The sequence below is a fragment of the Melopsittacus undulatus genome, chromosome 3 (assembly GCF_012275295.1).
Source record: "Melopsittacus undulatus isolate bMelUnd1 chromosome 3, bMelUnd1.mat.Z, whole genome shotgun sequence".
Taxonomy (NCBI): Eukaryota; Metazoa; Chordata; class Aves; order Psittaciformes; family Psittaculidae; genus Melopsittacus; species Melopsittacus undulatus.
The window spans coordinates 97,609,874-97,754,052 of record NC_047529.1 but is presented as its reverse complement, the minus strand read 5'-3'; the positions used below and the strand labels follow the sequence as shown (position 1 = coordinate 97,754,052).

General features: G+C 40.1%; 1 protein-coding gene across 5 annotated transcripts; it reads right to left on the bottom strand.

Annotated features, from left to right (window-relative positions):
- Positions 1 to 49,987: 49,987 nt before the first annotated feature.
- Positions 49,988 to 78,945, bottom strand: CDC42EP3 (CDC42 effector protein 3). 5 transcript variants are annotated; one of them, XM_034061244.1, is made up of 2 exons: positions 78,748 to 78,945; positions 49,988 to 52,113 (listed from the first exon to the last, which is right to left on the bottom strand). In XM_034061244.1, exon 2 carries the CDS (start codon positions 51,829 to 51,831, stop codon positions 51,064 to 51,066), a length of 768 nt encoding a protein of 255 aa, XP_033917135.1. In that variant the 5' UTR covers positions 51,832 to 52,113; positions 78,748 to 78,945; the 3' UTR covers positions 49,988 to 51,063. The 5 variants fall into 5 exon arrangements, with proteins under 5 accessions (XP_033917135.1, XP_005145410.1, XP_030901530.1 ...); XM_005145353.4 differs by lacking the exon at positions 78,748 to 78,945 and adding an exon at positions 78,270 to 78,421; XM_031045670.2 differs by lacking the exon at positions 78,748 to 78,945 and adding an exon at positions 77,721 to 77,789.
- Positions 78,946 to 144,179: the final 65,234 nt, after the last annotated feature.

The following is a 144,179-nucleotide window of genomic DNA, read 5'->3' as shown; positions in this document are numbered from 1 at the left end:
CATGAGAAATATATTAGTATGTCTAAGCTCTTTGCTACATATATGTGCATATATGATGTGTTCCCACTGGACTTACTCTTTCATTTTTGTGCTGGCAGAAGAAAGAAATCAGGCAACTGCATGTCTTCATTTGCAATCTTTGAACTGCTCAGCTTTATGCCTGTATGGATACTGTGACCAAAAACGCAGATAAGGTTTTGATAGCTTTCAAAATAAGGGGTCCTTTTTGAGACCCCAGAACTCCAGATTACGAGTTATGCTTACTTGCATAAGGGCTGCAGGGACAGATTTATTCTGTACCTGTTAGCCTGTTGCCCAAATAACCCAATTTACTATAAGATGTATTATTTCCTCAGAGTAGAGGGGAGGGGAAATTAAAGTCAATGGGAAGCTTGTTTGTAGACTAGTCTAACATGAGCCGTTAAATGAGAGAAACAGACACACATAACCCTATCTCAACCATTCAACCAATATGTAATTGCACTCATAATTAGAGCCTGTGAATGAGTAAGGTTCCTTCAGCCACTCCTCATGGATTTGGGAAACAGCAAGATTGGGTTTTTTCCAGAAACCTATGCCAACATCTGTTTTAGAAAAGTATTTTTTATTTTTTTACCCTTTTAATCACTTTTGTTGCTCCTTTGAGCTCAAGCAACCTGAAGGAACAATAAGCTTAACTAAGCAGTCAAAGCTAAAACCAAATGAGTGCAGGGATTCTTCAGTGGCTTCCCCAGCTCTGTTTTAAATATGCGGCAGAATGGCTCTCAAACATCTCTTTCTCTTCCCAGGCTTCTCAGAAGACACCCAGGGCAGCGTCTATCAAATTCCGGGAAGAGAAGTAATACAGATAGCAATGAAGAGAATAAAGGTAAAAGGCAGGAGAAAAAGAGCAATGAAATGAGATCCATAAAGGAAAGGTCAAGCAATAACTGTCTAGTCAGAGATCCCTTTAAGCAGCTGCACTGAAGTATAGGGATTAAATACTACAAAATCACAGACATATCTTTTATCTTCTCACTAAGCCATTGAGTCAGCAATTGTCAGAGATAACAGTCCACTTCTCCAGCCTTTAGTACCTCCACAGTAAGTTGTTGACCTGTATTCCTGATGGTTCTTTAAAAGGAAAAGGTATCCTTTATGGAGAGATGAATGTAAAATATTTCAGGTAGCAGTCTTTTTCCAAAAATAATTACACTACAGGATTGCTGCAGAACATAGACCAGACTACTTGCAAGCACATCTACTCACAATTTGTAGAACCATAGAATCATAGAATAGTTAGGGTTGGAAAGGACCTTAAGATCATCTAGTTCCAACTCCCCTGCCACTGGCAGGGACACCTCCCATTAAACCATGTCACCCAAGGCTCTGTCCAACCTGGCCTTGAACACTGCCAGGGATGCAGCATTCACAGCTTCTCTGCGCAACCCATGCCAGTGCTCCAGCACCCACACAGTAAAGAAATTCTTCCTTACATCCAATCTAAATTTCCCCTGTTTAAGTTTTAACCTGTCACCCCTTGTCCTGTCACTACGGTTCCTAATGAATAGTTCCTCCCCAGCATCCTTATAGCCCCCCTTCAGATAGGGAATGTGGAAAGCACTATTTCCAAGCTGTTAATTTATTGTCTATGGGCAATTGCAACAACTATTTGCCTGTCAGACTTATACATGAATAAAGCATGGTTGGGAGACACTCCTGATCCCCTTGATTCTCTCTCTGTCAAGTATGAAAGCCCTATTCTTGAGTGCTAATACTGTTTTTCCAGACAGCCAGTCCACAAGCAGGGGTTCAGAAGTCAGAGAAGACTTTAGCAGGAACAGAAAATGGTTTAAGACATCAAGAGCAACCAGCTATTTACTGGACAAAGGAAAAAACAATGTTGAGGAAAGAAATGCAGAAAGAGGAAAAAGGGAAGAGTAAGAAAAAAGTAAGTCAGTCACAAATTTTCACATGACTAAAGCAAATAGCTGGAGGTCCAAGCTCCTAGGATATGTTGAGAGCTTTGCTGAAGACTGACCTAGGCTCTCTCCCTTTGTATCTATGCAAGTCGCAAGGTATAATTCCCATTATATCACTTACCTGTATTATAGGCATGCCAGAGGTATTTAAATAGTTGGAAGGAATATATCTGATATGTGCTAGATTTTATCATTATTAGAGATTAGGCACTGCAGATAAAACTCATCTTTCTCCTTCAGACTGTGCTCTGCAGTTGTGTCAACCTTGCCAAAAGACTAGCTTCATGGCCCATCATTTTAACTGATCTGTAACCGCTTTATGGTTAGGCACTCCACAGCTATTTCTTATCTCTCTGCCACTAACTTTGCCTTACAAAACACAATTTTCACTTTGTCTTAGCTCCTGATTTATAGAATGGAAATATTCCTAACAGGCTCATTATGAAGGTCAGCCCACTTATGATGTATTCACACGGTACATGTAGTGCTGTATGTGGAGGGGAAAAAAACCCCAAACATTCTGACCTAAACAATGTGTTTGTGAGGCAGAAAAAATTGATCATCAATCTCCTACTCCTGTCCAGCACCTACATTCTCTGTTACTAACACAGATGATATCTCTGTCTAAAATTTCATGAGAGTGCATTAGAAAAAACTTGAACAAGACTAACACATACCAGAGACTGAAGTAATACGCACAGTTATCTAGATGGAAAAGAAAAAATAAACACAATTATCTGAATAAAACCAGAACTTGCAATACTTAGATAGGAAGCATACCAATTTTGATTTGAATGAGTTACCAATTCAGTGCTCGTATATCTACTTAAGCTGTCAAAACATTACATGCTATGGAATATATTATATATGTTAGATGGGTCAGATCTAGGCCACTTCCTTCCCACATACAAAATTGGAGGTGGTTAAGTAGGGCACAGATTTTAATCCTGTTCATGGCCTCCCATAATCCTACTCTCAACAAGTCCTGTAGTAGGAGCCAAAAGGCAAACAGAAGGAATCCGAATGAATAATTTAGATTTTTTTTTATTACTGCCTATCAGCCTGATGTTCTCAATGCTTCCCTCTGACAGAAGTCCTTAAACAGCCAGGCATGATATGGAGCAGATGACGTAATCATCTGACCACATCTCACGCTCTCCAGAAGCTGCCTGAGATTCTCATGCACTTACTACATGTTGCTGCAGTCTCTACCACTCTGTCACCCCAGACACCAGAAGTATTAGGTTGACTTGATCTACTGCTCTGTAATCTGCAGACCAGCTGGTTCTTGTACATGAGGTTGTAGAAAAGGGAGGAGATACGATTCTGTGAAACAGAGGCAAATTACATCTCAGTAGAGCTCAGTGTTGAAAATAAGGATATAAGAAATACTCTACTGTGCTGGACCAGTATTCTGCCTCCACCAGTGGCCATGAGATGCTGTTCAGGGAGGGCATGCACTTTTGTCTGCTGTCTCCTTACTACTCCTCCTGTGTCTGCAGCTACTGATTAAGGAATTCCTGTTTATTTTCTTTAATACAGTATTGGACTGTTTTTCCAGGAGTTTCTAATTCCTTTTAGCCTCTGCTGAAGCTACCTGCCTCCAAAATCCATAGCAACAAATTTCTGAACTTGACTGCCCGCTGTGTGAAAAGATACGTGTGAAAAGATACATATCTTTACCTGTGACACCTAGGTTTATTAGTGAAGGACTTGGTGAGTTAGCTCTGCATTCACTTAATTGAGTGCCTTCACATGTCTCACAGAGCATTCTCCATTCAGACCTAAAGATTTAGGCCTATAAATCTCTCCTTTTAATTAAGTTGCTTTGACATCCTTAATCACTTCATTTGCCTTCACCTTTTCTAACTCCACTATGACTCCTGGTGATGTGAGGATCAAATTGCACACAGTGCCCAAGATGTGATTACAAAATTTTGTGTTGCAGCAAAATGATGTTTTCTGTTATCTTCTCAGGGCCCTTTCTGATGAAGTTTGACTTTTTCATTTTTTACTTTTGACTTCTACTGTATCTTAACCTGATGACTTCAGAGAAATACTGCTGGTGATTGCTCTCCTCACTGAGGTGTAACTGCCAATTTCAAGCTCAGCACCCATAAGCACAGTTTCAACTGTCTTTCCCTGAGATTAATTACTTCACTTTTTTTACAGTGATGTTAATTTGACATTTTTTGTCCATTCACTCGGCTTTGTGAGGCTTTTCTGGAAAACAAGGCACATTCCACAACCGCAATTGCAACATGCAACCACATGAGATCCCTCATGTGACTGGAGCACTTCCAGCACCCAAAGCACTTTCCAGATCCTTAGCAAACAGGTGACTCAGCACACCGAAGCATCTCTCCTCCAACCTGAAAGAGGCTCTCAGGTTTTGGAAAAGCAGAAGTTGAAGTACCTGCATGCTTAGTAGGGATTTCACAGCAAAAGAGTTCTTCAGCCATTTCTGCAATTACTAAAATATAAAATGCTTGCATTTGAGTGGTTATAATTTAATTTTTCAGATCAGAAAAAGTGAAAGAATTTCCTTGCCTGAAGAGTTATGAGAATTTTGCAGCCTAGTGAAGAGTTCCATACCTTCCCTTTACTAGCTTCTGTGTGCAGTGACAGCTGGTCTGTCAGCTTCTCTGACTAGTTTGTTTTTTCAGTCCTTTGGGATCCATCTTTTATGTCAGGCTATTCTTCTCTACAGGGATATCACAAACACCAGTTCCCTTGCCATGTCCATGAGAAGCCAGAACACAGGAAGGTAGAGGAAGCATAGTTTATATCCTATCATGGATTTAAATACCATTGTAGTGTAGGATGAGCAAATTAATTTCAACTGTAACGGCAGAGCCGGATTACCTCACTGTTTCCAAAATTTCCCCAATCTGAGACAAATTTAGTAATGAAAAGTAGCAACTAAAGATCTGCAACTGGCCAGGGAAGACATAGCCAAGGAATGTCAGAGACACTAGACTTACATTACAGTCTGTAAGAATCATGCGAAAGGCTGTCAAAGTAGCAAACACCCTTTGAACTCTTGAATCTAGGAGCTGAAATAGTAGTACTCAAGTTAGTTGTTTCAATGGGCTATGCTTTACATGTTGCATGAAACTTGCTTCTCTTTATCCATGCTTTGTTTCCAAAGCTTGTACTGAAATGAAATGTTTCAGAAACAGACATATTTTGCAATCAATCTTTCAGTCTTGAATAATGTATGTGAAATACTTCTAGTGCTCTCCTACAATGTGAAATTTATTGGTTCATCATTTTCATGGTGTTTGTCTTTAATTTAAAAACAAAACAAAGCAAAACACCACCATAAGATTATACTTTAAAAGACAAGCTATGTATTCTGCCTCAGGTGGCCACTCCTTTTCCAGGATGACATAGTCCATACCCTAAATTAGCATTCCCTGGAAAAAAGTAGCTGTTTCCTCTTAAAGCCTGTCTCTGCATGCCATAAGTTTTCACTTAAACCTTTCTCAGCAGGACTGCCACCTGCTTCCAGGGCAAGGTCCCTCAAGCAAACAGTGTTAAGCTTTTACAGGACAGCAATAGCCTAAGTTTAATTCCTAATGATGACATACAGGGAGAGAGCTGAGAGCTGGGATTTTTCTGCTGGGGGAAGAGATGGTGCAGTGGGATATTCTTGGTATGTGTGACTATATAGTGGTGGGCAGCAAAGACAGAGCCAGCCTTCTCAGTGGTGCCTAGTGAAAGGACAAAAGGACATATATTGAAATATAGGAAATTCCATTTAAACATAAGAAAAAGCTTTTTCCACTGTAAAGCTAGTTATCAGTGGAACAGGTTGCCAAGGCAGATTGTGAAGTCTCTATCCTTGAATATAATTGAAATTCCAATGGGAGATGGCCCTGAGCATCCTGCTTCAGATGATCCTGCTCTGAGCAGGGAGGATTGGATTGAACAATTGGCAGAGGCCGCTTCTAAACTCAACGGTTCTATGTAATTCCGTGTGAACATCCACAAGCTTAAAAATATTAAATTCACTGCTCTGCTTTCTTGCAGATTTGCCACAGGATATATGAGGGTTTGAACACAACTCTCCAGCATGTACATTTGGGATGGGAAGGATTTATACCAGGCTAGCTCAGGAGAAGAGCAATAAACTTGAAAGACAGATGTACAGTTTATGTTTGGACATCTGGCTCTGTCACATGCTATAAGGCTGACTCGGCAGCAGGAAGTGAAATGGAGGATCTCCCAGAACCAGCATAATAACAATTAAAGACTGCATCTCAGTAATTAATTTGCACGCCTATTTGCTTGCAGATTTTAGTGGAACTTGCTTAAGCACTCTGCTGAATCAGGACTAAAATCCACTGATACTAACAGGCACTTCACCTCTACATGGTGGCCTACTTAATTACACTAATACCTTCTAAGAGATTTATTCCTCTTCTGTGGTATGCATTTTTCCCTGGTGTTTTTCGAAAGCCTATGACAGGCATTATAATGTGTTAAGTGAACTGCTAAAGATTCCAAATAGTCCCAGATAACAAAGACCACTTTTTCTTTAATGTACTTTAGAGAAGCAAAGCAAATATATCTGGAAATTTAAGAGCACCAGTTGAAGTGTTTATGAAATTGTATGTGAGCTATTCAGTTGTAACAATGCTTAGCTATAATTTAGTGGTCTTTGCAAAAATTTTTGTCTTTTTGTGACTTGTTTTTTATGGCAATTCACTGTACTGTGCCACTATGGGTTAAAGTGTCATGCTACAGAGATCCACCTTTTGTTGTTTCATATGGCAGCCTGGCTTCTCTGATAGTTCTAGGAATCATTTTCCACAAGTACAAGTGCAGACAAGTTTCAGCCTCATTTGCCTGTCTTGAAGGAACACAGAGGTTTTAGGCCAAAAGAAGTCCTTTTGAAGAGACTTCAATTGCCTAATCAAACCCATTAGCTATTCATTTCCAGAAAAAAGGTGTAACCACCATACAAATATTGCTAATAAACATACCAGGACTTACTCCTCCCATCAGATAGCACTGAAAATAGTTGTCTTTATAGCATGGCCTAGGTTGGATGAGTTCAGCACCTGTTGCAGCAAAATGTGGTATCTGTTAAACATGTTTTTTTAAAGCAGGTGTTGAACTTTCTTGACCATATTCTCATTAGCTGGAGAAACGGACAATTGTTTTTCTTCAACAAAAAGCACATGTATGATCGTGACATACAGTAATTTCTGTGATTTTGATAAGCCTCAGAGTAAACTCTGAAATTTGCAGCTTAATAATTCCAATAAAGTGGAAATCAGCCTTCTCCAAGCTAACCTTGAATCTAAAAGGTTTTTGTTTGATTTATTTAGTTTATACCTCTTACAAGGACAACAGTTCTTCTTCTCTCAATTCAGGTCTTTTATTTAGCCATCTGGAAACCTGTAGCTGATCTCTCTCTTCAACATCTCCAGAGGCACTTGCTTTTCAACCTCAGCTTCTTCTGAAATCTTTGACACCCTAACCTCTGTAATATCATTCAGCACGGAGCTATTGCTTTCTGTAAGATTTGTTTCTTGGACATTTATATTAGGTAGGATTTTCTTATTTCATACCAGTTCCTCCAGGAAGGGTGATTTTGTCCCATTTTGTAATGTGTTTGTAGTGTGATAATCACATACTTAGTAAGAAGATTCATCTGGGTAGATATTTTCCTTCTGATATAAGTCTTATAATCGTGTACTTTTCCAGAGGGAAAATAGACTATCCTATATAATGGCTTTCAGTGGAAGTTAGTAACAGTGTTGTTCACAGGGCTTTTCCCTGTTCCTTTTTTGTGATTTTCAGATGCTTGATTCAGTGGACCAAATAGCTATATCTTCCAAGCACCAAGATGTCCTGGAAAAGAAGATACATTTGAAAAGTCTACAGTTTAATCATTAAACAGGAATATTTAAGCTTGTTTTCAAATCATTAAAATGCATTAACATTTATATGTAAGTAGGAGATTAGAAGAACTGCAAAGTGTACAGCAGTGTATGCTTTTTTATTCTGTATACACAGTAAGGCCCTGCTCTGGTCTTTCTTGCTCCACTACAGCGAAAATCACTGACATGTTTGTGAGGGTCTCTGCCAGATTACAGTCCCAGTCGCTGGAGGAGCTGAGCCTGTTCCTGAGAGATCAGCATGAAGCTCTGTCCTTCATCTTAGTGAAAGTAACCTTTTTGATTTGCTTTTTTTTTTCTGAAAAAGTCATGCTTAGGACTGCTGCTGGGTGTCTCTCTGAGAAAAAGTCCAGTTTACATCCTAGTTGAAAAATTAATCTATGATTCTTTCTGCCTAAACTACTCATGCATGTTTTATATAATCCATGTTTTGGGTTTTTTTAAAAGTCTGGACAGGATGGAAATCACACATTTTTTTTTAGGAATTTGCCTTTCAAAGCTCGTAAATGGTGAGTTATCTCCACACAGAAACTGTCCACACAGAAACTCAGTTGTCTCCACACAGAACTGATGTTAAAGCATGTTAAACACCAGTAAGGCAGGGCAGCACAGTATGATCTGAACGTCCATTACAGCTCGGATGGTTCTAGTGACCTTTTCATAGGACGTTTTAATCTCTGCAAATTGCAAAGCTGACATCTGGACTCTATTCACTCTCTCTGTGACTGAACTATACAAATACAGATACTTCTAGGCATAAGACTCTTCTGTCATGATAAAGGTAGTCCTTACTTCTGTCATGATTCATTTAAAGGACACCAGGGCACTTTTCCAGCTACAGAGTGGTATGCTGCAGTACTGCTTGAAATCACACACTGTGCAATGCATATAAATAACCACTCAAACAAAAAGAAAGTTTAACTGGTAACTGGGATTCTTTCCGTTTGTGTTGTCTACGAGTATACTTGCAACTTTTTTCCCAGCCTCTTTGCTTCTGGATCTCAGAAAATATACAGGATTTATGAAGGCAGGAGGAAGAGCAGCAGTTTAGGGCCACAGCACTGCTTGTGTGCATAGCCTGGTGCTCTGGAGACAACAGCAGAGGGGTCGAGGCGCTGGGCACTGCTGCAGGTGCTGTCCAAGCTAAAAACCCTGCTCTTCTGTGCCAAGTAGCACATACACGGTGTGTCCTGAAAAAGTCCAGCTATTGGTGAGCAGCTTCCCTGTTCTGGAAAAAAAGCCCAGTGCCAGGAAGCTGATGCTGTGGACATCACAGCAGTGGTCCTTGGGGTGCTGCACTGCTGCCAGAAGTGCTTGTGGAATGGTTACAAGATGTGACCAGGCTCTCTCTGTCAAGACAGGAATCAATATAAAGCAAATCACCCAGCTGCTTGCCAGCTCTGTGGTCTGAAATTACTGAGGTCAGACTGTGTGAAGCTTCATTTAACTTTCATCTTGTAATACAGCATTGTGTTCCATTACGGCATTATTATTCAGCCACAGGTTTTATGTTTAGCTTGCATTAAATATTTCATTCAGTAGTATATTTAATGAACACCAGCTACCTTTGAACTAAAGATTTATGTAAATAACGAGAGTGCTTTTGAAAATACAGGGAAAATAATCACTTAGAGGGGAACAGGTAGAATTCTGCCCCAAACAAAAATTGATGAGAAATTAAACCATTGAAACTGAGTTCTCCTGCAAATATACAGCAACAAATATTTATGTTATTACTATTACATAAAAGGTTTGTAAAGTAAGCCCAAGTTGGAAGCTCAGCCAGTAAAATGCTGGGATTCAGCAACTGAATTTCTGGACCAGGAATACAAGTTTCAGGAAGACAGAAAACATTTTCCATCTACTAACCTTCTACTGCTACTCTAACAATTTAAACTAATAGAGCACCTGGCCCCTACTGAGCCTCCATCTTATTAGAAACACATTGACTCTGACGACTGCCTGGGAAGCCAAGAACCACATTCATCACTGGAGTATCTCATCTGACATCAGTGAGATCAGAATTTGGCTTTAATCCTCCAAACCGCACACCATTTTTACACAGGAAGCATGTGAAAATTAACTTTGAGTGCTATACTGATTCTACTGTATTTGGAGAAGGCTACCTGAAGTTTCTCTTTGTTCAAAACTTCTAGTAATAGCATCCATAAGCAGCTATCTTGAAGTGAAAACCTTTTTGTTCACTGCTACGGGAGAAGGAAGAATTAAAGTTGCTTCTCCTTCAGCCTGTGGGTGAAGACAGCATGTGTGGCACTGTATGGGTACCTGCAACAGACACAGAATTGCTAGACCAGGCAGGTGACAAGGTTCTAAAGAACAAAGACTGAGCAGATATGCATAAGCCCCCTTTTCCCATAAAATAGCTGCCTAAGGCTCTGGCAGCAGCCAGTATTTCTTAGTGACAGCTGAGTTCTTACTTTGCAGCAGCAGATAGGGCTGGAGCTTCACACCACATGCTATCAGGAATATTATAGCCTAGAGAATAGTCTGTCTGTTTCTCACTGAAGAATGGAAACTTACTGTATATCATTTGATATGCATGTTCTGATTTTGTTTTGATTTTGGCTGCTGACTAGAAATAGGAAGATAGATAATCTTCGTTTAATTTTAAAATAATTTTGATTTTTTGTTTGTTTTTTTTGTTGTTGTTTGTTGTTTGTTTTGGTTTTTTTTTGTCTAGCTTTAAAATGAAGTTAAGACTTCTGGTAGGAGAATTTTTACAGTTTCATTTTCATTTTAGCTGGAGTTTGGGTGAAAATTATTTTTGTATTCATAGCATAGAATCACAGAATAGTTAGGGTTGGAAAGGACCTCAAGATCATCTAGTTCCAACTCCCCTGCCACGGGCAGGGACACCTCACACTAAACCATGTCACCCAGGGCTCTGTCCAACCTGGCCTTGAACACTGCCAGGGATGGAGCATTCACAGCTTCCCTGGGCAGCCCATTCCAGTACCTCACCACCCTTACAGAAAAGAACTTCCTCCTTATATCCAATCTAAACTTCCCCTGTTTACGTTTGAACCCGTTACCCCTTGTCCTATCACTACAGTCGCTAATGGAGAGTCCCTCCCCAGTATCCCTATAGCCCCCCTCCAAATACTGGAAGGCTGCTATGAGGTCTCCACGCAGCCTTCTCTTCTCCAGGCTGAACAGCCCCAACTTTCTCATTTTAATGCATTTTGTTAATTCTCTATGGCATTGAAGTAGCCGTAGTGTATAATTTGTCACCTAGACTATGTCAAAATTCTTATCTTTATAAATCAGAGTTTTCAGTCACAGACCTTATTTTTAATACCTGATTCAGATGTATTTTGGGTGTTTGTTCTTTGAAGAGGTGGCTCTGCTAAAAAATGGGCATAGCTTAATTTTCAAACTGAGCTTTCCTCTGAAAATCAAAATCTTCTCAGAGCCTTGAATCACTTCTTTAAAAAATTAAAGCTGGTACTCCCAATAAATTAAGTTGGAGATTTCTACCTATCTCAAACACAGGAGAAAGAAAACCACAAATTCTGGACACCCCCCTCATTGTGCCTGAGTTTGTGCATGCATATGTTTGTGCAGAAGTTACTAAAAGTTTTTCATAACAAAGCTTCTGTAGCTACTTAATCATTATTGTTGTTCCATAGCGATAATTGCAGGGAGCTCTGATCAAGTTGACTTTTACATAGTTATCAAAAAATCAGCTTTCTGGAATATTTCTTGTGTGATAAGCATTGTTTGGAAAGTGGGTTTATGCCTTATAAATAATAGACTTTAATTAACCTTTCCTTTCACTGGCCTTCTTTAAAAGAAAACCAAAGAAAACAAGGACACACTGCTACAATTGATCATGTTATTTATTACAGAGCTTTTAAAAATATTTTCATAGATGGTTGACTAATGACACAAATATTTAGATCCTGCACTCTAACTTGAGCTTGCTGTTGTGATCTTATCTATACGTGCTTAGCGGATTTATGGAATAGGAAAAAGTGGAATTTTCTTTGCTTTTCAGTACAAATCATGCCTAGAACATGTTCTTTGGCATCCTGAAAACCAAAATAGAACAAGAATGTGTTTCTTAGTATGAAATGTTAATCTAAACTGAAGTATGTTCACCCTCTAGGGGTTCTATTCTGATTTTTAGTGATTGCCAAGTATCTTTGTAGATGACTGATTTGGTGAGTGCTCTACCCAGCTTTCAGCAGTATAAGCACTAGAAATATGTCATTGTGTAACATTACAGAGATGGGATTTTGCCAATGAGACATGAACATGAACTGCAAATACCTTGTCCTCTGAAGAGCACAACTGCTACCCCACCATGTACTATCCTACATAGGGGGAAACTTAGTCTAGTATAAAGCCAGAAGCAGTATTACCTTGTCTAAATGGTGTAAAACTGGAGCAATCCCCATTGCTGCTTTCTCCAGGTATGTCTCTATGACTTTGGAAATGGGAAACACAGATATTTGCGTAGTTGAACAATTGCTTACAAAGCCTGGTGCATGCAGCTCATTAAAGCACTGAATACACTGACCACATCTCATGAGACAGTTGATTGATAAAGTCATCCACAGGTGTAGAGCCAAAACGTTACTAAAAGAAGCAGAAGCAAAATTTCACTTCTGGTCAAAAAAAAAAAAAATTAAAAGTCTGACCACTAATGGTATCAACAGTCTTAGATCACAGACAATAAGAAAATGTAAATTTTATCTGAGAGGTCTGCTCTGCAAAATAAATGCAAAATATGTTAGGTATTTATTCATAGATTGGGATGATGTTTCTCATATCCCTTTTGCTTTGGGGAGCTACTAGCACAAGCCCTTCTTATGACTTTTGAAACATTAAAGGAGATCCTATGTTATGGTATTGAGAAAGGGAGCAGTATACGTACTTTTTTTTAGCTACTTTGACAAGACATTGCTTTGCATATTGCTAAATTTTAAAAGCACAGCCACTTTTTTACCTGAGGTGAGGTGAGGTAAGGTAAGGTACATGTTATCTGAAAGGAATATATGTGACAATTACTGAGTAAAATTAATGACAGAAGTCTCAGTAGGTACTAAATCTTACAGGCTTAGTAAAGTTATGAGGCATATAAATGTTAAGAGGCTAATTTAAAATAAAAATAAGTTACAATTTTAGCATTTCATTATACTTTAATTTAAAAAACATGTCAGTGTCAGTTTGTATCTACAACTGTAGTTACCCTAAGGTCTGATAGAAAGGAGTTTTTTGAAAGCTAGTCCAAAAAGTATCCCTTATAGTTAGAAATCGTGAAAAACAGTCAGTATGTATGTATGCAGATAAGAACACAGATGTTTTTATCTTTCTTAGATTGAGTGGTGAAAGGCTCAAATGAAGAGTGAAATAATTTTGGCAATTTGATGAAAGCTTGCAGTACACAAGCAGATCTGTTAAGAGGCAATGCCCTCATCAGAAATAACAGTGGAGGAATAATTGATAAGCAAATAGATACCCACAAAATGCTGGGAAAGACTTGCTTATATATGGATTGAATCTATTCGGTGCCAAAGTAGTTAGGTCTACATGTTGCAGAAGAGCAGAACTGAGTTTATTTTCACATTATAACTATTATCACACTTTAACTTACTAAGAATACTCATCAGGATACCACTCCAATATGTGTAAAATAAATTACTAACAACAGGATTTTATGCTTTGGAGTCCTGCAGTTTGCAGGCTTCATTAATTTCTCTGTGGGCTGACAAATGGGAGTGGTGTGGAATAACTTCTAAGAACAGGGATTCTCCTTAGATTCTGTTCTGTCTCTCCCTACCACCTGTGTGGTGCCTTTCATTCATGTCACCTATTTGTTTAAAGCCAACTGTGATTTTAATGTTAAACAAAGTGCAAATTAGTTTACAGAGACAGCTGTTGATACAGAATACCAAAGAATATTTCTTTCCCTGTTTCTACTGGCAAGATCTGCAACGGCATTTCACAATTGTGGTGTGTTTCTCATAGCTAAAGAAGAAAAGAAGATAAAAATTAACCTGTATGAACAGCTGTATAAATTCTCCTTCTGACTTCAGTGGATGATTGTTTTCGGTTCCTTGGGGAAAGGTCATCCTGTTGTCAGGCCTTTTCGTTACTCTCCCTGAAAGGTTCCTGTTACATGTGGTGTACACCATAATCGCTGCAGTTTGACTAGAAGAGAGTGTGTGGCCCTGCCCATCAGGCACTGACTGACACTGTGGAAAATCTCTGCTGCATGTGATTAGGCTTTCATGGCTCACATCTTTGCATCTTTGTAACTAAAGGTGCTACATGTTGTGGACTGATTTTTTTTTTTTTTCCAACTCATTTTCCTGCATTTGCTGCGTATAAAATGCTGGGAATAGAATTTTCTTACCAGGAAAAAAAAATCTGACTGAACTGAAGAAATGCTGGCAAGGAATTTGCTCCATCTTTCTTCCTTCACAGTATATATACAGAGTATTAATCTTCAGACAGGCGAAGGATGATAACTGGTGTGAGCAGGAATGCACTACAATCAAAAATGATTTAATTCCATTCCAGTTCTAACATTTAAAAACATTACCCTTTCCAAGTACCATCAATCAAGTGCTTGTTTAGGAAATACCAAATTAGTTGCTGTTGCTAAAAGGCCATCTTTAGATTTTATATTCAGGAGAAATATCCCACTGCTCTTTTTTTGTACAGATTTGGTTGTTGGCTGTTAACTTTTCAATTGGAATGTTACAAAAGGCTTGTTCAGCACATCTCTATCTTCACACTTGAGATAGAATGGAACCATATGCAGTGCATAAAGTATCCTTGACATGACCGTGATCTTACAGGCAGCTGCTCTCCCATCCATGAGAGAGGGAGCTGGTTTCAGTGCCTGTGATTTTCTTCCAAATTACTTGAAGTTAATGTGGTTCACAAAAGTGACTGGGGTTATTTTAACATGTAAGTGATCCAATTAAGGTCTGATCACTAATTGAATAACTCTGTGGTTTACTAAACAGCTTAGTGGAAAAAATAAATGTGTTCCATGCCTAGGAAGAATGAATAACAATAAGATAGGATTCCTCAGTTAGGAACTAAATGATTTAAATCTACCTTGAGTTACCTCACTGAGTTCAGCATAGCTTGGTGAACAAGAGGAAGGAGAAATCTGATCTTGTCTTCTCTCTAACCCAGTTTATAGTTCATATACTTACACCCAGTTTACCATCATTTTCTTCCATTTGTCATTTTACAGCTTACTTTTTATAGATAAAAGTGCTGTGTTTGGACATATTAGGTTCCAGGCAATTTTGCTGCACATTTTGTGGCCTCCTACATAGTGAGTAACGTGCAATCAGTATCACGTGCTTGCACAGTTAAAGGAAGAATGGATTAAATACAAAGCATGACCATTTGAAAGTGCAGTCCTGGTATGGGTAGTAGAAATCTCTATGAATATTTGAAAAGTTTTGTTAAGATGAGTGAAATAGGCACATGTGAGCAGCTGGTTAACTGCTTCCTGAAATGGCTGCTCCATTAAGCTGACCTGAAATTGCACTGATTTTCTCAAAAAATGTCTGGCACCTGTTTCAAGCTAATTTTTTTTTGTGGCCTGCTAACAATATTGAGAGCGCACTGGTTCACAGGTTTCATCATACTTTTCTAATTGAATGCTTCAGTCAGGTCTTAACTTCCAATCTAATTCAGTGCCTGCTAAAACCAATTGAGAGAGCCTGAGACACTTGAGTAGACAGTAAATACACAGAAATATTAGAGAGTTCTGTATAGAAACACTCCCTCTAACATTACTCTTACTTAACTTAAAAGTCGTATTTTCTTATACTGTTCCAAGATAAAGCCACTACTAAGGAAAGATTTGCAATACTCTTGTAAAATATGTAGAAATCAAAATATACCCACTAACCTGAAATGCAGACTGCCCCAAGGCAATGAAACCAATTGACGGCAAACCGTCATCATACAGGCATCTGCTTATATCTCCAGGCTACAATAAAACACCTTTGTTCCCAAATGCCTTTCTAAATCAGCTTCTTCATCTGTAACACTGAGGATTACATTACACAGCAAGGATTATGTTGTGTTTATGTCCCTGTTACTTCACATGGTGTCCTGGTTTGAGCAGTGGCAGTCATTTTTTCTCCTTCTTGGTAGCTGGTGCACTGCTGTGTTTTGACTCTCGGGCTGAGAACAGTTGCTGATAGCAAGTATGTTTTGAGTTACTGCTCAAATGTTTGGCTTGTCCAAGGCCTTTTCTGAGCTCATGCTCTGCCAGGGAGGAGGGGAGGCTGGGAGGAAGGAGAGACAGGACACCTGACCCAGGCTAGCCAAAGAGGTATTCCATACCATAGCATGTGATACCCAGGATGTAATCAGGAGAAACCTGGAAGGGCTGGAGCTCTGGGGGGATGGAGGAGGTATCGGTTGGTGCTCGGTTGGGCAGGGTGGGGTGAGTTATGGGTCGGTGGCTGGTGGGGTGTTGTATTCTCTTTGCTTGTTGTTTGCTTTATCATTATTATTTGTAGTAGTAGTGGCAGTAGTGATTTGTGTTATACCTTAGCTATTAAACTGTGCTTATTTCAACCCGTGGGGGCTACATTCTTTGGATTCTCCTTCCTAACTCTCCGGGAGTTGGGGGAGCAAAAGGGGGGAGTAAGTGAACGAGCTGTGTGTGGAATTGGTTTAAACCACGACACATGGGCATGCCAATTAGTACTTGACATAATACTGTACATATGGTGTGTGTTTGAGTAAGTTTGGTTAATGATTTCCTGGAGTAGTTTACTGTGGAAAGGTTTACATAAAGCAAGTATCAGTCTCTAAAAGCTAAAGCTGATTAGGAGGACAGAAAGAAAATTGCTAATACATTTGGATGCATTTATATTGATCCTTCATTGTAGTTTTGCATGACAAGGCCAACTCTGCATGCTTTCACATGGGTATCTAGCAGAAGATTAGCTTTGCAGCAGCATGCACTATGGTAACAAGAGTTACTATACTGTTTCTGCAATGTGCAAAGAGTATACAGTCTTTTGCAAAAAGAAAGCATATGTGAACACGTGAACTATGGATCAACTCATCTGTTTCTTCAACCTTAATGGCTTCAGACAAGAAAGTTGGATTTGGGGTCAGGGTTTCATCTTATTTTGTGTTTGGATTTTTATTTTAGTTTTTATTTTTTGTCTATGCTCCTCATCTGCATTATAGTATCCTTTCTTTTTACTGTTCTTCTTTATGTCCCAATGTCTTGACACCCTTCCTTTTCTTATCATTCCCCAAATAGTCCCCATATTCCCCATTTCTGATTCTTTATGGTTTAATCAACAGTTAATTCAAGTCTCAAGTAAACTTTCCCTTCCTTACCCATCCCTCCTATTTAGTGATGTTTGCCTCGTTTTCTAAAACTCCCCAAGCAGTCTATACTTCATAGAATAATAGAATGATAGAATAGTTAAGGTTGGAAAGGACCTTAAGATCATCTAGTTCCAGCTCCCCTGCCACGGGCAGGGACACCTCACACTAAACCATGTCACTCAAGGCTCTGTCCAACCTGGCCTTGAACAATGCCAGGGATGGAGCATTCACAAACTTCCCTGGGCAACCCATTCCAGTGCCTTACCATCCTTACAGTAAAAAACTTCCTCCTTATATCCAATCTAAACTTCCCCTGTTTAAGTTTTAACCTGTTACCCCTTGTCCTATCACTACAGTCCCTAATGAATAGTCCCTCACCAGCATCCTTATAGGCACCCTTCAAATACTGGAAGGCTGCTATGAGGTCTCCACGCAGCCTTCTCTTATCCAGGTTGAACAGCCCCAACTTTCTCAGCCTGTCTTCATATGGGAGGTGCTCCAGTCCCATGATCATCCTCATGGCCCTCCTCTGGACATGTTCCAACAGTTCCATGTCCTTTGTATGTTGAGGACACCAGAACTGCACACAATACTCCAAGTGAGGTCTCACTAGAGCAGAGTAGAGGGGCAGGATCACCTCCTTTGACCTGCTGGTCACTCTCTTTTTAATGCAGCCCAGGATATGGTTGGCTTTCTGGGCTGCAAGCTCTCACTGCCAGCTCATGTTCAGTTTCTCATCGACCAACACCCCCAAGTCCTTCTCTGCAGGACTGCTCTGAATCTCTTCTCTGCCCAACCTGTAGCTGTGCCTGGAATTGCTCCAACCCAGGTGTAGGATCTTGCATTTGTCATGGTTAAACTTCATGAGGTTGGCATCAGCCCACCTCACAAGCATGTCAAGGTCCCTCTGGATGGCATTCCTTCCCTCCAGCGTATCAACCAAACCACAAAGCTTGATGTCATCAGCAAACTTGCTGAGGGCACACTCAATCCCACTGTCCATGTCAGCGACAAAGATGTTGAACGAGACCGGTCCCAACACTGATCCCTGAGGGACACCACTCGTTACTGGTCTCCAGCTGGACATTGAGCCATTGACCACAACTCTTTGCGTGCGGCCATCCAGACAGTTCATTATCCACCGAGTGCTCCAGCTATCAAACTGATGTCTCTCCAATTTAGAGAGAAGGATGTTGTGTGAGGCAGTGCCAAACGCTTTGCACAAGTCCAGGTAGATGACATCAACTGCTCCACCCCTGTCCATCGGCTCCATAGCCCCATCATAGAAGGCCACCAAATTGGTCAGGCAGGATTTCCCCTTAGTGAAGCCATGCTGGCTGTCACCAAGCACCTTGCTGTTTTTCATGTGTCTTAGCTTGCCTTCCAGGAGAATCTACTCCAAGATTTTGCCAGGCACAGAGGTGAGACTGACTGGTCCATAATTTCCCAGGTCATCCATTTTCCCTTTATTGAAAATGGGGGTTATATTTCCCTTTTTCCAGACACTGGGACCTTCACCTGTCTTCCATGATTTTTCAAATATGATGGCCAGTGGCTTAGCAACTTCATTCCCCAGCTCCTTTCAGGACCCATGGATGGATTTCATCAGGTCCCATGGAGTTCTGTACATTCAGGTTTTTGAGATGGTCTCAAACCAGATCCTTTCCTACAGTGGGTCTAGGGTCATCATTCTCACAGTCCCTGCATCTGCCTTCCAAGACTTGGGTGGTGTGGTCAGAGCATTTGCCAGTGAAGACTGAGGCAAAGTCATTAAGAACCGCAGACTTCTCCAAATCCAGAGTAGCCAGCTCTCCTGATAGCTTCCAGAGGGGTCCTGCGTTGTCCCTAATTTGTCTTTTATTCACTGAGTACCTATAGAATCCCTGCCTGTTATCTTTAACATCCCTAGCCAAGCTTAATTCTAACTGGGCCTTAGCTTTTCTAAGCTGGTCTCTAGCTTCCCTGACAACATCCCTGTATCCTTCCTAGGCTGCCTGTCCTTGCTTCCACCTTTTGTAAGCTTCTTTTTTCCTTCAAGTTTTCCTCAGCAGCTCCTTATCCATCCAAGGAGGTCTTCTGGCCCTCCTGCTGCACTTCCTTCTAGTCGGGATGCAACACTCCTGAGCATGTAGTAGGTGATCCTTGAATATCGACCAACAGTCTTTGGCCCCCCTGCCCTCTAGGGCTATATCCCATGGAACCTTATTAAGCAGGTTCCTGAAGAGGCCAAAATCTGCTCTCTTGAAGTCCAGGGCAGTGAGCTTGCTGCACACTCTTCTCACTGTCCTGAGGATCTCTAATTTGACCATCTCATGATCACTGTAACCAAGGCTGCCCTGGAGCATCACATTTCCAACCAGCCCTTCCCTGTTGGTGAGCAGAAGATCAAGCATGGCACCTCTCCTTTTCGGCTCCTCTATTACTTGCAGAAGGAAGTAATTTTCCACACAGTTAAGGAACCTCCTGGATTGCTTGTGCCAGGCTATATCATCCCTCCAACAGATATCAGGGTGGTTGAAGTCCCCCATGAGAACAAGGGACTGCGAGTGTGAGGCTGTTCCTATATGCCTATAGAGTGCTTCATCCAGATTCCTCTTCATCAGGTGGTCTGTAGCAGATCCCCACAATAATGTCTCCCATCGCTTTCTTCCTTTAACTCTGAGCCACATACTCTCTGCCTGCTCGCCTGTTCCCAGGTAGAGTTCCATACTCTTCAGCTTATCCCTACCACAAATAGCAACTCCCCCTCCCCGCCTGCAGGGCCTGTCTTTTCTGAAAAGCCTATAACCTTCCATTCCAGCACTTCAGTCGTAGGAGCCATCCCACCATGTTTCTGTGATGCCTATTATACCATACCCCTGTAGTGCACACATCTCTAATTTCTCTTGTTTGCTCCCCATGCTATGGGTGTTTGTATAGAGGCATCTGAGCCAAGCTCCAAACGAAGCCAGCTCATTAGCTGGAGTGGCTGGAATATCTCTACATTGCTTTGAGCATTAATTATAGGTGCTGGCAACTGACTGGGTGTGTTGGGATGGAATGATGCCCCTCTCCCCCAACACATCTAGTTTAAAGCATTCTTTACCAGTCTGGCAATCCTCCTACCAAAACCGCTCTTAACCCTCCTTTGTCAGACCAGCTCCACCAGTCCCCAGTATACCTGGCCTCCTAAATTGAGTCCCATGCTCTAGATACCCAACCCCCTGACTATGGCACCAACCCTTGACTATGACACCATTTATACTGGTGCTGTATTAGGCCACTTCTAACCAAACTTGCATAACCCTCTCACTCTCCTATGTTTTTTCTTCCTGGTTCTACTGTCTTTAAACCCCTCCTTTCTATCCTAAATATAGTGAATATTTTCTATTCCTTGTTTTCAGTTTCCTACTCCTTGTCTGACTTTGTTTCCATGGTTTTCCTCCCTTCTTTCAAGCTGTCTTAAGGCTGTCATGCCTGCTCTTCCCTGCTCTTCCTTTCTGTCACTTCTGGTCCACCATTCCTCTTTCAAAACACCGTGTATCTCATACTTTTTTCTGCACTGCTGTTGTCTCCTGTCAGTTCTGATTATGTATAGTGTGCTTTCACAGTGGGCACATGTTGGAAATAAGACATTTTGAGGAAATAGATGCCTCTGAGGACTGGTGCTGGACGTAACAGTTTGATTCAATAGTCAGGATGAACATGAACATGAACACATCCCACGAACACGTCCTTATGTGAGAGGTGGATTTCCCTGTCCTGTGCAGTTTTGTTCATGTGTCAGTATGAAAGTATTTCCTAGGCCAATAACCTCACTCCAACCTTATTCCAGTCCTGCAAAATGTCAAACATCCTGAGCCATGTGCAGGCTGATGCACTGCAATAGGTGCCCTTGCATTTCCCATCCATGGTTTATGCTTCTGGGCTACTGCTTCTCATTTAGTGTCCTAGGCTTTTGAATCTGAAGTTGACAGATTTCTGTAATAAGACCAACTATTAAAAGCTTAATTCTAACAAGCAATTTTTATTCAAACTTTCTGTCAGTCACCACCTAAAGAAATCTAAAGAGTATTGAAGTCATGATGAAGCATCTAAGTCTAAATTTAAAGCAATGACAATCTGAAAGCAGTGTATCGTTGCCTTTTGTATTAAAGACTACAGTGTGCCAAAAAGGACATCAGATTCTGCACACTGATAAGCCAGCCTCAGCTTATGCAGTTTCCTTTCATATGTCAGGAGTCTTCACCTTCTGAACACATAATTAGATACAATATACCTGATTTTTAATTACTGTATTGAAAGACTAATTCTGTTCCTCTCCTTTGAGGAAAGTATTTCCCCAGTGACAGATCAGTGGATCTTCCATAAAAAGAAATACAAAAGTGTGTGTGGGCTAAGCTACAGATTTCCTTTCATCAGTTCATAAGGACAGCATACTCTGACACATCTAGCAGAAAGCTGAAATTGCGTCACAAAATTTGGAAGCGTTGTCATCACTGGGTAGAATTAGCCATGTTCCACAGTCAACAAAGCAGTTGATTGGTTTGTCTGTCCTTAAAATATATTTTACACAACCTGTCACTTACTTAAAAAATTGGATTTCAATTATCCTAACGATAGAGAGTTTTCTCAGCTGAAAGGAGCTTTAAAAGGTGAAGCATTTCTCTTCTGTTCATGACTGCCAGAATTGCTCTTCCCTGAAGCTGCTGTTGGCTGAAATTCCCGTTGTAACAGATCTGTGGACCATATTATGAGAAGAAAGGTCAGATAAGCACTGATAGGTTTTCCTAGTGTGCTTGAATGTAACAGTAATAACTATGAGATTGCAACTTGGTGAGCTAGACTTTGTGCAGTTGCCAGATACAGGAAAGTTTGTTCTGTTCAACTTCTGTTTCATTTAATTCTTCTCTCTAGTTTCTAACATAATCAACATTGCTTTCCTTAACATAATCTTGTTTCATGAATTGTTACTGAAGCAGGCTGCTCCAAAGCAATGTAAATGAACTTACGACCTCTGGGGTTAGAGAACAGAGGTAGAAGACACTTGGCCTGTAGCATTCTGCCAAAGATATGAAGCTAGAATGTTGCCAAGATGCTGGCAAGAGTCAGTTAGTACATAAAGCAAGTCAAAAAAGAGGGGGCATGTCAGCAGCAAGACTGAATACTGACAGGTGTCAGGAAGAATTCTTTTACAGTGTCAATATTTTTGTTTTACTTTGTAAAAACACTTGCCCTCAGCTGTTCTGCAAACAGTATTATTAGAAACACATTTTCATGTGATACAAAGAACCACAGCCAGAAGTGGTTATTTCAATAAAATGTATTTCACTTAATTTGGACACATGTAATTGGGACAGAAGCTTTACTGAAAAAGCTTCTAGGGAATCAATTAATGACAGTACATAGAAAAGTCTGGGACTTTATTAAGACAGTATTCACAAGTTTTTCTTAATAAGGTGTGTTTGGCCACTGCCATGGGTTTATGTGGTGTTTAACCAGGAGTTAAATGTATGAAATACTAAATTTCAGTCTTTTAATAGAAACATTGCCAAAGAAAGATTTAAAGAAGAACAATAAATGAAATTCAAGATTATTATTCTTATTTTCTTTAGCACTTCGTTTCATTCTGAACCTGCTCCCTTTTGTGTGGGTTTCAGTGTCAGGTCCAGGAAACACTATGAATTTCCATTCGCATATGTGAATGTCAACATTATAAAAAAGATAATTTCCTGAATAAGCTAGGGTCCTGGAGGGCAGCAGGCTTCCAGATCCTGAAAGGTTACATGTGTCATTCCACTTATGTTGTTTTAGCTCTAATGTCCCAGTTCCAAGCCTCAAATTGCTCTGGAGTCCAGGTGAATGTGCAGGCTGAATTATTCAAAATTACTGAAACACCATTCAAACAGCTTTTTCTAGCAGTAGATGTTTTCGTGTGAGGATTAGGAGTGCAGCTTTATATGAAGGAAAGTCAGGCCATAAATTCAGCCGCTGGTACCCAAAGGACAGGGACACACTTGTTTCCTTCCATGGGACTTCCACCAGAAACTGCAGTGAGTGCTAGTCGGTGAAGTTCAAGGTCTTTTAACAATTTTCAATGAGGCTTTCCCAAACTGTGAGGGTCTAAAAGTAAATTATGCACTTTATCATTGCTGCATATTTACATTCACAGAGCCTGTCTACACAAGAAAGCTGTTTCCTCTGTATGGCTTAAGATGAGAGTTCAAACTGATATAAAGACAACTTCTGCTTTCTAAGGAAAAAACTTGTTTTATTTTTTTGACATGTTATTTGATTTAGTTCATTTATTTTGAGAACAGCTAACAGAGAAGTTGCTCTAAAATTTAAAGACTGTAAGAAAAGTCCACAACTAGACTGGTGTAACTGAGGGAAAATGTTCTTTGTTTTCAACCTCACAAAGGATAGCACAATAAGTTAAGACTGGGAATTCTTGTATGCCCTGTGGTAAAAGTGGTCAAGGACACTGCTAGGGAATATTCGAGAAAAGACAGGAATTTTAGATGAGAGACTATTCTTCAGGTTTCTGCTAAAGTACATAAAGTTAAATCTTTTGCAGTAAATGTTCTCTTCAAGGCATTTGGATGTCTAAACACAAGGGTATGCTCCTAAGGTACTCCTGGTGTTGTGAATTCATTCTTAGTGAAATCAATCCTCAGAAACCATAAGAGGCAGCTCGAAAGAATCTTTTAAAACACAAAACTGTATAGTACTGAAGAATATGATCACATTTATTAGTGAGAAACTGAGCTTCTCTGTTCTTGCTTGTCTTGGGGAAAACACAGAACTTCAAAATCAACTTACTTTTTCTCCTCACCTTGATACTCTCAGCTCCATAGAGTGCTTGAGACTGGTCTAGTGATGCAGAAGAGTGTTAGAAAGAGGAACTCCCATTTCTTTGCAGAGCAAGGACCCTGAGAATAGATGTTTTCCTATTCAGCTGTGAGCAAAACTCAGAAAACTAGAAGGCAGAGCTATCAATCTCAGGATGCTTTGATAGTCATCCTTTGCACAGTCTGGAAAATCTTCTAGTTGCAATAGGAGAAGACAGGATGGAGGAGCAAGTTTGTATGAGTTATGGATGTGAGCTGTCTTCACATGTACTCAGCTTTTCTAGGGACTGAAGGAGACACTACCATTAATTCTGGCCTGCATAGTCCCCATCTGGAGCTGAACTGTTTTATTGGGATAACTAGGGTAATCTCCCAAGGCTGTAGAATAAGAGGAGAAGTAGGAAGCAGCTGAAGACATCAACAGAAGACAGAGATCAAATCTCTGTCTTCCATGTGAAGACCTTTCCTCCATGTGAAGCCAGCTTTGTCCTTATAAGTCATCATGATATACCCATAGAAGAGCTTTCCATACATGTGATAATGGGGCATACTCTTGAGGCCTCCCACTTCTTTTATTTTTACAAGTTAGATCTGCAGCCCTCATCTCAGTTCATGTATAGAAAATGTGACCCTTCATGCCTTTCAAGCCAATACAAAAAGCAGTTATATTTGGACAGAAGCATAACTGGAGAAGTGTCCAACAAAGTGTGCCAGTAGAACTCCAGCACATTTCCTATTTTAACAGTCTGTAATTTGAGTGTTTGTTCTTGAGTGCCTTAAAATTATGGCAATTTCTAGAGATTAGAGTCTATACTAAGTACTCTCCATGAACAGATATACAGTGGATCTCTGTTTTAGTTGGAATAAGGTATATATTTGAACTGACTGCTCATTGCCTGAAAGAGCTATTCAGCCAGCTATAAAAATTGTGGTTTTGACGTGGGAATGTTCCTGTGGCATTGTTTTACATAGCAGTGGTTGAATCTGAAACTTTAGATTCTCTTTGGACACTTCAGCTGTGATGTGGTTTGAACTGGAGTACCCAAGGCTCTCTTTGATTCCCTACCAAGGGAGAAGTAAAATATTATTGCATGGTTTTGATGTCCAGAGAAGTCTATGTTACTTTCTCTGCAGGATCACCTTGTTATGTTACAGGTATTACCTTCCCAGTAAGTAATGATCATTAATTTATTTTTCTGGTGCAGGAAATAAAATTAAATGAGTCAAGCTTATAAACTTGAACTGAGTCTAAATCACTCATTGGAAAACATTTCTGTTCACAGGCCGAGTGGTGACTAAATGTTAGTAAAAGTCTCTTATTAATCCTATTTCATATACTGACTCAAAACACAATCAGGAGTATATCCCAAGACCTGCTTCAGGCAATGCAGCTAGAAATTAGGTAAAATAATAAGCATCTTGGTTGCTGCACTCCATATACAGCCCGAGTGTTCTTTGAATAAGTTAAAGTTCTTGAAAAATGTAGATGTAATGGTGATGTATTACTAAAAATCTTTATGTGCATGGGTGGATTACCTCACTCCTTACAAAGTAATCCTGCCTCCTGACAGAAGAAATAAATCATTAAATTCAGCTCCTTAATTTACATGACCATCTAGAACTTGAAAAAGACTACAGAAACACATGTACCAAAAGACTCTGATTTTATGATTTAATTATTTTGACAAATAGATACGTTGCTGGTTCAGGGAGACTGATGTGGTGCAATTGCTGCTTCAGATTAAGATCACAAGGCAGTGAGCTTTTTTCAGACCGTTCACTGTTAACACAAGCTGTTTGTTTCAGCTAGTGGGGAATCACCTATTTACTAGCTTTCCCTCATATGTAATTGGAAATTTATACTGAAGGATGTATATTTTCAGATGAGTTTTTACGTTTTCATTGCATTTGAACTAGACATTTTGAACCATGCATGAGCAGTAGCTGCAAAAAGGATGATCTGAGTTTTTAGAGTAGACTGTGGAAAATTATGGAACTGCTAAACTCCATTTCTGACTGGTTTTAGGTGCATTGAGGAAATTTCTTTTGGAGTTTTGCTTAAGTCTAATAGGATTTGGTCTAGTTTGCCTCTCTTCAGTAAGAACAACAGCGTAACTATGGGCTATTCTTAGCCTGTCACAACACAAATGGCTTCTTGAAACAAAGATCTGCAATGTCAAATTTGGTATGCTGTAAGAGTACTGACTTCAACTTTGCTTAGTCAAGAATATTATAAAAAGAAAACTGCAGATAGAAGGAAAAAAGGCAGAGACTTTATAATGAAAAGACTCAGCTGTTTAAAAATAGGTTGAGTCCTATGTGACCATTTTTTAAAAAATAAGCTGTAACAGTTATATTTTTTAAAATAAAATAATTCTACTGTGCAACTTTTCCTTTCTTCCAGCAGAATGGTGTCGTGTTGAATTTCATTGCTGACCCTGGAAAGCATCTTAGGTGGCAATGGAAAGATCAAGGCCAATGTCAAATTTTTCTAGTTTATGTTTCTCCAGTGCTTTCACAGTTTGGAGGCAAGATGAAGTCTGACTGGATTGAGGGTATTATATTCCCACATATGTCTCATTGAGAAATTTCTTGGGACTAAGAAAATTATGAGAGAAATAATCCGTTATTCTTTTTGGCTTAGCATAAGATGTGCATATGTGAAATGCAACTCATGCAAGGCTATTAAAAATCTCTTGTTTCAGACTGATACTTATGACTGTGGAGGATATCCTCAAATAATGAAATTGCCATTAGCAAAAGACCCTCTTCCCCTGGATCACATGAATGCCACTGTGCTGTGCTGAAAGAAGAAAATAAGATTGTATTATTTCATTTAATGGCAGAATGAAAGCTGGAACTGGTTTCATATTCTTCCCCATATTTTCTTTTCCACTCTCAGTCATATCTGCATGGCTGATGGTTAACAGTGTGCTTTTCTTCTATGTGAGGAAGCATTTGTTATTGCTTACTCACTATTTTCCATAGCAACACAATGTCTCTGTTTAAGATCCAGTAGAGATGAGCAAACAGAAAAGCCTTTAAGAAGCAGTTGGTAGAAGAAGCTAAATAAAACTTAACCCTTTCAGGTTAACTGTGCAGACATTATTTGTTCTGGTACTAAAAATGTCTTGCTGAGGACCAGAATGCCTTCTGTCTTTAAGTGCAATAATAGCCATATTGGGCCAGATCTACTGTCTTAGCACATCTCTGCCAGCATTGGGTAGTGCTTCCTACAGAAGAGCAAAAAAACAGGGCAGGCATGACATGACAAATGCCCTGCTATACTGTATTCCTTCTCCCTTCCCCAAGTTCCTATAAGCTGCAGCTGAGGAACATTCTTGACTAGAAGAGCTTTCTGTTTTTAAATGTGGGCATGTACAAAGTGATTATATTGAAAGTAATTGTATCCTTTATTTATTCCACTAATGGCAAGGGACAAATCGTAGTCTCTCTGTTAGGCTGCACACTGCACTCATGGAACATGTAAGAAAAAACAGGCACAAATCTGAGATGGGAATGAGACACTACCTGAAAGGTCCAAATAATTTATTGAAAATTTTTAAACCACAGAATAAGTATAGAAGTGCATTTCTTTAGAATCGTTTTCCTTACCATATACTACATTATTTGCCTGGTGATGGCAACAGTAGCTAAGAACAACAGAGGCAGGTAAAGAACATTACCTGAACAGTCTTTCCTGTCATTGCAAAAGATTTTGAGCTGAACAAACCATTCACCAGCACTGCCAACTCCCATAACTTTTATTCTAAGCCCTTCCATATAAGAACGGTGCTTTAAATCCTAAATCCTGGAGTAATTTGCTATATTGTAATTTCTGCCCTTTTACATTCCTTTTGCTGAAGTTTATATCCCTCCTGACTGCACGGGAAACCTTGAAAACACATATGCTAAAGCCTAAGAACACAACAGAGCAAATGAAAAGAATTATCTATTTTCAGCTCCCATGGTAATCAAGCCAAATCCAGTTCACGTGAGCTTTGTTCAGACAGGTCAGCCAACATCTCAGAGAGTTGCTTGACTTGCTAAAACAGCTCTGTCTCTCCATCAACCTGGCCTTTTTCTTCAGTATCTATCCAGCCAAGCATGCTGCCCTTACTTCAACAACAGAAAACATCCTAAAGTAGTCATGTACTTACTCCCTAATTTAGAAAATAAAGAATTGCTACTGTTTTGAAAATAGCATTTGAAATAAATGTTTGATAATCTCTGACTACTCACCAGCAGCTCTTGGGTTTACAAAATTAATTTTCTGTTTAACAGAGATAAATTTGGATTGCAAGTATAATGCTCCATCATTAGAAACCCTATGGAGGTGGTTTGCAAATACTAGTGAAACATGCACTGCGAGAGCATCAGTGATCTGGTGAAAAGGGCATTGAGTAGATCAGGACACAAAGAAAGGTGAAATCCAAGCAAAACAGTATATTTTTGTCAGCTTCATGTAAACTGACCTTAGAAACTCTCATTTCCAGTTTTAGCTACCTTTATTTTCATGGTTTGTTTCATCACCAAACCCACACAACTGAGTGGCAGCCATTTTACACATGACTTAGAGCTACTGTACTGTATCAAAGTGTATATGTAGGATATTATAGTTAGGATTTTTCTCTGCTACCACAAAATTTCTGTTATAGATACTTTTAGATACTATTAATCAACCTTACTATGTCCAGTCATAGAATAATGAAAATATCAAGGGATAGTGGATGATAATATAGTATTTTGATCTCAAATACATTAAGATAATGGAAGCAACAGAATGACACAGAATAAGTAGCAGCACAAATACAGAGTAGGGAGAAAACAAAAAGTAGCTAGGAATGCAGGTTTTCAATTTAAGCATGCGACAGCAACAGATCAGAAGCAAGAAGACACACAGAAAAGCATGCTGCAATTTGTGTAAATTCTATTTTCACAGCCCAATCTGACAGTGTTTCTGTAATAGCTACATGCATAGCAGGGGATGTTTTTTGGAGTCATTTATAAGTTATACAACCATATTTTTTTTGTAATAACTGCTATTTTTTTTACTCAGCAGGTCAATGCAACATAAAATAAAAATAACCACCTGAAGTCTGAATCAATTTTTAAATTTTTTTGGCATTTGGCTGAATCTATCATTAAAATCCAGACACATTCCTTTCCCTTACATTTATATTCCTCATAACTGCATAGAGTACTTCAGATCCTATGTGATATTAAGGCTATCAGCTTACACACTCATAAGATCTGAAAAACTTTAATCTTTCAAGCATCCATTCACATATCTGATGCACACGTGCACCAGCTGCAGAAATGGGGGTGGTTTTGCTGTATGGTAAAATGCAGCTCTCTCTGCTTGCATGCCTCAGCCATGCCCTGGGGCAGCAGCTAGGTCTGGATGTGGTGCGGCAGCAGGTTCCTGTGTGGGCTCTCAGCTGAGTCGAGCAGGGCAGAGATGAAGGGACAACATCCACAGCATTCAAAAGATAATGAAAGAAAGCAGAATGTAAATTCACAGGAACAATAAAAAAACATTTTAAAGATTCTTACCACCACGCTGTCTTTCAGGGGCTCCTGCTTCTCCTTTTGAGGTTGCCAGGCTTTGGGGCTGCCTTTCCTCCCTCAGCCACCACTCGCTGTCTGTAGGGCAAAGCCCCAGCTTTAGGCTGGCTCACCCAAGGTCTCAGCTGCTGGGGCAGAGGGTGAGGCTCTCCCCAGGGAGCTGTGCCCAGGCCCCTGGGGTTGGCTGGCTGGGCTGCTGTGGTCCTGCCATCCCCTCAGTGGCCTCCACAATGGTGGGGCTCTCTCCAAGACTGGGGCTGCTCAGGAGCTGCCTCTGCTTCACTTCACTGTACAGGAAGGGGCAAGTGATACACACAGGGCCCTCACAGAAAGAGCGGAAGCCCTGACAGAAACCCTCTGCTCCTCCATCTCCTCACTTCGGACAGCCCCAGCTTCTCCAGGCTCCCACTCCTCTGCTGCTTTCAGGATCCACAACAGGTCTCTTCTTTTCAAACTCTGAGATGTATTTATTACACTCTGATTAGAACTTCAGTGTACGTTTTCAGAAGGCCCAGCAGGCTGATCTAAAGCTCACGGCCACCAAAGGGGAGTGAATGCTTTACTCACCTCCTATTGCCTCTTCACTATCAGTCTGGGGCTTGTGAGAGCCCTTTTTATGTGCCAATCCTGTTGGATAAAATAGCAAAGGAAAAAACAACCACAACACCCTAAAAAACAATCATTGAAAAATTGAATATGACTCCGCTATACTAATGAGTTAAACTCAATCACAGCAGGGCCCAGAGTGTGACAGAGCAGGTGCACAACCAGTAGCATGAGTGGGAAATGGAGGGAAAAGAAGATTAAAAGCATCCTCTTGCCATGTTTGATCAGTGTGTTGATTTTCAGTCTTTGTTTTATTTTAACTCTGAAGCCCACATATGCCAGCCTGGCATTGTCAAGCCTTTCCTCTCAGTCACTGTTATGTGCCAACCAAGTGCTGACACCATTTTGGGACCTGGCTCAAGCAGCCATCTTTGCTCCTCTCACTGCTCAAAAGAGCTACCATCAATGAGTTTTCTCCTTTCTAAGAAAAAGAAAATCCTAGGACACAAATTACTTTCATAATATTTAGGAACTGATTTGACCATTAAGATACAATGACTGAAATGCAGCTTGAGCCGCCTTCATAAATGAAAGTGCCACAGTGCCTAAATGTGTACATCCCCAAGGTTTTGCTCAGAGAAACATCCTTCTAAAGTGTAATGTTAGCTTCTCCTGTGCAAGCTAACACACTCATACAAATGCATGTAGCTTTTAAAAAATGGATATGAATATTTTTCTTAAAAATCACATCATAAAACCATGAGAAAAAATGTGCAGAAAAAACCATTATAATCTGCATATGGAGGAATCTGGTGGCATTATCTAATAATGTGTTCATATTGACATAATCTTGGAAGCTCTCTTGGGTGTGATACAATTTGGTAACTAATGGAACATAACTTTTTATGCCTCTCTAGAAAACTGGAGAGAGCTAATCTGTCACTTTTTATCACTCTTATCCCTTTTACCACCACACAGACAAAATGGGTTTTGTTAGTGCTGAAGGTATATTGAAGAGTTGCTAGTATAAAGACATAGGCATAACAAAATGCAATGATTGACAATTAAACTGACAAATTTTAAACAGAAAATAAAAAATGTTTTCAACCCTGAGCTATGAAACTACTAGAGCAGTTTACCACAGGCATGGAAAACTCAGAACATTTTGCACTTGAATTTGAATTGGTTTTCTTTATAAAAAGATATTTTCTAGGGAAGTTTTTGGGGTAACCATGGAAATTGACAGATAAGATAGGCAAGAGATTAGGTCAGGTCAGACCATTATAGACACTCCTTTTTACTGCAAACCATGGTTATCATCCTCTGTACCTACCAAGCCACAGGCTTATTGTCTTCCAGACAAGCAGTATGTTTTCTAACGAAGTTGACTTTACAGCTGAAGCTGGAGTGTTCCTTCCCTAATTCCACTGATGAGATGATGGCCTGCAGAGAACTGTGACTTTGGAGGATACTCTGCAGTTAAGGCCAAATACAGTTAGTTCATCGTACATGGCTATGAATTTTAGAGAAAGTAATCAGTCCAGGGTAATGTAAGTGGTATACAGTAATTTATCTTTGTTTTCCAGCTTCATTTAGTACTAGCCACTTCCAAAAGAGTATTGGGAAAATCTTTTTTCCTATATTAGCAATTTCTCCAAAGAGCAAAGACACAGATGTCATTGATTTTAATTTCACTAAGTGCATTCACTGTAATTATCTGCTAGCAGGTGATCCTGCCCCTCTACTCTGCTCTCGTGAGACCTCACTTGGAGTATTGTGTGCAGTTCTGGTGTCCTCAACATAAAAAGGACATGGAACTGTTAGAACAAGTCCAGAGGAGGCCATGAGGATGATCAGGGGACTGGAACACCTCCCGTATGAAGACAAGCTGAAAAAGTTGGGGCTGTTCAGCCTGGAGAAGAGAAGGCTGCATGGAGACATCATAGCAGCCTTCCAGTATCTGAAGGGGGCCTATAGGGATGTGGGGGAGGGACTCTTCATTAGCAACTGTAGTGACAGAACAGGGGGTAACAGGTTGAAATTTAAACAGCAGAGGTTTAGATTGGATACAAGGAGGAAGTTCTTTACTGTAAGGGTGGTGAGGTACTGGAATGGGTTGCCCAGGGAGGTTGTGAATGCTCCATCCCTGGCAGTGTTCAAGGCCAGGTTGGACAGAGCTTTGGGTGACATGGTTTAGTGTGAGGTGTCCCTGCCCATGGCAGGGGGGTAGGAACTAGATGATCTTAAGGTCCTTTCCAACCTAAACTATTCTATCATTCTATGATTCTGTGTTACAAAAAAAAAAAATAGGATTGAAGCTTACCTTCAAAAAAACCTGACAAGTGTCAAGTGCTGTTACCAGCAGACTTGAATAGCTGCGTTTGTTATGGGATATTTTTTTTGCCTAGTGTCCAGCTAACAATAAGTGTTCAGAGAGAAAATTTGATAAAAAAGAAACAGAACAAATAAATAAACTGAAAAAATCAATAAGTAATGTAAAACTATAAAAGATTACTTAACAACAGTAATGCAGTTAAATCAATATTCTGGCATCAGTGCTATGTATTTCAGAATGACAAGTTTTGGTATTTTCCAGACTCTTCCACCCTATGTTTGCCCATTAATTACCTTCATTTCTCAGCTGGCAGTACAAACAAGGTACAAATGTTTAGTCTGCTGCTTGTGTTAATATCTAGGAGCTGCAGTAGAGAGAAGGTTTCCAGAACTCCATATATAATCACCCTATGAAATTGCTTAGCTCTAATGTTTGCTAGCACTACTAGCATATTTTCTTTTTCTTACAAATAAAGTAATAGATGAATATGTCTCAAACTGACAGTAACTTGTGAGCATTCTTAGAAAAAACACCTTAGAGCAGAGCACTAATTCCACCTCAGTATCAGTTTTAGATGTGCTTATTTAAAAGCTGTATGTTAGCATGCAGTTTTAGGGCCAGACTGATTTACACAGTGGAACATTTGCGTAAGCCTCCTTATGTTCTCACCACATGAATAACAGTTTAGGAAGAAATGGAGGTCCGTAAACTAGCATGTTCTGTAGGTCTTCTCAGGCAGTGAAGCAATAGCAGTATGAACAAGAAGCAAATTGAATGTTACTGCTGTGCTCCCACCAAGGGAAACAAACTTGATCCTAGGCATTGGCTCAGTTGATCACTTGTTTGGGGCAGAAAGCAAACCAGAGTATAAACATGCATGTGCACAAGAGCTTTCCATCAAGCCTGGCATTGGATAAGGCTTCTGCATTGCCATGAAAACCAGTCAGTGCAATGCGTCATCAAAACTCTTACTAGAGGTAGCATATAATTGCTTTTCTGAAGTACCCATTTATTAGTGGCAGACAGTTCAACTTTGAGAGAAGTCCTAGCAAAGAGCACAAGCTAGGACACTGTGTCAAAATTTCTATTGCCACTTTGTTAGGAGGCACCCTCAGCCTGTTTGGTCACACAGGCAGGACCATAACCGTGTCAGCATTCCTTGGACTACACCTCTGTGAGCAGCACCATCAACGGCTTTTAATGCCACTTCAGCTAACTGACTATATACAGGAGGGACTCAGCCCTGTTACTTAAAAGACTTTCTCAGAATATGACAGTGTGAATTTTTTTATTTACACTTGTTTTCTCAGGCTTTTTTTTTTTTTCACTGCAGCTGTAGAAAAGTGGTAATTCAATGACCTACTAACTTTTTCCACATAAAAAAGCCAGCAGCAGCAGAACTGCTGTATTAATGTAGTTCCTCCTATTGCAGTAGGCTGGCATGAATGTAACTGACAGATATGATAGCTACCGTGATCTTGCAGTGTTTTACGAATGTCACCTAGCATCAGTAGATTTCTCATATACATGAAATTAAACACAAGTTTAATTAAATCTGTAGGACTGTTGTTTAAGTCAGGTCCAATAAAACTATAGGTCTGCATAGCAAAAAGAATATAAGTAGCCTTGCTGTCTGCCCAGGTACATACTTCATCTTGTTCATAAGAACTACTGAATACAGAAATAACATAAGTTTACTTGTTTCTTTACATTAATGGAATATGTTCAAGATTTCTATCTTCACTGTTGTTACTTCCAGCTCTTGCTGAGACAGCCTGCAGGTTTATACAGCTGGACTTTCCTCATTTATTTTATAGAGATTCTTTTTTGTCAATGTAAATACAGATTAAACCTAAAATGTTTTAAAATTGAAGCTGGAGACAAATGATGACAGCTGGTCCCCAGAGGGAGGGTTCAAATCTCCAGGTCAGAGATACTGGGGAATTTCCTCTTTGTGTCTCAATGGCTGTTGCTAAGGAGACAACTTTTGCTTCAATAAGCCTGTGGGATGGATTACTTGACATATATGCAATATTTCTGCTACTAAGACAAAAGTGAAGCACAATATGTGGAGTCTTTGTCACAGAAACCCTCTTATAATACCATTTTCAACTACTATAATAGCTTCTACTGACCAAAGTTTATAACCTCACAATTTTTCCTGTTTCCTCTGCAGTCATCTTCATTTCAGATGGGAAGGAAAATGTTGCTGTGAATGGCAAGGAGATGATACCTTATTACCATAAGAAATCCAAGGAGAGCACAAGCTGTTTCCCCTGAACAGCTCCCCAGCTAGGCCTAATCCTTCCATTGCAAGTTCAGCAGGTAATTGTTGTAAATTTAGTACCATCTGTATATTTGGTAACAGTATTCTTTTACAGTGACAGGAGGTAGTACATATGAACCTGAGCTTGCTTTACCCCAGATAGTGCTCCTGTGTTACTAATTTCAGTGGTGCTTCTAAATAGCATGAATAATTTGGCTTGGTTTAGAGCTTAAAATAAACATTTTTACATCTAACCTTTCAGCATTCCAAGTTTTGATAACTTTATGTTTTTTCACATGGACTTTAACATCAATAGATTTGACATTCACATCACTTGTGTGACTGAGGTTGCAAGATTTCTGTTGTCCAATCCATTGTTTCCCCGTGATGATCTTTCTATGAGATAAATTAATCTTGGTGAGTGTTTCCTAAAAAGGAAAAGAGAGAAGTTTCCACTGAGGACTAGTGAGAATCAAAAGGTCATTTAAATCTGATATACTTTTAAAAGTTTTACTGTTATTGCTGTTTTGATTAGAAGTGTAGTGCTTTACCAAAATAGTTATTTACAGGAAAGGCTGTTGGGTGAACACCCATTTGTAAATGTATTGACTGAAATAGCTAACACAGCTTCCAGAATAAGCTGTGTTTAAATAAGCATGTTTCATCTGCACTAAGGAAATTCTGTAAAACCTTGTAGCAGAAAAACTAGATAAGGCTCTCCCAGCAATCTATGGCTCATCTAGGAATAATAAACAATAAGCCATTCCCCTGTTCCCTGAACCTAACTTTACAAAACTGTCGTACAATATGGAGGAAGGGCAAAGGGAAGTTTTCATCAATGAGCTTCACGTTAAGTAGGTGGATGGCAAAAAGAATCCAGGAAGCCTTAGTCATTTCTTTTCAGTTCATTTAAGCTCTTTTATTTAGACAAATTGATGCTCAGTCTACAGGGAAATAAAAATGGACTATGGCAAGACTATGTAGAGCTCATGTGCTTAATTTCAATCATTTGCTATTTATTATTCTTTAAAGAGAGATTAAAAAAACTTCTCTAAATACTCAGTTCAGTCAATAAAGCAAATACATGTATTCACATTTACATTTTACATATTATTATATTATTTACCGATTCTTTTAGAGGTGTGTGAACATTATTAACTTTTGAGTAAACAGGAGGCACAAACTAATTGATTCCTTAATGATCTTTTGCTTTGTACTTTTATGCTTTGAGGGAAGAAAACCAAAATATTAAAGGTGCAATATGAAAGGTGCCAAACTGTGAAAAATGTTCCTCCTCTTTTACCAGCTACTATTCCTAATGCTGAGAAGGAGCAGTTTCCAAAACAGGCAGGTGAATGTGAGCTAGTGACAACTGAAGAAAAGTAAGGCTTATTTATGGTGGGGGTGGCTGGTTTCGCAAGGTCAGAATTGAAGCAAGAAGACCTGGAAAAACTCTTGAAATGACCTAATGTGTCACAGTTTGCATGTCTTTTGTAAACTAAAAGGTAATTTTAACATTTTTTTATAGTTATTTTTTATTTTGGGAAGAGGTATAATAATATTCTGCAATATATTGTATTTTTATGGAGTATTGTTTTGTAAAATCATCACCTCCTCAATGCTGAGCTAGTAGGAAAGAATGAAATTTCATTGCCATGTCACTTAGATCTATCACCAATCAACTCTAGTTTCTTCTCACTTAATTACTCATTTCATCCTAAACTATTTATATCTTAGAAATACTTGTTTTATTTTTCCCACTCCAAAGGAATGCAATTGGAACAAATTGAAAATAAAAGGAAAAACCCAATGTTGCTTCAAAATAAGTGAGAATGGAATAATTCTTCTGAAAACCCTTGAGCTTCTTGATAAATTATTAACACTTGAAAAAGCCTAACTCATCAGAGATCTAACTGCAGACTTTTTGTACTGAACCTTTTTCCTTTTAAAGTTTTATAGTGAAAACACTGCTTTGTTCACAATCCATCAATTCTTTCTGCTTGTAGAAATTATTTTTGGAGGCATCGTATTTTAAATATGAATTTCTAGTTATTTTTCCACATCACTACTTAGCTTCTGGGTCTGTGCTTGCAGCCAGTAATATACAGCATGGCTTCATTTCTTTCAAAGTTGGTATGTTTTACATCCTGAATGTTATTTTCTCTAACATAGTCTGAAGAACTTGAGCAACCCATGAAGCTGGGGCTTCCCAACACTAAATCAAAGTGAGTCATTAAGTTGCTTCCCACACATTTAAAGTTCCTAACACCTTCTCTATTCCTGTATTTGAAATGTATGGAGAGCAGTCTGCTAACACAGTATGGCTTCAGCTAAGCTGTGACAGTTCGCAGTAACTGAGGATCTCTTGCTCAGTTGTCATATATTGCTATAATTCAACTTGTCTGCAATAATATTTGCCTTAAAGCTATTAAAGCCCATTAAAATTAACCCATGTGAAGGATTTCTGGCTTTACAGAAAAGGCTAACAAATAGAAGCTGTGATATTATACCTTACTGTTAACATCCATGCCATCCAGGCCCCAGGAAAGTCAAAAAGAGTTTTACTATTACTTCAATTGACACCAAGTTTTTACCAGATTCTGCAACTAGATCTTCCTGCCTTCACAATGGCATGAAAAAATCAGAAATTTTCTCAGAAATGGAGAATTACATCCACACAACACATTCATAGTTACTGTTTCTAGAAGGACTGAGAGCTACCTGTGTGGAATTCTTCCATTTGCCACAGTTCTGAGCACGACCTGCAGTGGTGGTTCAGCTGTATCAGATTCCAGCCTTCCCAGGTGTGTGGGACCTCACAACACCTTACCAAAAATGATAAGATGGAAACTGCATGAAAATTCTCTGAGATTTCTTGTCACCACAAATGTGTAGGAGGGCTGTAGCTAAGGTACATCCTTTTACTTCAGGAATATTTACTGACGACAACAGCTGTTGTCTCCAGTATGCTCCATAACAGACCTATGCTCCATATGCTCCTATGCTCCATAACAGACCTGGAGAAAAACAATTTTTTTGCTGCTACAGTCTGGGTCATGGTGCAGGATGGTGGGCAGCAAGACAGCATACAGTGCTAGTCGTGGGTGGATCATATCCAGGTCTATGTGGTCTTCCTTTCAAATGCAATGGCACAACCCTCCCGCTTTCTATCAAAGCAAAACCAACCACTGCTTTGAGAACACCCAGCTGGAAGTGAGTGGGACACAAAGATGACCTTGTAACAAGAAGAGGGAAGTACTGTGGAAACACATCTAATTCACATAAGTGCTCCTCAATTTTTGAGTTCTTTCAAGCATTTCAGTGCTATTAGGTATCCAGACAATTTCTGCTCATGTCTAGGCTGCATTTCCCTTTCAGAAGTAGGCCTGACAGCAGTGGTCTATAAATACAGGAATTAAGGATTATGTTGCCATAACACTTTGCTACAAATAAAAACACACACAGTAATGTAGCCTCTAACTGGTTCACTACATGGCAAGACTTAGACTTAGCAACAAAAGCCAGCAGTAGCATACCACTTCACTGTTTTGCAGTCTATAGGGGTTTCTCTTTTCATGCAGGTTACAGGGAATCTCTAATGCTTATTAAGGCCCAGGACTCTAGCAAACTCTTCCAGTACAAATTGGGAAGTTTGAACACTAGTCAAATCACTTTTGGGAAACTGCATCATCATCTATGTCCAGGAAGCATGAATTTAAACTGGAGTGTTAGCAGAAAAGAGCTGGAAGGATCATTAGGGAATGAAAGGCCTTTAAAGAGTTTTAAATAGAGCAGCTTGTTTAGACTAGCAAAATGAAGATCGAGGGAGAAAATGGGTGATGTCGACAAACATACTAGTGAAGAGGGGTAAACACAAGGAGGGAAAGCTATTTAGGGTAAAAAACACAAGAGTACAAACTGACCCTTAATGATTTTAGACTGGAAAAACAAAGAGAAGGTTGCTGGAAGAGTGAAATGCTGATGTTATGACAACAGCAGTGGAAACTAAAGGTTTAAGGTGGAGTTTGACCTGGCTGTGAAAGGGTCTGTATCATGGGACTTACTATGATGGGGGAGATTGATCTTGATAACTGTGATACTTCATGCAATATTATCTTTTTAAGACCTAGCCTACAAACAAACATGTACCAAAATAACTCCAATCATTGCCTCTCCAGCTGTGAGCAGGACCTTCACACAGCAGCTGCATTCCACAAGAACAATGAAATGAGTCCAGACTCCCCCATGAGCAAGGGAGACAAGGACTTGGCTTTACTACATGTGGAATGCATTACTTGTAGAACTAAGAACACGCTTCAGATCTCACTGCATTCACAACTAAATATAAAACTAATTCACTCAATTTTCTACAGTAAGCTTTACAGGCACATAGACACGTTCTGATTTTAATGATCTTTTTGTTATTTCTACAATTGGGGAGAGAGGGCAAGTGAGGAGAATGTGTGGTTGTAATTTTTGCAACTGTTATCAAAAGTTCATTTTTAAAACCTCTTTGAGAAACATAGGCAGGTGTTTAATGAAGGATTCCTCAGCCTTTCCCTAGAGCAGTTTCTTGTAGGATATGTGTTCTTAGAGATCTAGCAAGCTTAGAGAAAGAATGTCAGAGCTACTCTAAGTTTTTCAGTGCTGCATTAATAAATAACTTGGAAAAAAATCTTTACCTTTACATATGAGCAGACTTATAACTGTTCCTAGAATTCTCTTCCTACTGTATCTGGGGATATATAACTTCTACATAACTTCTTAGACTTTCATTATGGCTTTGTATTCTCAAGCTATCAATGCAGTGTGAGCTTACAGCCCAGAAAGCCAACCGTATCCTGGGCTGCATCAAAAGGAGTGTGACCAGCAGGTCGAAGGAGGTGATCCTGCCCCTCTACTCTGCTCTTGTGCGACCCCACTTGGAGTATTGTGTGCAGCTCTGGTGTCCTCAACATAAAAAGGACATGGAACTGTTAGAACAAGATCAGAGGAGGGCCACAAGGATGATCAGGGGACTGGAGCACCTCCCATATGAAGACAGGCTGAGAAAGTTGGGGCTGTTCAGCCTGGAGAAGAGAAGGCTGCGTGGAGACCTCATAGCAGCCTTCCAGTATCTGAAGGGGGCCTATAAGGATGCTGGTGAGGGACTATTCATTAGCAACTGTAGTGATAGGACAAGGGGTAACAGGTTAAAACTTAAACAGGGGAAGTTTAGATTGGATATAAGGAGGAAGTTTTTTACTGTAAGGATGGTAAGGCACCTGAATAGGTTGCCCAGGGAGGTTGTGAATTCTCCATCCCTAGCAGTGTTCAAGGACAGGTTGGATGAAGCCTTTTGTGACGTGTCCCTGCCCATGGCAGGGTGGTTGGAACTAGATAATCTTAAGGTGCTTTCCAACCCTAACTATTGTATGATTCTATGATTCTATGAAAGTCCTCTAACCCTCTAGTCAGAAAAAATAATATAAAGACAATCTGTCTTTTGTCTGTCCTATTGCTGGAGAGAGACTCAGGTGTCCACTGGGCTGCCCCATTTCCACACAACACAGCAAGGCCTTGTTTGGGTGTGTGGCTTGTCTTAAAATGACTGACTCTTCTTCACAAGTCTTAGAAGCAAAGCATTAGAGCCACATCTCTTTATGGTCAGGTTTAGATTTGCTGGTTTTAAATTCCTTGTTATATTTTATCTGATCAGAAGAAACTGTTCATCTAGTACAATAAGTGCTTGCAGGCAGAATATAAAAGTATCAGTTATTCCTTTTCATCATATTCAACTAACGCTTTGGGTAATCTTACCCAAAGATCTAAACTATTTATTTATAAAGCACAATAAAAAATTATCTCTGGTGTAAAGCACTTACTGTAGGGAGGGTTTGGGCCAGCTGGATCTAGTACTGCAAATAAGAGAAGGGGAAAACAATCCTATAAATGGATTAGATTAAGACAACTCATGAGATCATCTCAAAATTCCTCCAAGATAAACATCAGGAATAAGTTACCATAGGAAACAAGTGGAGATTATCTGTGGGTTATCAAGAAGTACCTGATTCTTTCTGAGGAATACTGAATCATCTAATTCCACAGTATGATCCTGTCATGGTTGCATTTCAGATCCTTGGTCTAAACAGGGCTGGATAGAAAACTTCCAAAGCCATCTATGTTATTACTGGCAATATAACTTGGGAGTCTGTGAAGAATTTCCCAACTCAGTATTCATTTCTTCATACATTTCCTGTGCTCTGGTGCTGTAGTCAAGAGATAGTGGCCAGAAGAGGTACACACTTAGTATTTTACTATGACCTTGGTGCAAGGAACTGTGTGGAAGAGAAAGGGGGCAAATCCAGAACCACTGGAGCACTATAAACTTATGTAGCTTTCCACTGACAGCTCTATTTTCTGATTGCTTTCAGACAACCACTCAGATCTATAGATAATATGTTTTAAAGTGATAATTATTCCTTCATTCCACAAGCGCTAAATCCTGCTTCACTGTAAAAATGATCTGTAGGATATCCAACAAGAAAATTCACAGAGCACCATGGACTCCACTTATCCTTAGGTCAGAACTACAGCTTTCAGTTTGTTAAACACTTTAACAGCAGAGAAATCATAATTTCCTTGCACCTAATTTGTCCTGTGAGAATCCATCATAGGTGTAACTTGTTCTGGGTTTATTAATGGATTTGCGTATCTCTGTTTCTTTTCTTCCTTTTCTTTATCAAGTCCAGACATCACTGACTTTTACAGAATATATATGAAATCCTATCTAAAGCAACATCTTATATCGTGGAAAGAAGGAAAACCATCATAACTGTATCATATTTTGCTTTTCAAGTTATTATTTTTCAGCTTAAGTTATGAATTCTTGGTTTATTTAGTTAGAATATCTGAGGATATATCCCAGTAGCACAGTTAAATGTAAAAAAAGGCTTCATACCTTTTTGAATTCTCCTACATCATACACACATTTGTAACTAGAAAAACACTTTAACTGCACAGGAAAACATGTTCAAAAGAAAGGTAGATTTAATTCAGAAATGTGATTGAATGGATTATTGCATAAGTTTTAGATGGAAAATGTCAAAGTTCAGTATTTCAGATTGTGTGTCCTCCCTACAATAACTCCATCATGTACAGACATTTGCAGACATAAATGAAAAGATCTGGCTGATCTGAAGAGCTGGCATGTGTTAAATAATAATTTTAATATAAATTTAATGCTGGTAGAAAGTGTAGTTATTAAGAACAAGCAGGTATAGATTTCAAAAACCAGTATATATCTACCTGTCTTGAATGAAGACCAGTGGAAGTTTACCCTGTCAATAGATTTTCCCCTAAAAGGAAACAGTTCACAGAATCAAAAAAATAGCCAAGTACAAGCCCAGTTGTACATATCTCTGCCTGACAGCCATGAACTTTTTACAAGATAGTTTAAATTATATCCTTAAGACATTTCCTAAAAAGGAAGAGATAGAATTGTCCACAGCAGATTAAAAGATGTGTTAAGAAATAATGAACAAACAATCTAAAATTGGACTCCATAGTATTTAAATTTATTTGCACTTAGCACACATCTGAATATCAAAACACTAAGGCAAATTCAGCATCAATTTATACTTTGCCTGACTTCCTGGACTTCAATGTGAAATACAACAAAAGTACACAAGAACACAACTGGCCTGGCTTTTTAAATAAATGACATCTGAAAATCTCACTAGGGTTTTGTATGTGTGTGAGATCCTAAAGTACTTTTGGATACCTTGTTCTGTTTCAGTCAGAGTTGATGGACAGGTAAATGGCTCAGTTCTGCTTGGTACAAACTTGATGAGAATAAGCAGGTAGGCAACAGAGAAAGACCCTTTTTAGTGTGCCTATACTCCTCCAATGCAGAAAAGGCTGTATCATGAAAAGAACCTTTTTCTTTCATGAGAGAATCCACACAACAGGATTTCCTCCTGCTTCCAAAGATGTGAAATCTCTTAAAAATCGTGACACATTAGCAATGCTGATTTATTTGCATAAGTATACATACTTACATCTTAATATGCATATAGTGTTATAGATTCAGTTTTATTCTATACCAGAAAAAGCTGCATTACCTACTGGGTCAGCCACTAACCTACATTCTACTCTCAAATTTACCTGCTGGCATGATGCATCTTCCAACATGCTAAGGGCTAAATGGTTATGATTTAATGTAGTAAGGAAACTTTCAGAATACACCTTGCAAATGCAAGTTAATAGTGGAGAGAGGGGGGCAGTAGGGCTTTTTTTATCCATATTCAGTTTTCAGAACTGCAAGAGGAGCCTTACAAATGGAAAGTGCATAATTTTCATTTTGCATACTGTCATACAGAAAGCAAGGCAAAGTGGGCACACTTCCATCTAAGTGACACTTCACAAGGTGCATGGTGAAGTGGCAAAGCCCACAATTCCAGCAAGGAAAAGCTCTAGGACTATGCATAATTTGTGTGCTCTTGTGTTTATGGCTGTGGAGTATGGCCTGGAGGCATCCTGAGATGTCTGAGATCAGAGCAAGACCCAAGCAGACATCATTCATTTGCCATTCACATACTCAGCTTTCAGTAGAAGGAACTGAACACATGGGGCAGAGGTGAGCTCAGCGTGCCTTAGCTATGCCTTGATGTTCTGCAGAAAGATCTTAGCCTCAGCGTGCACTGTCTCTCCACTGTTCAACACAGTCTGAATGAATTAATTTCTAAATTAAGTGGAAAAGCCTAGAGGGTTTTTTACTTAGTGTGAAGGCACTGAGACTTAGTGAGTAATGGCACAGCCTTCTGCAGATTGTGGTAGAGCTACGTGTGGGCTCTCAGAGCCACTTTTTTGTTGCATGAAGTGCAAGTAATCCTCCTGCTATTCTACTCTCCCACTCTGATGAAATGATCTGGTAAAAGGATGACACCCCACATGTGGACTACTTACAGTTTTCCTACTTTCATTCAATAACAATAGGAAAGGATATATCCCTTAATTACTCCCACATGAGGGAGCGATCCACTATATTAACAGGATAAATATTTTTCATGATGCAGCAGTAATTAGGGATATAATTTCTCTCTTGCTTGCTTTAGGAATAGTGTCAGATACTCTATGGCTACAGAATAGTTTGAAGTTACAAATACAGCTAGGGTAGTGTCTCATGCCTCATTCAGAACAACCTAACCAGAGTTATTTCATGGTGGCCTGGTGTACCTGTTCACACTTAACTGATTCTGCACAAATCTGACCTCTGTCAATGTGTCATGGCACAGTGAATATCCCTCTGTGGCTGGACATGTGTTGTGTTATTTCTTGAAATGTGGTCACAGCCAGGTTATTCTAACTGCTCTCCAAACATAGGATGAGATAGTCCTTGCTCCCTAGTACAGTTTCAAAAAGACAAACAATAATAGTAAAACAAATAGATGCATTGCTTCTAATCCCTGAATATTAGATTTCCTGACGCCATCACTATCCCACCTTGCCCTCTTTCCCCAGTCAAGTAATCATACTACCTTATGATTGATTATAGTTCAAACTGAGAACAAAGCCTAGATTTTTTCTTTGAATTATATCGTTTTTTCATGAAAGGTTATAGAAAATACGTTTTTAAGGCATTTATTATTGCAACCTTATGTAGTCCGTTGAACATATATATTCAGAATATCATGTTGTGTATAGTCAGTAAAGCACTGCAGTTCCATGTAAAAGTACTCCTTAGATATTCCAGCAAATACCCTTAGGTTAAGCACTGCCCTCCAAACAATTTACCTGCAAAGTTTTTAATCTAATTTGACAGAACAGACAAAAGTTGATAGATGTACAGTGTTATCTGTCTTATTCTAGAGATCTGATTCTTACATGTGGAGAGATTAAATGATTTGCCCAATTTCATATCCATAGTTCAAGCCTGTGTTAGGGCCAGGAGAACCAAGAAGTTCAGGTTAATGAACTGTAGTTGGAGGAGCTGTAGTTGGAGGAATCTGTCCTTCCCCTTTCTCTTCCTCTTCCCTTTTCCCTTCGCCTTTGTTCTTCCTACTGGCTTGATTGTCCTGTCCATGTTAGGGGAAACTCCATTCATTGTATCAGTGCTGTAAAGCACTCTGTTTCCAGTATAAGAAATGGCATTCCTCAGTGTGTACATCCTTAGTGTGGTTAGGATCTCCCCAACACTGCCACAGGATATAGAGCTTACTGTAGGCTCCTAGATAACATTTAGCGTATTTGTGGTTACATTCAATAGTGATTTCATAACCCAAATGCAGTGAAGCTCTTGCAACGCTGTCAATGAAGAAGGCCAACATTTACAGTGAACTTGTTAAGTTGCTGTCTCCACCTGCATTTTTTTAGTGAGAGCAGTTTGGATAAAATAATATGTGAAGCTTTTCTGAATTTAGAAAATATTTGATGTTTAAACATCAATACATGAACCATAAACTGCAGATCTGTGTATCTGCCAAGAGAGGAATTGGAAATAATATCATTATTAAGTCCATTCTCACAATTTTTCCAAAACTCCCCAGATAAAATACTCTAGAAATTAAGGTGGAGGAAAAGAGAGTATATTCCCAGAAATTTTTCTGTACTGCAGCAGAGTGCTCTGTCAAAAAGGAATAGGTGGAAGCCCTGAGTGACAGGGCTAACATCCTATAGCATCATTCAGAAACAGAAAGCAATAACTGGAACAGCTTCCTATAAAAAGAAATATTAGATAACAAATAAGTCATTATTACATTATAAACTTGAAAGCAATGATAGCTGTTTGGGACTACAAGCATTTAATAGACTTTCTTTTGATTCTGGTACTGCTTTTAGACATATGACTAAAGAGCCCGGTGTAAATATTTTCAGTTAAGGTGTTTTTTCTTCCATTGTCTAAACATAGTGGCAGTGGGTGCATAGGCCCAACTCACTTTCATTAGGTGTAACTGAGCTGACTTAATATACATGGAGGAGTCTGGCAATAAGCAAGGAAAGGCCCCTGTCCACTGGTCTTTCACAGGTGCCTGAGGCAGTATCCAGTGTAATGTGACCATCACTGGGGAATATCTGGGGACTGAGATCTCAAAGCACTTAGAGCTGAAAGACTGCAAGCAGTGACTGGCAAAAAAATCTACTTGGCTAACTGCTTTTATGTAGTATCTAACTTGGTGTGAATTTTACCAAAGTATAACTACCTCTACAGTGTGTGGGAGCACCATTCTTCTTGTGAAATAGTTTAATTTATCAGTACTTTGTCTTGTTAACCTGCAGCATTTTTTAATAAGGCACTTGGGTGTCCTGGAATGGCATTAGGAATTCTCTAAATGAGGAAATGGATTTGACTTTACTTGATGGTCCCATCCTATGTAGCAAATAGGGAACTGCTCAAGACTTCTTCAATAGTAATGAAAGAAAATCTAATAACCCATTAGATGGCTTCTGTGATTATCTATGACTTCCTGAAGATAAAATTAAGCTTAATCTTTCAAGTTAAAAGCATTACCCACAAAAATCTGCCAGAGGTGTCAGGGTTCTCAAGTGGGACCCCACCACTGTCCATGGGCTCAGAAGCCCTATTTCAGCTCAGCCCCAGGTCTTCAGTCCCTGCCCTAGCTATGCCATGTGAGTGCTAATCTCCACCTCTGACATGGCTCATGTGGCACCCTGAGGAGAGGTCCCAATAGAAGAAAGGTTCTTAAGTATATGAATATCTTAAGAAGCAAAGAGAACATAGCACAGGCTAAAAGTCACCCATCCACAAAGCTAAAGTCCTAGTTTCTCTGAGCATTAACTAAGAAAAAGTTGTCTTAGACAAAGAGGAAAAGAAATAACTTAAAGAATGTGTAGGTTCATACTTCAGTGTACGTGTGAAAATGAATATTCTCCCTGGCGCAAATATTCTAGGACATTTACTTATATTTAAATCAGAACCTGTGATTTTATTGGAGTAATGTTAATTTATACCAGGAGAAAGTCAGTCTTTTTATAACTGTTATATAGAGAAAATAGTTTACAATATTTACAAGTATACAGAAAGTACTAGGTACTTCCTTGATTCTCTAGCACTTGTAAAATTCTCAGTGGAGATAAGCAGTTAGTGATGGATCCAGCCTTACATTTAGAGTTAAAAAACTCTTTAAAAAAACCCATATAAAATGAAAGTGTTTATAGGAAAGAGATGTACTAATGTACATATGAAAAGCAAATAAATGCAAGCAGAACAGTTAGGTCACTGCTAATTTAATTTGCTTAAAATAATTAATTTCTTTCACTGGAATAAAGTCCAGTGTGTCTCCTAGTTGGTTCTTCCATCATTCAAACTATTTGGCCTCACTGTACCAGGTCCAACACCTTCCCAGCTAGGCTTGCATCTGAGTTATTTATACCTGACATATTAAACAGCTTCTTCCAATCCTGGTCATCAGTAACATGTTCCAAAAGACAGCCACCCAAGGTGTCCCTCCTCTCACTGATTTTAGCAGGAATAAAAATCACTTGAATTAATATACCTCCTATGTTTTTCTGAAACTTGGCCTCAGACTATTCTTGTTGCTTGTTGAGAATTTCCTACATGTTACGAATTAGAGAACATCCTTCAGCACTTGTTAACACCAATAAATGCAAAAAAGAAAAAGGTCTATAAAGTAAAATAATCTTTAACCAATGTATTGTGTGTAACTTCAGAGTTTTGTTATTTTAGATTTTCTGTCATTTTCTGTTATGTTCACATACCCACTTGCCAACAAATCCAGATGGTTCTGTCCCATGTAGCATGCTACACTTTGTAGCAGCATAGGTAAATAGGTGAAACAGATACCTTCAGTTTATTAACATTTCAAGAGTGTGAATTCAAGCAAATGTCAATGAGAAGCAATTTTTATTAATATAACACAGCTTTGTCACTACTGGAAGCAAAGTAAGGTTGCTTTAGAAGTTATTAATTAGTTGATGTACCTACACAATGGACTTTCAAAATAAACTGCTTATATAAACAAACTGTTTTTGCATTGAACCCATCTCAGGCTTTCTGCTAGCCTCTTTATCATGCTGTTTTCCAACCTGACCCAGCTTGGAGGTTCATGTTGCTTTTCAGTTTCTTCCAAGGCATTGAATTTGATCCTGGTTAGGAAAAAAAAAAAAAAAAAAACAAACCCAAAATGAAAAAGGAGATTAATGTGGCATTATGTATTTCCCACCATTTGACCTGCTCTTTACCGTCCAGACATCCTCAGCAGAATACTGAGTTAAATTGGCAGGGGAATTGTGAAAGCAGTTCAAGGGTTCTTGAACTGGGTGATCACTGGAGTTTCTGGTATGTTTTTATACTGTACTGTGCATAGTCCATGTTGTAGGATTATACAGGTGAACAATTTAACAAATACTCATGCAAGAACAAAGAATATGCTTTATGGCTTCTGCTTTCTTCCTCTGACACATTTAGATTACATTCTTAGGTCTTCACTATACTACATCAGATAGTAGAAGAGATGGGAAATATTTTATGGCATAATGGAAGACTTGTGAAGCATCTGTGGAACTTCCTGTGCAATTGTACAGTTAGCTTACTTTTCCCCGTGACCACAGAAAATTGATGAGATTATCCAAGGCAACTCCCCCCAGTCCTCTGTTCCAGCCAAAAGGCCAACTTGCAGTGTTATCTTGGTTTTCAGGAAATTGCCAGTAACTCCCCCTTGGAAAGTCTAAGATCCATTAACAATTTTATCAAGGCTTCACAAAAGCAGAACTTCTTACAAGCCAAAAATTCAGGGGTTTGATCTGACAAGCTCATTGTGATAGCTGAGATGCCAGCTCAGATTACACGAAGCAGTATTTTATAGAAGACTACATCAGAACAGAAGTTGAGCACATTTCAGCTTTGCATCTGCTAGGTCTTTGCAAGTAAGACTGAGCAGATCTGAACAACTCAGGAATCCAGCCTCTGAGGGAAATAACAAGAAGGCCTTAGAAGAAATACAAAATCTACTTTGCTAGTGTAAAAATCCTGTTCGCGACTAAAACAAAAGTTCTCCATAATACTGTAGTTCTTTTTTTGCCTAAAGGGATGGTTATTTAGTTCAGACCACCCACCCTCATCACAAGACCTAAGGAACTGCAAATTTAGAAGAGCAATCACATAGGAAGGATGATACAGACCAAAGCCTCCTGCAATAGTGACACATTTCTCAGCAGACTAACCTCGTAAATCCACTATAAAACATGACAAAGCAAAAATAACGAGTGCAATAGCTGCTTTAAGAATCTGTTTCTGCTTCCTAGAGATTGCTTTCTTGAGAAGTCCTGCAAGATGACAACTTTTCATTCAGGAAAATACCTTTCATGTTCTGGTCATGGTATTTGAAGCTAGTCTAATCAGAAAATGTCTAATTCCCCATTTCACCTCAACTTTCACCTCAACCCTGTTCTAATGACTGGCAGATTTTTCCAGTGAAAGTTTTCACCTAATTTCTCCTGCAATCCCACAAGAAACATGTGGCCAAGCAGAGCCTCGTACTTGTTTTCTAGACTGCAAATCTCTATAGATGTAGAATTACCATTCTTCTTGGATCACAAATGTCCTGGAAATTGGATCCAGGCTTATACACAGAGAACAAGAAGTCAAAGGCAATTAAGCATTATTTTTAAAATAAACACAGTTCTTGGCCATTCTACATCTCACTTCCTCATTTGCAGGAATAATATGGGAGACTGCAGCTCAGTCTCTCATTAATGCACAATAATACAAGTGTTTGACTGGAAATAGGGGTAATGACTATGTTCTTAAAACACATTGAAGGAATGGAATTAGTTGGCATTAATTCCCTAGAAATTTTAAGGTAAAGATAACTATTAAATCACCTATAATGTACATATTCTGTTTAGAAGATAAATGTGTTTATCTAATGAACAGTCTGCAAACTGTGTTAGGATTTTACCTAAAGACTTCAGTGAAAGCTGTTGGAACTTTGTCATTAACTTCACTAGGACCAAAGTATTACTTTGTTGTCTCCCATTACTTAAAATTAATGTATACCCACCGCAGAGGGTCTACCTGCTTGGAGTTTGCCCTTAATACCTCAGGAAGTAAACTCAAGAAGTCAACTGACTTAGGACAGCAGAATTGATCTGCCCCCAGTCCTGTATTTCTGCAACAGTGCTGCAGTCTGTTTCATTACAGCAGAAAATTAAACTTTGTGTTTTGGTGAGGCTATGTACTGAATCACAAAGACACAGCAATTTAAAGGGGTTTTTATTGTATTGCACAAAATATCTATGCAATCCATGTAGATACTGCATGAAAGGATCCACATTTCCCAAAACATTGGCTGTTGCAGCACACATGACAAGCATTGTGAATAACCAGTGCCTTCTTCAGAAATTAAAATAATCGGTTGCAAGTTTAAGCATGTTGTGGCATAAATGAAGAAAAAAAAAAGTAAGGAGTATTAACATATATTTCTTTCCAAGCACACAAATATACAATTTTCAGAAGAGCACCAATAATGCCAAGCAACTATTTTGATGAGATACTGTATGTGTAGGCTCTGCAGTATAAAGCCAATATGCACACAGAAAATATATTCCAGCTTTCAAAATAATTTAACCATATCATCTTGCATGTGTCACCTGTTTACAACATATCATTTCATATACAATGTCAGGCCCAAGCCTCAACTTGTGTAAATTTGTGCATACTCATTTAAGCAGCTGAGACTCTGGACCAGGTGTTCAAGCTGAAAAAGCCTTCAAATTGCTCACATCTGAATACAGAGCGGTAGTATAACACGAAGAGAATAGCTACAGTGAAGGTATAACAGAAATTTTACTATGGAAAATGAAGAAAAACACTATCAAACCCTCAAATACAAGGTTCTAGAAAGAGGCCTACATGTAAAGTGATGTTGTAATAATTTATAAAGTGAATAATCAATATCAGTCTCCTTTCTGACAATTAAGAGAGTCTCATTTATTCAGAAGCCCGTAGAAGTGAACTAACCAAATGTCACCATCAGTATCATCCTCAAACTCTGTTTCTTAAGTTTCTGATAATTAATACTGGTACTTAAAAACATTTTACATTTGCTGAAAACCATTATTAAAATTTACCTTCCTGCTAAGAGAATTTAGTGTAATAAAAATCATGAAAAACAATAGGTAAAAAAATAGTATTTTAAGAATATTTTTAGAAAACCCGTCAAACAACTGCAAATACAGCTGATTTTTTAAGTGTCTACTTTTGAACTATGTTTTTCGTTTGGTTGGTTTTGTTTAAGTGAATCACTTGTAAAGAAGCAAGAGAGTACCAGTTCTAAGATTTATTCTTGTCCATTACATTGAGGACCTCATCCAAAAGTGAAGGTCCCAAGTCAAGTTGTAATGAGAGAAGAGAGCCTGCAAGATCTGAAAGGGACTCTTCTGACTTAGTCTTTGTCTTGGTTAGTTCACATGAAAGTTGGCTGTCATCAAATAAATCAGCTGTTTGCCAATCAGTGCATCGTTCAGAACAGCTGGATGAGTGACTGTCTCTACCATTAGTAAAATGTGAAGAACCACTGTTTTCCTCCCATATGTCACCTTTGTATGTTTCTCCATCCTCCATCTGTTTACTTTTCTCCTGCAATTTTTCTTCTATTACTGGCTCACAACTAAGTCTAGGATTTCTTGATGACCTGATGGATTCTTGCTTTGAATTAAATGTCACTGGTGACAACAAAGGCAACATAAGGGCTTGGGAACCCCCAATGGCAGGAAGAGAAATGGCATTTTTGAGCACTGGTGATGGAGTTTCTGTAAACATGGATTCAGAAGTGCTGTTTGCCCTTAAGAATTCATTGTGGCCACCAGACTGGCTAAGTCTGGCTTCTCCTTCATTTCCAGGCAATAGTTCATACTTGCCCTGCAAAAAGGAGATGTCTCCAAAAACATCATGTTGTCCCTCTTTTCCAATGTGTATGGTGTGACGAAAATCTCCAAGTGGTGGACTGATCATATCAGGAGATAAGATATCCCTTAGTTTGAATTTCTTCCCTTTCTTATTGTTAGCAGCTTTCAAGTAGATGGGGGTCTTGGCTGGCATCTTGCTTGTAGCTTCCGTGAGAAGTTATTAAAAAAAAAAAATTGAAGGAGAGGGGATGGAGAAGCTTCTTACAAAGTCAGTTATTCTTGGGAGACTTTCAGCATTATCAACATTACATCATTGTCTTGAAACACTTGTGCACATGAAGCTTTCTTTTGTGGCAAAGAACTGCGGGATATGTGATGTATTTGGCTATCTCTCACAGCAGATCTTTCAATGGAGAGCACAAGTTTCAGGTCAGCTAGCAATCAAATGCCCTGCTACTTCCAGAACTTCCAAAACCTGCATGGGATACAAAATCAAGTTATCATTCATTTATTTTTCATGTTTCATTCAGTCTCATTTTTATGACAAAAGAAAAAATCAGTAATGGTGGTGACAGTTCCAGCCTGCAGATTAGCTTTATGATGTTGCTTCCCTTCATTAAGCAGGATAAAAGAGTTTAGATTAACAAGAGCTACCTAACCTTTCTCTGACTTCATAGCTGGTTTTGAAGTCAGAGTTTCTCAGACACAGTTGCTGAGCACAGTTCATTTGATAAACATCACTATCTCAAATCTTTCTTCTCCTTATTCTAGCAGTCAAAATGCTGACCTTAAGAGAGCACATGCAGAAGCATATGTACAACATTCTATAAAATCAAGAATTTGGTAGACCCAGGAAGACTGATAGAGACATTCTGGAAACAGCTTTGGAAACAGAGCAGACCATCAAGCATTAGAGAACTCCAGATACCTCCATTTAGTGCTGTAACTCTCACAAAAGGTAACAAATAATATTTCTGATAATTATGCCCATTTAAAAGGATAGTCTTAGATACTTGAAAAACTGCTAGTCCAGGTCTTTACATCTATAGTTAGAAACATCCAAATGTTGATGTCTTAGAAGAAGCTGATTCTTGTGACTACAATCTTTAGAGTACAAGAACTATTCATAACAATTAGTTACAGACTAGCTCATGACTTACGTAGGCTACGAGGCTATGGTGACTCAGACTGGCTCTTGGCAACTGAATGAAACAAAACTATTTGGTTTGCAAACCAAATAGTGCTATTAGAACATGGCCTCAGAAAAGCCTGATACAGCAGTCGACAGGGGCTAACAGGCTACTGGTTCAACAAGTTATGGAAAAACACTCTTCATTAATGTTTTAATGGTGTAATTCTTCCTTACAGTACCAGTTCCTGACTTTTGAGCAATCTTGGAATAAATGCTTTTTTCTCCTGGACATTGCTGTAATTTCCCCTATTAAGTCCATAGACTACTAGAACATCACAAGTCACTCCTCCTCATCTGAATACTTGGCCATAAATCCCTCACTCTGTTCACTGCTATCCTCACTCCGTAAAGGAGCTTGCAGTTTTTGCACAAGAAATACTGTTGTATGTACTAAGTGAAGGGAAACTGCCTAAAACAAGGGCTACTTTTGCTGCCTTTTATCCATGTCCCAGCAGATACTTTTCTTCATCAAATTAAGCCAGGAAGAGTGACCAGTTTTAACAATTTGCACTGTATGGCCATACAGCTAGAATGTCAGGAAGCATTTAAGCATTTTCACAAATCCTTTAACCTGAGTACTTAGTTCCTGTAGTAGGGTACTTAACTGTACATCAGAAGGGGAGCTGGCAATCTAACCAGGTGTCCTGGTTTGAGCAGTAGCAGTCATTTTTCTCCTTCTTGGTAGCTGGTGCACAGCTGTGATTTGACTTTCGGGCTGGGAATGGTTGCTGATAGCAAGTATGTTTTGAGTTACTGCTCAAATGTTTGGTTTTGTCCAAGGCCTTTTCTGAGCTCATGCTCTGCCAGGGAGGAGGGGAGGCTGGGAGGAAGGAGAGGCAGGACACCTGACCCAGGCTAGCCAAAGAGGTATTCCATACCATAGCACGAGATACCCAGGATGTAACTGGGAGAGACCCGGAAGGGCTGGAGCTCGGGGGGGATGGAGGAGGTATCGGTTGGTGCTTGGTCGGGCAGGGTGGGGTGAGTTATGGGTCGGTGGCTGGTGAGGTGTTGTATTCTCTTCACTTGTTATTGGCTTTATCATTATTATTTGTAGTAGTAATGGTAGTAGTGATTTGTGTTATGCCTTAGTTATTAAACTGTGCTTATCTCAATCCATGGGGGCTACATTCTTTGGATTCTCCTTCCTAACTCTCCGTGAGTTGGGGGAGCAAGGTGGGGGAGTTAGTGAACGAGCTGTGCAGACTTGGTTTAAACCGCAACACCAGGTTAAGTATTCTGGGGTTTTTTGGTTTCCGTCAGATATCCAGTGCACTTCTGATATCACTGAAAAGCCTTTCTAGCAAAAATACAAAGATACGAAAGCTATCACACAAAATAAGCTCCACATTCAAGATGCTACAAGAACTTTTTATGTTTTTAAGCTCAATTTGGAAAATACAGTTGATTGCATCAATCAGTAAGAAGCACTTCAAAGCTTCCTTCTACACATCAAAATGTTAATCCATTAGGATCTACAGGATACTAGGAGATTCACATTACATAACAAAACTCAACCAACTTAACTCCACCTCAGTCCTGTAAGATAAAAAAGTCAGTCATAAATAAGATCTCTGCTTGTGTCACATGCCATAGGAACAGAATTAATTAGTAAACTCAGTTACCTTTCAGTTTTAAGCCAAGAAATTTATTGCATTGTTTTTTCTCCCTATCATTCTACACAAGCTACCATTCAGCTAAACAAAGTATCCTCAACTCTAGAAAAGAGCTATACTTAACAAACAAAGCTGAACCATGAGGTTGTTTTATGTTTACCTGGTAAACTCAGCCCTACATACTTCCCAGGAATAAAGCTGAATTCCCTCTATTTCTAATTCCTCATTCTGTCAGATCTTTTAATTACTAATCAGTGGCAATGCAGTGTCAGTGTTGTCCAAAGTCGTGCTTGTTGGTCACTAGTTTAAAAACAAGAAAAATCCTAGTTTATTCAAGGCTTTCATAGCTTCCACCAGTTTGGTTATGTATCAAAAATCAGTATCACCAAACTCCACAAGGAGATTTCAAAGAAACCTGAAGGACATGATGAAACATGTGAACATCAAAAAACATTTTAAAAAAAGTGTAAATTGACATTTATTAGAAATAATACGGTTCAGCACATAAGAAGAGCACTGTATTTAACTCAAAGCTCGGGGTGTGTGAGAAGAATGCAAAAAACCCCAAACAGAGCAAACTTTAGGGCATCCAGACCTCCTTTAGTTCTTGCACTATAAGACAGCCCCAGTAAGGGGCACTGTAAAACCACACTACTTCAGATGATACTGCAAGAGACTCCAATGTCAAGAATTATAATCCCTCCGTGTATAGCAGTCCCTTCTGATTGGAAGGCCCTGCCTTCCATTTGGCAAGTGCAAGAGGCTTTACATTTGAAGAGAACTTTCACAATTACATGCTTCCTGCAAGCATGGTTTTCTCTGCTGAAAACAAAGGCTACCCTTGCTGCAGATTTCACTAGCCAACCTACTGAGAATATGCAAATCACACCTTGTAAATAAACTATAAGGGTTCCCTACTCAATGAGCAGGTTTTCCATGTACAGCATAATATAGGCTTCAGAGCAACTGTACTTCGTTTCTGTATACCTATCCTTCTTGTCAACTACTGTCCAAAAGAGTACAAATTTTAAGCTACTTTGAGCAGCTGAAATGTATCACAGGTCTGGAAATATTCACTTAGCCTAAAATACTGTTGTTACTCATGTTTTATTTACAATTAAGGAAGAACCTATATCAATAGTAACATGTGGGGTTTCAAAAAAGTTCTTTTAGTAAGAAGGAAAAAAAGAATAAATCCGACTTTGGCAAATGAAGAAAAGCTTAATGAGACTAGGCCTCCAGCTCAATTCCTGAAATGCTAAAATTGATTAATCCACAAAACTTTCACAAAAACCTTGCATACTCCCTGAATTCAGGGAGATTTAGTGAAATCACCAGTACACGTTGGCTAAGAGAATGGACAGAACATACTCCAATCCCGATACGAGGCCACACATTAAAGTTCACCTTGTCTTAAAATGAGACCTTTTTCTGATCTTGCTGCTAAAAAGGTCTGTTTTAACTAATTTCAACTCAGTAAATGCATAGCCAAACTGGCAGGCTAAACGAGAAAACATCAGAAAACCAAACATAGAACTCACGTTCCACAGTCCTAGCCTGCCAGCCTGAGCAGAAGACCTTAATTTAAGAGGAAAAACAACATGAAAGGATTCCTATTCCAGTTGAAGAGATGTTCTTCTCCTTACAAGATCCAAGCCTGAGCCAAACCAGAGAAACTTCAGCCCAGTGAAAATTCAGTTGTTGTAACTGTTGTTCATTTTCATTCCTATCACTTCACACCCTCATAAAAAAAGTGCTTTGTTTGGTAACAAAGACTAATATTTTCAGAGGCACTTCTCAACCCATCTTGTGGACCTTCTGTCCACTCAGCAATCATCACCTTCCACGCAGCTCAAAGTTTTCCATGGATGCCTTAGTTTATTCCACAGTCTGTTTTAAAAGGACAGACTACCAGCAAATATCCCAACAACTGAGCTTACAAAGACAAAAAAAGGGTCAAGGTGCAAAATTTAACTTGTGCACAAATCCCAAAGAGACCTGGATACCTAAGCAGTGTCCTATGCAAAGAAACAGAAGAAAAGTCTATTTCCACAAGACAGGACCAGAAGCAAGCATATGCTGTGGAAAGCCGGTGGGCTTTCTACTGGACAATCCCTTGCACAGGCTCTGCTTCACACACCACTGGCTAGAAACACGTGAAATTGACAGAAACCCATTTCCAAAGCATCATTAAAAATAACATTGAATTAGCTTGTGGAGCAAGTCACTAGGAGAAAACAGTCTTTACATTTAAATATCCAAATAAGAATACAGTTAACATAGCAAAAGACAAACTATGCACTAGGCTGCTGCAACTTCTCTACACAATGAAATACCTGCAAGCATAGAATTAGGCTTTAGGGGTTCATTTTACATATCAGCTACCAGTAGCTTTCAGCAGCACAATCAGACTATTGAGAACATCTTTGTCAATGCTGTTACTTTCATTATGCCTGAAACAGCAGCAGTGTAAACCACATTCTCATTGTTTTTGTAACAGAGGCCTGAACTCATGCCATCACAATTCCTGAATGCTGGTAAAACAAATTCCTAGTACAACCAAGTCTTCAGGTACATGAAAAGCAGCAGATGATGCACCACACAGCTTACCTCTCATGTTCCTGTGGGCTTAGGTGTCTGTATCAACTGGCAGCCTCTGAAAATGAGAGACCACAAGTTTACCTGCTTCTAGACCAGGCCATCAGCAAGCCTCTGCTTATACAGCCACCACCTTCTGAGTAGTTTTAACCAAATCAGGTACTAACATTCTCCAGATTGCTCATCTAAATTTACCTTGTTTATAAGAGGACCAGCCTTTGAATTCATCTGTATTAATGTCAACTTCCCTGATCAGATTAGAAGTCCTCACCCCTTTGTTTCACCCTTCATCAAAGAGTTTGCACCTTTCTGATTAAAGCCACAGATTTAACTACTTTATAAAAACAATCAGGCTAGTTGCACTTCAGTTCAACTAGTTTTCTTACACTGCACTCAACCTACTTTCCTAGATCAAATCTAACCTCTTTTATACCACTGTCACGTACACCTTTTAGAAAGTGAAGGGGAAAAAAAAAATCCCAGTCCTTCCCACTGCTACAGAAACACAGGTCAGGAGTGGACCCTATGATGCGGTTCATTAATTTCACCATCACCCTGCAAAGACCTAGATGCCTTCTGCTAGTAATGGAAGATGTTAGTCCAGCCTCCTTAAAATTCCCCTACAGGTGCAGACTGCACACATTAATTTACTTCACAGAGGCTAATCATCAGAACAAATGCACCTGAAGTCTCCCCTGCTCCAATCTGTGCCTTGATGAATACATACATTATCTTATGCATTCTATATTTCCTTTCATGCTCTCCTTCTTCAGATAAAACAACACAAATATTTCAACACAGGTAGTGTTTTCTGGAGCTGAGACAGCTTCCCCCAACCTCCTTTTCTAGTCTTCCTCACCTCAAATCTTTAAACACATCCAAAAGCAAATACAATATTCAAGTGGAGAACTCAATTTCTCTTAATAGTGTCTGCACTTTTCTTCTAGCGTCACAGCTATGTTGGCTTATGTTTAGATGTGGTCCACTAAAAACCTAGCTCCTTTAGTGAGGAACTGTGTCTAGCCAGTTATTCTACATCTTGGTCTTGACTAGGCCCCTGTAGCAATGTCTACATACTCACTGCATTCTATTAATTTCAAACAATTCAGATGATTAGGGATTGCTTGGAATTCTAATCTTGGCCTCTACAGCATACAAGTTTAGCGTCATCTGTGGATGTAATAAGCATACATGCGAAGCATTCATAAAAATATTGTGTAGTAACAGAGATGGAAGATAGCCTTGCAGAGTTTCACCTGATCTACCTTTCCAGATTAATAGTGGTGAAATACTCCAATGTAGTACTTGAAGCAGCTAGAATTCTTGAAACAATTGTCTGCTCAAGGATAAGGAAAAGTGAATATGCTCTGTAATACAGATACATTGATGAATTACAAGGAAGGCTTGTAAAACTTCAGCTATATAGTAGGTAGGGAGAAACTGATTTTTTTAAGCATAGGAATTAATTCATTATCAATCACCTTTGCAAGAGAAAATATAAGAAAAATCATGTAAGGTTACATTTTCATCTCCCTTGGTATAAACATTTTTTCTCGAAGACAAATAGTGCACTAGCTGTGAGCAGTCCACCTGAAGAAGAGTTAATCATCAGTAAATATAAGCACAGGCAGGTACAAGCTGCTTAGAGTGTCTTTCTCTCCAGCTATCTTCCATTTCTCCAGCAACCTCCTATTTTCCCCCCCAAACCTTAGTTCATAAATAAAAACAAGTTCCCAGAATGATTTTTAACTATTGATCCTTTAAGTCTTGCCATTTTTCCCTGCATAGTACCCTTTCAAATGGATCAAGCCAGAGTAAGTCACTTTAACCAAGGAACACCTTCAACTTTAAGCCACTAAAGTACTTATGTGTTATATTGAAACAACTGAGGTGTTTACCTGTTTAACGGTTTTCATTGTAGCTTCTAAGAAAAAGAAATAAAGCAAAGCCAACCAGGTTTGGAAAATCAACAACAACAAAAAAATCCTTTTCACAGTTCACTGTATCCTTCAAACAGCTGTTTGAAACACAGCAGGAAGGAGATGCTGAAGTTATCTGCTGTCTGAGAAATTGGCCCCAGTCTCCAGTTATTATTTTGTTCAGTCTCAGACTAAGATTACAAAAGCCCTTCATCAACCAATAACCCTTATCCCTGTTAAAGGTACTTGAAAACCAAACACGTTGTTTCTCAGTCATCCTTTTTGATCGAAGTGAACAGGGGGAATTCCTCATGTAGTGATGGTGGGGAAGTCATTTTAAGCCTTCAAAAACACCTATCTCCTTTGAACCCTCTCCAATTTTCCAACATCCTTTTCAGAGCAGATCAGAATTAGTGATAACATTTCAATATCATTCTCCCTAACACCATATACAAAGATAAAAATCACTTCTTCCTATCATTGCTGCCTTGTTTATAAACAAGGTCATATTTCTGCTTTTATCCTTCCCATCTTACAATAGGAATTTTCCTGAATTTACAGGATAGCATTATATTGCAAACCATTGAAGAGTTCTTGTGCAGGTATAACAAAAAGAAGTTCTCCAAGCAGAATAGACTATATATTAGAAATTTGTTATCACTGCCATTTCTTGGTTCAGAGTGGGCATCTGCATTCTATTTTTCAGGATGAATATATACGTATATCCATTTAATCAATAAATTTTCCCAGCACAGGCATTGGTGGTGCTTGTATTACACTGTTTGGCCAGTAAGACTCTATTGCTTACAAGGCAGAAACAAACGAAAAAAAAAGAGCCTTTTCAAGCTATCACTCTCCAGCAAATGAGCTGGATTCATATTCTTCAGGATAAAAAGCAAGGCCATACTACTTCAGAATGAGAAAACATTTTACTTGAACGTGCTCAAGCTGTCAGTTAAATCAGTTGAGAGTTCTTCATCTTCTTCATCAATATACTTCCTCGACAATCTCCATCACCTGCAAATTGTACCACAGCAATTTTACACTTATTCGCAGATTGATCATAAAAATATTGTGAAGCCCCATGCTGTGTACAATGATCTCTGCATTATTTCAATAGAACAACCCTCTTCTTTTGACTCGGAGATTCTAAATGTTTTTAATACATGTCATCTTGACACTGCACATTTTAAAAATCTGTCTGTGATGCAATAAATTCAAATGCCTTATAGAGCCTGTTTTTGCAGTTGTGCTTTTGACCACTCATCATTAGAATAACTTAAATAATTCCCATTTCTTTCATCAAGCAATATTTTTTTTCACTTTCCAACAGGTTTCAACCACAGCTTGCTTTCAGCTTTGAAAAGGTAGCATCTTTACTAGATTAATAAAAACCCCTTTTATTTTCTTCTCTTCTACAGACACAGGAATTTAATGAGCTCAAGCATTGTGTTGTTTGGCACCATGGACTGAAACAGGTTCCTCTTTATTATTTTCTCCTTAGCTTTGTTGGCTGGTACATTCATACACATGGATTTAATACTATATAGTGTAGTTTTATCACTGGCTTTTAAAAACTGGGTAAGTGCAAGACTATGCAGATTTAGACATAGGTACATGTCAGTACAAAGTCTGGGAACTTAACAAATGCAGCAGTGAAAGTGAGGTTATGCTATGTCAGACTGACTGCGCAATGAAACAGCGTCCCACATTTTCTCCTACAAAGACAGTGGACCAGATGAACAAATAGCTGGGGACCATAAACTCATAAGCCACAAGACAGAGAGGCTTAAAAACATGTCCATCAATTCTCTTAGGTGAAAGGAAAACCATTAAAAAATGGTGTGGAGGAAAGCAGTAAATAAACCAACCTATAACCTGACCCTATATGCCACCTAAAAGATTGGGTAACTAACTGCTCTGGTTGAAACCTCACCTGCTGAAGGAGAAGAAAGGAACATGTTTTAGCCAAAGCAGCTGCCTGACCCAGTTCAAAGCATGTTCACCTAAGTGATGATATTGCCATGTGGAAGAACTTGGGAAAATGTGGATTGAGGCAGGCAGTAATTCCCCTTTTGATGTCAGCCAGCACTCATATCAGTTTAAGTGGATTACGAATCCACACCCTTTGTAATTCTGAGCAGGTTAGCATAGATGGCTTTCTCTTTTGACACAGAGGGTGTAGCTCCCCAACCCAGCTCTGCTCTCAAAGCTGCTTTAAGAAGTTCCACCCTAGATTCCTCACCCCTCACTGCTGGTTCCCTGTTCTGCGCTGCAGTTCCTTGTACCCCCATGGGCCTGCAGATCTACAAGCCACATGGCAAACCAGTCACAGCAGCAATTCTCCCCACTGACTCAGTTTACTGTAAAGGCTTACCAACAGCTGCAGTGTGACTGATGGCAGTGATTCAAGAGAGTTCAAGCCCAATATAACTACTGCTGTCAAACAGGCATTCTCTCCTTCCCCCAACTGTGTGCACACACTTGACCCCTTATAAGCCAGTTCAGCACACAGGATTGGGTGAACAGTAACTGGGAAAGGAGTGTAAAACCACAAGACTAGGAGTGAGATTGCTACCTTCACATTCAGCTTGTAATTTGAATTAGCTCAGCCACCTCCTGAAACATCTCTTCTGGCAGAAGGGGTGGGCAATTCTTAAACAACTCTAGCACATGAAAAACTGTCCATCAAATTACATCCAGATTTTATTCACTTCTGATGCAAAAATGACTTGGTAGCTCCACTAGTCTGAGGGTTCCCAACGCTGCTGTCAATTTGATGTTAAGTTTTTCAAACTACAGTTAACATGTTATTATTGCTATTTTTTTCAAGGATCCCTAGCTTAACGTGTCCTTAACTGGTAGCTCCTGAGAAATGGCCATCTAAAATAAAAGCATCTTGCAAGATACCAATTTAAAAAAAAACACAACAACAAAAAAGAACCCCAACCATCATACCCTGAACTCCCCACCTCCAATTCTCAAATACCCTTCATCTATAAGTCAGATATTCTTTATCATCTCCTTGAAACACACAAGTGTCGTAGGCATGATAATCATAGTTCTGTTATTCAATTCTCAGTGTTTCACTTGAAATAAATATTTACCAACTTGAAGTGACAGATAAGCTAGTTTTAAAGCAAACCTGAAGGCCAGAGAGAACCCTCCATATGCAAAGGTTAACAACAAGGTACAGGTACAAAGCTACAGGAAAAACAGAAAGCTACAAGGACTAACTTGTTTTATTACATTTTTAAAAAAAAGCATGAATCCTCTGCTCAACAGAGCAGTTCTGCATCCTTCACAGAACTGAATGGTCATCCAGATGAGATCAATGAGCATGGAGCTGGGGTAGACAGAAAAAGGGAAATTCTTCAATGGATTACAAAAATCTTCAATTAATTTCCTTTTTTTTTTTTTTTTGGTCCAACTCACGCCCTCTTTAAGGAATGGGGATGAAATCATGGAGTATGGTAACAAATTTTGTTATCTATATGCAGTTCAAAGTAGATTGTCAATAAAACTTAGGTAACTGGTTTACCTCCCTTATCTGAAACAAAAGTGAAAAAATAGAAATCATATCTTCACTGTGAGTTTATACTATACTCCTAACAAAACATCTCCACAATTTGAAGGCACCATTAGAGGAGAAGCAAGAATCTGGAGGAATAAGTGACAATTGACTGACATGCCATATTCTGGCTCTGTTCTGCAGTATGTCAACAACACTTGCAACATGCCCCAGCTGATAGGGATGCATCAGCCTGGACAGCAGTGCTGGGGTCCCCACTTCCTCATGAACTCTCTGCCACAGACAGGTTCTGTTAACGTAGGCTGATTGTACCAAGTTGATCAGATTTCTTTTTTCTGGACTATATCAAGTAGCATCAGAGTGTATTCACTCTTGTGCCAACAGTTGTATTTCACATATTGTCCTTAAACCCAAGCACAGTTAATCAGTTTAATTTGAAAGAAATTAATATGCTCAACACTTGTACAGAGGTGTACTGTTTGAATACTCAGTGGCACAGTGGCAATTCAGCACTAAAGCTAGTTTACTGATTAGCAGCTGATGTGTCTTTCAGCCTCTAAACCCCATGTATTTAATTAAACTGTCTGAAATACTGCTGTTTCAAATCCCACTAAAGCTACCTTCTCAGCACTCAGGGTTTTACCTCAGCCAGTGCTCAGCACCTATCTTCCCATTACTGCAGCCATATTTCAAAAGATAAATACATCTCTAAGACACAGCTTAAGCCAAATTATGAGATGACAGCATCTGTATATAGAGACTGGATCTCAAGCCGGCATGTGCAGACAACATGACAATAATTAAATGGGTCAGGGAAACACGCTTTATCCAATGAACCCAAACAGACCTAATGTACTGCAAGTCAAGTCCTGTCCTTTGCAGCTTTCTGCAAAAGCAGTCTGCAGACATTCATGTTCTCTCTTCACTCTACAGGAGCTCTTGCTTAGAACTTTTGCCTTGAGACAGTAAGAGAACATAAAGTCCTCTGTTTAAAGGTCAATATTTCAAAGTGCTCCAAAACGGACATTCTGTTTTCAGAAGTAGCATCAAGGGAGAGCATATTGGCGGCAAAAAGAAAACTTCTAGTAGGCAGTCTCATTAGGGTAATGTAATCATGACTCATGCTCCTCACCCATTTCCTGACTGGGGCTGTGCATGATCAAAAGAAAACCAGCCACAGTAATGCTGCCACTTGTTAATGTCAGCTAGTCTGAAAGGATTACAGACTACCAGAAAACAAACTCATTGCAGAGTATCGTATTTAAAGCCTGGCATATATTGACACTGACAAATACCCTGGTGTAATACCGTACTCAACCAAAACAACAACTTGCCTTTGTTGTGAGAAACAAGCTCCAACTTTCTATGGTAAGTTCCTGTACCTGAACAAACCCTCTTGCACATCTTAAAACACTAAATCCTTGGTGTGTGTTGGGAGAGGAAGGGCATTAGGGTTAGCCAATTGCTAGTTAGTATCTGAAGAAATACAAGCTACATGGCCATTTGGAAGAGGACCATGGCAAACCCGGGCTGCTACAAAACAACTACTGCCTTCCCAGAAAGACTGTAAAAGAAAACACACACAAACCAAAGCGTGAACTAGGCCTAAGCGGCTGTCACCTTATAAGAAAGGCACTGCAAGAGACAGTTTCTCTCTCAGTGTTCATTCCCATCAGCCAGCACAAGTGAAGCGTGCGCATAATGATGGCAAATTGATGTTTATTTGTATAAAGAGTTCTTCAGCAGAAAACAAATTTCACATCTTTGTTGGGACGTTGGTCACACTTAATTTGTTCCAAAACACACATTAAGGAAAACCCCAAAATTAATCAGACATTTCAACAGAAACTAGGCTAGATGTTGGGTAATACATGACAACACCTTTCTACACCTCTCTGAAGGCCTCAGGCCAAATAGAATGACTTAGGTTGGAAAGACCTTTAAACGTCATCACAGCCAACTCTTCTCCCTCTCTCCTATCTCAGCAGCACAGCCCTACATTCGCAGGTCCCTTTTGCTCCCTCTTTACAGATGCAACTAACTGCTAAACACGCTCCTCAGCAAGAATCACTGTTTTTCATATCCTGTTTCAGACAAAGGATCTCTCTCCCTTTGATCTCCTGAAGTTGACCATTAAATGTATAATCCATTGCCAAATCCATTGTCCACAGAATTAAGACTGATCAGCAGTGGCACTCCACCCCCAGGTTGTTGTGGACACCTACACCAGGCGTCTGAATACCAAATTCAACCCAAATTTATGTCAGCCTGGCTTTTTAGTAATGCCTCATCTTATTACATAGAAATCTCAGACATTTTGCCCCTCACATGACACAGAGTACTTGGAGACAGGTAAGAGAAGCAGCCACCTGCACAAGGCAAAAGTTACATTTAGGTCTGACTAAACCAACACCAGCTAAAAATACTGACCCTGCATTTTATCTAAGTTGCACTAATACTTCAGAGTTGAGAGAAGCTAGCTCTGAAACAAAGCACACGTATACCAAGGCCTTACATTGCATTATGCACTTGTTGCTGAACTGCTACAACTCTGCTTGATCATCACACATCTTATTTATACAGCTGTAACAGCACAGAAATGAGATGCAGCAATTCCTTTGGCATGGATGCACCTCCATCTTGACCAAGAATAAGCTCCTGCCACATACTGCAAATTGTTCTGGTATGGGAGACAGTGGCATGCAGGCAGAAAAATCAAAGAACAGAACTCGGGGACCTGTTTTCCTGTGTAAAGGGCACATTTATTTACTTAATCCTTTAATAAGGATTAAGCAAGTTAAGATGAACTTCTGCTTTTACAGAAGGCTATTTAAAGCAAATGTCTAATAGCTCTTGCAAGCTCCAGGGAGTCAGAATTCAAGTCATGGGAAGAGTGATGTGTTGTTAGTGTGGTTTACCATGCTTCAGAAACTTAAGGTGACCCACTGCAGGGTACAGGACAGACAGCTGCAGTGTGACAAGAAACTGCTCAAACACTAGGGAATATCCACCTACCCCACCCAAAATGAAACAAAAACCCCCAACAACAAAAAAACACAACAACTATGAAAAAACAAACCAACCAACCAACAACAACAACAAAAAAACCCCACCACCCACACAAAACCAACCCACAAACAAACCACCAACTCAGCAAACAAAACTAATGTAAGGATAACCAGAATCCAAGCCACAACTAAGTGGCCAGGTATGCTTGATCTTCATGTGGGCAAGTAGAGCAAAACCTGAGATCAATTTCCTTGTTCTGAGTGCAGATCCAAACCATATTCAGGAAAAAAAAGAAATCTCCCATATAATACTGTAACAATGCAACATGATTGCATTAATTTAAGGCACAGCACAGTGCCCTCTTCTCTTGTGAAAGTCCATAATGCTTCTTTTAGCAGAGATAACTTCTGTAGAATCACAGGCAAGCAACACACTTTAGTTCGTCAAATTACAGAAGAGCACATGGCCAAAGAGGGAGTACACTCAAGAAATTTAAGAGGGAACTTGCATCTGAGGAGGGCAGCAACATCTCAGTGTTGCTGCTTCAGTACTGGACAGGACAAAATGGTTGGAAAATGTAGAGCCTCTTGCACAAACTCTCTGGGTATGGTTCACATGTAAAGGAATAAAAATATCATAACCAAAATATTCTTAAACAAGTCCCAGAAAAACACATGTAGCTTGTAGAACAATATTACCAAATTGACATTCCTTCTTTTTCTGTATATTGTGGGTGCTACCTGGGTTCAGCAGACATATCCTACTGAAGCAGCAGAGAAGCATACTTGGGCTCCAAGGAAGGAGCCCAAAGAAATCCTTACTGGAGGAAATCATTACATTTTCCACCAACAGCTACAAAGACCCATGTTAGAAATAGTTCACCAACACCCTTATTGCTGTAGTTTTATGCTTCTTAAGTTAAGCCACATCTCTTGGGGAAAGTGGGATTTTATCGTTAAATTCTCAGGACACAGAACACTAAAAATGACCTATCCTACTATAATTCAAATTAAATATATATTTTCTTAAACAAAAATCCCACCACAGGCACTGCTGTTAAGCTCTTGCCATTCCTGAAAAGACCATAACCCAATCACTTTAGAGCACAGAAGTGGGAAGGCAGAGGTAATTTAGCATGGGAAGAAAGGCCCCAAAAACAATAAAGAAAATTTGCACGTGATCAGTAAACCAAAACTCTCCAAACACAACACATTAGCAGCTTGCAGTAGAACAGTTAACTTTTAATAGTCACCAGGTTAGTAGCTGCTGCTGAAGGAAGTTCACACCTCCCATAGTCAGTGTTTCAAACTGTTTGAAACAAAACAGAAGTTTCACCCACGGTGTCTACATAGGCTTAAAGAGAATCACATCTTAAAGGGAAATCTCAATTTTAAAACCAAAAATATTGTGAATACCTGAAAAATCCAGAGTGACCTTTCATCTGCCTTGCATATGGCCATCGCATTCCCCATGACTTACTATCCAGCAAGATGAACAGAGTGCTGCTTCAGAACTTGATTAAGCCTAACAAATAATGAAACTCCCTTCACACCTCTTGCCAGTAATTTTTCTTATGCAGGAGAAGATACAGATTTTTTTTTCTTACATGTTTTTCCAGACACTGAAATGTTCTTTTAGGCATTCCATTAAAAGGCTGTCAGTTACTAAGTACCTGGAAATAGCCATTTGCTCCTTGGTCAAGCAAGAAGGAAACAAAATTAACATGTTGACACACCCTAGCAGTTGACAGCTACTGATGACACTTCTCCCATAGCTTAAAAAGCAACCAAGATTAATGTTTGTGTCAGTCACTTTTGGAGTCACATAGTCCATCTCTCTCTCTCTCTCCCTCCCTCCCTCCAGTGGTTAAATCGGTGCAATTACTGGACACTGTAACTACTGAGAATCGGATCAGGACTCTTGCTTTACCAAACAGATGGTAACAGAACTGGTACATCTGCAATAGAGGGATAGGTTTGTACAGCACCTCTTCTGCCCAGTACATCCACTCAAAACCAAAAGAATATTCCTGCATGGGATATTAGAAGAGATAAATTATGATTTCTTATATACCAGTTTAATATGCCTGATTTCTCTCCGTTTGTATGACATAAAAGGCAGTGTCACTCCCACGTTATACTGATGTTACAAACAGAAGTTGAAGCTTTTTTTTTTTTCCCCATGTGCTTCCTAGAACTTGTGTGAGCTTTCTGCTCAACAGAAGGACTTTTAACCTGTATTGCCAGCAGGGTACTTTTAAACTTTTTGCCTTTAATTAATCAATTTCAGTTGGAGAATTAGCCTAACAAGACCTATGTTACAAGACTGGGAATCAGAGGGAGGAGTGGAAATTTAACAGGTAGATAACAAAAACTAAGAGTGATCTTGATTATCTGTGTACTGGATTTGGCTGGGATAAAGTTTTCTTTCCAGTAGCTGGTACAGTGCTGTATTTTAGATTTAGGTTCAGAATAATAGGGATAACACCCCAATGTTTCAGTTGTTGCCAAGTAGGGTTTACCCTAAGTCAAGGACCTTTCAGCTTCACACTACCCCACCAGTGAGAAGGACAGAGGGCACAAGAAGCTGGGAGACACAGCCAGGACAGCTGTCCCCAGCTGGCCAAAGGGATATTCCATACCCTAAAACATCATGCTCAATACATAAACTAGGGGGAAAGCTGGCCTGGCACAACTGCTCAGAACTGGCTGGGCATTGGTCAGCGCGTGGTGAGCAATTGCATTGTGCATCACTTATTTTGTATGTTTTAATTCTTTTATCACTATTATTTTCACTTCCTTTCCTGTCCTATTAAACCATCTTCATCTCAACCCACAAATTTTCACCTTTTCTTCCCAATTCTCTCCCCCATCCTACAGGGTGTGTTGTGTTTAGTTACCTGCCCAGTTAAACCACAATAAGGAGATATCTGCATATCAGCAAGCTACTCTGGCTACTATTTAACTCAATTAATGCATCCAAGATTAAAATTTGAGACTAAATCACATAGACCTCACTTCTAAGACATAAGACTGTTCTCAGAAACAGCTGAACCTCATCCTCTTGTGCTGTAGTCACAAGGGATTACTGCAATTCCCTCCTGCACAAGAAGGTACTGACAAGGGAAAATGAAGGACCAGTTATTCTGTATTTGGCCACCACCATGTCCAGTCCTAGTAGCCACAATTCTGGGAAGATGCCACTAAACAAAAGGCTTCAGAAGAACCATAAGACTGATCCTATCACTTATGTTTGCTAGACTGAAGGTAGACAAAGCAAGATAAAGAAACAAAATGTACCAGAAAGAACAACTTACCAATGCCTGTTGTGGGTTCTCTGTTATTTGTGTTTTTATTAAAAATAAAAAAAAAAAACCCAAAACCTAAAAACTGTCCATTGCCCAATTCAAACAATTCAGGCAGAGCCAGGAATCATACCAATACAGAACTGGGCAGGATTCAAGAAAGGCCTACAGCTTGTCACAGATAGGTTCACAATGGTCTGTTCTAGCTTTTATCATTCAATATATATAAACAGTATTTTCCCCTAAATACATGACATTTCTCCAAAGAATTAAAGATTTTGAAAAGCATTTTTATCTAGGCAAAGTCTAAATTTTTAGAGTCTTTCTGCCCAAAGATTGTGTTTTCTTGGTCATCAAGATGATCATGAAGGGTGAAAGGGCAAATCTCCTGGAATGTATCAAAATAGAGCTCTTATCCAAACTGTTGTGTTTGGAAGGTTCTTGACTTTCAGCACAAAATAGAAAAAAAAAAAAGTAGATATCTATGTTTGACAGTGCTTCAAATCTTGCATTGGAGAACTGAATAAATTCTTTCCTGTCAAGTTGCTATGAGCAGTTTGAGATCTGAAAGCTTTACAAGCTGTTTCTTATCTGACGCTGTGGAAGCAGAAGGGCACACAATTCACAGCAACCTAGCCTATTCACAATAAAACCTAAACATTTTAGAGTACAACTTTCTAACAAGGGTATCTGAAACATGACTGAGCAGAATCCAGTGTCCAATTTCAGATACTCAATATTGAAGAAAAGCACATTGGAAAAAAACAAACAAACAAAAAAAAAAGATATGTGGCTTCATTCACTTTTACTTAATAGAAATTGAGATAGTTCTTTGACAATACTCTATAATTTCTTTTCAAGCCACATCTCCTACATATTGTTACTGCTGTAAAACTTGACTTTGGCACTACATTTGCACTTTGAGGATATTAACCCAAGAACTGCAAACTCTGAAATTCAGAAAGTCCAGTGACTACTGACAGCTACCTCACCAGATGGATTGAAAGAACACACTGAATCAGAGTACCTGAAGAATTACCTGGTACTATTTCAGACAAGGATCTCCAGTTTACAGACACACAGACAGCTGCTGCTACTTCTGCGGAAGATACCACACTGTTTACTATAGAGAGAATACACATAATTTCTTAGATAATGCCTTTTTAACATGTCCATCTACCCTTCAGATGTCTTGGAAGCTTCTGTTCTAAGGCTAATTTTCCGAGTTTTATAAACATCAAACTGCCATTTAAGCCAACATTTTCTACCCTTAATCTGCAGCAATCTGTAAATGTTTGTGTATTGGGAGGATTAGAAAGAGGTGGGAGAATTTTAACTGAGGCTCTTAAAACTGTTTCTCTAATGAGACAAAACAAAATTACATATTTCTACTCTCTTGCTCTAACGTAATGTCCTTTACTCCTATGCATACAGCACCCATCAAAATCCACAGCCTTGCTAAAACATTCTGGCACTGTTGTACTTTTAAAGCTAGTCCTGACATTCAAACTTGGATCTAGGACTGTGTCTTTTCCTGTCACTGTGAATTACCAGGACAGTTAATTTTAAGGTATTATATTATTTTTGCAAGATTCAGTAGCTTAGTGTCTGCCAGTGAAAGGCTTCCAAAATCCCATCTCCATTAAAAATACCACCCCTTCTGCTCACATTGCTCTGTCTCACAAACAACCCAGTAAGAAGGAATAACCATCAGCCCAAATCCAGAGAAAGAACAGAACCTCTGCATAAGAACTAGCTGTGTGGAACCAGAAGGACAATGGGAGAAGGGATTGATGCAAGGATGCATGGGAGAAAGACATGTAAAAAGGCTTGATGCAGGAAAATTAACTGGAATTTAGCAACAGGAGTTAATATCATGTTTAGATCACTCATTTGGGCATTGAAGCCTGCTTCTTATAGATTCTTTGGGTTTATGCAGATTATATCTTCATATTTTCAGAGATCACTTAAATACATTTAAAGATTTACATTTCAATGGAAATACTGTTCTTACCAAAGGCAGTGTCACAAAGTTTACAACTTCTCTGTAGTTGCTTCATTAGATGCTACTCCTGTATCTTCCTTCTATATGGCTGTCAGAGTGTATCCCAGCAATCCAACTGTTACACAATGACACAAAATAACTTATTTGTAATGTATATTCCTCTGCCAAAGCAGGGACACCCTTATAGTCTCAAGGTAAAATAACTACTGCAGCTAAAAGTGGAATTAATTCTCAGACAAAAATCTAAAACCTGTCTGCAGTATTAACTGCTTGACTGTTCAGCACTTCAATTTGGAGAGGCAGGTTTTATTTTTGCCCTCACAAATTCCTTTAGGATCTCCTACAGATGCCTAACCTACTTGAGCTCTTGCTATTGTAACTTTTCTTCTTTGGGACTAGAAATATGTATTTTTAAGAAAGCTGTACAGCCCACTGCCATAAAATGGATGGTTTTGTTGGTTTTGCTGTTGACCTTCGTAGATCTTATCTAAAAGACTCTGGAGGCTGAGATGGGTATTCATCAAGCCTGAGGGTGCATACAGACAAAACCAGAAGAACTATACAGCCTCCCTCCCTACTAATATCGTATCATGTAAGTGGGGAAGAACCATACAGCAACAGAGCAGCTGCCATACAAATTATTGGTTTGCTCAGTCCATTATCTTGCTCCTAACAATAGATTTTCTATTCAGTTTCTCTGTATCATTAATTACTTTGCATCTCATTAACAAGGAACAAGTTAGAACAGATACGATAACATTAGCAATCCAATCTTTTCATTTAAGGTTTTCTTCAAACTGATTAGATTTTATAATTTACTTCTAGGCAAGATAACCAAACTGTGCAATGTGTTACTGTAAATTTGTATTATTGTAGCATCAGAAGCCCTAATCACAAGCCAGGTATCTGATATATTAGTAATTATGCAGACATACAATGTCAACAACAAAATCTCATTAAAGACTGTTCTTCCGTTTTTGCATCTTTGGAAGCAGGGAATACTGTTAGCTTTGCAACAGAATTGTAACTGCTGTGAGCATCACCTCCTTTCTATTTCACCTTTCCACTGCAAGGGTTTGGACTGAAGCAAAATAAAATTCTTTATGCCATATACACAGCTTATGTGTGGACACACATTGCTCTATTCTTTACCTCCACATTCTCATCTGGTTTTAAAATCCAAATAGAAAAGACCCCTGGGTACACTGCATTTTACTCACTTGTGAACTGTGGTTAGTCTTCCAAGTTCATCTGCTAGCAAGCAAAGAACCAGCTTAAATTTGACGAAGAGCAGTAATCTTTTCAATCTGGAGCAAGAACATGTGAGCTGCATCTGACATACAGGATAATCAATGGCACTATTCTTCCTTTGCCCCTCTTTCACTCACCATGTAGCTTTCTTACTGTTCATGTCTTCCTTAAACTGAGTTAACCCCTAACATAGATGCATAGGAGCCATGTATCCTTAAAAGGGAAACACCAACGACTGCACAGCTTTTAGTATCACAGAAGCTTTTGCTTTTATTCTTTGTGGTTACAGAAATGTGTACCCTCAAAGCAACAATAAAGGCTTCAGATGACAAGGAGCCTGTAAAATTAAAATTGACGAAGCTATCATTTGAAACCTGAACATTAGGAAGATTGGCCTAGCCATTTTCAAGAGATAAAATTTTTACCAAACCTAAAACTGTACTTTAGTTCTCAAAAGACAGTTTATCAAATAATCCAAAAAAGTGAAGAGTGAAAAGTAGTACTGATGACCATTCCCCAATAGAAATCATCATTAAAAGGAGTGGCAAAACTGCCTGAACAAGATGCTGCCCCGTAATGGTGGTCTGTCACATCGAAGACAGGATATTTATGGCATGTACCTCAATAACAGAAACGGGGAGAGAAAAAACAAACCAGAACACTCACCTAATGCTTCACCACATCTTGGACTTATCTTTGCCTGAGTTTCAGATCTAATTTAACTAATTTCATGAATAAACAGAATTAAAGTAAAACTAAATCAAAGTATACATTGAGCCATATTAACTGAGGCAAAAAAAGAAAAAGGTAACGTTAGAGGTTCTTAGAAAATACTTAAACCTTCCTAGAAATTATGTATGTAAAGACACGCAATTTAGGCTTTATTTAACTAGAACTGGAGATATACACAGAAGGAAGAAAGAATTTAACTTGTTTCTGATTGCAGGATCAATTTAGAAGGTTAGATTTTGTAAGTTGTGGAACGATGAAGAGCATGCAGAAATTGCTCTGGTATCACAAGGATTTTTTTTTTAAGGTTCTAAATTACTTAAGTATTGATTTTGGTAAAATTAAACAGCTTTCTAATGAGAAGAATCCATTAGTGCTGACAGAATCTTAATGATGATAGAAATAAAACACATGAATAAAAAAAAAGCAAAGGAAATTGAGGGAGGGGAGGATCTCCAGCAACACTGGCATCTCAGTCCTGTACATCACTTGGTACTAGTAGGCTACTCAAGCACTAGAAAAAGCAAACAAACAAAAAACTGTCTATGACATGAGCTGACCTAGTTACATACTGGGAGAAAACCATCTTCTGAGAGGTCAGTAAGGAGCTTTACTGGAATAGGAGAAACAAAGGAATTGTTTATCAAAGAAACAAGATCCATCAGAGTCTTCTTCACTAAAGACTTAAGCCTCAAGTCTTGTTTGCCATCTCCATCCTGCCTCTTCTTTGCTTCCTGCTGAAGATTTGAAAAAATATTACTCATACTCTTACAGGTATCAGGGTTTCTCCTTGCGAAGATCATGACAGAGAACTCTGACAACCAGAAAGCTAGTTTCACAACCTCTTTGGAGAAATGTTTCATAGATGCTGACTGTGGTAGCAGCAAAAGCACCTTTGATCTTCCTTGCAGAGCATCACTGAGAATTCTGAACCCCATCATTAGAAATATCATGGGCAGAAGAGTAAGGTTACAGAGTCCAATAATGCAAAATTAGGAAATCTCACGATTATATCGCTTGTGTAACCACCATTTAGTCACTTTACCATCTGCACTACAGTGTTGCCCAGTGCTACAGAAAGGACTATGACAGAGCAGAATCTTCAGCTTTAGCCCAGGACTTCAAACAGATACTCTCTTTTTGCTACTTCTCACTTCATTCACCTCACAGACTGTTTGAGGCAAGAGAGCTATGAGAAATAATGTGACCCTAACACACCTATATATGTATCATTATTTTCTGCAGGCATTTCCCAACTTATGGATACTTGCTTTTGCCAACATAACAGGCTTTAGGTTTTTGGGTTCACTTGACTTTACTGTTGTACTGTACAGACTTTTTAAAAAGTCAACTAAAAAAAAAAACCCAAACCCCACAAAATCTATCTTTTCAGAGTAACAGTTTACTTTTAGTTACTGTTTTCATGGTAGTTTCTAATATTCTAATATGAAAAAAAAAACAAACAAAAACAAACATTCAGAATGAAGCCTTAACACCCGTTTCCTTTGTTTAAAGCACAACATGAATATTCAGAAAAACATAAAATTTTTAGAGCAAACCAGTGAGAACCAGGCTTGAAACATCTGGTATTTGAAAGCAAAGACATGAACAGCTATTTATTTTTAGAACATTCTCTACAGATGATTTAAAAAAAAAAAGCTATCAAATAGATCTAAACAAGTTTGCAGACCTGACTAAGCAAGTCATACCTAGTTTCAGCAACCACAGCTTGTCATCAGCACTTGCATCTCTACAGAAGGTCAGCTGCTGTTTACACATAACCACTGAAAAGTTCACTTAGCTCATTCAGAATGAGCCCCAGCACAATAACTCACTATATCAGCCCATTTATTTTCTTATCTAGCTTGTTCCCTGTTGACCTTTATGACAGAAATCAAAGCAGTATATCAGACCCAGTGAGTCTTCTTCTATTATTTAGAGCAAGTAAACAACATTAACACAGCATTTACATAGTTAAGTTGCATCTTGTCCCACACATAGTGAGGGTTGATACTCTTCATGTGGCTCCCTGGCATTCAGGAGATACTAGTCATCAAGTTTTAAGACTATTGCATAACTAACGTAATTTCAAAGATAAGTATAGCAGTATTTCAAATTACTTTTGCTAAACACACATTTCAATAAAATGGTCTCACATAAAAAGCTACTGTGGGCATGAAGATACAATTTCAGTATTCAACTATTGCTTACTCATTTTCAGAGCCTTAGATATTAAAGTGTGCTACTCCAATGCATGCTCAGCCTGTAAATGGCTTCTCTCCCCCATTCAAGAAAACAAAACAAAACAACCAAAAAGGAGTAAAACAGATTTAACAGTTCAGTAGCCTCTTGAATGAAAAAACTCACAGTTGTGTACAAAAATTAACAACTGTGCTCTTGTGGACTTGACTAGTGGCAGAACTGTAAGACAAACCTGACTCGTGAAAATGAAATCCAAGTAAAGGTATAAATATATCTTGCCACCCTGACCAAGTCCATTGATTTGTAATGATCTTATTTTTATCTTGGCAGTGTGTTTTCTGAAGTTTTACTGCATCTTAATTTTAATGAGGAACCTAGTCTCCTTGTCAGTCAGCTCCAGCTGCTCCTCTTCTACTCATCTCCCCAGTAGTCATTAGGCTGGATCAATAACTTTGATTGATAACATTAGGAATGTAAATACAGAACATTATAAAATATCCTAAGCAACACTAACCTTTATGACTGTCATCCAAAAACTCTTTCTTATTTAATATGGCACTAGAAGTAGACCTCTTCTTCAGCCTGAACTTCACTTGAGCTTGTACTCTGTAGCTTGTACTCATTCTGCCATCCTGCTCCAGACAAAACCCTCCCCTATATAAGTGGTGCTTCAAATCTGCTCTCACTGCTCTATCCAGACACAGCCATTAGCACCAGTTAAGCTGCTTCCACTGGCTACTAACTAGTCTGCTTTGCAATGGCAGGAAATCATTTAGAAACAGCCCTCCATGCAACGCCTGAATACAATTCTCCCCACATCCCCATTTAAGTTTAGACTTGAGTTTATTTGGGAAATTCACTTTGCTATCACACAAAAACCAAACAAACCACCCACCCAGAGATACACTTTCATTGACTGCTGCCCCCGTAAGTGTTGTACCCATAGGGATACCACATCCCTACAGCATGATGCCCATTAGGTGCTGACCACCCAATTACTTCAGTTTTACCACTGTGGGAGGGAGAGGCAGCCTGTTCTCACCAGTATGGTTCAGATCTTGAGAAATGTATTTACTCTACCTAATCATACCGGAAAGTGAAAGCCTATAGTGTTTTACATCATTATGAAAGGCCAAAATGGGCACCAGATGACATGATCCACAGCAATTCTGTCAATGAGGGCGAGCAAGAAGAGGAAGAACTGGTCAGAGAGAATCACTGAGCCCCTTAGCCACAGCCTCACTGGCAAGAAGTGATGAATTTGATGGCAAATTCTGCATGGAGAGGGAAATTTGTTTTTAAATGCCAATTCCCTCCTACCCTGAACTATTTCTCAAGACCTGGGCAAAGAACCAGAATTTCTTCTATAAGAAGTCATGGAACTTAGAAGACTATAAACCAAAGCAGCATACCTAATTACAAAAAGCTGAGAGCAAAACATGTTTTGCCATGAAGCACGGCTTTCTTTGGTTACAGTAAAGCTGATATAAGTGGTTTGAAACAGATTTAGGTGTCTCTTTGAAGTCAATGTCACATGTAGCCACAGCAAACAGGGAAGATACAGAGCCACACTGCCACAGGGAAAGTGTGCCTCTGGGCTGCCTCTTAGGCAGTATCCATCTCTTTCCTTTCCAAAATGAACCCAGGCCACCTCCTGATGATCCTGGCTGGCTCTTCAGAACACAGAAGAGAGGCAGAATCACAGAGGTAGTTTCTGTGGATGCACAAGGTGCTCCTGAGAGAACAGTAACTGTGATTATCTTCAATCTAAGGAGGAGATAGGCTCCATTGTTTCCTTCCCAGATCTCATTGGCTAATGCTGAGGCCAGGAAAAATAATTCCTTTCAGTACTATCCTACAAAGAAAAAAAAAAAAAAAACCTGCTCAGCTCCTCTCCTCTGCATGCTGTAATAAAAAACAAACGTTCAGATCAAGGAGTGCCTTGACCATAGGAGCTTTCACTTACTTTTCTGAAAGCCTCTGCTGAAAGGCTATTCTTAACATGCCATAGAGCTAAAGTAAATCTTAATGCTAACGCTAAAAAAGGCTGGACCCTTTTCAGTACAAGGCATTTTAAAAATAAATCCTTGCACCAGTAATCACCTGCTGATACATGCTTTTATGTTTAGCCAGCTGCTGAGATGCCACATCTGTCACTTCTTGCTTCCAGAAATGCACTTTCCTTTTCTGTCGGGAAGGAGAAAATTCTGCTCCTGGAATTACACAGAGTATCATGATGCCTTTTTTGGTATCTCTGTCATTCCTCTAAACATCTGAGCCACAGCACACGGGTTGCAAGATTTCTGGTACCGTACATCTTCACAATTGTTCAGCTATAGATTTTTCTACCTTCAACCCTCCGATTTTTAATCCCTACACTTTGCTGGACAACGTTACACACTTACAACCTACATGAAGCCAGAAATAACGATCGATGCCTGAGTGATTTCACTCCCAGGAGCTCTCCTCACTTGCCCATGCCACCCCCCCCCCTCCCTACCCCCCCAATTGTTTTTAAGGGATATTAAGAGATCAGGATCATATTTGTTACATTAAACACTTCATAATAAGCCCTCTTCCTATTTTTAAAACATAACAACAATCTCCAATGACGCAAGTCCTAAATTAATTACTTCCTCTATTTCGGTCTCTTTGCAATTTCAACTGAATCAAGTCCCTTATTACAGTACCGCCCGTTTTTCTTCATCAGTAACCCCATCCATACCAAGTCTTGCTTCACTTCCCGACTTGAACTCTTTGTTCCACCACCAACATCATACCGGGGCCCTGACTCCCCCTCCGCGGGTTTGCCCCAGCCCCGCCGCACGGTTATATCCAACCCCACGCAGAAAGGCTCAGCGAAAGCCGACATCCCGCACAAAAAAAAAACCGTGCCTGTGCTGTTTCGGGGCGTTGTAGGCACGCCTGCAATACGAGGGCATGTCAGCATAATACTGGGAAGAAAATTTAAACCGATTATAGGGGCGAATTTCAGCTAGGAATTTCAGCGATGTAGAAACACCCTGACACAGTCTTAGCAATGCGGCTCCGGCATAACACCCCCCAAGGAGCCAAACACGAGAATTAAGGGATACTCTCCTTGGACACCCTGAAACGCCTCTCTCCCTACCAGCCTCCTCCCTGTCCCCTGCGCGGACACGGTGGGACCCAGCGGCCGCTCCCCAGGGGAAGACGAGCCGTACCGGCTTCTCGCCGGGCCGCGGCCGCGCAGCCAGCCTGCCCCGCTCCGCGCACACGCCGCTCCCTGACTTACGGCGCTGCTGACTGCTCCCCACCGCTCCTCCTTCCCAACCTCCTTCCCTCGCTGCCTCCCTCCGCCAGTGTGGAGCCGGGAGGGCAGGGGGGCCGCCCCTCCGCGTCCCGGGGAGAGCGCGGCACCTGCGAGAGCCTGTCAGTGCGCGGCAGCGCCCCGTGTGCCGGGGGTTGTGAGAGGGGCCCGCGGGGAGGCGGCGCTGCCGGCGGCGGGGCTGCGGGCGGGGAAGCGGCTGCAGGGAAATCCTGGCACCGCGGAGCACCGCCCGGGAGGCGAGGAGCAGCAGCAGCAACAATAAGGGGCTTTCCTCTCCCTTTTTCCTTTTCTTAAGAACCCATTGCTTACCCACCCCAGCAGTGTTCCTTGGAAGCCCTCGGGTGGGCAGCCGTGTCCCGTCCCCCCCTTCTCCCCACCACGACCAGCTCGGAGAGGTGCTTAAAAGCTGACGGTTCTTCACACAAGCCCTCTCGCCCCTCACCTCGTCGGCTAAGGGTGCAGCTCTCAGCCCGCTCGCCGCAGCACCGCCCGCCTCCCTCGCTTGCTCGGCCTTTCCTGCCGTCTTGGCGTGGTTTTAAGAAGCGCTCGGGCTTCCGCGACTCTGCACTCTGCAGGTAATCGGCAAACGCCGAGGGAGCCGGCGGGGCGCAGGGGCGTCTCCTCCCGCCCCGCAGAGGGGCCGGAGGAGCGGCGCGGAACATCCACATCGCCTGCAGGGACCGAGAGCCTTTTAACGACAGATTTAAGGGCACCTGCCCATCTGTTTTACACAAATGAAACTGCCTTGCCCAGAACCGGAAAGGGTTAGGGTAGCTGTGGGCAGTCCATCACATTACTGATTAGGAAGCCCATAAATACTGAGCTGATGTTAAATTTTTTTACAAGTTCCCTGGTTAATTCCCACGGAGACACCGCTTTTGTTTCACTTCTCCCAGTGACATTCTCCCAGAGGTTTGTGTTGGCAGGTACCTGAACTCCACACTCCTTGTCTGACAGTTTTACCGAAGGGTCATTTTTCAAAATGTTACATTTGGCACTGCCATACAGGCACTGCATATGCACTGAAATATTAAGTGTGGTACATATTTTACCCAGGCTACAGTATTTTTATAAATGTTTGCATAATTTTCATTACATATGGTATTTTTAAATCGGTGTAAACAGTGGATGCAGTGTGTATAAATGTAGACTTAGTTTAAAGTATGTTTGCATACCCACATCTGGGTGAGAGAATTTTCCCCTTTGCTCTCTTTGCATTGTTAGCATTGGAGCACTCTAAAGCTAAAGCACTTTACCCCAGGGTAATTATATTTTCTTTTCTGTAAATGCAGTTCCCAAATTCAGAGAACATTTTCATCTCGAGGTATTGAGGCTGTAATATTCAACATGCCCGCAGACTGCTTTGCTCTTCCACATAAAAATTCCTCTGGGCAGGAAACATCTGACCATCCACAGCAGTTTACGGAATCATAGAATTGTCATCATAGATTGGAAAAGACCTTTACGTTCATCAACTCCGACTGTTACTCAAGAACAGTTACAGGACAAGGGGTAATGGATTTAAACTGAAAGAAGGGAGATTTAGATCAGACACTAGGAAGAAAATCTTTATTGAAAGAGTGGTGAGGCACTAGAACAGGTTGCCCAGAAAAGGTGTGGCTGTTCGATCCCTGACAGTGTTCAAGGTCAGGTTGTAAGGGGCTTGAAGCAACCTGGTTTAGTGGAAGTTGTCCATGGCCTTAGCAGGGGTGTTGGAACTAGGTGGTCTTTAAGGTCCCTTCTAACCCAAACTGTTCTATTACTCTGTGGCTGCCAAGTCCGGTACTAAACCATGTCTCTAAGGGCTGCCTCTACATGGTTTTTGAACACTTCCAGGGAATGGACTAGATGACCTTTTGAGGTCCCTTCCAACCCTTGGGATTATGTGATTCTGTAATGATGATTCCACCACTTCCCTGGGCAACCTGTTTCAATATATGGTCACCCTTTTGGTGAAGAAATTTTTCCTAATATCCAGTCTAAACCTCCCCTGGTGCAGCTTGAGGCTCTTATCTCTTGTCCTATCAGCTGCCTCCTTGCTCCATCTTTCTTTCAGGTAGTCTTAAATCAAACTTATGCAGAAAATACTGCCCTTTCACACAAATTTTCCCATTCGTGAAGTAATTTCAATTGTATGAAAATCCTTTTAGCCATCTGATTTACATAATGTTATTAAAAAAAACCCAAACAAAACAAACCCAACAGCAAACCAATCCCTCCATTGAACAGATGAGGGTGAAGAGCTCTATGCAACCAGTCCCTCCTTGTGCCCTGTGTGTGGCCCCTGGCTCAGTGCAAGCACTGGCCAAGCAGGTGGTTGGAGGGCGCTCCTCTGGCTTCTGACAGCACTGAATGCATGATGGCCACAGACTGCACAGTTCCAGTAATTCTTAATTGCTATTGCAGAAGCCAAAGTAAATTTGAGAGCAGCCTAGAGGCTGCTCCCAGTTTATGCAAAAGAGCAGAGCAAACAGCTATTATAAAGTTTGTGTAAGCAAAAGAAAAAAATAATTCTGTAATAAATCCTGGCTTCTTTGGATACATTTCCAGCTTTGCAATTATTTATTTATCTGGCGTGAAAGCACTTCATGCTACTTTTAATCTACCAAGTCTACTTTTGAGACTTTCTCATTTAGAGACCTAATTTAAGTGGTTTAAAACCTTTTAAAAGGGACACTCAAGGGATGACCTTGCTCATACTTCTTTTTAGTTCAGAAAGGACATGTGTGTGGGCATGCATGTGTGACTCCATATGCTGAAGCTGAAGGAAGTCCACACAACTGTTTCTGAGGACAAACCTGACAGGCACACAGATTCATTTGCTATAGGAACAGGCTGGCAGCATTTTACAGCAGCACACTTAAAAGCTTGCCCCAAACATGTCACATCTCTGTCTCTTCTGAGTATTTTCCCTAGTTCTTTTTCAGAGCCAGGGTTCAAGCCTCTGTGGGCCACTGTACTGGGCCTCAGTTGGGTTAACTCTCTTGTGTTCAGTTTCTCTCTTACTCTTTTACATTGTGACCTCCTGTGCCTCTGACCTGCAGCACCTGTTCCAGCTTTTCCTCTTCAGTTTTCCCTTGTCTTTGACCCTTCTGAGGTTCATGCTTGTTTCCACTGTGGTGAGATGACCTGTGTCTCTTTAGCCCTAAAAACCTATCTGGCTCACAGCCACACCATTTCTGCTGTCCTTTTCTCATTGCTCTTACCTTCTCCAGTCCCATGTTAGTCACCCCAAGGCTATCAAAAGCAGGCCACATTCCCCAGTAGAAGGAGCACGTTCTTTAGACTGCACTACACTCAACTGTACCATCATAGGCCGTAATGTTCTCTTACAAAGAAGCAAAGGATGTATTACTAGGAAAGTGTTGTTTGTACACATAAATACAGTTAGTGTTTTGAGGCAGTAACAGTTTAGAGTGAGGTTTCAGTTTCTCCACAGAAAAGTGCTGATTTCTCCCCCAGCTTATCATGCTATGGGAAACCCTGGAAGACAAAACTGTAAGAGCCAGAGGCAGAACTGAGATTCCTAGGAGAACCTCAATTCTGAATATCTTCAACTTCTTAGAAGCTAAAGTATTAACATTATTAATAACATGTAGGTTTTGAACTGATCATTAGGAAGGACTGATGGGATCCTCTGCTGTTAGGTCTCTTTCCACCACAGATTTATGCTGGTCTCTCTGGTCACTTCAAGCCTCTTTCATTAGGAGCTAAACCTGGACTTTAAACCATGGTCTTAAGATTCCTAAATGGCAGGCATGCTTGAATACTTAAATACTTGAATACTTATGTCCCTGTGATATCTAGAGAATGTAAGTATCTGTTTAAGTGCTTTGCTGAATCAGGGCAACTTCTATGCGTCATAATAGTGGCTTTATTTATGTATGCACAACTCAAGCCGGCGGTGCTTTGCATTTCTTTCAGCTGGAGCTAGCTCATGAGTTTAGTGAGGATTGTTAAGCAGTTTGTTATGCTTTGAAATTGTCTCTTTAAAAGCTGTACTTTTACAAAGGTTTTATGATCCTTTAAGCGCATGTGATTAACATAAGCTCTGGAAGCTACAAAGTTAAACTATTTAATGTAAACACTCTGCATATTACCACCATAACCAAGAAAATGTTACTAAAACCTATTTCACAAACTGTTTAATACTGTTTTCCAGTGTTCCTGAAGACTGCATTCTGAAATACTATTGCTAAATAATGTTTAGCAATACTACATAGGAATAGTCTAAATATTCATCTCCTTTTTAATAATTCCCATGGATTACCAATGCACACATATCCAAACGTCCAATGTTTCTTATATGTTACTTTATAGAGTGACAACAGTGTAGGGTCAGAAGGGACTTTGGGGTCATCTCCTCCATGTTGTGTCCTGATGCAGGATCGAGCACTTCACTTTTAAAGCCTTCTAGAGTCTCTAGACCTTGCCATGTTCTTGTCTAGGGAAATAGCAGCCCCTTAGAGTTCCCTGAACCGTGCTATGTAATGCATACAAACTTACCTCCTCAGCCACCTTTCACAGTCCATACCAGATTCCTAGTGGCTCTCCATACCCAGGCAATTCCTACATGTGTTCATTTATTCTCTGTTCTTAAAATCATCCACTGATGAAAATTCCACAGCCTCCTGAGATAGCTCCATAGTCTCTTTTCCCTCTCCATATTTTTTCTGTTTTCCCAACAGACACATAACTTAACTTACTTCCTCTTTGCTGCAAATTAGTCTGCCTTCTTCTCTTGCTGAGCCCAAGGAACAGTGAGACCATCATTTTCGCAACAATCCTATTTGGAGTCTCTTACTTTCCCCAGCCTTACAATTTTGCCTAGCTGTTTGCTCTTACCAACTCAAAACAATGATCATGGGTACTTAATAAAGCTTCTTTTAACTGAAATTACTATGCTGCATAGGAAAGAGAGAGTATGATCTGACCGAGGGAAAAAAATCTGCATCTTGTTTGCCACTGATTATTTCTGTAACTGTTACTTTGGGAATTTCTATAAATAAAATCACTATCACTATTCTGAGAAGTGAGCATTTACTACCATTTTTTAAGCAATGAAAAAATAAGATCTGTTTTTCATCTAAATTCTTTATATATTTGAAAGCACTCAGAGAAGAAAGTCCAAAGAAATGTGGTTAGGTTTGACGAAAAGAAGCCTCCCAGTGGGATATTTAACAGAATACCTGGAAAACAGTGTTGAAAGACTTATAATATTTGGAATCCACTTTTTCGACTCTTGCTCCATGACCTCTGAGCTCCAGGAGACCTTACTTGGCTTCAATTTATTATTCTCTGTGGTGATAACACTTTGGACCCAGGGGAGAAAAGGACTAATTGACCCACAATTCAAACATGTCTTTTGCCTGACCTTGTACATATTAATGATGGATGTTTGATTTGCAACTTTTTTGGTATTCAAATACTGGAAAAGATTTGGCTTTCCTAGTCTGCCTTTCCTCACCTCTTTATGAAATGCCAAGTGGAAGCACACGTGTTTGGGGGGCACTAACCTTCCCCTCTGCTTCCTCCCCATGTTGCTCAGTAGTGCATGGGGAAGCTCATCGGTAAACTGGTGATTCAGCTGGTGAAAGAAGATGGTAGTTCGCACATTGCCCCAAAGAGCTTCTCCTTTCTTTTGTCATTTGCTCTCTGCATGTGCTATGCTCAGAGCACTTTTCTCTGCAGAGCTCCCCAGGAAGAAGAGGACAAATTTCCAGTGTCTGGTGGGAGGGAATGCAAAAAAGTCTGTAGTGCCAGATAAATATCACTGTCTATGAGGACCCACAGCTTCAAATACATCACTAATTAATTTTTAATGACAGGACATTATTGGCTGTCTTAAGCTGAGAAGGGGAATAGCAAACCAAAAGTTACTTGAAAGTATATTGCAGTAGCTCATGTAAATGTAATAAATGTATATTGGCATAGAACAATTACTACTTTTATCAATAATTGCTTACTTTACAAAGACAAAGAAGAGTGAAAGAACAAGGAGAGCTCTGCAAAATTTTGGCTTGCTTAATATGAAAATTTGTGCATCACTATCAGCAGTTGGGGACTAATTCTGGGATTGCTGAGTACTCTTGCCTTCTACTAACTACTGTGGCAGATGAGAGCACCTGGCATCTTGAGAAATCAGGTTCTTTGGTGGTTTTAATTTAGGCTGACAATAACGCCGAATAAAAATATTCTTGGGGATAGCCCGCAATTATATGGCATGAGCTCATTTCTTCATTATAAAATATGAATTGAAACCATTCATAACTGCTAGCCAATATTACAACAGGCAATTCCAGTTTTTCATTGCATGGGAAAAGCACTAGCAAGCTTTAATGAGTTTCAAAAATAGCTGCCACATCAGAAAATTGTAATTGTGCTTGTTTTTCTAATGTGAATACCTGTTCAGCAGACATATCTAAAACAATGGCATCCAAATAGACCAGGGCATGTAAAATAGCTGCTTTTATTTGTCAGCTGCACACCCATTGTTTTCAATTGGAGCCTGCAGAGCAGCTTCAGCTGTACATTCCTGGGAAGTGAATAATATCAGTTGAGATTACGCTACAGTACCACATCTATTACAAGCACATTATAAAGATTGAATATAACCTAATTAGGAAATGCTGAAGTTGGCTGGGTGTGGATGTGGGTTGGTAAAGAGTCATTTTACATGACTTTCACCTACTGAAAATGGGAGTTCACAGAGGATAAGGCAAAGGTAGCAGTGTAGATTTCAATCCCAAATCCTGACATCACATTCGCATCTCACATTCTGCATCCCCTTGCTGCTAAGCTAAAGAATTGCTCCCTTAGTTTCACTTCCATGAAATACTTTTGTAAACACTTTGCGAATCCAGCAGGACAAGCCAAATTTGGTCACATTCTTATTTTTGACACAGATGAGAATTGGAGCACTATTCTGGCTTCCAGTGCTGCAAGGAAGGGGTCGCAAAAGGACACAAGGCAGAGTTTCTCCCAGGAAGCAGTTCTTCTGCATGCCCTTACAGAAAGCTGGGTTTCCCCAACACCGCCTACTACAAAACCCCTTCCCTACACCACAGGAGAAAAGAAAGCTTAGCCAAGCCAGCTGTCTCCTTTGGGTCCTTGCATACTCCCTCAGCTGAGAATAAATAAAAGAGCAAAAGACCACAGTGTCTTACCTGGATGATGGAACAATTCCAACTGTATATAGCTTCAGTTTTTTTTCATGTTTGGATTTGGAGGGATGTATTTAGAGGATCAGAAGATCATCTGGTTTGGGTTTTTTTTCACAGATCCGTGAGAGCTCATCCTCATTGGACAAGCGAAAGGGCACGTTCTTCAGCAGCTTCAGGGGACCTTCTTCTTGTGGATCTGGCTCTTCTGACAGCCTTTCTGGGATGCAAAACATGGTTGTTTCATTGCTGTCCGCTTACAGCCTTACCACAGCATCACTGCTCAGCATTATAGGATTTCAGTTACAAAAATCTATATCAGCTGCCTCTGTGTCTGCATGTTGTTAGCCAGGCATGCTGCTGGCTAACAAGAAGTCACTGACAAAATGCCTTCAAATGTGTCTCATGTCTTGCATTTATCTCCTGGTTTCAAAATGAAAGTTGCGTTAATGCCAACAGCTGGAAGAGATCAGTGCTCCAAGTTGGATTCATGCCTTACCACTGACTGGAATGAGGGATGCAGGGAGAAAACTTTAGCATGCCAAGCTGAAAGTAGTCTACTGTGCTTATGGGACAAAGTCTCATCTATGCAGGTACTCACAAAGGATAGACCAGTTATCCACAGCCCACCGCAGAATGGTGCAATTGAGCGTGCAGTTAAAACCAGTAAATATAACCTCAGACATCATGGTATGGCCCATAAATTAATATAGTACCAAAATAGATACATTTGAGCATAGTTCTGCTGTTCATGTGCTTAAACCTGAGCTAAAAATCAACAGTTGCCCATTTTCTTTGCCATGAATATATTTTTAAGAACCTATTCCCAGAAACAAAGGAATGATTCATCTTTTCTTGTATTGGCCTTCACACGTTGTTTAAATACTATGAAACTGATTCTCAGCTTGACCTTTCTGTAGTCAAGATCAATGGCATGATGCTGGTGTGAAATTACATGGCAGGCATCACATAAAGAAATGCTCTTCGTAGAGATGTGTCTTTACTCTGTATTTACTACACTGTGCACTTCTGCACCTCCTGATGTTACCATAGTTGTGCAACTCCTGTCCTGGGACCGTGTCTTCCTCTACATCAGCTCTATAAACACCGGAGACTTATTTCTTCTCAGTAATGTGATTAGCTGTGTGTATCCTCTGCATCCATATCAACACAATCTGCATTTAAAATCCAAAATGAAATTGCCTATTCCACAGACCAACAAATATTCTCTAGTTCACAACATAGATAAGTCACAAACCAAACTTCAAACCACCAAAACCTCCAAAACTGTAACGGTCTGGCTTCTTTTCTGTTGCTTGGTGTCTCCATAGCAGTCAAGAGAAGCGAGCTGCTACCTTACTTCGAAGCACTAGTTTTGAAACTACTGTCTGTGGGTCTCTCATGCTCACCTCTGAGGATCTTCTGAAGGGTAAATAAGAAAAGAATGCTCATTGTCAGTAGGTTTGGATCTGCATAGGAACAGTTTTAGGAGACCGCAATTTGAGAAAGATGGAAGTAGCTAATCCAGGACATGAAGATTCAAATCTTTTGCTTACACACTGTGGAGATTTATTGATTTGATTTAGACTGAAAAATACTAGTGGAAACAAAATGTAGGGAAAGCTTAAAAATTGACAGCATGATAAAATCTGAAATAATTTTTGTAAAGATGCCTCCATTTTGTAAGATACTTAGGGCATTTTCAGAAAAATGTCTGGAAACCTAATAACAAATATAACTGTCATTTATGTTTGAATTTCCATAATATTCACATCAATTATGGTAATGTTTTTACCAGTGCTCCTGCTATATAATTAGATGGCCTGACATCTGGCTAAACAAACAACATATTGTATATGATTAAAACACTGATCAAATTGCATAGGATAATAATATGACAGTGCCTGAAAAATTCATTTGCTTGTGACAAATAGTGGTGCGTTTTTTTTCCCTGGACAAAAATACTCTCATCCAGAGAATACAACTGTCATTAACCCCTTCTCTCCCTTCTTCACCATATATAAATATGTTGTCATTCTAGAACATTATTTGGGAAGTAGCAGGACTAATCTTTTTAGATGTGGTAACAGCCTACTGATTGGCAATTAAAATAGGCAAAAAGTGCCCTGCTAGTGTTATTAAAGCCTAGAATAAGAAAACTCCCACTTAATTCAGTAGGAATTTTGCCTGCATTGGCTGAGTCCGGAAGCAGGTGTTTTGGGGGAATTTCGACATATTTTAAATCCTATTCTGTTTGAGCTGAATTATTCTTTTTGAATAACCTCTTAGCAAACTGGAATGACTGGAATACATGCTTTAGAGATGACAGATGTGTACCAAACCTTAATCAACAGGTTTTCTGCTGAATGACATAATTTGTTTTTCTTAAGTAACCAAAATACTTAACAGGTTTTTATTTGGGTTCTGGTATGTTTAATGTTGACTTTCTTTTTTTTTTTTTTTAATCTTGTTTACTATAGGTGTATTACACTTACACTTATGTCTGTAAAAACTACCGGACTGGAACAAATAGAGTCAGTTACTAACATCTGCCATTTTACTAGAAAGACACAAACTGTTTGTATTACAAGATTTCCATTACTTGTGGCAGCCAGAGCTCTGAAACCTCTAAGAACATCTCCTTCTAGTTGGTCTAAATTTTCAGGTTTCTACACAGAGACACATGGTAACCTAAACCAGGCCATATATTTGTATTGATATCATCTGATGATGGAATTTTACAAAAAAACAGGCCAAAGTTTGTCACAAGCCCTCCTGTAAATGCAGACAATATAAAATCTAACAAACCTTGCCAGGTCTGAGCTAGCACTGCATACAGAGCAGAAAACCACACCACTTTCCAACCATTTGTTTATCCAGCCTGTTTGAATACTTTGTCAATCCATTGCATTATTTTTATATTTGACTTATGTTTTCTGTTAAAGGCTGTAAAAAGTAAACCTGAAAGACAGAAAAATGTGAAATTGCTTTCATATATCCATTGTGCTTCAATTTTTATTTGATTTGTAAGGAGTGGGTGTGTCTTTTTTCCCATAAACTTTGAGTTCCTTGCAAGTATTTCAGGTGGGTTCACCAATCTTCAGTTTAATAGTGGAGCCACATCAGCTTAAAGCTAGTACTGAGCTTTGGATTTCCAGCTATGTGTAGCTATCTTGAATTTCTATTCTTGAACATATAACTTTTCTACTCAGTTAATTACATTTTTAACTGGACTCCTAACTGATGTGCCAGTCTCAGTTGTGTATTTTATGCAGTACAGGCACACCTTTTGGAGGAAAGACCTTGGCATCATCAAAAAATGTCATGTAATGACTCGCTCATGATATATCCAACTACAAAAAGAACTAATTTAAAAATGCATCATTGAAAAATAACACCAGAGCAGATTATAATAAATTCCCCAGAGAATTCCATCATGAAAGGAAGGAGCTTTAGTCAGTGTTTACTCATAGCCATCCAGCTCCTGAAGTCTGGAACAAAGGTTTACTCAGTCTCTGATTTGGTAGTATGTGCATGTGGAGATGCAGAGGCAATCCTTCCTGAAGGGATGCCAGAGCTCTCAGCATTTCCAGTGGTGTAGAGAAGGGAGAAAGTATCAACTGGCAGAAGACAGAGGAAGAGATCCTATTTCTGCATCTCTGTGTTTTCATATTTACCTTAGTCTGGCCTTCTTGCCATTGTGTAGCGTTTATTTCAAAAGTGACTCAGAATTAATGGAGCCTTTCAGGAGGATGTCCAGCAACTTGTGATTCATGACATCCTGCAGAAATTGCATGCTGGTTAATAGTACCCTCTCTGAGCTGTGAAACATATGAAGTGCTGACAAGTCCTTCTAACCTAATTCCATCAAAGATCTATTTTGTCATGTACAGCCTTTCAGACTAGAGGTCTACACCTGCAAAGGCTTCCAGAGTGTTTGGTGGCAGCTCACAGGCCCCACAGAGCCCATCCTTACACACACACTGATCTGCAAGAAATAAGAGGGTCGTATTTAAGGAGCTTACACACTTCAATGCTATGATATCTGAAAGACTGTTGAATTTTTAAAACACGAACTTCCAAATTAAAGGTTTAGTCTGTAAAGCCAATCACCATTCCCAGCACTTCCTGCTGTGGAACAGTCCCAGGAATTTTGTCTGGGAGTGTTATCTTATGGCCCACTTGAGTTCAAAGGAAAGTTTGTTGACTTCAGGTAGCTTTCTGCCTGGCAATATGCCTAATAAGATTTACCAGTTTGGAGCGTGTTGACAAGCAAGTTATTTATACCTAATTTTAAATTACACTGTTACTTAGAGTAAATAAAATGCCACACTATTAACAAATTAACATTATTAATACCTAGGGAAATTGATTTTGAAATATGCAGCCTCTTAGAAGTGAAAAGGAAATTAAAATGCAGGAAGAAAAATGCCATTAAAAGCAAGCTACTGTAATGGTGCAGCATGTGAACAGGTGGGCTTTATAGTTCTTTATGAGCTCCCATGGAATTTGCTGGAACTTTGCTGCTGAGATTTGGCAAAATGTGCCCTTAACAGAAAGTCCTGCCTGGACACCAAACTGATTTATAAGAACATAATACCAATGACATTGTTATACATGCCTTACAGTTTGGGGGATTTCTTTTCTGCAAGGTAAGAAAGTTTTAGTCTCCTCAACAGGAATTACCTGAAAGGAATATATTGACCAGACAGATAAATACTGATCTGAACTGTATTAACTCGCAGCTCAATAATAATTTCTGTGGGTGGGCACATGACATCCAACACTAGAGAAGGATAAAGAAGCATTGAACTTCTATATTCCAGAACTTCTCATGTCAGAGTAGTGTTGCCATTTGCTGTAAATAGCTGTGGCTTCAGCTGAGCAGTACAGGATATTGTAAACTGAAACACTTCCTAAAGAACACAATGCCTGCACAGGTGCAGTGAGCCAGCAGGATGACATAAAGAGTTATTCTGTGATGCTCATCCTCACAAATATATGTGTCTCTTGATCCCTGTGGCCGTAAGAAACCTTTTAGCCACCTTTTCTCTTAGCATTGAAAACTCCAACATGTGAAGAATGTTTTCAAACAGGATGACAAGGCTACATCCTGCTTGGATTTGAAAGGAATTGATTGCAAAGAGCAGGCAATAGCCCATAATATCCTTCCTGCTCAGTTGGCCCTCCTATCGCTGCTGATCTCAATATGGGGAAGTCCCAAATAAATAGGAGGTTTAAACTTCCTCTGTTGTGCCGCATTCCTATTTGGCATCTAAACCCCTATTATTTGCTATCCAATGGGGAGACAAATGGATCATTGATTAGCTCATGGTAGGTTTGAATCGAGGAATGTGAGTACGTGAAATTGCAGCACCATTAGATCACCCTGGGCTGATAGCTGCTACAAACAAACCTCATCCATTGTTTTTCAAGGATCTTTCCCATTCCCTGTGGAGCACAGGTATCCCCAGTCCCTGGTAGATGCAGCTGGCGCATCCAGGCTAGGCTATGTCTGAGGGCAGAGACCTGCTTTGGTACACACTGAGGATCCTGCCCTCCTCATGGCATCTCAAGGTCTTGCGCTGAGCACTTGGCAGCTCTCTACTCAGTTTGCATGTTGCCTCCAGCAGAAACCCAAGGCAGGGAGGAGAGAGCATGTGTCTGAGTTAACCTCCAGCGGGCAGCTGGGAAGTGTCTTGGGCTGTCCTCACCCAGGGGATCGGAAGTGCTTCTGGATCCACCAGTTTAGACAGGCCTCCGGCTGGTTCTACAGTGATAGCTTGGTTTGACCGTGAAAGTCACCTCTTACTAGGCTCAAAACATGAGCCACTGCTCACTCTTGTTTGCATCTCACATCCAAGGTCTTTTCCCAGCATCCATATAATGCTTCTTGACCCTTTCAGCATTAATGACCACATAGTAATCAGACTTTCTCTCCCTTCAGTCGTTACCTGTAATTAGGGAGATATTGGTGAGTAGAGAGTGGGTGACAGTGGGACGGCAGGAATGGGGCATTGGCTAATTGCTGCTTGCAATCGGTGCAAGCAGTCTTTGCACTCATGGTGTGCAGCCCTAGGGTGTTTCACTCAGGGACTCCCCTCAGGTGCTGGCATCCTTCTGGCCATGGGGTAAGGATCTGCCAGGAACAAACTGAGGGATTTGCAGAGAACATGAGGGGAGGGTCTGGCAGAAATTCGCAGTCTGGTCAGCCACTGTGAGGCTCTTGCTGTGGGCATCTCAAAGGGAAAGCAGGGACCGGATTAAATCCGTGGCTGACTACACAGATTTATGTGCTTTCTCTTAACTGTTTCTGCACTTACCCAGTAATTGTGTAACTTTATGAGGGTGGTTTGTTCTTCATCACAGTTCATCCATGCCCTATGTTTTCACAGTGTTGTTTTTTTTTTTATCCAAGTTTCAAACGGTGAAAAGAGAATTTCATGGTATTTTGTGGGACAACAGACTCCAGTAGTAACTGTCTTTTGCTAATATGCTTTTTTGCCAGCAACCAAATGTGACTATTAGTATTCATTTCCATAATGTAGGTCTCATACAGAAAATGGCATAATCAAATATAATGCAGCATTTTGTATTGCTTAATTAATGGATGGGAGAGGCTGAGATAATTTACCACTTCATCATCCTCTAAATTAAAAGTCTGGTGCTTGAGGCCTCTACCCAAAACTTCTATTTGTTACTATTAGAATAACAAAAAAGGATATGTTGACAGGACAAATTTTTTTAGGGGCTGATTCTGCTTTCATTAAGGGAAGTGTAAATTAGAAGGGAACTCCACATGTATCAGGAGAGCTGTAATGTGAAAACATCAGTGATAATATCTGGATCTTAGACATTTATAAGAGAAGATGTAATGTTCATGTCTGTCCTATGTTTGTTGATAGTTTAGTTTGAAGAAGAAGGTGCAATCCAAAAGTTTAGCCTGACAGTGATTACTTACTTCCTATTTTCTTTTCTAAATGATATATGTCTAAATTTTCTGCTATCTTGTATATGGATAATTCCATAAATTCATGAATAAAAGAGGAAATAAAAGAATCTGCACCAAATAGATAACACAGTTCTTTTTCTGTAAAAGCAAGTCCTTAATATAGCAGACTAAACTAAGGTACTGACATAAAAATCAACTTTTAAGTGAAGATTAATATGCTTTTATAGCATTCCCTGTAAAATGTCCTGGATCACCAAATATATCAAAGGAAGTAGTTAATTATTTTTTAGCAATTGCCACGTGGTTCTAGATAAAAGGCTTAAAACTGGACTTTGAAGGTATTCTTCTTCTTGTTAATTGGAGGGATGACCTGTATCACAGCTGATGAGTCATTGCAGGAGCCTGCTGGAATGTTGCTCCAGCTGTGTATCGGGATCTGCAGATGCACATTTCTTGGCCTGAATATTCAAATTTAATAGGGAGGCACTCAACGTTTAGCAAATTCTTACTAGATAGAGAATGTTTTCTCTGAAGGAGAAGGGTATGGTAGCCAAACTCCTCATGGCAGCATACAGTACAAATTACAGTATGGAAATACAGTGATTTCTGACCTGCTTTGACTCTGCCTTGACTTCTTTTTTTAGCAGTCCAAACACAACAAAGCACCAGTGAGCCAGTCCCAGTACCAGGAGCTGTCCTGAATGTTTTCCTACTGTTTGGGGTTTTTTTTTTGCCATTTTTGCCTCTAGAGTACACTGAAAAGAGAGTGAACATCCTGAGACTGGCAGCCAGCTAAAAGCAGGGGGACTTCTCACCTTCAAGTTTCTTGTGGAGCAAGAGGAACCCATGTGCATATGATGTGAAGTATTGTCACTCAGTTTGTAACCAGAGAGTCTGCAGCCAGATTCTCTGTGCTCTGCAGAGGACTGCCTACAACATTCAGCTTACACTACTGGCAACACCTTATACTTCTAGTCAAAAGTGTTGAAAATAGTTTCCTTTTAAACACCATGCATTTTTAAAGTGTTTTGTGTTTTTTATCACCTATCTTGTAAGGTGTTTGGTTTTCATTATGAACAAATACTGAGGGAATTTCTCAGCATGTTTTATCTCATTCCTCCTAAGATTTCCTTTAATCCTAAACAAGAGGAATTATAGTTGTTTGTCTTTAATAAGACTTTTCTGACCTAAGCAACAGAAAAAGGTGACTGTAATCATGGAAAATTTTGAAGTGAATCTGAACTGAATATGATTCAGCTCTAGTAATTAATACATGATATAATCAGACTTTTGATTACATGATTTGATTAGTCAGTAGGAAGACATGCTTATGGAGAAGGACTTGAAAAGTTTTTATTTTCATACTTTCTAATAGCAGTAGCATGCATTAACAGCTGTGAATGATACAGCAAAAATGACATTCCTGGCATGCCCCCTGGTTTCATGTTTGCTTTCTGTTTCCCAGCATGTGCCCTCTTCCTGCCTGTGAATCTTGCCTGGGCAAATTTGGATCACTTTCTATATTTGTCTGGGATTTTCAGACTTCCTAGAGACTAGTTATTGGTGAAAGGTCAGATGTTGTTTTGCTTATGCCTTGTACTGACACATGAACTGACAGTTTTGGACCTAGCTGGTATACAGAGGTCAAAGAAAACCATAACGTGTGAACACGATAAGGATATATATCTCATTCACACAATGCCTGGTGGTTTGGCAAGCCTGGAATACACCCCAAGTGCATTATGAAGCTGCGCAATTAGTTGAATTCTTATAGGAAGAATCAGCTTTAGTTACTGGGCTGGTGTTGCAGAATTAGTCTGTGGAGGGGCAGTAGGGCTAGGAAATCCCAGAGGCAGATATAGTAGTGTCACATAGAGATAAAGCATCTGTGGTGGAGTTCAGCTGGCGCTGTCCTTAATTGCATGAGAACAGCTATTTAATCAAATACAATTCTGTACTTTTAGTTAATTAGCTATGGCTTTCTTGAGTGTTTATCAAAGACAAGCTCTCAGTGGAGATTGTCTCATTCCCCACTTGACTTGGCTCTAGGATGTTTTTCAGAACTACCAGAGATTTTGGACACTGCCACCTTTTGTGGCTTAATATATTTGTGAATACACATTAGACATTTAATTCTATTTGAGATTTCAAAGAACTTCTGACGATCTCCTATGACAAGGTCGTTCATTCTGTGGCCTGCTGAGCATGTGAATATATGACCTTCTGTAGTGTAGCTGAAACACTGAGGTATAGTTTCTTTTTCAAGTCACTCATCTCAACTGGAATTTAGAATAATCACATATTCTATGTTTTAGACTTATGTAATTATATAAGCACCACTAAGACTACAAATAAAGCCTCGGATCATTGTGAAACAGCAATAACAGTCCAAGAAAAACTCCAAGTTACCAGAAGAATGTTCACTTATGGAAGGAAAGATAAATATTTCAAAGATTCACATCATAATTTTAGCCATATCTGAAAGAATATTCCTTTTTTTTCAGTTTATCTTTTACCTTTGTTAATTAGCAGTTATGGTTCTTGCCCTAAGGAACTCCAGTTTCCATTTAGCTTTAATTTCAGTGCATGAATGGAATGGAGCCCTCTATGCAAAACACACATGCTGCCCCATGGCTTTCTCATCACTAAAGATGTGCTTGTCTGACTTAAAAAAAAAAAAGCCCTGCATTTAGGATTGTGCAATGTCCTTCGCTTATGGATGTATGGGATAGATTTGTGCATAGATAGGGCTGCTGGTATAATCTCTGTGTAGGTAAGTTTGCCAAATATATGATTACTTTTTAATCATGGTTGTGTTTATACTCATTACATGGTTTGGCTTCATTAAGTTTCATTCTGAATTTTCAGTTAAGAAAGGGCTCCCTATCCATTCTTTTCCAGAAATAATATAATATAGGAACAAAGATAGATAAACATTAAAAATGGAGAACCATCTTTTGCCAAGATTATAAATCCTAATGAATTTATTAATTTCGTTTGACTAAAATGCTGTATTTAAAATATTAACTGCTTTTATAGCACACAAACTCCCTTCTCACTAAGCTATTTCAGGAGCTGTAAAAGCAGTCATTCTAACAGATAGTTAATCATAACAATTAAAATTTTATCATACAGCTTATTTCATGCAATTGCAGACCTCAGGCATCCAAAAGTTGCAAGATAGTTTCCCCCCAAACCACAAGGTTTTAAGTAATAAAAGTGTTGATGCTGTTTTTATTCCTTGATGTTAGATACACTTCCTTTGACCTTCTACCTAGTATGTGTCAAACCTTGCCCTAAAAACAGCGCATAGTATTGTGTTTCATTCTCCTTAAAAGCCCACGATATCCCTGGGCATTCAGCAGATCTCTCTGACATATCATCAGTTTCTGTGCAGCTTTACCCAAGTCAAAAGTATTTCTAAATAAGAATCATTCCATATGTGCATTAAATTAGTCAGCACATTTTTTCTCATGAATATAGTGTCTGCTTACACATACACATATTAGCAATCACTACTAGGAAGATTTAATGCTGTTTAAATATAAGCTACATACTGCATTTCTTCATTTAGCCTTGCCAGTTCCAGCATTTTGCAAAAGAGGCATCAAGCCCTGAGGTCAGCCTGCAAATCACAGTATTAAAAAATCAATAAATATTGTATTCTATCTTTTTTCTTGGCCTTTATTTTGCATTCTTAGAATGTATTTGACAGCAGCATGTGTTCGTGCTTTTTGCAGCGCAGAATTACAGGAACTTTTTATAATGCTACATGGTAAATATCATAGCACTTGGAGTGAAAGACTGGGTTGACAGCTGTGCTGCTGTTGTAACCTCATTTGTAGCTTTTCTGCTTTCCTCCCATGCCAACTATATATAAAGACACTTAAAATGATGCAGGGGGAAACATGTAGCAGGCTGGCTACAAAGGGCTTGAGAAGCTGCCACAAAATGCGTGTCTAGTTTGAAAAAGAAGTTTGTAATTTTAACTATAGATACCACATTTTAGTATGTACTTAAAAACAGAGTGAGGAAATCTAAATGAAGAATTAATACTGGACTGAAAAAAAGATTAAAAAATCGAAACAACATCTTAAATTTTTGGCTCGTTGTGTCTAAAAATGACATATACACTGCACTTAGCATGGAAATAGGCAAAGGAGTAAGCTAGGATTTCTAATACCGCTTGTAGTCCAAAAGTACAAATGTTTGTAGGGCATTTATGTTATATACAAACATTGGTAAACCACACCATTTTGAAAAATACAGTAATAGGCCAGGGCAAGATTGCTTTCTCCAGCAATAGCTAATACCTATTTCTGCTGGCTAAGGTTTGCCTGGTACATCAATGTGTTGCATAAGACATATTCAATAAAACATAAAAGTATAGAACAGTCATTGAGAAGTTTTACAAGGAGCCATGGAGATTGACTGGTATTGATTTGGAGAGGACTCTGTGCAGGTTCTGGTATGCACACGTCACCCTACTATGTCACATCCATTCATACAGATTGAAAACTGCAAGCCCGCTAAAGTACCCCTGAAACCCCATTCGTCAGCTGAATGCCCTGGTTGGACTAGATGACCTTTGAAGGTCCCTTCCAACCCAAACTATTCTGTTTCTATGAAGCCTGCTGAATGCCATTGAATGCACCCAGAAAAGAGACATTGCCCCAAGAGTGGGGAATTCCTCAGCATTTTAGCTTAACTGAACTTGTACGTGGTGTGTAGGGAGTCAGATTTTAGAACTGTAATGGAAATGTGGGGTTTAATATCTGAAGTTTGGTGCCAAAATCAGTCCCGTTCCTGTTGTTAGACAAAACTGTGTCCGCTAGAGGGCTCTTTCCATTGTGTCTAATAAAGTCAGATTGAAAATTTGACTAAAATATGAAAATAAAAGGACAGTTACATGGGCTGCTAGAAATGGAGTCATATCCTAGTCCTTACCTGGCAATAAGCACTGATAATAATACTTAGGCTTTTCTTTATTCAAAGCACACTTGACTATCAACTAATTACATGCTGATTATCAATTATCTACTAATTTATCCTCTCTGACATAACAGTGGCTTCCGTTTTATACATGGAGTAATTTGAGTAGATCAGATTTACCTGACAGTGGATTCTGATCCAATGACGCAGTAAAGATCAGACTTTGAATTTCTGAGAACATTGTCTTCCCACTGAAAACTATAATTTGATACATTTATACAGTAAATGCAAAAAAATCTTTTCAGTAGCCAACTTGCACTGTAAAGAATAATTTTTAATTAATCTATTATGGATTGTGTTTTATCTATCTGACCCTGAAATCTGCAGCCTGGATTTTTCTCAGCGTTTACATGGTTTCTTCCATCAAGGGAAGGTGGAGAAAAATGGCTCTCAAGTAAAAAGTGCAGCATTTATATTCATTGTGCTCTTCCAGACAAGTGGAAGTGATTCCACAAGTGATGTGCATCTCTGGACATGAATCCTTATGCTCTAATCTCAGGCTGCAATGTCGTGTGCCTTACATGGTAAGACAAATGGAGTACACTGCGTTGCTCCAAATGTAAACTCTGGGAAATGAAGACTATAAAAGCAAGGTGTTGTGGTTGAAGCTGAACCCAGGCCACAAGGCACACATCACCTCTGCAGCGCAGAATTACCTCTGCCTTTCTGAAACGCTGACACTGCATGCCAGAAATGCAATAGCTTTACAAATGATATGGGGAGACTTTGGGAACCAATGCCATGGGAGAGCCCTGAAGGCCAAGCCCTTACCTCTTCCCTTTGTTCACAGAAATCTCCATTTCAGGTCAGTTACACTGAGTAGGAGACACTTATTCACACAAGCCATCTCAAAGTCTGTAAATGTTACTTTTCTCCCTTTTTTCTGCCCTCAACATTACTTCTGAATTTCTGCATCCTTTTGATCCTCACTAAAACTTGGAGTCCTTTCTGCAGGATACACCTGGCTTGCTGATAATTTCTATGGTGGTAGGAGAGCTTGTATATCTCTGCAGGCACAATCTACAGAATTAAGCATTGCCAAAAGCCTTGTTTCATGTACGTGTATATTTCCCCTCTTGCTGCATTCACAGCTCTGGGGAACTGTGCTCAGTTTGTTCACCATTCTCTACAGTTCTGTACAGCCCAGTGGTTGCAGCTGAACTGAATGCAGAGTAACCCTTCAATTTAAACCATTAGAACACAACCTCAGTAAAAGCAATTATTTCTACTATTTACTTTCCAGGTTTTGGACACCTCTGAGATTAAGGGAGACCAAAGCATTTCTCTCAGGAACATGAAGCTGGGCCACAGAGGGTGCCCCCAATTCACAGCCCATTTCAGTGGCTATGGTAAGCCAGGTAGGATGAGGGAACAGGTTCAGATACAAATAGTGTGTGTGGAGCTGCCCTCCCCTCTCTGCTCTGACTGCTCAGTGTTTTTTCACCACATTTGGCTCTTGCAAAGCAGGAACTTCTGACCTAATCATTCAGCAGCTTTATTTGACCACACTCAGCCTCGCTCTTTAGGAAACATGATTACTAGGTCCTAAATGCTTCCTACAGCCTTTCATCTTTCCTCTATCTAATTAATGCTAATTTCCTTGATGGTACTCCTAAAGTACAGTTGGAGCCTGGATGTAGATTACAGAGCACTCTACAACATCAGCAGTAAATCAGACAGAGATTGTGAAGCACATATAATATGCATTTCCTGAGATTTGTGAAGGGTGGGATTTTATCTTGCAGTGCATTAGTGCCCCTAAGATTGTGTAACACTATAAGTCACTCAGTTATCATGACAGTTGGTTGCCTGGAAATTCTCTTCCCTACTCCATATGCCTATTTCATTTTTGTAGACAAATCAGTTTGACACATGTTAACCTGGGACTATAACTTTTGTCTTTCAGACAGTTTTCAATGAATGTTTTTTCCCAAAGATCAGAATGTATAGTAAGTGTGCTGAGAGAAATCATCTTCAGAAGGATTACACTCATATTTTGAATCCAGAAGTGTACCTAAGACACAACAGAAGAATGCATATTAAAACTACAAAGGTACACTCAACTTGCACTGTAACAGGTATGATACCACTAAATCCAGGAAAAGAAAATTATCCTCCATTTTAGAGATACTTGCCTCCAGTAAGAAAAGTATATGGTTTATTTTTCAATGTGATGTTAGACTACTTGGCTATATGTCTTCAGTCAAATCATGCAGCCAGCATCATTCCATGTATTATTGAGAAGTCTGTCATATGGAGTTATATGACTGATTGCACAAGCACATTTCAAGGTATATTTGTCAATGTACATGCAGAAGTGCAGGTAGAATTTGGAGGTCAGGTTCTAAAGACATGTCCTAAATGTTCTAAAAGTCAAACCTCTCTGGTTCCAATACTAACAGAACTTCATCATCTGGTCAATTCCAGTGGTCGAAAGCAGATATGAAACAAGATTCTTTTGGCTTGGTAGTATTTTGTCATCACTTCCTACTGACTACCCAGGGATCTGATCGACCCATGGAATTCCCACAGATTTCATCTGTGCTATTCTGAACTGTATTTCTTTGCTGGCAATCCGTACCACCCCGTACAGTTCAGAACTTCACTCAGATTACTGTTATAATGCTCAGTTACAGTAGAGGCTCAGTTTCTCTGTATCTCTTGTTACTGCAAAAGATAAGAAAGCTCTCAGTAAATCTTCCTGGCTAAAATATAGTATTTTCTAAAATCCATTCAGGGAAGGAAAACTTAAACAAATATACCTTTTACTCCTTAATAATACTAAGCTTGTCCATGTTATTATATAAATGATAAAATGAGAACATTATCAGAGCACTTGTATATATATTTATATAATTTAAAAAAAATGTATATTGAGCTTTCTCCAGATATGTTTTTCTGAGCCACCATATATGAAAATCAGGCAATTTTTTTCAAGAACAGCTTAGCTTCAGTGACCACAGTGATCCAAACACAAATTATTTTCATTGTAAATTACGTTACTCACATTGTGCAAAACCTATGTGTTATTTAGTTTAAAATCTTCCTCCCTTCAAATGCAATACAGTAGCTGGCACTTCTACTGAAAAATTCATTAAATATTTCCATATTGGCTTCCAGCTTGTCTGGTGTTTTTGCCTGGCAGAATACAGTGCATCTTTGTGCGTTGTTAATGGGCTGAGCTGCTGGACAAGGCCGTGCTTTTTGCCACTGCAGAATTTTCTTACAAACTATGCACGATAAAATGGACAGAAACAGAAACTTGCATACATCCACAGGACTGTTTTTGACAGAATGAGTTAAGTCACTTTAGTTAGATGTAAGTTGAAATAGAGATTTCTTCCCTTCAAAGTATAAATGAAATATTTTTAAAAAATCCTAGGCATTTTAGCAGTTGCAAAATGGGGAAGAATGTGGGAGGCTGCTAGTCTGCAGGTCTGGGCTTTGGCCTGTACAAGTCCTCCTTTTCTTTCGACTCTAAGATGAAGGATAACGGTATGAATGTTCATATGCAGAGCTACATAGAAGGGTTGCCAGACATGGGTGGTGCAGACAAATCACTGTCAAGCATTAGAGGCACCTTTCCAGGAGGGCTGCAGGCTCTGAGCTGGGAAATGTGCCATTTGCAGCAGCACTAGGAGCGTTGTGCAATGCTGATACATCACTCAGACACTTTGGAGATATCCCATGGCCTTAAGGTTGAGTGCTGAAATACAGCATTTCAATATTAGGTATCCTCACTGCCCTGACACTCAGGGATCCTCTAGCAGAGCAGTGCAGATGTCTCTGAGGCTCAACTAAGACCTTTCTGTACTTCATAGCACGCTCAGCACAAGTGGTGGAGGAGAGCAGCTGTGCACAGCCCTGTGCCCAGTGGCAGGAGCTGGTTGAGCTGGTTCCTCTCATAAGGAGGAGTTAAACAAGAAGCTTCCTTGGCTGTGCATCTGTCCTCTTAATCCTTACTCCTACAGCTGAACATGTCTTCTGAAATGAAAGCAGTACAGAAAACTGTCTAGGAAACATCAGCTCTTTGAGATCTTTATAATACAAAGACAGTTTTGAGGACTCTGCCAGATATTGTCACCCCTGGAGCAGAAATAAGCATGTGCCTTGGTCTTAGCTGCAATATGTCATAAACCTGGGTGATGTGTAAAACCACTGATGAAGAGGGAGGTGTACAATGGAGCCAGCATGTAAGTTGTTAGGGAAGTAATGATACAATTTCCTTTGTGCTGTCTCCCTGGTAGGGGGCAGCTCTGGCAGGCAGACATAGAGGAATTTTCTGAAATTAACTGATCTAAATTTGCCAAATGAGACCATGCCCTAAATGACAACAGGAAGGTCTCATGGAGCTGAATATTTTATTGGCAGCATTTCTGGCTTCCTTCATTTCAGAATGATTGGGATAAAACCAGACACAGACAGACAAATTGGTCCCCTGAATCTCATATTTATGAAGTTTAATACAGTAAAAGACAAGGCAAGAGTCACTTGTTTAAACTGTCTCAATCACATTCACTGAATTTATATATTTAACCACCAACAACCTGAATTATTTCAAGTGTGCTCCTTTTCTAACTTTCCATTCACCTCCATCCAAAACTTATCCTTCTGACTCAAGACTTCTAGATGTTGAACGAAGAAGAGTGAAGGTCTCCTTCAACTCAGTACAGGATGAAAAATTACGGAGTGCCCCTAACCTCGACCAGCTCACAGAGCAAAAGTCATATAAAGATGGGAGACTATGTCTTAGGAGTTTTAATGTGAATTTAGTGGGAAGGGATGGGGATCTGATCGATATGGACTTGTATTTCCTGACTGCTTGGCAAAAGTGAATCTTTCAAAATGATTTTGTGCACAGTGGCTGCCTCATGCTTAGCAGTCTTATATCCTGGAATGAGACATAAAGAAATGAAAAAGGAAGCAGCAGTGGCTGAGTTAAGAACGACAGGATATGAGAATGGGGGGTGGAGGGTTTAAGCAAGAATAGTTTGGAGAAAGTTCTAACATCAGGTCTGCAGTGAAGGGAATAGCACGTCTTTGTTTTCCCTTTTTGCTGAAAGTTCTTTTCTCAGAATTGCAAGAAAATAACATGATTTTTAACCTGTGCTAACAAGATGAAAATCCAGATTGCTTTTTTTCTTCAGCTGTGTGTGCTCTAACACCAGCAGCCACTTGCTGGGAGCAACAACCAAAGCTCGGGTCCACGCTGCATGTTCTTCAGCACCATCTACTGGCACTTTCCCTATCAATCACTTGGGCATTGCATCATATACAACCCTTGAGATACCGTCAGGAGCAAAGAAAAGTTAAATTCTCCAAAAGACTGTCCATACATAGTAAACTTAAATACTAGCATGGCTGAATTGGTGCTTAATTTTTTTTTTGTTTTTATTAGAAACATAGTACAAATCTGTCAACTTAGAAGCTGTGCAACTGAGCTAATGGTGGTACATGTCCCCTAACAAAAGCATAATGGAGGCCAGCAACAAAAAGACAACTCATAGCAAAACAAAACCCATGATGTGATGAAAAAACAAGATGAGCTTACCTGGGCAGAGAAATAATCCACAGGAAATGTAAGAAGATATTAACCTGTGAAAGAGCTTTTGGAAACAGGGACTGGGGACAGTATGTATTTCCTGAGATCTGTGCCTTAAGAATGGTATTCCTGAACAGGCTTGGACTGTTATTCTCAAGTTTTGCAATACTCCTGTTTAAATAAAAAGCTGATTAAGAGGGAAGGATGACTGCTTTTAAGAATACTTTAGATAAACAAGTTCTGACTCCTCTGACTAGAGCAGCTCTACATACTCCTTCAGTGGGACAGATCTAGCAATGGGTTTATTGGCACTGTACTGTCTTCAGAAACAGTGACATGAAAACAAAGAGCAAAACAAAATTTGGAGCACATCTTGTAGACACTGTAAATCAGTGCAACTCACCGACATCAAAAGCACTTACTGATTTGCTGAAATGGAAGAACCTTTCCCTCTGTTTGATGCCTTTTCTGCCAGTGGAGTAAACCTAAATTGAAGCAGCCACTGGGTGATCCCTGAAATATATTCAATAAGTTGAATAATGTTCAGTGCTAATTTCAGTATTTATTTCACTGACAAAAGATGGCATGCTGAACATATTCCTGACAGCCATGAGTGAGCACTTCCTAATGTTCCTGAACATGAAAAAACAACAGAGAAAATGGCATAACAGAATGTGCTACTGACACATTGGGATAAATACTCATTAAGCCTATCTAAGGTGTTGGGGTTTTTTTGTTTATCTACAGCTCTATCTTTACAGATTTATAACAGTTCAGTGAAGAAGTACAGAGAGAAAAGTATATTCTCCTCAGCATGGAACTTAACCTTAAAGTCATCCAGTCCAATAAAAAAAAAAAAAAGTTGCTAAAAGGCTTCTATATCCAACCTTCTATTCATAATCTTTTCTTTTAAAAAAACTTCCTAATTAACATATGTAATTGCAATGTGAATAAAATGTTGACAAAATTAACATTTCACAGCATCAGTTTGCAGTATCTATTTTGACGGCAACACCTTCTGAATCATGTTTCAAAGTTGTCAGTTTGGCCTCTTGAGAATAAAATTTAGGCAAGCTCTCATTTAGCTGAAGTGCTTGCTTATGCTATTGTTTCAAACATAAATGCCTCCAGTTGCTAAAGACAGGATAACTCAGTATCCTTTTGGGGATATAAAACATCCAACAGGCTCCTCCATTGCAGTACCATTTAATGAAGTTTCCAAATTTAGTCATTGTAGCAACTCTGAGCTCAGAAAGTTGCTACTGTACTTAACTGAAGATCTGAAGTTGGCAACATACTGTTCCAGATGGCTTTTAGACATATCCAGGATGCCCAGCTAGAGTTGAAGAGAGTTTGGTGAACATATGCGTGAGTTGCTTGTAGATTTTGCAAGATGTTGATAGCATCACATTTCTGGTAAAACATGAACTGCTTGTTCCCTTTTAGAAGAAATGAAAGCCTTGAGAAGTGTTTGTTTTGGATGACAGAGGGTAGAATGTGCACCAAAGAATTTCCTAATAGCATCTATGGCAGAGGTAGAACAAATTCTACTACTCTGGGATAGAAACAGAAAACAATGAAACCCCACAGGCAAAGTGCTGGAGCTAGAATTTGGCTGGCATTTAGAGATCTAATGATCCTCGTATCTCCTTCTAAGGGCTGCAACTCAGTGTGTCAGGCAGTGTTACAATTTGGTCTTCAAGTGCAATCCAAAGTGCTAATTCAGAAATACCATGCCTTCCATCCTCCAGGATGTCAAAACTTGACATTAAAGGAAGGTGCTGTTCCTTGGTGTGAGGGTAATCAAAGGTTATCTTCAGAGGATTGTAAGAATTCGTAGCTGAACAGATGACCTGTGGTAGTAACAGATTATAGCTCATGTTTCCTTCCTGTTCAGTGCTTTACACATGGCACACACATATCTTTTGCTCGTACTGACACAATAGGCTCTGAATGCAAATGTAGAGTAGCAAAGCCCAGAATAAAACTAAGGAGGAGTAAAATGTGCGTCCCACATGCACACGTGAGGGACAGGTTTTTTCCGTGTGTATCAACGAACTTATCCAAGAACGACAATGAAAGGAATGTAACTTCCTGTTAATAAGGCCAAAAACTCATGGCAAGGAGACTTTATAAATAATCTAGTGCCAAGACTCCTACATTCAGTTTGTGTGGAGACATCTGTGCACCCAGAGGGTGCATACACAGAAGGAAAAGAACTTCTAGCTGGACCTCACTCCATGCTGGAGGCCCAGCCAGCCAGGGTCCCCTCAGCTGCCCTGTGGTAAGACTTGCATAGAGGTGTTTGCCCTCCTGTCCTAGGTGAAACCCCCAAGCAGTTAGCTGCGTTCCACAGCAACTGGGGTGCAGGTCAGACTCCAGTCCATAGCAAGTTTCATGTGTTCTTTCAGAGGAACTCATGTGCTGTCAGAAGTGAACATACACCAGTTCTAGTGAAAGCTACATCCACTGCTGAAATAGACACTGAAAAGATCGATGGGGAACCCTAAGAGAAGACTCAGGTGATGGGTAGGGTCCTAAAGCTCAGTAAGCAAATGCATTATTATAGCAGTGAAGTAATCATGCTAGTAGCTGTATCCTGTATCAGTTCAGCTCTGTTTTAAATGTGAAATAGTGGATGACTCTCCAGAGGAAATAAGAAGAACCAAGCATCCAGTCACCTGCTTGAAGAAGCATAGCAAAGTCCAAATTTCTGGGTAATTCAACTGTGCTGTCTTGCTGCTGGGTACCTGAACACCATTTAAAGATGTAGGGTAATTGCAGCTGCATCTTAGTGCCAGATGCATTTTGTTGTTGATAGATAGGATATAGGAGAAACTGGAATAGTTTTCTAGGAAGCAGCAGTAATAAGAGAGTGGTTGAGGAGATTCTATTGGGAGAGCACAAAAAACACTGTCTTTGGGAAGAAAGTGAAGTTGGAAATTTGTATTTTGAGTGATGGGTAAAGAGGTAAGTCTTGCAGAATATTCTATAGTCTTTACTAACTGGAATTCAAGAAACTAGTATCCACTGAGTTTTAACTAGCAATTTATCCTTCTGTTACTCTGCAGTCTGCAGAGCTGCCTCTCAGTTTTCAACAGGCCAATGCGCCCTCTTGCTCCAAGGTAAAGGAGCCCAAAGGAATGCCATCTGGGGCTCTGCAGGGAAAGAAGTCAATAAAATGTATGTGCAATGCCCACTTCAATCAACAGTGCTATCAAGCGTGATTTTATGAAGCTGAAGAATAGACAATACAATTTCATATTTATGTTTTAATGAGCAGATCGTCTTACTCCAGAGGACTGTTCAGAGTCACAAAGAAAACTGTATTTTTTACAGTCATTGCAACTGTGCTGTAATATGTACTTTAGTCACAGTGTACAATGTTGGTAAATCACTCTCTTGCATATGTCATATACAATAGAATTATAAGTTACCTAATGGAAGTTTTGTCTCACCTGCAGTTGTTTCATCTATTTAGGATTATATTTGGGAACAGAGAAGAATTCATTCAAAAAGAATAGTCCATTTGTGGAAATGAAGAGTACTGATTATTGCATAGAAGTTATCTGCAGTAATAGCAATAAGGTAGAAAATACCAGTGCTCAGTACAGTTCTGCTTGTAACTCCTAGAACAGGTATCTGAGCCTGTTTCAGGCTGATGATGCCTGAGAGTTATAGAAGACTTACAGAAATGAGCCTGTAGGCTTAGTGGAAGCATTTAAACCTATGCCTAAAAGCCACTAACTCAGCTGAAACTTTTGCTAAGGCATTCAAGCACAAGTATAGAGGTAAGGCACACCACTACTAGTGTATCATAGCAACTGGACAAGGTAATTTCAAAGAACTCCAAATTTAGACAGTGTTTTGTTTTGCTTTTATTTCCTAGCTACCTGTAGAGATTGGCTTTTTGCCTTGCTTTTGACTATGCTTCATTAGCTCTGAATAGCAGTTTTATTGCCTGTGCTTCATTAACTATGAACTGAAGCTTTGAGTCTCAAAGGGACAACAATCTAGCATTTATTAAGCACTAAAATAAATATTATCCTAAAAAAAAGAAAAGCCAATCAACCTACTATTGCATTGTGTGACATTACTGCAAAGTCCAAAAGCACTTATTCAGAAAAGTAGTATCTATCTAAATTGTCAGAAAAAAATATTTTCTTGTTAATTATATGGTTCTACTGAGTCTTTTCAATAATACAATTTTTCATTTTATTATATTTCTAGAGAACTGGAAAAATGTTCCTAATAGTTGGAGCTACCCTGCTGGGATGGGTAAGTAAAGAAATTTTGGCAAACTAAGTTGTTTATTCTTCTTATAGTAAGGTAATTACAATTCTTGTATAGGGTGAAGAATGGAAGACTTTCAGAGGTATTCAGTAGATTTTAATGCCAAAGTAAAAGCGTGAGAGTAAGTTTTAATGATGTTGGATAGATTCAACTTCAAAGAGTAAGCATACTGAGGTAATTTAATTAAAAAGTTACAGAATACATGACTAGGATAGGCTCTTGGCTGGTTATTAGCCAAGGCAACATATAGATAGCCAGTCTGCAAATCAGTGATATGAGTCTTCTTGAAGCAAACCAGTAAGAAAAATGCTAGTGTAGAAAACTTCAGACAGAAGGAAGCTACTTTTTATTGGGAAGAAGAGAAGATCATCAGACAACCCTTGGCAACTTCTGTGCATATAGTTTTAGCTGAGAAAATAACTTCTGATATGGTCTATGTACCTCAAATGCAGACTGGAAAGCTAAAAACCAGTTTAAAGGCTGCCTTCTCTGAGACAGGAAACAAACCCAAGCAGCTGCAGATTGACGAGGTACTCTGATAGAGACTGGGAGGATCGTACATACACTGCTAATCAGAAGGGTACAGGCAAATTTTCCATCTGTGACAGATATATCTCTCACCCTATCAACTGGGAGAAGGAGAGAGACCAGTGCATTTTTTAAAACAAGGTGTTCTCTCTCTATTTTACCTAAAGGTACTCTCCTACCCACAACAGTCATACTACATTCTAAGCAGATCCTCTGACTTTCTTCATTTTCTCCCTAAAGTTTTGCTTTTAATAGATGCTTTTCAACAGAGGCTTTTATGGGTGAAATCACAATGGTGTCTACAGAGGGCTGTTTTCTGTTGCTTCCTGAGCGGCACAGTGGAGTCGACATCCTGTGAAGCATGCAGTGAGAGCAGGAACAGGCTGAAGGCAATTGGGAAGAGAGGTATGGCACAACTCTGTAAAGACAGGGATTATACAGTGCTGCACACAGCAGTGCCTAGAGAAAACGGATTTCTATGAAGGAGAAGGCCAGGAGAATGAGATCAGTGCTTAGGGCAAGAGAAGTTGTGTGAGAAGAAATGTAGGGGTAGCCTAGAAGGTTGTCCTGTGTAATGTAGCAACTGGTGGTTTTGAGTATACATGTGAGGTAGAAAACTGGAGTGTAATATCACTGCTGAGCAGGCCTGTGCAAATTTTGCGCATCCCCCATCTCTCACTTGCATGGCAGTTGGGCGAAGAGCATGGTGCTTGGCTGACCCTGGGCCAATGCATCTGCAGGAGTTAAAAGTTGAGTTCCATCAGACGGTGGCTTGATGTCACACAAGGTCTTGGAAGAGGTATAAACCAGGGAACAAGAAACCCAAAATATATCTGTGAAATATTCATAAACAAACATACTGAACCAGATTGTGATTATCCAGAGAAGGGCTAGTACCTCAAACAGCAGCTTAGCTTTCTGAGGAGGACAGCTTGTTGAGTGTGGGGGCTTTGGCAGCCTTTTTTGTGGGAGACAACAAAAATTGCCCAGAAGAAAATACAGAAGTGCTATTTTCAAACAGCTCAGTGACTCCACAGAAACCATTTGTGGCTATGATTTCTCTCATATTATTTTACTGCATTTTTTTGTTTCAACAAAAAGTATATTGTGTGTTTGCATGTGGTGAACTGCAGATGTGTTGGAGAAGAGGAAAAGTTCATTTCAAACTTGAATGTTAAAAAACTTCACGCTGTGTGAACTTATTTTCTCTTTAAACTAAATATATATTTGTGTACATTTAAAAAGTGCTGATTTTAACTGTTTTTGTTTCTGACTAGGGAACCCAAAGGGCAGTCATCTGAACAAATTTTTGCTCTCTCTGAGCTATTATTACACCTTAAAGACCTGAACAGTTCCAGTGTGTGAATTTGAAGGTAATTTGACAAGACATGTGGAATCTAAGGTAGCAGAAGTGCAGATAGAGGCTCATTTGAAAAAGGTTCAGAGTATAACCTGACCTGAAATGCCAACTCAGCAACAAGGTGCCACAAAAATTTCTTTCCAAACATTGTGGCATCTGCTAATGCCAGAAAACCTCACAGAAGTTACAGAATGTGATTGAGATATTCAAAGTAAGACCCTGAATTCTGCTTAAAGCTCTGGTGGTGACAGTTTCTGGTATGTCTACACAGGAAAAGAGAAGCATCATCGTTACACAGGTAGGTCTGTTTACCTTGCCAGCAAAACACAGTGGCATGAGAGACAATAATAATGAAGACTCAAAAGTCTGACATATTGGCTCATGACAGTAACTACACTAAAAACTCTCCAAGAATTCTGGCCATGTATTTTGCTTTCTAGCATGTCCCAAAGGCTAAGCCATCACTTCTCCTTGGCTGTTGTCCACCCTTGCCTGCTGATGCTAGCCCACGTCTGCCAACACAGCCTGCAATCATGCTCCGGCATTTTACTGTGATGCTACTATCACAGAGAACATTTAGATACATAAATTTAGATATCTAAAAGAGGGAAATGCATTTGCATTTAATTTTTATGGTTATCTGAACTGACTATCATACTCTGGTGAATTAATCACAGTGCTCGTTTTGGTCACAGGCAGCTGCACACTCCCACACTCTTTCCCTGTATCTCTCCCTGTCTTAGAACACACTCTCTGTAATCACTGGGTGGCCAGTGATGTTGGTAAATGAAAGGGGTATTTCAAACTGAGTACACAGAGATGAGGAGGTGTAATGCAAATGGGTAATTTAGAAATAAAAACTAGGTAGATGTTCTAAAGCAATAGTTATGATTTGTCATCTGTAAAATCCTCTCACCACATCTAAACCAAGGAGTGTTTTGGAACACCTGCACTTTGCTGTTGGAAGCTCATTTGAGCTGGAAAATTCTTCCTCCGGAGGCAATTTATTACCCATGTAACGGATGCTATTCTGTTAAATGTGTAGCATACTGAGGTTTGGCTATGAGTTTCACTCTTTCAGCACAAAGGGAAAATATGGAACTTGTGGGTTTAGAAAAATTTCTTATTGAGATGGAAAACTGAGAATTTAACTTGGAAATTCTTTGATTAACTCCTGATTTTGTTTATGCAAGGAAAAGACTGTTAATGTTGGAAATTAAGTTAAAATGCATTCGATAAAAAACTCCCTCCTTCAAAGGCAGCTCAAAATGTCTTTCAATAGGCTGCTATCATGAGTTTACATGTTTTAAAATTATACAAAGTTACATATTTTACAAATAGGAAACATGAAAGCCTGAAAAGCTAAAAGGGAACATTTTCTCTGTCCTACTGCTGTGGTTTTAGATTGTTGAGAACAACTAAGAACCCAGCAACTCTGAAAAAAACCATGTTGAGCTGTGCCCTGAATTACATTAAATTACTCGATTTTTCTACAAATGACTTGCAGTATATTTCCACACTTTTTGAACTTCTTTTGAATGTGTGCCTACTATTCTGACTGATGTACAAGATTAGAAAAACTCCAAAACTAGAAATCTAATCACTTTATCCTTCCTTCCTAAATCTTTTTTATCTGAAAAGGTATTTTAGTTCAATTTTGTGTTTTAATTTCAGTAAGCACAGGAAGACAGGAATGACTGTGCTCATTTTGTGTATAGGATTGTTAAGGAATTACCATACTGGACTGCTCACATCCATATGGTACCTGATATTTCAAAAAATTATACAATAAATTGTGAAATACGCTGCTTTGAAACTGTTGTGGAGCTGTCACCTGTCCTTGAATTTCAAATGTTTCTGTGTTTAGAATTTGTATTCCGTATTCCGTGTTCTAGTTTGCCTCAAAACCCATTTAATTACAGCAGTTTTGATGTTGCTCTTAGTTTTGCACAGGACTAGAGTATGCTTGTGAATCTTTTTCTTTTCTAGTAAAATGTAAGGTTTGTTTTGTTTTAACTGTGAGTTAATAGAAATTAGAAAACAAAACCATTGCTAAAGGTAAATCAGATTGGTATTTTCCTGGTATTGATAGCTGTAGCCCAGAGAAGTTTTTGTCTTGAGGCCAATCTCATATCAATCCTAAAGGAAGGACTATATTTGTGCAAATGTTCTAGGGAAGTGTCAAATCTGCAAAGACAAAGAACAGGTATTGCTATTTCTGCTGTAAAGCTTAAGCTTATATAATGGAGAATCATAGAATCATAGAATAGTTAGGGTTGGAAAGGACCTCAAGATCATCTAGTTCCAACCCCCCTGCCATGGGCAGGGACACCTCACACTAAACCATATCACCCAAGGCTCTGTCTAACCTGGCCTTGAACACTGCCAGGGATGGAGCATTCACCACTTCCTTGGGCAACCCATTCCAGTACCTCACCACCCTAACAGTAAAGAACTTCTTAATTATATCCTAGCTAAACTTCCCCCATTTAAATTTTAACCCGTTACCCCTTGTCCTGTCACTACAGTCCCTAATGAAGAGTCCCTCTCCAACATCCCTGTAGGCCCCCTTCAGATACTGGAAGGCTGCTATGAGGTCTCCACAGAATGACAGGCAGTTTGTGCAAGTGCAGCAATATCACAGAATCACAGAATCCCAAGGGTTGGAAGGGACCTCGAAAGATCATCTAGTCCAACCCCCCTGCAAGAGCAGGGTAACTTAGAGTACATCACACAGGAATTTGTCCAGGCGGGCCTTGAATATCTCCAATGTAGGAGATTCCACAACCTCCCTGGGCAACCCGTTCCAGTGCTCTGTCACTCTTACAGTAAAGAAGTTCTTCCTGATGTTAACGTGGAACCTCCTATGCTCCAGTTTACACCCATTGCCCCTTGTCCTATCACTGGATATCACTGAAAAAAGCCTAGCTCCATCATCCTGACACCCACCCTTTACAGTACAACTATGCAAAGTGGAAGGAAACATCTCAGAAGCCTGTACCAGATCTTGCAGCAGATAAACTTCGCCATAAAAGGGCTACAGAACAATGTATAGGCTCTTGGGTTTAAGGGTTGAACTGAGCACTGGTGTATTCATACAGTTTGTTGCTACTGGGGGAAAATAATAATAGTACACAGCACTGATCAAATCTATTTCTTGAAGGTGTTCAATACTGAAAAACTATTAGCCCAAGGGGCAGGAATGTGGTGACATGGAAGTGGTTTATCAGAATTGTATTGTTCTATAAACAAAGTTGTGTAACTCTGGTTTCACAATGACTGCTTCAGGTTTGGCCTTTCCACTGAACTTCAAACCTGGTTAGTATGGAAGAGACAAGTTGCACTTCAAGAACTGTTTATCAACCAAATGCAAAATGTCAAAGCTATAGGTTTGTTTAGCTTGCTTTCTTTCTTGATTTCCCCCCCCCCCTTTTTTTGATGCTGTATTTACAAAGTGAATTTCATGTTGACTGGATGGATACTTTAGCATTCGTATTTGGATTATTTGAAGTCCTTTTCCAAGGCTTATTATCAAAGCAACTGATTTTCTCACAGCTAAGGTGACTGCCCCATTCCTGTCACTGAGGCTCTCTAAACACTGCCTTCCAAAAACCTCAGTCAGCAGATAACAAAAAGAGAATGAGACCATGATATGAACAGCAGGGTTCCCTCTTCCATACAAGCCTCCATCTGTTTCCTGATTTAGACAGGAGTGGGGAGAATTGGGTCTGTCTGGATTTTGCTCACCCACCCTCCAGTTCTTATTTTAGTTTCTTTCATCAGCTGTGCAATTGAAAACACTCTTCTTCCAGTCTCTCAGTATGAAAAGCAGGAGGTATGGGAATCCTAACAAATGATAATGCCAATTAAACCTCTATCCTGTATCATTACCTTATCCATCTTTAAGTTGCTCCTTCCGTCTTGGCTGTAGGTTCAAAAGACATTGTCTTGTTGCATGGAGCTGGTGGCACAAAGCAGCTCCAAGGCCAGTTTGGGACTGGGACCACAGCCCTGCTCTGGGGACAGTGACCGGAGTCACCTCCTCATGCCTGAGCTGGACAGTGAGTGACTTCATTTTTCTCCACTCAGTATTGTTTTCTGTTCTCCTGCTCCCCTGATTAGGACTGCTCTTGCAGTCTTAATCCATTGCACACTCTTTTGGGTTGGATGTGGCCACTAACCTCGACAGGTACAGAGCACTCATCCAGACACCAGTAATTCTTACAAGTGTCTTACTTGTAAGAATTGTAAGACAAAATGTCTTACAAGGACACACAGTAAATAATGTATATTTGTGATTGGTATACAAAATGACCATATGATTTATCCCAAGTCACCAAAGATACTGATGGTAGAGCGCCAATTCCAACATCCCAGGTTGCTTCCATAATCTACTTGATGTTTTCTCCCTCTTCTGTGTTCACATTACTGCTGGGAAAGAAGTGATGCTGGGGCTGCTCTTCTGCCTTACTCTTGTGATGGGAGCTCCTTCCCTACAGCTCCACTATTGCCTCATGTACCCCCCCCATACAGGGCAAAGCTTTACCTCAAATAAATTTCTTGACATTTACTAAGTAAATCTCTGATCATCTTACAGCACTCTTGTGCAATGACATAAAAGTTGGTACACATTTTTTCTCTTATGAGCTTACCTCCAGGAAGATGAGAAACCACAAGGAATCTGAGTGCTTTGAACATAGGCTTTGCGTGGAATTCCTACCCTCTCACCCGATAAATCCTTGGAAACAAAGTTATTTTCATATATCCCCAAAGAATCTTTTCATCAGATTGCTAAGATCATTAATAGCTTTATTGATGAGAAATTTTGTCAATTGCCTGATCAGCAGTGAGGAAAAACAATGGCAATATTTTTGGCCAGACCTTTTAGACATTATTTTCCTCACCATAAAACCTTCAGGCTTGTCTCTGGCACACATGAATGAATTAACTGCGCAGCCCTTTGCCACTGCCAAGGTCCTTCTTATCATGTTTGTAGATGAAAGGATGAGGAATCTATGGATCTGCTTTGCATCTCTCACTGCCGGCAAATGTCCCCTTTATTCCCAAGAAACACACCAAGACTCGGTTAAGATTTAAGGCACATTCTTGCTGTGCTCAAGCTCAGGTCAGAACTCAGCAGGCAGTTGGCAGCTGGACCTAAACCTCATGACCACTTGAGTCAGGCAGGCTGTATTTAGTGATACTGAACATACTAAGCTACTGTGACACTAGCATGTTTGTCTCATTTTGGTGTCAGCGCTTCCAAGCTAGTAAATACAATTGCGAGTCTAAGTCTTGAGCTGGCTTTTAAATTCCAGAGCTAAACAAAAGCTCTGTCTTTGGTATTGAAGTAGTCTCCTTATCTTGGCTGGAAGGTTAGTGTTTCGAAGAGGTTCTGTAAATCAGGTCATTCAGAGACATCTGTACTTACCATGTACCTTTCTAAATTTGGGCCACTGTCTTATTTTGAGAAAGTAATGTTTGATCCACTGTAAAATTAGTGGCACACATAATATCTAATACAGACAAGGGGCTTGGCTGAAGACTTCTTGATACTTCAAGTGCTTAATTTCTACTCAGCAGAGAAAGTGAGGCCCCATACCTACCCCTGCTCCTATGTCAGTTGGCTGTTTACTTCCAATAGGATTGCTTTGGTCTATTCAAATTGCATAAAGATTTGTCTCTATTCAAAATACATATGGATAATAGTACCTAATCCACTAATAACAATGTATTAACAATGCTTCAGACTCAAGAATATGAACTTTTTCAAAAGTAAGTAAGTCAGTTGTGATTACTACCCGTGTAATACCAATATTTTTGATCTTTTATATTATACATCAGGGACCACCATGGTGGGCTTGCTGAAGCTCATACCTAATGTGCCTTATGATAAGAAAAGTACTTTTAAAATATTTTGGAATCTTTTCTACACTTTTCTATGTACTCCCTTTAAAAATACTGTTCTATTGCAACCTCACTGCTGAAAACATATTTCCTCTTTCCTTTCCTCTTAATGCAAAGGATAACTCAGAGGAAAGATGCTATCTGCTTTTAAAATGCACAGCATTTGAAACTAGAAATAAACAACATACATGGCAGCTTTGGCATTCCCACACCTCACAAAGAGGTGACCCAAAGTAGCATTCAGCTTTGAAAGTTGCTGAATTTTGAAGGAAGAGCCGAAAACTTATTTAACTGTCAATTTCCGGGTGACAGACATTGTGCTGTTTCCTGTCTGTCAGCTTCCCCTTGATTCTTGATGTATCTATCTCACATATTCACAAGATTATCTACAGGCAAAATTTGATGCAAAAAGTGGCATGGACGTTTATTTTTGTTTTATTTTATGTTAGAGCAGCTTCTGAATGGTCTTACTGAAACTGGAATAAACCTGGCTGACATGTAAGTAAGTGTCCAGACAGTTTAGTTTCGCTATAATAGTTTTAAAAGAAATCTGTAAACTAACTTGACTGTAAGTGCAGGCATTTGGCTGTTCTGCTGTAAGGATTGTTCTTTGCTACGTAATCTCTGCTAAATGTAGCAGAGATGGTTCTGCAATTACTGAACTAGTGGGTTTCAAGAGCCCCAAACTTGCTTATGTTGAGAAGAAATGTTTTAGCAGAAGTGATTTTTACCTACTCTTTTAAAAACACGTCTCAGAGCAGCAGGAAAAGGGATGTGTTGCTCTGCAACTCACCAAATATTATTTAATACATAATTTTCTGTACTACTTTTAACCTCTGACTCTACGTGCAGTTTCAGTGGGTACAGACTCCAGCCTTACTAGCCAAGGTCCACTTCCTTACTGCTAAAGAATACGGTCCTACCAGCACTCCATTACATTGAGCAGGAATGAAAATATCCTAAAAGGTGCCCCAGCATAACGGAATGGGAGCGTAAGTGTAAATAAAGCAGAGGCTGGGCAGACCAACAAGAAATGTTTAACATTCCATGCTCTCCACAAAGGGCAGGTCAAGGAAAGGGAATGAGTGGTTGGGATGAAGCACATGCCACAGATATTTTTCAAGTACTGTTCAGCAGAGCATATCTGGTCACGTAAACATCCACAACAAACAGAACTGTCTTGTTCATGAACATGGCAAACCTCCCAAGATTCTTCTATGTATGCAGGAGATGGCTCTCACTATCCAGAGAAGCCACAGCTGCTGAATTCACAGCTGTATGTTTGAATTCATAGCACAAATAATACTGAAATCTGTAACCAAAGTGCAAGATGTTCTCAGATGTGACCAGCTGAACTCTTTCTTGCTCATGTCCTAATCAAACCAACATACTGTCAACCTACATGTGCACTGAATGACACTGGGGAGGTAGGAGGTAGAAGTGAACTGGTCAAGTCATAACTCAGGGTTTGTGGAAAAGTCAAACCAAACATTTATGACAAATGAAAGGGCCAAACTTCTTATCCTTTCTTATTCTCAGATGCAACCCAAAGTAATTGCATGGAAATCAGAGTTATTAACCCTTTCTTTTAATTTATATACACTTGAAGCAACAGGTTTCATTCCATTTATAGCTTAAGACACTCAGGGCTTCAAATTTGTGAGGCTGTAGTGATGTAAAAGTGGTATGAATCCAAAATGATGTTTATTTTTTATTTATATGAAACTTCACCCATACAATGTCTAATAGCAGTTGGATATGTAGATATGGGTCTTCAGAAAGCTGCAAAACATTCAACAGAAATAAAATGTTTCTATAAACAAACCTTCCTCCCTCATGAATCAGTGACTACTCCATTCTGAGAACTACCATGCATACATATAGAAGCAAAAGCATGTCACTAAAATAGCTACACTCAGTAGGGAAAACATAAGCTGGATTCTGCAAACAGTGGTATGGGAAAGAATACCGTCAATGTCAAGGATGTCATGAGTAAGACATATGCCCACTTCCTTATCTGGAAACTGTTTTGTTAACTTTGTTTGCCCAGGATGATAGGACCACCAACAGCTCTTGAAGGGGTAGAAGTCCTCCCCAAGGCTACCTTGGTTGACAAAACCTTTTATTCATGAGAAAGAAGGGAGAGGTAACTGTACCAGGACTACAGATCTGAACTCTTAAGGATTGCAAAGAAACAGAAGAAATGGAAGAGCTTTCTTAATCCCACTTTGTAAGACTTAGGCGTGTCCCAGTTTAGCGTTAATAGTTCTCTGTAACACCATAAGATTTCTGGATGCCATGCTTATAACTACTGTGTTAGTGCAGTGGAATGATGTAGCTCTACTACCTGGGACAGTCACAGTACCTATTTTCCTTTTTTTTTCCCTTCTTTTTCTGTTGGTTAAGAGTTAATATTAGTAACTATTTTGCCTCGTATGCAGCTTCAAAACCCTTATTGGGTAGTTTGTATGGTGATCCAGAGAGAGGTAAGCTTCCTGGAGCTTGAGAGTTTTGCAGAGATGTGATTTTTTTTGTTGGTGGTTTTTGCTATTTTTTAAGATGGCAGGGTTCAGAAATCTCTCTGGAGTTCATGAACCTGTTCTTCCTGTAACTGAAACCCATGTTTTTGTCAGGGTTGATTCAATTTTTAAAATAAATGTTTTCCTAGTTACAGGGAAAGCCAGTGCTATGTATAAGGGGTAGAATCAAAATCCATGTGTCGTGGGTGGGTGGCCTATGCACAGGATATGCATGCACACAAAATCTAGCTTAGAGTAAGAGATTTTTCCTCTCTCCCCATCTGTTCTCCCCCGCCTACTCCCCTGCCATAATTTCTGTCATCTTTTCTCTGAGCTATCTGCATATTATCAATCATCGTATTTTTTACATATAAGTCTGTGGTCATTATTTTCATTTTCTTTAAATGGAAATTGAGCTCAGTACTGTTAGATTTCACCAATACAGATTTTGTCCAGTTTAAGCATAAGTAGAGTTTACTTTTCCTTAATGAATTTGGGTATCTGAACTGGAATTACTGACAGGGTGATAAGAGGTTCTTACTGTTCAGGTATGTCATCTATCCAGCCTGAATTACCAACAGCACCTACAGAATTGAAGCATCTGGACTACCAGGTTTCTCTGCAGAGACCCAAATGGGGAGAGCAGAGACATGCCACGCTAATGTCTGCAATATAACCCTTACAGGAAGCGAAAGAAGCCTTTGTGTTACAAGTGCTCTCCAGTCTTTATGCCTGAGCCTCACAGTTCTTTTGTGCAGTGGAGTATCACTGTGTCACATCACTCTCTGAGAAAAGCTCCCCAAGGACAGCAGGATTGTTTTATTTCCTAGACTGTGGTCATACATGTTGTGTGAAATTCCCATTCACACTGGGGAAAATTCCATTACAGGATCAAGGGCAGCACAGTCTTAGGTATGCAGTCATCTGCCAAGAACAGACACATTGATTTCTTTCATAAAACCATGGAATTACCCTTTGCAAAAGGGAGATAAATCATTAAAAGCATGTTAGGACATCAGACAGGAAAATGTAAATTACCATACATAACAGCATCTGTTCCTGATCAGGTTTCGTTCTTTGATCTTTAGAAAGATGACTATTAATTAACAAGGTCAACACTAGGCTTTTTCTTGGTAACAATGCTCCTCTGACCCACCCACATAATAGATGGCTGCTTGTAGTTTGGCTATGCTAAGCTCTTCTGGGAAGAATTCTTCAGATAAATGGGATAACAAAATTACATTAATATAAACAGTTTTGAAGTTAGGTCATGTCTGTAGTAGATAGAGGATCCATTTAATTGACAACTGTGAGGTTGAAATACTAAATAGAATGAGTTCCAGTCATACTGAGATTGCTGGTATTGCAGTTGAGTTTGCATCACTGCTTGCAACGTGGTTATCTATCTGCTGTACCATGTTCTATAAAAAAAACATAAAAGCCACCGCACTGCAGTGCTGAAATACCCCTATTAATCTGTATTTCTGTCTTGCACTACTGGCTGGATTGAAAAGCATTCACTGAATGCACTGGATAAACTGTAGAGTCCTGTTGATGCTTGTGTGACTGGACCCCATGATGGAGTTCAGTATCAAACTGTGAAGCTGGTCTCAAATCCACAACAGGCAAATCCTAAAGCTTAGTGCCAAACAATACGTCAAGAGTAAAACCTTGGATGCACAGTGTATGCTAGAGCAGGGCCTCAGTAGTCTCCAGTGTGCCATTCCTATTTCCACTTTTTTGGAATTCAGCAGCAAACTGGAACAAGTTACACCTATAGTTTAATTGTGGGTCATAAAATGTACAGGCAGCATCTTTCTTTCTGACATAGTCATATAGTCATGCACAGTTTTTGCAGTGAAACTCCTAACAGCCTCTATGGAGGGAGTCTATGGAAGGAATGGAAAATTACCTTGATTTCTTCTAGGTTTCACACAGCAATAGAAGTCTGGGGTCTGTGATTATGTCTCTGCCTACCACAAGACATGCAGAAGACTAGTCTATGTGAATATGTGCATATGTTTGACACAGGTCTAGTATGGCCCAAAGTAATTAGGATTTTTATTGCTGTTTCACAACGTTCAGGGCTGAATGTTCAGAAAGTTAGGGACATGCCATCTTATCTAACTGCTAATATGACTTGACAACAGAGTAGCTCATCCTCTCAAAAAGGGTGTGTAGTCAAATACAGGGACATTTACTCCTAGCTCAATCCAACAGATGCTTGTTATAATATAAGCTAATGTTAATCTGTTCATGAAAATGTGAGTAACAAATTGGGCTATTTATTACTGCCTCTCTGGCTGCTTTGACAGAAATAGAGTGGGGAAAACTTGGCATCACATACAAAGCTTGCAGCCAGCAACAAAATGGCTGACTAAATGGTGGGAGAGGAGTCAAAGCAATATACACATGAGCTGCAAACATTTGGAAAATATGGACATCTGTGGTCTAGGCTTATCTTACAGCAACTGCAAAGAATCAGATCACTGTGCGCATGTGTCATCCCTTGCACAACTGTAGTACTGTATGCAAGAGTGAAGTAAAGAGTATGTAAAGCAAAATCATTGCTCATTCAATCCTTATGCATAATGCTGCCATGAAACCATGGCTATGTCTGACTGGAAGAGTAGGAAAAATGTAAACCCAGCTGTCACTGGTGCATTGCTAAGGTCATAGTGTAGCATAGTTGAAATCTGTTACATTGGATGTTGTGAAGGGAAAGATGAGGTACTTTTAAGAACGATCCTCCCTGTTCCTTAGCACATATTGCAGAATCATAAAATGTGTCCCATTTTAAGTATGCAAACTGGCCTATGGCCTTCAGCTGGCTTTTCACCAATCCATACATCCAGTTTATTCTTCAGGACCTGTCAGCATCAAGGCTGAAATACTAATGTCTCTGTGGTCACCTGCAGCAGCTGGGTACCCCAGCAAAGTGCAGTTTCTGGCTTCATGCTCCCCACTCCACTACTGCCTCATCTCTTCCACAGCCACACTAAACACACATTACTTCTGGGTACAACTCTCTGCCCACCTCTTACAGGAAGAATGTCCTATTGAACTGGGATGTGCCAGACTGTGCAAAGTTTGTAAGTGTATCTCCATAGTGAAACACTCCTTCCAATCCTTGGGTTTCTGTGATTCCGTGATTCTGTGAATGTGCTTGACTTGGTAAAAAAATGAAGTATGCTAATGCCTCAGCAATCTGGGCTGCACTTGCTCAAAGAACCTAGCTAGAAACTAGTGAACGGTGGTAGGAGTTGTTTAATCTGATTTTTGCATTCCATAACTAAAGCAAACAGGCTTGAGCTTTAGGTGATAATAAGATGCAGTGTCAGAGCTGTATCTTACTTTTGAGTCCTTTGTGGTTAACATCAAATTACCGACCTTAAAAATGGCTGAAATGTGTAAAAAGGGTTGAGATGTGTCCTTTTCCTAAGGTGTTAACTTTTCTCCTTATCTTTCTCCATGTCTTTTCTGCAGTCTCATAAACTACTCTTAAAAGATTTCAGAGATGAAGTAGCAAAGCTCAGAGTGCTCCTGATGCCCTGCCTGCAGTGATGCCCAGGTGCATTATAAGTGGGAATGGAGAGGAATTTTCTAAGAAATAAGCCCAAATATTTCCATGAAGTGTGTTCCCTCTGTGCTGGGGTGGAGGTGATGGATTCCTTTCTTCTTCTGTGGGCCTAAGCCCTGAGTTTCTAATAGCTAACCGTGCAGGGATACAACATACATACAAATATTGTGTCTTCTTATACTTTATCTGTTCTCCCACACATCCACAGCATATAGATAGAATGCTGTTTGGCCGTCTACTGGGACTCATAATTCTCTGTCTCTAAAAGGCTTAATCATTTCCGAGGGAAAAGGAGGCAAACAGGTAAAAAATGTGGGGATGTATTTGGAAGGGTGATCCCTGTAGGTCTTTCTACTGGCTACAAATCTGCATGCTACTACAGACTAGTCCATGGCAACGACTAACAACAGGGACTTCTCTGTATCCCCTTCTGCCTGAACACTAAGTACTAAAAACAGATGCTTAATTGTATGGTTGCAGAGAAAAAGAAAAAGAGCATGCTGGGGTGACTCAGGACATATTCCCGCTGTTGTGCAAGGAAAAATGGTATTTAGATATGTGGAGATTTGTCTGTGGTCAACTGTGGCTTGTTGGGGGCAGGAGAAGGTTATGCATGTATATGCAAAATTCACAAGCACCACCCTGAGCTATTTTAAGTCTTGGAGATGAAACTGGTGATTATCTACTAAGATGTTAGCAAATGACTATTCAATGCCATGGTGGGACAAGCTGAACTCAGTGACAAATGAAGAATGGGACAATAAACAGAATTTTATGTGTTTCTTTTGAAGCATAAAACTTGCTGCAAATTACATATCGTTAAGCAAAGGCATAAAAACTTATTGGAAAACAGAGGGTGGCAATGCTTAGACAAAAATGTAAATGTGACTCTGGTGCATGTATTTTTACCTGAGGGAAATCAATGCCTGTGAAAACACTCAAGACAAGAATGCCCATGAAAATGAAAACACTCAAGGCAAGAATTTATTACCCTATAATTATATTTTTTATTGTATTCTTGAACATCCAGTCAAGTGATAGGAATGCTATGCTCTGGATCCCAGTCACCCTTCTTTCAGTGCTTGACTATAAGTACTGACAAGGAACTTAGGACAGCATTTTCCAACTTAGACACTTCAGTTTGTAATTAGGCACCTAAATAGTTAGCAATATTATCTTAGCTAATAAGCACAGGAATGGAAAACTTCTTTAGAAGAGTTAACTGAATTTGCTTATTTAGGTGACTTACAAGCACCAAAGCTTGACAACACTGTCTGTAACCTTCTCGTGCCTTCAGTTACTGGGAAGGTGGGATTGTAACACTTCACTTGTTACAGGACATCTCACGCTACAGCTGTTTTTTGTCACTGTAAAGCTCAACATACTGGAGTCAGGTTATTAACTGGCAGTTTTTTGTCACTCTGCTGTGACTCATGTCCATAATAGTCCTGCAGCAAACATTGGCTCCAAGCCGTTAGCTTCTCCAAACTCTTTAGTTATTTTCTTGAATGCTTGAATAACAAAAGTTACCATGGAAGGGTAAGCCTCTTTTCCTTGGTATGGTCCTTCTTTGTCTCACCTGATATGAATTCTGTCTTTAGGGCATCTTCACCTTTTGGACAGGCATAATTCTTTCTCCATAATGCTCTAAGCTGCTAATGAAATTGTTTATACAGACTGTAAGTGGTTAGCAAGAAGAAGACCTATTTTTACATCCACCAAAAAATGGAAATTATGGCTCATGACACCACTTTGCAACCTAAGCCTTCTGGTTATGAGGTCTCATTTGTTGCAATGATCTGTCAGGTTCAATGCTGAATGTTACATTATTCTTCAGTTCCAACCTCCAAACTGCAAAATCCTAAAGTAATCCCCTCAGAGCAGACAGAGCTCTGCTGTCAGGATGAAGTCTGGAGTGAAGTAGCAGCAGCAGTGGTACACTGGAGGCCAGGACCAGAAAAACAGTAGCAAGCACCTACTTGCAAGTGGTCACCATTATCCTGATGACAGAAGGCCACAGCTTGCTGGTCTGTGGCTCTGCATCCCACAGTGCAACTGTGGTTGGAAGGAATAATAATGGTGGGTGTGAAGAGATGCATTTGTTTTCCTATAATGCACTGTCCTGTTAGGGCTCAGTATGAAGGTGTATTCTGTACATTTACATTAATTCTTCAGGCACCTGTGCCCTGAATATTTGTATGCAATGTCTCTGTCAGGCTGGAAGGAGATCTCCAGTTTCTTTGCCTGTGTACGTCTGGGGCACACTGGTGTGTCTGGCAAATGGAGAACCTGATGTATAAAGAAACCAGGATAAATTGCTTCCAAACTTCAGTTAATTCATGGCAATTGCAGGCGAAGAGTCAACAGTGGCATCCCACTGAGCTAAAGGCAGACAGGACCCTACCCATAATAGCTGGTAGGGTCCTCTGGTATTTGGGTGGTATCTCTATTGTCCTGCTTTTTTAAAGCTCCAGGTGCTGTTGTCAAGATGATGTTTGTAAATGTGAGCTTTTATTAAAAAGAAAGATGGTAATTTAAAAGCAATAGTCTTCAATATGATAATGAGAAGCTTGAAAATGTAAACTCTAAATGTCCTCAAACCATGAGGAAGCAGAGGCAAATTTGTTTGTATTTAGAATTTTTAATCCAGCTTTTGGTGGATGCCCCACAATTGGCTCAGTTTCCCTCAGTTGTTTGGCTTTTCCTGAACATGCCCTGTCACTGGAGAGCAGTTTCCAACTTTGTTTCTCTTACCAGTGATACTGGAGTGGCAGGATTTGCCACCGTGAAGCTTATGTTTACACTGGCTGTACCCTGGCCTCTTTTTGTGGTTCTTTCCCTCCTTCTTGCTAAATACTTCAGTTTCTACTGCCAGAAATAAGAAGATGGGGTGAATGAAAGGTTTTGGTGTGAGTGAAAAGCAAAGCTCAGGTGTGCCATGACAAAGGGAGCAGAGTTGGGAAGTGTGGAGAGGAGGAGGAAGCTGAGACATCAGGAAGTAGTCTAAGTCTCAGATACTTATGTCATTGAACCTCCAGCACTTCCAAGACAGAGGTCTCTCTAAGTTCTAAACAACATTATTTTTGCCTGGTTACTATAAACCAATAAACAGGAAATGTGTTATAGTAATAAACAAAAGACAGGAAAAAGGAAACACCACTGATCAAACAGGAACACAGCCTGGGAACACAAAAAGGAACAAACAAGAGTTATGTTTTGCTCCTTTCTTGCTCAGGGCTGCGAACGATAAAGAGTATGACCAAGCACAGGACAAAAAAAGGAGACAGTTGTGGTAGGACAGAAATTAAGACCAACATTATCAGGGCAGTCTGGGGCCTTGTTTATTGCTAGGAGGGAGGATGGGAGCTATTTACCTTGTGCAAATTCTAGCTGCTGTTCTACCTCTCACACAGGGGAATTTTATGAGCTTGTCTGTATATGAAACTCTAATTACCCCATCTTAGATCAGCCTCTTGTCTTTTGCACGCATATTTACATCAATAAAATGAAGCTGTTTTAGCATGAAAACATGTACAGTACTCAGCAGTTGCCAAAGCTAGACTATGCTTGTGTTGGATGGAAAGCAAAATATCACTTCTCTCATTTATGTATACATACATTATATATATGTATGTATGTATTTCTTTGTGCAGGAACATCCTATTTGCAGCATTTCTAGGCTTCACTTCAAGGCTAGGGAGTATCCTTCAATGCATCCTTTGTTCTTTTTTAGTATGTTTGTTCTGTGTTTTAGCCACAAAACCCTCTTTAGAAAACAGAATGTTTCTGTAGAAAAACCTTAGTCAAAAATAAGTCATAGTGTTCTTCTAAATATTGTTCCATGAGGTTCATCCTGAAAACAAAACTACTTTCTTGGAAATATTCCGCCACAAGTTTTATTGGATTATGATTCACTTAAAAATCCCATGGCTTTATGTTACACCTAAAATATAAAGGTGAATAATGGAGAATCATTTGGATTTACATTTTTATAAAAGGATATTCATAAACAAAATGCTTAAATGAGAAAATTAGCTTCCAATAGATAAAAACTTTCCGCATTTGAAATACCTGATTGTTCTTCATTAATGATCTAGATAATGAGGTAGACTGTACCAACAGCAAGTTTGCAGATGGTACAATACCAGGAGGAGTGCTCGGTACACCAAACGGTTTTGGTACCATTCTGGGGAGCCTGGACAGGATGGAGAAATGAAAATGAGCCAGCAGGAAACTTACAAAGTTCAAAAAAGGGAAATGCAAGGTCCTGTCCATGGGAACAAATAACCCCATGTACCAGTACATGCTGGACACTGACAAGCTGGAAAAAAGGCCCTAGGGGTCATCGTGGACTTAAGCCAGGAATGTGGTGGTACCCACTGAAAGGACAATGGGTACACACTGAAATGCAAGAAATTCCATCTAAATATAGGGGGAAAAATTACTATATAGATGATCAAACACTGGCACAGGTTTAACAGAAAGTTGTGGAGTCTCAGCACTTGGTAATATACAAAAGCTGGTACTGAGCAATGTCCTGATCAATCTATTTTAGCTGACCCTTCTTTGAGCAAAGGAGGGTTGGACTTGATGATTATAAGAGGCCCCTTTGAAAGTCAGCTATTTTGTGATTGTGTAAAATTCACAGTGAAGGAGAAGAAGGGGAATATGCTGCAGCACACGGCTGACTATTTCATTTGTGAAGGTACCCAAAAAGCCAGGAGGTGCTGCTGAACACTGCTGTGGAGGTGACTGGGGAGCTGACATTAACAGGGTCCAAGCAGTTGAAGAGGTTTCCTCCACCAGACGCCACAGATGGCTGAACCAGGAGGAAGCTGGTGAGGAAAATCATGGGTTCTTGAATCAGAGCAAAGAAGTGCAGGTGGAGTCTCAGCAGGCTGTTTGGAGAGGGGTTACATACTGGCACAGTAGCTGGTAGGGATGTGGTTGGCTCCCACTGTGTGCCTGAGTCCTCTTAGTGCTCCTGAATGGGTACACACTTGTGTCTAGCCCAGATGGATGCTCAGTTTCAGGTTGAAAACAGGCATGAGTATGGCATGACTGCTTTCTCATTCAGCTCTGGCTGAATTGGCCTTAGTTGATCATCCAATTCCTACCAACTATGACAAAATGACTTAGATACTTCTCAAGCAGTACAGCAAGGATAGCTTTGGAAAATACTACTCAGCAGAAGGATGGCAGAAGGATGGGCTGAAGCAAACCCACCCCCCTTGTCTGTTTGGGCCCTTGTGCCAGAAAACAGTGCCACAGAGGTCTGGAGAAAAGAGACAGGGTTAGTGCACCAGCTGCATGACCTTCCCACATGATAGCTTAAAGAAAGGAGTGAGACACTGCTCCATCAGTGACCAGGGTATCTGTGGTTTCCGGTCTAATTAGCAGTGTACTATCTGTAGCTAAGACCTATATTCCTCCATGAGGGAGACACATGTGTGCTTGCTTTGATCATGCTCAGGATGGAGAAATTGCTTTGCCTCTCTGCCAGGAGCCTAACTCTGGTGGGCTGCGAGCACACTTTCTAGATCTGCATCTTCCCTGCAAATGCCCCAGCTTCAGTCAACAGACGTGCCTGTAACTGGTGTTAGAAGTTGACTTCAGGTGTTGACCAGCTTCAGCACAATTAAGTTTTTTCCCTCACCACTCCATGTTCTGTTCACCATACTGTTTTGTGTTTCCAATACAAATACAAGCTATTGGAAGAGCAGCATGTGTGGAGAAATAAGAGCTTCAGGGCAGACAGCCCTTCCTACATGACAGATCATTTCATCAGGCAAACGGCCAGTCAGACTGAGCAAATACAATGTAATTAAGCTGATTTAACTAAATGTGTTTTAGAGAAAAGGACCTATAATTGTATAATGGCCCATCCTTGCTAAAATGGCAGCAACAGGCCAACTCTCAAGTTTTGCCTGTATGAAACCATGCTGAGGTCAGGAGCAGAAATGTAAAGCGTGGTGGCAGGACAGATCTCTGATGCCAGTCACACAAAATACCACACAGGGTCCATCATCATAGCACATAAGGGTATCAGCCAGGTAAACCTGGCTGTGGTTGAAACTGCTGGTAATTATGATTCTCAGACATATGACCAGTTCTACAGTTTTAATAAAGGGGCACATTTTCCCTCAGGGCACAGTTGGACCCATTCCTTATCTGCTAAAACTTCTGATACTTTAGCTTTTTGCACACACCAAGTGCTGAACACAAGTATGAAGAATTTTGGTAATAATTGTCGAGCATTCACACTGGCCAAGCACACAGCAAGCAAATCTTTTATGCAGCCCATTTTCCCTCGGTGTTATTAGTAAAACTATTTAAAGTTTAATCAGTCTTTTCAGTTCTTGGCTAGGCTCTCATTCTGATGTCTCTAATGAAAAGTTCCCTAAAGGAGTTTTGTACCACTAAGCTGATACAGGTGCAATACACCAGTTTGCTAAAGCAAATTATTCTGGCTTTGAAAACCTGAGATATTTATTCTAAAGTCCAAATTTTAAAACCTTTAAAAAACAAATGTTAGAAGTAGGAACCTGGGAGTAAAGCAAACCAAAGCCTGCATAAGTTAGTCTTGGCAAAATTAGTAAAGAAAACAGAACAAAACAAAATACTGTCAAGGGAAGGGGAAACCCACAAACATAAAGGCACTCACAGTGTAATTTTTTCAAAGTGGATTTTCACCAAAAGCTCTACATAAACTGAAAACTTCATTAAAACAGAAAGCTTGAAAGGCTTTAGTGGACACAGCTCTTGTTTATTATGTGAGGATGTGATGTAAGTCCAGGTGGATACTGTAATGGAAATACATTATTTCAGCCCAGTTTCTTTGAAGGTTAACCCAACATCACAAACTAATCATGTCATATAAACCCCACTGACAAAGCCAAGGTTGCTTCTATCTAGGAACCCCTAAGACTGTATGGAGAGTACATAAACTGACCTACAAACCATTTAGAATTGTAGAATCATAGAATAGCTAGGGTTGGAAAGGACCTTAAGATCACCTAGTTCCAACACCCCTGCCATGGGCAGGGACACCTCACACTAAACCATATCACCCAAGGCTTCATCCAACCTGGCCTTGAACACTGCCACAGATGCAGCATTCACAGCTTCCTTGGTCAACCCATTCCAGTACCTCACTACCCTCACAGTAAAGAACTTCTTCCTTATATCCAAGCTAAACTTCCCCCATTTAAGTTTGAACCTGTTACCCCTTGTCCTGTCACTACAGTCCCTAATGAAGAGTCCCTCCCCAGCATCCTTACAGGCCTGGAAGGCTGCTATGAGGTCTCCATGCAGCCTTCTCTTCTCCAGGCTGAACAGCCCCAACTTTCTCAGCCTGTCTTCATATGGGAGGTGCTCCAGTCCCCTGATCATCCTCGTGGCCTCCTCTGGACTTGTTCCAACAGTTCCATGTCCTTTTTATGTTGAGGACACCAGAACTGCACACAATACTCCAGATGAGGTCTCACGAGAGCAGAGTAGAGGGGCAGGATCACCTCCTTTGACCTGCTGGTCACGCTCCTTTTGATGCAGCCCAAGATACGGTTGGCTTTCTGGGCTGTGAGTGCACACTGAAGCTGGCTCATGTTCATTTTCTCATCCACCAGCACCCCCAAGTCCTTCTCTGCAGGGCTGCTCTGAATCTCTTCTCTGCCCAACCTGTAGCTGTGCCTGGAATTGCTCCAACCCAGGTGTAGGACCTTGCACTTGGCACGGTTAAACTTCATAAGGTTGGCATCAGCCCACCTCACAAGTGTGTGACCTATATGTTAGTCCTGAGCTCTGTCCACACTTCACAGATGATGCAGACCGTTTAGAAAGCAAAGCAAACAGCATCTTTGTAGGAAATATGCCATAACCCCAAAATGGAGAAAAGGAAAGAGGGGAATTCATCTGAGACAGGAAACTCTCCCACATACCTCTCAGCTTGACAAGATTTTTATGAAAAGCTAAAGAGAAATTCCTCTCAGGAGGTCTCACAATAAGTGTAAACCAGCCTCCAGGATCCAAACATCTCAAAAACTTGTTCACATAAGCCTGTTACTGAAGAAGATAAAGGAAAAGGAAAGAAAGTCTTGATGTTGACTCAAAAAAAGGAACATTTTCTTTCACGACAGAAGAGTTGTGATATGGTACCTCTGTCTATTGCTGCCTGGGAAAACCAGTGTAAGGAAATTCTCTATTAATGCTGGCTGTTGTAACTTCACCTGGTTTGAGGGAATCGCAATGGACCTTTATTGAGGCTCGGTCACTATGCACTTAGAGAACTCTCACACACAGGTACACACAAGAGGCTGCATTTACTCTTTACAGTGTAGGCACCACAGCCACACCAACATACTTGCATTAAATGCAATCTTTTGCTAAGGAGGTCTTTATTGCAACAATGCAAGAAGGAAACCTTTCTCTTGCAAAGTGTGCACTTCACATTTCTGACTCAGGCTGGGAGGGGTTCTCTGTGCTCCCACAGCTCTCCCTGCCCATGTTTCCTCTCGTGTCCTGTACTAACAGCTAACAGCACGGAGTGGATCCACTGCTCCCAACTGGTACATGGGTACCGTATCAGACACTTTGTAAGGAGTCCTGGCAGTCTCCTGGAAGTTGAAAAGCTGACTTTGAAACTAGTGGAAGCTGCTGAGGGCCGGGGCAAGGCTCTGGGGCAGGTGGGGACCTAACTCCATGCTGGATGGATGCATTTACGTCTCAATATTCATCACCATTTGCCTTTTCCTCAGCACAGGTACCAAAAGCAAGCCAGCTCCTTTTTGTGAGAACAGGCTACTGTCTTTCTTTTTCCCTTCATGAGTAGGGTGCTGGTTATTCTACATATCCTGAAGGTCCCTTTTTTTTTTCTGGGTGGGGGGGGTGGTAGGGACAGACTCTCTTCCAGAGGTTGCACTAGTTAGGTGAATCAGGAGGAAACCCCTTTGCGGAAAACACTGTGTGTCAGACCCTATGACAGCAGGAACAGAAAATGCTTGGAGAAACAGACCTGCAGGTTATGTAGATCTGCTAATAGCTTGTTTAAGAAGGGCTTAAATATGTAACGGTGTGGACGTATCCACACCTCAGTAGTTACAACACACTGAGAGGCAGTCACTTAGACAGGCAGACAACTCTGGTGCCTCCCCAGGGAGGTGCACTGGAAAAGCTGCTTGGGGATTTGAGGGCTGAATTCAGGTAGCTGCAGTGGCAGGTGGAGGCCTCAGCCCCTCTGGGACTGATCCTCTCATGGCCACTAAAAGTGTGGTAAGGAACTGAAATTGTTTGCAGTGGTTTGCAAATTGTTTGCAATTGTTTGCAAAATTTCTGCGTGAGTGAAAAAGAAAATATGCTGTTAGTGGAAGAAAAACCATCACAAGTCTGTGGCTTCTGCAAGGCAGGCATTGTCACAAGCCCAGGCAGCAGTGTCCACCACAACCCTTAGGGGCAGCTTTATTCGCTTCTGCCACTGCACTCTGATGTGCTTGAGCTCTCTGAGGACTTGCAGGGCAGCGTGGAGCACATTCAGACTTCAGCTAGCGCCCAGAATATGCAACTCCACAGGTAGTCTCCTGATCCAGTTTTCTCATCACTGAGGGAGTCTTTGGCTCTGGCTAGCACCAGAAGAATTTAAAAAGCACCATTAGCTTTTTTGTTCTGAATTTGTTGGATTTCTTTCTTTCTGCCCACAGCAGCCCCCTTGCAGATTGTCAAGTTTGTTAAATACTTACCTAAACCTGCTTCCACCTAAGTAATTACCACTGAATTTTGTTGACTGAGCATTTTTTCCCAATCTATGAGGAGCCCAAATTTGCCAGGGGGCTGAAACTGACCAAGACAGCCCAGGTTTCCAAGTGAGTGCTGGCTGCCTGGGCCCTGGGCTGCTCCAGAGCAGTGAGTCAGTCTTAGGCTGAAGTAGACAGGAGATGACACAACAATGTCACAAAGCAATGCTTTGTTTTGGGTTCAGACAGATTTATGAAGTCCAGGGACACATGGTACAAGCCCTACTAAAAAATACAGACTAGTACAAATCCTGAGGTCTTTGAAAATTCAACAGCTTTGTAAGTCTAATGACTGTTGATAGATTGTACGGACATACCTCAAACTCTATTTATAATTAGAAATTCTCGTAGAGTTATAGAAGACATAGCTTGGTTAGGAGCTTCAAAGATCACATGTAAAGGGAAAGGGACCTGGGGGTCCTGGTGGATAGGAGGATGACCATGAGCCAGCAATGTGTGCTTGTGGCCAAGAAGGCAAATGGCATCCTAGGGTGCATTAGAAAGGGGGTGGTTAGTAGGGCAAGAGAGGTTCTCCTCCCCCTCTACTCTGCCTTGGTGAGGCCGCATCTGGAACATTGCGTCCAGTTCTGGACCCCTCAGTTCAAGAAGGACAAGGAATTGCTTGAAAGAGTCCAGCGCAGAGCCACAAAGATGATGGAGTGGAACACCTCCCTTATGAGGAGAGGCTGAGGGAGCTGGGTCTCTTTAGCTTGGAGAAGAGGAGACTGAGGGGTGACCTCATCAGTGTTTACAAATATGTAAAGGGTGGGTGTCAGGATGATGGAGCTGGGCTTTTTTCAGTGATATCCAGTGATAGGACAAGGGGCAATGGGTGTAAACTGGAGCATAGGAGGTTCCACGTGAACATCAGGAAGAACTTCTTTACTGTAAGAGTGACAGAGCACTGGAACAGGTTGCCCAGGGGGGTTGTGGAGTCTCCTACGTTGGAGATATTCAAGGCCCGCCTGGACAAGTTCCTGTGTGATGTACTCTAGGTTACCCTGCTCTTGCAGGGGGGTTGGACTAGATGATCTTTCGAGGTCCCTTCCATAAAAAGATTCACATTTGAAAGCCAAATGCCATAAGCCATATGCTCACCGTGCATATCACTCTCACTGTGCATATCACTCTCGAATCCTCTACTCTGGAGATAAGTAGCAAACATACCTGCAGTTCAAAACTAAAGGTGAAATTGCTGTAATTTTCAAGTAATTTTTTGATGATTTATAAAGAAGGAATAATGGCAGAATGTCACTTGTGTCATGGCCAGCATAGGGTGTGAGTTGAGAGGAGAGAATTCTGGGCACAGCGTATCTCTATTCAGAAGTTCTTTGAATCTCAAGAGAGCCTGAGAGCTCTTCTTCCCCAAAAACATTAATTAATTTGTTGCTACTGACATAATTTTATTTTTCTCAGCATCTTGTAGCAGGTATGCATTTGCTATTACATCTTTGTTAGACACGCAATAGCTGCTGCCCTTATTATTTTCCTCAAGATACTTCTTTTACAGAAAGCAAATAGAGTTTATAAAATGTTCTCTATGCTTCTAAACTAATTTTTGTGCTTCCTTTCTTTGAACCAATTGCTGATTCCTGACCAGTTCTGTTTCCCAGTATCCCATCTGAACATCATTACACTGTGGATGTATTCAATCGCCTCCTTATCATCTCAGAAGGAGGGGCTAATAACATACTACTTTCTTTAGCTTACACTTATTCAAAGAAAAATAACAGATCACCTTAGGGACCAATTTCTTTTATTCTGCTATCATCTGATATCCATCAATTAAGCTTTTTATTCTGTGTATGTCCATGTATAATACAATTGTCTGGAGAATCTATGTGAACTTTTAAAAAGAACTAAAACAATATACAACCTCCTGTATATGTGATAGCAACTGAAAGCCTTGTACAATGAAAGCTCAGTATTGGTTTATTTCCCAGATGTGCATATTCCACTTCTCCTGTAACTCTCTGAAGACCTCAGGTTGGCTCAGTTTAGCAAGTCTATTAAAAACTCTTCAGTGACATCCGTGTTACAGCAGAACTGCTTGGCTGCTGGCAGCATTCTGGAGTTTGAATGCTTTCCTGTTTGCATACTGAAAAATGCTGGATGCTAGGCTGTGACATCACCTTGTCCCAAATCCTATCTTTATGGTTTCAACTGCTCTACTTTCCCATGCGTTTAAGGAGCAGTTTAAGCTCCTCTAGGAGCTTGTTGGTTCAGTGGAGAGATTTTTGACTCTTTCATCCAAAGTCTAAAGAGCAAACACTGGTGATGTAGCATGAGTGGAAGACTTTATTTGCTGAAGCCTGCCTCTCAGGGGAAGTTTATTGGCATATTTGAAGAGCTGAGGATGTTTTTGTAGTATAGAAGCCAAGTTGACTGTGATAAGACCCTGTGGGGTGGAACACCAGGGTATTTTCTGTGTTTAGTTAAACTCTTATATCTAGGAGTAATTTAAAACGCTGATTAGATTTTATTGAAGGTTTGTGATTCCATTTTCTCAAGAGGCCTATAAACATGAGGGTTTTCTTAGTCCATGAACAACCCATACTCCAATGCCAGTCTTTAAAACAAACAAACAAAAATCCGCAAAATCTCTCCTAAGATAATTGTTGAGATTCTAAGGCCTTATAAATGAATTAGCTGTCCAAAAGGAAGAGAGGGTGAGTCTAGGAGAGTCACTGACCTCCCATAATAGTGCACTGAGCAAGCCAGAATCTGATTCAAGTCTTGCTAAACACAGTGAAAGGACATTTTCCACTCCAACAGGAGTCTAAGGACTCTGCTACATCAAATGGCACCATGAAATATAGGGAATTGTGAGTCAAACTTTATGACATATTACAGTCATTTGAACACTTTGGATATTTGGAAGGAATATCAGCTTTACAGACAAGAACAACAGAGAGATGGAATTTCATATATGTAAAACTATCTTGCTATAAAGTTGTGGAATAGTAGAAGTTAGCAGTGGCAATCATCAGTTGAATAATAATAGGATTCTTGCTTTTGTTTGTCCAGTCAAAACAAATGGAAAGAGCCCACAGATATAGAGGGAAAAATTACTTCCAAATTCCTTCTTTCCTTGCTGAGCTAATGTTTATATGGAATGTACAATAGGCACAGCAGCATGTTGTGCAGACCAACCACCATGCTGTGACTGCCACTCTGTTAAAACTTGCTGCTCAATATATAGCTAGCATACAGCTAAGAAATACTCACCCTGAACATTATTTCTGTTGGAAACAACCTTCAATGTCACTTGCATGACTAATCCAGGCTGTTTACTTGTGACAGGGCAAACAGAGAAAACTCTCTACTTTATGTAGTAGAGATTGTAATCTTCTACATATGTTAACTATGGAAACACAAATTAGATAACCTCCATAGTACTTTGCTAGCTGTATGTTGGACCTTTTCCTGTGCTAAGTTCCTCTGTTTCCATAGGACCACAATTTCGCACTAGTTGTGTGTAATCTGCTTTAAACAGCCACATAAATGGAGACACACTGGGGAGAAGAAGTAGGTCTCTATTTTGGAACTGCTGCAATTGATGGGATTTTTATTTGCAGTATCAGTCTAAAAAACCTTTTCTTATTAAGACTGCTTTAAAAGGCAACCTACTCAACATCCCGATTTTGCAATATCTTAAAACAAAAGTTAAAAACCTAAATGCTTAAACATGCACTTCTGATTTTCACATATTTGCACCTCTTGAGTATTAACTAAATAGGAAAACAAAATTGTTTCACAGGTTTTGCTTTGCTATAGTATTCCGGGGTACTTTTGCCACATATGTTACACAGAGAATTGTGAGAAATGGAACTTCAAGCACTAGATTTGGGGTTTTTTTTCTATTCTAGAGCTGAGGGATTAAGCAGCAAGCCAAGAAACACCACAGAGGAATGTGTTGAAGGAATAGTAGTTCAGGTAGATATATTAGCATGTTTCCTTCTATTGCACCATTAAATCCTGGAGCCCGAGCTTGCCAGGACTCAGTGAAGCCTTCTGCATAAGTTACAGCCCAGTGGGGCTTCCAGCTTCACTAGATTCACACACCAGAAACCTGCCAGAAACACTGCAGAAAATGTAACTCTTTCTTTGAAAACCAGATGCAGCCAACAGTGGTAGAGAGGCTAGCATTCATACACTCACAGTGTGTCCACGAAATCCCATCCCATCAGCTTCTTGCCATCAGCAATTTCAGAAAGCTTTCTGGAGTCTCCTATAAATTACTATTTTTCTAGAAAAAAAAAATGCTTTCCATGGAGCTGCATAGGTTTTGACACAAAACCACAGACCATTAGAAGTTTTAATTTTTCTTTAAAATGCTTTAATGCTTTAAAATCCTTTAATTTTCCTGTAATTTTTCCTTGAAATTAACATCTGTAGAATTTTTTGTCAGGCTTTTGATCACTTTCTGGATTTGTTCCTGTTGAATTTTGTGAAATGCTTTCATGAAGGAAATAATTCATTAATGGTTGTAGCCCTTAGTACAGGCCTAAATGAGGAAGGGAAGTCTGAGCTCCCTGTTGCTGGTGATGGCAGTACATAGGAAATCCTTTCCCAATCTTCCCACCCAGTACTTGGCACAGACATAGCTGGAGAGAAAAGGTTGGAGCCTGGGGAAGTGCTATATCTAAGGTGATTACAATTTATTAGGGTTATACACAAACAAATCCTCTGCACTAATTAGGGAGCCTGGCAGAGAAGGGAGTAAATTGCAGCAGAAAATGAAGACAGGAAGGTGAGCTGATAATGAGAGTCACCCTGACCAGAAGCCTGAGGCACTGCTATCAGCACTGCCCATTTTCAGTCCAGTGGTGAAATGCAGTCCAGGTTAAAAACTGTGCTACCCATTGGGAGCCATGGTCTCAACAGGACTCTGATTTTAGCTGTCATCTCTAGAGACGTTAGTCAAGAAGAAGGAACTTGAGCAAGGGAGATTCCATAGAACTGTTAAAAAGGTTGTTCAGGGAAGTAAATACAGATTGTGTGGCTTTGAAGTACTTGCAGGTTGTCTCTGTCACACACTGCTACAGGGAAGAACCAAGACTTTCAAGAGCACAAAAAGGATCCTTCTTCAGACTCTTTCCTTTGCATCTAAGTATTACTTTTCTTATGTTTGGAGAGACAGAATGAGGGTTTTCCTACTTCCACTGAGCCTCAACACTCTTAGTGATGGAAAATTGTCTTGTTCAATCTTTTCACAGTGGCTTAGTTGGTCTTTGATCTTCCTGGTTCACTCCTGATTCTATAGTGTCTGTCTACACCCAGTGTAGAGTGTCTTAAATTTTGTCTGCTGTTCTTGTTATTAGGAGCGTGATTGCAGTGATGAATGTTTATGAAACAGCTTGAGGAATTTCATCCTCCCCTGGTAAACTGTGTAGGAGATTGCCTTAATGGACAAAGAAAAATGTCTGCTGGACTGTAGCCAGAAGCTTGGACTTGCTTACAAAGATGCAAATACATGTTCGACCTTCTGGTATTGTGTACAGAAGTCACATTAAAAAAAAAATATCTCTCTTCCCACAGCCTAAAATGGAGCCAGTGAAAGATTAATGGTTTTCACCATTTTATGTCAAATTACTTAGTTGCGACAAGATTAATTCTGCCTCTTGACCAGACGTCTTACAAGGCTGTCCTTCTCTACATTCTTCTATATATACCTCTAGCTGGGAAAATAGATCACAGGTGACTGTAAAAAAGTGAAGAGAACTAAAAGATATGAAAAGAGAAAATCATAAAGAGGTTTTATTCACAGGTGTAAGGATTCTGACTTGAAACAACAGGTTAAAGGTTGTAGCCCAGTTTTAACTTCCCTGAATAGTTTGCTTGAGAAAAACTTGGGACTTAGATTCAGCAAGCCATGATGGTAGATTTATGCATGTGCAGTTTGTTTAATCAGGGCCTGGATAAAGACTTCAGGGTTTGAGCTGTTCTGAAATCTACACAGCATAAGGCATTCTGATCTTATGTTAAATTTGCTGTAGACTGGTTTCTAACCTACACTGAAGAGAAGCAGAATCACCATGTGTTGTCTGGCTAATGTATAATGTTGCATTTATTGTAAAGGAAATATACAGAGCTGTGGCTACTGACAAGTAGAGAGCCTAAAAATATTCATGCCAAATAGTTGTTGAACATTACACTGCTTGCTTAAAAACTAGATGCTTAGCAGTTAGAGAGTTTCAAACAGAACCTCAGCATTACTGAGCTAGCAGCCATGGTGCACTAGTGTCTTTCTCAGACTAAGAACAGTAATTGGGAACTACAAATGGCCTTCTGTGTTTCCTCCCCTCATTCAGTGGGCTAGGTTAAATGTCCATTAACTATATCCCCATGGAAAATGTTACGTGCCAGGAATGGAAAAGCAGCAACAGTCCCATGTAGCTGATGGAGCAATTTAAAGTTGATAGGTCCCTTCTGCCACTGCATCTCAAAAAGGAAAGATGGGATGCTTCTTTTTCCTTAGAGCACCTTATCCCTGTTGCTGCGTCGGAGCTGGAGAAGGACAGATGCTCTTTCTGCTGTTGGCATTACTTGAGGTGCTCTGAAATAGGAAACTGACTGCTCTTCCCTTCACTGGTGCCCTGAAGAACCAGAATTTTTCTTCCACACTTCTGGAAAAGACTATCTATCTAAAGTGGGATTACAGTGGAAATATGGGCTTGATCCTGGCTCCACCTCTCAGGTCCACAGGCTCCCTGATGCATGATAGCTTCCCTAGTGAGCTGTCAAGAAGCCCAGAAAGCATGCAAACTGCTGACAGAGAAAGCCAAGTAAGCCTGCAAGGGAAGCAGGCAGCCTGGGATCCTGCCTGGCTTCTATCACAGCCAACATGCTGCTCAGCAACCTGTCAATTACAGTTTGGATTTGGGTTTTTTTTTCCCAATGGAGAATTTTTTTGTCAGAAATTTCCAGCCAGCTCTGTTCTGTGTTGCTACTGACGCTTCAAATAAGAAAGCCAAAAATTGCCCAAGTAGCCTCACACTATCCAGGAAAGGTTCAGGGCCTTGGGAGACCTGGCAGGTCTGCAGTTCTGGCTGCCACAACCCAACCATGAATACACTTCAGAAATGTCAGATATTCCCTCCAGAATTACGTATGCATATTCACTCTAGAGTGACTTCCAAACAGTGCACATGCCTTTCCAGGGACTTTAAAGGGGTTTATGCAACACTATAGTCCTCTGATCAAAAGTTCTGCTTCTTATTAGAGTCCTCGTCCTGGTCAATATTCTTTGAATTTAAGAAAAGGGAAAGTGACTTCTCCTGCTATTTCTTTTCCCCCGCAAAGAAATATATGCTTTTTTATTAAACACCTAGCTGTTTAATAACATGCACTTGTCACCTTAGCTGACTGAAATGCATTTATAGCCAAGCTGGACAATAGCATCTATCTGAAGTATGCAGAACAACCAAATTACTGGGTCCAAAACTACTGCCACTGAAATGGGACTCTTAAAATTAATTGGGACATTGCTCCTGATGAGTAATACTGTTGAAGAGTTACTGTGAGTTTACTGGCTCAGTTTAAGCAACAAATCAATAACTGTTATTTCTTTACATTGCAACTCTTCATATACTGCTCTTTTCCATATTAAAAAGTGAAACAATGAAAATATGAAGCTTGTGCTTAGTGCATTTTTTTCACCTTCTCATGATATTTAGAAGTTCATATAACAATGAAAATGGACTAGAATGTAAGCAGTAACTTGACTTTTTAAACTGAAGTGCCTATAATGATGCTGTTTGAGATAATTTTTATTATGCTTTACTGTTTGAGATAATTTTTATTATGTTTTACTGTTAAACACTGATTATGGTCTCAGAACCAGCACAAATAAAGATTGCTATTGCCTCAAAGGAATAAAGTACAAAAAAAAAAGAAGATGCAGATAAGAAAAAATGCACTGAGAAGCCCATATTTGTTTAGAAATACAGGTCAAGCTTCTCTGCTGCACCAGGCTGCTGTTCAGTACAACGATTCAGGAGAAGCAGCCAAGATAAGCAGGGCAGCTCTTACAGCTTCGTGATTTTCTGCTCATCCTCCAGTTTCAGTTCAAAATAGGTTGCAGGACATCTTTCCAAAGGCCAAAACTTAAGTTACCCTTTTTAAGACAAAAGAGATAATGGTGGTCACATGGGCTGGCCTCCCATATAATACAATTCAATATCTGTCACCCCTAATTTCCATGTCAAACATGTCTTGGAACAGGCAGAGGTCAGTATACCGACATACGAACTTAAGAGCAAAGCTCAGCAGTCTACAGGCTGCAACAGATAGATAACTGCTCTTATGCAACTTGTAGAATCATAGAATCACAGAATAGTTAGGGTTGGAAAGGACCTTAAGATCACCTAGTTCCAACACCCCTGCCATGGGCAGGGACACCTCACACTAAACCATATCACCCAAGGCTCTGTCTAACCTGGCCTTGAACACTGCCACAGATGCAGCATTCACAGCTTCCTTGGTCAACCCATTCCAGTACCTCACCACCCTTACAGTAAAGAACTTCTTTCTTATATCCAATCTAAACTTCCCCTGCTTAAGTTTGAACCTGTTACCCCTTGTCCTGTCACTACCGTCCCTAATGAAGAGTCCCTCACCAGCATCCCTGTAGGCCCCCTTCAGATACTGGAAGGCTGCTATGAGGTCTCCATGCAGCCTTCTCTTCTCCAGCCTGAACAGCCCCAACTTTCTCAGCCTGTCTTCATATGGGAGGTGCTCCAGTCCCCTGATCATCCTTGTGGCCCTCCTCTGGACTTGTTCTAACAGTTCCATGTCCTTTTTATGTTGAGGACACCAGAACTGCACACAATACTCCAAGTGAGGTCTCACAAGAGCAGAGTAGAGGGGCAGGATCACCTCCTTCGACCTGCTGGTCACGCTCCTTTTGATGCAGTCCAGGATACAGTTGGCTTTCTGGGCTGTGAGTGCACACTGAAGCTGGCTCATGTTCATTTTCTCATCCACCAGCACCCCCAAGTCCTTCTCTGCAGGGCTGCTCTGAATCTCTTCTCTGCCCAACCTGTAGCTGTGCCTGGGATTGCTCAACCCAGGTGTAGGACCTTGCACTTGTCATGGTTAAACTTCATGAGGTTGGCATCAGCCCACCTCACAAGTGTGTCAAGGTCCCTCTGGGTGGCATTCCTTCCCTCCAGCGTATCAACCGAACCACAAAGCTTGATGTCATTGGCAAACTTGCTGAGGGCACACTCAATCCCACTGTCCATGTCAGCGACAAAGATGTTGAACAAGACCGGTCCCAACACTGATCACTGAGGGACACCACTCATTACTGATCTCCAGCTGGACATTGAGACGTTGACCACAACTCTTTGCATGCAGCAATCCAGCCAATTCTTTATCCACCGAGTGGTCCACCTATCAAATTGATGTCTCTCCAATTTAGAGACAAGGATGTTGTGTGGGAACAAGAATGTCGCATGGGAGATCTGTTTCCCTCTGAAGGAGCCTTTCTGTCCACAGAAGTTACAGAATGCCTGTATCTTTGTACTGTGGTTGCATCCTTAAATTCAGGAGGAAGGAACCCAGATCACAGTCACCTTTGTTGCAGAAACAAGCTCTTCTTGGCATTTAAATTTTTATAGATTTTCTCCACCTTCCTTTATTTCTTCTTCACTTTTACCTCCAGTTTTTACTTGTGATTATTCCACCTTTCTTCTGAGCATCATTTCTACTGCTTCCATTTCTCTTTGATTTTTTTTTTTCCTAAGATTCAAAGGACACAACACTGAAAGCTGAATCTTTCTCATTAAGGGTCAGCTTACACAGAGCCACACCAGGAGAATTACTTTCATTCTGCTCTAATCTAAAAACAGGAATGAGCACCACAAAGATCTCTGCTACTCTCTCAACTAGTACTGAGAGATGTTATTCTCCCTCAGACACAGGTACAGCACATACACAGTTCCACGTGGTCTTTCCTTTCTTCATTTGTATCTCCTACCCTTTCTACTACAACAGTCCCAGTTAGTGGTGTGCCCTCAAGGCGCACTTCCATGAAATGAGTCAAATCCATCATCTTTTTAAATTCAGCTCTTGGCCATGTGCTCCTGCCTTTTTTTCCTCATACTGGCTTTGCCTGGAATGGATTCAACCCACCAATGTGGCAGAAAACTCACTCAACAAATAAGCATTTTTCAGCCAAGTCAGTGAGTTGACTGACCTAGTGAGCACTGGATTTGGTGCAAGGGAGGGTGTAAAAGCACACACTCCGGACGGCAGCAGGTGATTGTCCGAGCAGCTTCATTTCCTACTGATGCTCTTTCCTCATTACCTCCTTTTTTTGTCAGACTTCAGACTATCTATTTTCTTTCTCTTATCTCTGCTTAGACAAAACTAGTGAAAACCAGGGACTAACATAGAACCATAGAATAGTCAGGGTTGGAAAGGACCCTAAGATCACCTAGTTCCAACCCCCCTGCCATGGGCAGGGACACCTCACACTAAACCATATCACCCAAGGCTTCATCCAACCTGGCCTTGAACACTGTCAGGGATGGAGCATTCACAACCTCCCTGGGCAACCCATTCCAGTACCTCACCACCCTAACAGTAAAGAATTACTTCCTTAGATCCAATCTAAACCTCTGCTGTTTAAGTTTCAACCCGTTACCCCTTGTCCTATCACTACAGTCCCTAATGAAGAGTCCCTCACCAGCATCTCTGTAGGCCCCCTTCAGATACTGGAAGGCTGCTATGAGGTCTCCATGCAGCCTTCTCTTCTCCAGCCTGAACAGCCCCAACTTTCTCAGCCTGTCTTCATGTTTGTTCATATCTCAGTCTCTTAAGGCCAGTTTGTTTCTTAAGCCAGGCTCCTAGATTCACCCATGGTACTCCCAAAGTGACCAGTGGCTACTGACCCCATCCCTCCCTGCCCTTCACAGCTGGACCTGCAGCAGGACACAAGACATGACAGATGGGTATCCCAGCCCAGTCCCGTTGGGTGTAACCAAGGGTCTCACACGAGGAGACTGGGGTGAGGATTCGTGATCATCCCTGGAGTGCAGGAACTCCAGGCATGTGGCGTTGCTGTCCACCCCCGAAACGCACCGTGTGTGGACTCTTCCTTCCGTACAAACAGGCTGGTTTCCAGGGTCATGACCGGCCGCCCTGGCCCTCAGCAGAACGGACACCCTTCGCACGGCAGCAGCACAGCGGGGCTGCGGGCACCCCCTGCCGGCCGCGGCCTCGCTGAGGGAGCGCGCCCGCCCCCCCCGCTCTGCCGCTTCCCCTGCCCGGCCGCAGCTGCGCGGCGGCACTCGTGCGCCACCAAGCGGGGCCGCTGAGGAGCGCCGGTGTCCTCAGGGCCGGCGAGGGGAGGAGGGAGCGGGTTTACCTCAGGTGTCAACTGACCGCGCCGCTTCCAGGCGGCTTGGCGGCCGTGTCAGTGCGTGTAGGGCTTGCTCGGCCGCAGAGCGTTTCCGAGAGCCTGTGGTGTGTGTGGGGCGACTCAGGCACCTGGGGAAGGATGGAGGGCTCCGTATTCCTCCTGCACTGGAAGCGCCAACAGTATGTATGGCACAGTCATAGCATCAGGTAGGTTGGAAAAGACCTTTAAGACCATCAAGTCCAACCATTATCCCAGGACTGCCAATTCCACCACTAAACCATGTCACTGAGGGCCTCATCTACATGTTTTCTGAACATTTGGAAATTCTATTCACGCCCTCATTTGGGAGAACACTGCAGTAAATTACAAAATAAGCAATTTTTTTTAGCATTATTTCTGTATTTTTGGAATATGATCCAATGCAAAATAGTTAAATTGCTGTCTGATCTACATCACTGCTGCCTCACACACTGTTGTCACTTTAGAGTAACTCCTGATGTATATCAGACTTGTTCAGTGTAGTGCTAGATTTACTTCTTACTTCAGAATTCGTACTCTAGGATTTTCCATTGTGTGAGGAATGCAGATCTACAGACTCCTTTAAAGCATTCTATTTTTTTTTTTTAATGGAAATGTCATAAAGGATTGGTTTGCATGTGGAAGACTGACCATTTTTTGCTATTATCATACTTCTGTAAATTGTTTTCTTGCCTTTGAAATAAATGTAAGACCAAAACAACCTTTACACCCCCACTCAATTTTAAAAGTGACAGACACAATCCCACTGAAATGAAAACAATTTAATAAAATTGCTTTGACATTGTTTTCATTTTGCTGGTTCTGAGGCAAGCTCTTCCGTTTCTGGTTTTGACTTTCCTAGGTGTTTCACTTGCTTAAATCCCACTTTCCCAATCCAAAGCTATTGGGAAAAACACGAAGTACTTCCTTTATGAGCATGGGTGATCTTGAAAAACTGTCTAGTAACTTGTGAAAGTGGATTATATCCATATGCAATAGTACTTTACATGCTTGTTGACATGCAAACCTGTATTTCCATGTGTATTTGAAAACTGTAAAACAAGAAAACAGAAAACCATGTTTCAATTCTTAGTACAATTTCCTCTTAAGGCTGGAATCTTAGCTCTGTTCTCAAAAACAACTGGTATTTCAATCTGAATATAAAAGCACATGCCAATGAAAATGCTTCTAAAAGAACTACTTTGGTCAAAAATCTGTTTAAGAGAACATTGTAACGTTGCCTGAGCTGCTTTTCTAGCTGTTCATCAGATTTGGATTTTTGAAACTAAGTATCAAGTCAATAAGAAGTGGCAATAGAAGAAACATTTTCACTGCTTTCACAAACAGTACTGCTTATACTCTAGAATGCCCTGGGAGAGATTTTGTTACTTCTGCTAAAATACAAAGTTCTAGGCAGTCAGAAAGCCCAGGTCTCAATCTGGACTACACTGAATAATGATTCCCCATATAACCAACTGGTTTAATCGCACTAACACAGGCTGGGTGAAATATTTCTAAATCAGAAAACCAGTAAGTCAACACAACAAAACCATACAAATATTTAAAAGGCCATCATCACTATTATTGACAATTGATGTTAATACCCTCTTTTAGAAGAGGGCTTTGTATTGAAATTGCTGCAGCCTTCTTTTCCCACAAGGTAGCAGCATTAGAATTATAAATGAGCAAGAGGCTTGTGAGCCCATCCCACCAAAATTCAGAAAGACTGTCTGGTATATTTACTTTTTAGTCTTCAGGAATCTGCATCTCAAAATTGGAGGAAAAGCTTCTAAAACACCCGGACTGGGTGCGAATAGCAATTAAAATAATAACATCTACATTTACATTTTACTTTAACAGACCTGTC

Excerpts from the sequence above, each read along its gene's own strand:
- CDC42EP3 (XM_034061244.1), bottom strand. The coding sequence starts at position 51,831 with ATGCCAGCCAAGACCCCCATCTACTTGAAAGCTGCTAACAATAAGAAA.